Source organism: Amblyomma mixtum, chromosome 8, assembly GCF_055824585.1.
Source record: "Amblyomma mixtum isolate Tamu chromosome 8, ASM5582458v1, whole genome shotgun sequence".
NCBI lineage: Eukaryota > Metazoa > Arthropoda > Arachnida > Ixodida > Ixodidae > Amblyomma > Amblyomma mixtum.
This window is the reverse complement of record NC_143019.1, coordinates 13,805,790-13,947,735: the sequence shown is the minus strand read 5'-3', so window position 1 is coordinate 13,947,735 and position 141,946 is coordinate 13,805,790. Positions and strand designations below refer to the sequence as shown.

At 49.6% G+C, this 141,946-nt stretch overlaps 5 protein-coding genes across 7 annotated transcripts in view; all 5 read left to right on the top strand.

The window, feature by feature from the left end:
• LOC149331419 (D-beta-hydroxybutyrate dehydrogenase, mitochondrial-like) overlaps positions 1–6,973 on the top strand; it is a 7,777-nt gene extending 804 nt beyond the window's left edge. Inside the window, exons 1-3 of the mRNA XM_089556557.1 lie at positions 1–82; positions 3,292–3,650; positions 5,274–6,973. The exon at positions 1–82 is cut by the window's left edge and continues 804 nt beyond it. Of these exons, the coding sequence (XP_089412683.1) occupies positions 1–82; positions 3,292–3,650; positions 5,274–5,588 (756 nt within the window). The 3' untranslated portion in view covers positions 5,589–6,973. The remainder of the gene's footprint in view (positions 83–3,291; positions 3,651–5,273) is intronic.
• An 8,043-nt stretch (positions 6,974–15,016) lies between these two features.
• Positions 15,017–23,721, top strand: LOC149331418 (leukocyte elastase inhibitor-like). 3 transcript variants are annotated; one of them, XM_089556552.1, is made up of 6 exons: positions 15,017–15,157; positions 16,270–16,362; positions 17,422–17,591; positions 18,287–18,511; positions 19,089–19,647; positions 23,040–23,721. In XM_089556552.1, exons 2-6 carry the CDS (start codon positions 16,302–16,304, stop codon positions 23,261–23,263), a joined length of 1,239 nt encoding a protein of 412 aa, XP_089412678.1. In that variant the 5' UTR covers positions 15,017–15,157; positions 16,270–16,301; the 3' UTR covers positions 23,264–23,721. The 3 variants fall into 3 exon arrangements, with proteins under 3 accessions (XP_089412678.1, XP_089412679.1, XP_089412680.1); XM_089556553.1 differs by having other exon boundaries at positions 16,115–16,362; XM_089556554.1 differs by lacking the exon at positions 16,270–16,362.
• A 5,492-nt stretch (positions 23,722–29,213) lies between these two features.
• LOC149331417 (serpin B9-like) lies at positions 29,214–34,651 on the top strand. Its single transcript, XM_089556558.1, has 4 exons — positions 29,214–29,588; positions 31,557–31,715; positions 32,551–32,706; positions 33,729–34,651. Exons 1-4 carry the CDS (start codon positions 29,238–29,240, stop codon positions 34,266–34,268), a joined length of 1,206 nt encoding a protein of 401 aa, XP_089412684.1. The 5' UTR covers positions 29,214–29,237; the 3' UTR covers positions 34,269–34,651.
• A 2,307-nt stretch (positions 34,652–36,958) lies between these two features.
• On the top strand, positions 36,959–53,213 carry LOC149331416 (uncharacterized). Its single transcript, XM_089557343.1, has 7 exons — positions 36,959–36,983; positions 39,024–39,230; positions 40,219–40,373; positions 41,011–41,319; positions 42,730–43,627; positions 46,490–51,295; positions 53,162–53,213. The coding sequence occupies exons 1-7, from the start codon at positions 36,959–36,961 to the stop codon at positions 53,179–53,181; spliced, it is 6,420 nt and encodes a 2,139-aa protein (XP_089413469.1). The 3' UTR covers positions 53,182–53,213.
• Positions 53,214–58,781: 5,568 nt separating this feature from the next.
• Positions 58,782–123,843, top strand: Nrx-1 (Neurexin 1). The gene is made up of 24 exons (XM_089556551.1): positions 58,782–59,207; positions 86,111–86,222; positions 87,744–87,961; positions 88,490–88,615; positions 90,530–90,780; positions 91,992–92,135; positions 92,666–92,754; positions 93,526–93,765; positions 94,443–94,592; positions 96,042–96,194; positions 97,151–97,327; positions 98,470–98,584; positions 100,722–101,066; positions 105,457–105,683; positions 107,692–107,800; positions 108,306–108,487; positions 110,724–110,978; positions 112,251–112,575; positions 114,805–114,927; positions 115,003–115,178; positions 116,513–116,687; positions 117,452–117,714; positions 120,396–120,507; positions 122,301–123,843. Exons 2-24 carry the CDS (start codon positions 86,142–86,144, stop codon positions 123,047–123,049), a joined length of 4,785 nt encoding a protein of 1,594 aa, XP_089412677.1. The 5' UTR covers positions 58,782–59,207; positions 86,111–86,141; the 3' UTR covers positions 123,050–123,843.
• The last annotated feature ends 18,103 nt before the right edge of the window (positions 123,844–141,946 follow it).

Below are 141,946 nucleotides of genomic sequence, written 5' to 3'. Positions count from 1 at the left end.
GGAGTCCAGGTGCTGCCCCTGGACATAACCAGTGACGAGAGTGTGAAAAAGGCGCTCGACTTGGGACAGGTGCACGAGAAAGGTAGGTCCTTGCTATCGCTGGGTGCTCGGCGGTTCAGTTTTGGACTACAGTACTAATTCATCCCTAAAAGTAGACAAACTGGCAGCTATAGCTTTCTCACTATTCTATGCGGCGTGGAGTCTGCCCCTAGCTGATTGGGAGAGCCATCTTGCTTGCACGCCGTATCCCAACGCAATGTCCGGCTACTGAATGTTTCCTGGTATGCTTGTGCTGTTTGCCTTTTTTTTTGTGTCGTGAATAATAATAATAATTAGTTCTTGAGGAAAGGAAATGGCGCAGTATCTGTCTCACATATCTCGGTGGGCACCCGAACCGCGCCGTAAGGGAAGGGTGAAGGTGGGAGTGAAAGAAGAAAGAAGAGGTGCCGTAGTGGAGGTCTCCGGAATAATTTCGACCACCGACACAGGGATCTGTAACGTGTGCTGATATCATACAGCACACGGGCGCCTTTTTCGTTCCGCCTCCAACGAAACGTGGTCGCCGCGGTCGGGTTCGAACCCGGATACTCTGGCTCGGTAGACGAGCGCCTTAACCACTGAGCCACCGCGGCAGGTAGTTTTTTGCATCATGTATTTTTGTTTTGGGCAGGGGCCAGCTTGTCAAGCTAGAATCGTGTTTTCCCCCTCTGCCTCCCACATACTTTTGATGGAAAATAAAGGTATTATTATTATAATTATAATAATAATTATTATTATTATACCGTACCCTTCTGAGGCAATGACTCATCAAGCCTAAAAAATTGGACATTAGCTAAAATGAGACAGTATGCATGGTGCTAAGTAGAAGAAAATTCTTACTTTTTTGGGAAACTTTTCTGTGCGTAAGACGTTCAGATATTTATAATGTGACATCTCAATAGCATATGTTTATATGGAACTGTTTTTTTTAAAGTATCTAAGTTCAGCAGGAGGTTAAGAACGACTTCGGCGCTTATATAAATATCTTCAACAGAACACTGCGTATTAATGGCAAAATTGTGATCTTCAATGTTATTACCTGAAAGCACTTATTGGAAATGTATATTAAAAGCAATGGCTATATAATTAACGAGTCACAGACAGGCTCATCATCAACGAAGTTATTGTAGCCGCCTACCTTGGTATTATAGGCACGCAAGATTCTTTATTTAATTAATTTATCTAATATATTTTTGCACAAAAAATATCATGCAGCAATTAGGCTTTTTGAGCAATAATCAAAGGGCCGCAATTTAGTTCAGAAAATCAGTCTGGCAACACTGCAGAAGAGATACATTGCTTGCTATCCACGGAACATTGAAATTTTGCTGTTCCGTTTCTAGTGGAAGAAAGCGCTGGATGCAGGCTTTCTCAACTATAGCGTACCGGGGCCGCCGCCGCGGCCCCGGTACGCTATAGTTATGCGCCGCTACTGCGCATGCGCAAATGGCGAGCGCGGCGGCGGCACCTCTGAGTCACCCGCGCAGCGACGGCGGCGGCGCGCCAGCTGTGCGCCGTGTTACGTCACTGGTCCTCGGGCATGCGCAGTATGGCCTTGCCTCAGCTCCGCGAAATGGATCGGCGACTCAAGTAGTGTTGCTTTCGGTTTGGTTTATTCAGGTTTAACGTCCCAAAGCAACTCAGGCTATGAGGGACCCCGTAGAGAAGGCCTCCGGAATTTTCGACCACCTGGGGTTCTTTAACGTGCACTGAACCCCAGGTGGTCTTTCGCAACAAAAATATATAAAAGGGAGAAAAAAAAATTACCTCATCGCCTGCTGTGACTTATGTTTGGCCGTGTGGATGAAAGAACCGTACTTTTTCTCCCTTTGATATATTTTTATTACTTTTCCTCTCTTGTTTCGTGCTTCATTGGATCCTTGACTGTGACGTGGTTCATTATGGCTTTATAATGTGCGGGGTGGCTTCTCAATAAACACTTGGTAGTCAACGCCCGTCCTGTGTTTCTACTGTGTTCCGTGCCTTGTTTTTGCGTTGCCCTCTAATGTTTCACTTAATTACAGCCATTTCTCGCGCCATTCGGGAACCGCCCGCCCGCGTGTAGCGCAAAGTGACGTCAATCAAATGACGTCACTCCGTGACGTCACTACCCCGCGGCAATATCTGCCGCGCCCATTCTGGGGTGCTCCCGGCTACTCCTTGCTCCATTGTGGGCGGGGCTGAGATTGTCGAGTCGTATGTGCAAGGAGTGACGTCATTTGATTGACGTCGCTTTGCGCTCTCCGCAGGGGCGCGGCTTTCGAATAGCCTTGGCAACGGCCCAAATTAGTTGAGCTACACCGGCGAAGGTAGCCGTGTTTTCGACATTCTAACAAGTGATATGGCTATTGCTAGTGGCTGGCTTACAAACCTCTAACGCAATCGGGCGTGCATCGGTAATAGTTAGAAAGTAAACTATTATAATTAGTTAATCGTTTCACTGAAGAGGAATCAACTCGTCTTTTTACCGTGGAAACTCGATCTACACGTTCCGAGCATTCTTAGAAATTCCGAATTATTGTCCTGTCCAGCCGATTTTCCTAATTTAAATCGGATTAAACGTCCCGGCTCCCGCCTTTTCTCGAAATCGCCGCAGACGGTAGGAGGAGTCAACCAACCTTTCAGCCAGTCCCGTGGCGGCTTCGCTTTAGCTTTTTTTTTGTTTTTTTTAGGTTTCCGTGAACAAACAGGTCTAGTCAGAGACTACATAGCTGCAAATTAGGCCCACGGAAATGAAAATACGCGCGGACTCTTTGCATTCGCTGATCGCGACGTATCGCTCCGCAGCATATGTCTTTCGGTCGCAAAAGCAGGGCACGCATACAGGAAATGTACGTTTGCTTTTCAAAACGCAGATGACACTTCTGATGAAGGCTTTTTTAGAACTTTTGTAGGCCCACCTGAAATCTACCCAGAGGGAGGAAGTTTCTGCGCATTTCGTAGCGAAAGCTACATTGGCCACGAACTAGCGATTTCGCTCTGGCGGTGCCCCAAGGAGGCACAGACGCCGACCTTGAGCCGTTGCCTAGCAACCGCCGCAGCTGGCGGACGCCGCGCGCTCGCCGCGCCATCTGGTATGACGTCACACCGCTTGCCTCGTCGTTGCGCTCGCCTCCGCTCGCTTCGCCAGTCGAAATGCGACGTCGCTACTGAAATGTCATTAGACGAAACTGCTTTCGCTAAGTATATCATGGCCTAGCTGAGCTAAGCCACTGCCATTTTTCTTTTCCTGATGACCTGCTCTTCGTCCAGGGCTATGGGGCCTGGTGAACAACGCGGGTGTGTGCGTGCTGGGTGAGTTCGAGTGGCTGACCCAGGAGCAGGTGGAGCGCACCGTGGGGGTCAATCTGCTGGGCACCCTGCGTCTGACCAAGGCCTGCCTTCCTTTCGTCCGCCGCGCCAAGGGTCGCGTGGTGGTGGTGAGCACGGTGGTGGCCGTCTCGGGATTCCCCTGCATGGCCGTCTACTGCGCCAGCAAGGTGGCGCTCGAGTCGTTCTGTGACTGCCTGCGCGTCGAGCTGGCTCGCCATGGGGCGCACGTGAGCGTCATCCGGCCGGGAGACTTGGTCAAGCACACCTCGCTCATGAACCGACAGGCCAGCGACGCCAAGGTATTTCGACGCTACAGCAGGGACCTTGGATCAGTAGAGTCGCCTGACGTAATAGTCGAATGTAGTTTGGTCGGAAAAACTGTACGCTTTTCAGTAATTTTGATTTATTTTTTTCGGAGGCAAGTAACTTTTGTACGCAGTATTCTGTCCACATCTATTTTCCATCAACGAAATTTTGGTGTGAAAGCACTACATAACGGGGTCAAACCCAACCAAGAATCTAGTGTGCAGCCTAGGAGTAACTCGGGTAAGCTCGGGTTAGTTCGGACGAGTGTCGTGTAAGCTGCAGCCAATGGGAGGAAGGTCGGATAAGTTCGGAGGAACTTCGTGCCAGCTGTAGCCAATGGGAGGAGGACGTCGCGCCAGCTGCCGCCGAGTGGAGAGAGAGTATGAAGATGCAGACGCCAGAAAGAAGAGGCGAAGAATAAACACATGCTTTCGCACGTCTACTCGGTTTAACTACGTTAAAGCCCTACCACTTTTTTTTAAAACTATATTCCTACGTATTGATGCAGTCTGTACAATTTCTTACGGGTTTGATTGGTATGCACGTTTATATTTGTGGTATATGACTAATGTCTCGCAGCTGTGTCTGCAGACCTCCAGCATCATTTAATAATTAGCAGGATGCAAATACCGTTTAATACTATTACAGAAGGATCTAGATAACTAGAACTCAAAACGGTCAGAAATCTTGTACGAATTCGAGTTCCGAAAGGGCTTCTCTTAATACGCTTTATGCCGATGGGACGAGAGCGTGTATTCGAATAAACCAGAAGTTCGAGTTAACGAGAAAACACCGCCTTATTATTCTTATCCTTGAAATTCTAGAAGCCCGTGTACTGTGCGATGACAGTGCACGTTCAAGATCCCCGGGCGGTCGAAATTTCCGCAGCCCTTCACTACCGCGTCCCTCATAACCTGAGTCGCTTTGGGGTGTCCAAACTCCCATAAACCATAAACCAGACCTTTTTCTTGCGCTGTTAACACTTTATGCTCTTTCATCCATGGAACTATAGGGCCTGTCGCAGTAGCCTTTAACAGCTTTGACGCGCTTGACTGATAAGTTTCGAATGTCTTAGTCGCTTTGGGATTTTAAACACTCATAAACCACAAACCAAACATTTTTCTTGCACTGTTAACAATGTATGATCTTTCATCCATGGAACTATAGGGCCTTGCAGTAGCGTTTCACAGCTTTGACACGCTTGACTGATAAGTTTCGAATGTCTTAGTCGCTTTGGGACTTTAAACCCCCACAAACCATAAGCCAAACCTTTTTCTTGCATTGTTAACAATGTATGCTCTTTCATCCATGGTACTATAGGGCCTGTCGCAGTAGCCTTCAATCTCTTCAACACGCTTGACTGATAAGTTTCTACTGTCCTAGTCGCTTTGGGACGTTAAATCCCTGTAAACCAGAAACCAAACCTTCTTCTTGCATTGTTCACACTTTAGGCTCTTTTATTCATTGCCCTATAAGGCCTGTTGCGGTAGCCTTTAGCAGGTTTGACACGCTTGCCTGATAAGTTTCTAATGTCTTGAGTAACAAAGTATTATAATCACCATGATCATCATTATCAAATGCCTTGAAATGAACAGTCGGTGCCATTGCAACCGCAGGAAATGTGGGAGTGCATGGACGATGAGCAGCGCGCCGCGCACCGGCTGCACATGGCTGGCTTCATGAGCGGCTGGGTGTCCCGGGGCGGCATGTTGTCGCCGCCGCAGTTGGACGACAGCCCCGTGTTCGGCCACGTGGAACACGCGCTGGGCGCGCCGCGGCCTCGTGCCCGCTACCTTAGCGACAAGACGCTGTGGGCCCTGTTCCTGCACACGCTGGCCCTACTGCCCACGACGCTGTCGGACTCGATCATGGCGCTCTTCTACGCCATCGTCAAGCGTCTCGGAGTCCAGCACGCCAAGAAGACCTCCTAGTCCATCTCCGAACCCGTGTTGTGAGCGAGTGTTGTGGTGCCCCAGCACCAACTGACTCTTCGCTGGGTAGACACTTCCTGCTCTGCCTCAGGACAGACTAGAACTGACAGAGTACTTTCTGCGGTGATTGTGCGCCTGGGGAAACGGATCACAGAGGCTACGGGTGCCAGAACGTTGCTCAATTAGTTAGGGTTGCTTCGTCAACGGACCTTCCATCTGGAACACAAGGAAAAAGGACACGCTGAGACACTATAGCGTTAAGGCAGTGCGGATCATGTGGCCAGCTTGTTATTGTTATAATGTTGTATTGCTCTCTTGCCGTTTCTTTGTGGTCGAACTGAAGAGTGACTTCTTACACTAAGAAGAAGAGACTCCTTCGCATCGACATTCCGTTTATGGCGGCTGGGGCGATGTAAATGTTCATGTCCCCAGATATATGGCGAATCGTATGGCTGGGCCAGATATGCCTCAGCCTTTGTGCATATACAGAAGTCTGCGCGAAGCCATGTGATCAAGTGTTGTGCTTTTGACCTTTTGTGTGGTGTTGTCGCTGAACATCACTTCTGGCCTCACGATGACAATGCCTCAAACGACCTGCTAGACCAGGAAATGACAACGTTTAGTACTCGAACTAATGACAAGGCTGTGGTCGATTATACAGTCTATTTTGCCGTCAAGACGACAAACGAAGTTGCGCGAAGTCTCGGCAGCTCTCTTCATTTTATATGATACGCGACCTGCTTTACGCCAGCATAACAGTTTTTAGTTTAGCCCGTGATGTTATATCTGTTTCCGAACCTCTCGCGCTAGCAGTGAGCGCCTATACTCGTAGCTTTCTGCTTCTGAGCCCAGTATAAACGGTAACGGGTTCTTTGTTTCGGGACAAAACATCCGCGTGTTGATGAGGTTGAAATGCAAATGTTTTTATGCACAAATATTTCGGTTGAACGCCACCACCAAATGGTGGAAATCATATTGCGGACGTCTACTCATATGGAAGTGATACTCCAGTATTTAATTATTTAATCGCATGGTCACCGCTAGTTGCCTATAGTCTGCCTGATTGAGTCGGCTGTGTAAATTTGGTTTGTGATGGTGATGATATATGGTGCACATTTTTCAACACAAATCACCAGTGATAACCACGGACTCTTCAATCTACAGCCGCGTCAACTGTCGTCCCCATAAAAGCCGCCTGAAATAAGGACCGCCTCTTCCCTGAGACATCTGAAATTGCCCACTTCAAGAAGACCACCATCTTGGCGACCGAGCTGATTTCGACGAGTGGAGGAACGCATGTATCCATGCTCATGTCTGCACCCGCGTTTCATGTGCACTGTCCAGCATGAGGAACACGATAATAAACATGTCTCCATAGTGCGTAATGAATGTACCTGTTCATTCGCCACATACAGCCTACTTCGACTGTCGGTCGCGGAGGGGCGCAGTGGAATCGCATGTTGAACACTTTCGGGACAAGTGAACAGAGGACATCTCCATGGAATCCTTTCTGCAAGCAAGGTATATGGGTCTGCGGTAAGGATGGCTTTGCATCTCCAGTCGCTCAACTAATCTGCACATGCGAAGGGACGTTGGAAGCTAAAAGGAAGAGAGGTTAACACTTCTAACAAAAGTGTCTTCGCATCTTCCAAGTGCAGTTAACCCTTATACAAATGGTCTATAGATAGCCTATAGACTTCTTATAGACTCTATTGACTTCCTATAGATAATTTATTTTGTCTATTCATAGTGTATAGACTGCATATAACAAAAGTCTACTGAAAGTGTATGGCCATAAATCTATGGATTGTATATAGACTGTCTACAGCATTTGTATTGCCTATAGACTGTTCTCTAGGATTTGTCTACAGAGTCTCTACATACTTTATAGACAACTCTATGGAAAGTCTATAGACTATGTAAAAAATTTTTGCGAGGGAACATTTTCTAATAGTGAGCGTCCACTCTTAAATGAATGAGAGATCAACACCTCTAATAAAAGTGTCTTCGCATCTTCAAAGTGCAGTTTACTCTTACAAAAATGGTCTATAGACAGTCTATAGACTTCTTATAGACTCTATTGCCTTTCTATAGATGGTTCTTTTTGTCTATTCATACTCTATAGACTGTCTCTAGACAAAAGCCTACTGAAAGTGTATGGCCATAAATCTATAGATTGTCTATAGACATTCTATAGCATTTGTGTAGCCTAGAGACTGTTCTCTAGGGTTTTTGTATAGAGAATCTATAGATTTTATAGACAGAAGTCTATAGAGAGTCTATAGACTGTCTAAAAATTTTGTATGGGAACCTTAGCTAATAGTGAGCTTACAGTCTTACGGGTGGTTGAGTGAGTGTTGAGAGAGGACTCTGGCTCCTTCAACAGCAGCACACGTAATCGGCCTATTATTGGAAATGTATTGGCAGAAGCCGCCGCTACAAAGGACCAGAGTGAAGCCATCAATCATTCCAATACTGGGTCGATTACCTGCGCTGCTTGGGTTCTGGATATGTTGGCGTCTGAGCGGCAGCAAAATACGCATTCATGGCTGAGAAAATTGGATTTGAAATTATTTCTGCCAATTGATTCAAATTCGTGATGTGCTACCGAAAAGGGCGGGTTGCCGCCGTTTTAAAGTGAATGACGATCTAGCGTACGATCCGCGCTAAAAATTCGTGTCGACGCTCGATTTTTATTGCTCCAAGAAAGTTGGCCTCGCACTGCAACCGCTGCGATAAATGCATGACATTGTTCGACAGAACCACGATCCTATCCCATCCAAACAGAACAGCAGGACGGGATATTGTAGAAGCCTTTGAAATCAAATGTACAGGGGCTGCGAAGTGCATCGGCAACGTGTTGTTGTCGCTGTCAGAGAAAGAAGATTGAGATGGCCTTAAAGGGCCTGTGCCCACCCCAGCGCAGCAGACACTCTCTACCTCTCTTTGAGCGAGCCTCCTCTCCTTCCATTCCCTCCTCGAAATTCTTCTCTCCCGCTCCTCGTCGAGTAGGCTCGGCAAGGCAAAATCACCCCTTCCTTCTCCGGTGTAAGCCGGAGGCGTGGTGTCTGTGGAGTGCGTCACAGGGCGACGTCATGGCCCCGCCTTCAATAGAATTCTTTTCTAGGTTTTTGCATTTTCTCCGCACACTGAACGATCGAGAGGCGCGATCGGCTCGACCACCTAGACTTGTTAGCGAGCGCATCCTTTCATACATCTGTTTGTCATTCCCAGTTAACGAGCCACCTTTTCATTTTCTTTTAGGCCTCCCCACCGTTTCACGAGCGGAGGGGCGGAAGTCGGTTGTGTTCGAAACACACGGCGAAGCGCGGACCCGGCAACCGCCCGTTTGCTTTTCTCCATGCGTGTTTGTGTTCTGTGTGTTTGTGTCTTTTCTCCGCTCCAAAGCATATGTCATTCATTGGAGTCAAGGCGTACGCAAGATGCACGAAAGATAAGCGGTGTGTGTGCGGAGCGGTGAAGTGGGCGAGCGAGGGAAAGGCTCTGCTGCACTACTAATTAAAACCTTGTTTTGGGGGGCTCACATAGAAGAAAAGAAACTGAGAAGGGAGCGCGCACGCAGAGCGTCTCGTGACGTGATCACGGCGGGGGCGGAGGGGGGGGGGCGAACCAACTCCCTCAGTTTTACTATTTTTTTACTTTTTATGGCTAGGGTTCAAGGCTGTCGCCGCACGCTCCCTCCGCAGTTTTTTTTTTTTCCTTCATGCGGGTTTGTAGGCATGAGCCAGAACAGAAGGCGCTGCGGAAAGCCTTGTGCAGACGACGCGACGCCAAGGCTACGCCCAACCTTCTCCCGTCAGTCAGAACGATGCACCAATGGAGCGCCTTTAGCGAAAGTAGCCCCCCTTGACGTCAGCGGGGTGCAGAGTAGTGGGCCGGGCCCGTTTTTGAAGGAAGGAAAGAACGAACGGGCTTTGATTTGAATTTTCGCAGCTTTTCGGGGCGCGCATGGCTCTAGTATTTTGCAGAGGTTATCTTCGATGCCTCATCTATGCAGTGGGCTTGTTTTTCAAAAATGTCCGGACCCTGGGCAGTGGCCCTTTAAAGGGAAACTGCATAGGTTTTAGAAATCAACGAGCTTAAGAGTGTCGATGTGTGAAACGTGCAGATAAAGCATGCGAAGTCTTTTTGGGCTAGCACTTGAAACAGTGAAGTAATCGCCAATTAAAATCCGGACGCCCTTCAAGCTTCTCCGCAGCGCACAACGCCAAGTGGGGGGCGCATGATGACGTCATCGAAGGTAACGGTACATTTCCAACGCAGAACGCCTGCTTTGAAAGAAAAAAAACAACGCCACCGAAGGCAAACCCTGCCGAGAGTTGTTTGGCAGCGTCTAAGGAGTCAGGGCAGGGTGTGGCTGACGACAGCGGTAATTTGAAATGATATTTTCCGTGACGTCACGCTGAATTCCCCTACACTCCTCCGGTGCATTGAGGAGAAGCGCAAAATTCAATTGTCGATTACGTCACTATTTTAAATGCTAGTGCAAAAACACTTGGCATGCTTTACCCACAGCCTATATAGATTTGAATTCTTGGATATTGCGAAATTCTCAGCAAAGTGCTGCAGTTGCCCTTTTATGACAATTCTCAGCAGTATCTCGCAGGTTATTATACTTTCAGACAGCCTCCTTTCCGTCTTGACAGCGCTCGAAAAATCGAGGGATGCTCCTATGAGCCCTACCCTTCAATTTTTTTTTTCCTCCATCTATTACAGCCGCCGCGGTGGCTCAGTGGCTATGGTGCTCGGCTGCTGACCCAAAAGACGCGGGTTCGATCCCGGCCGTGGCGGCTAGAATTTCTTTGGAGGAGAAATTCTAGAGGCCCGTGTACTGTGCTATGTCAGTGCACGTTAAAGAACCCCAGGTGGTCGAAATTTCCGGAGCCCTTCACTACGGCGTCTCTCATAGCCTTAGTCGCTTTGGGACGTTAAACCCCACAAAACCAAAACCAACCACCTATTACAGAAGTAGACTTTCAATCGGTCCCTGGGCACTGTGGCATTGGTTCTAATGAGAGGGCTGATTTTTTAGCAAAGTCCACCCTTGGTGGACCTATTGTCGTGTTCGTCCCAGATACTGTCTACTTGACTATAGCACGCTTTCAGCGATACCAGCGTCTCCACTCCTTGAGCCACGAGCCTCTCCTTGCTGCAGCGGATTTTCAACACCTGACATTTCCTTGGTTCACTATTGGATATTATTTAACTTTTTAACTATTACGGCTAGGCTCTTTAAATACAGAAAGGCGTGTAGCCAAACGTAAGTAATATACATACCAGTTTTTAGAATTTCAAGAACGGGTTACCGTCGGCGCTTGGGACCAACAAACTTTGGCTATTTCGATCGAACAATTACGTCCACTGGACAGGTTGCTTTCTCTGCAAGCTTCTCGAAAGCGCACGTATTTGGGCACGATGCAGCCAAAATTAGTTGGACTACAGCACTGAGGGTAACAACCTTTTCGAAATTATAGAAACTCATATGGATATTACTTACGTTAGGCTATACACATTAAGGACCCCAACGGTAATAGTTAAAAATTTCTAATCAATTAGCTTTAAGCGATAACATATTCAGTAATATTCTAAATTGAACAACAGCACAAAATAAATAAACATATTAAAAAATTCCCTGCGCCCCCTGGTTTCTGTGGCTGTTGGCTTCTCTCATATTTACTATTCAGTATTAGTTAGCCTGCCTGCTAGTTAGAACCTCTTAGCTGTATTTTGATGTACTACACCGCTGAATGTGTTATGCCTAAGTAAGCGCTCTTCTATGTTGAAAAGTCGTTTTTAAAAATTGTGTAAAATCTTAGGTGAAACACCCTATATATTCAAGTATGTAGGTTCCCAGTGCTGTGGCAACGGCAGATGGGTAATGCGCATGGAAACCGAGAGTAACGCTTGCGGCAGCCCTCCAAAGACACTCTGTTGCTATGTGAAATGACCGGAGCAGGTTCAAGTGCAAAAGGCAACAGCAAAAAAAAATAAGAAAAAAATAAGAGGGCCCCGGGAAAGCTCGTGTAACCGGAGCTGAGATTGCGAGGTCTCGGCGACGTGACGCGGCGATAGTCGGTGCCGATGCCCGCGTCTTAGAACTCCAGGCGTTGCGCAAGGGTTCTGATAAGACTCTCTTCTTAGCGACCACCCCTTATCCAGGGCCGTGTGACGCACCCTTGGGTGCCTCCCAGGGCGACATTGGCGCTGCTTTCTGCAGCTGTGGGCGTGGTGAGGGATGTATGAGGGGCAAGCTAGCAGGCTTGTAATCTCGTGGCCAGCCTGGTTAAACGTCAAGCTGAGCATGCAATTAGGTCGCCGTTTTTTAGAGAAAAGAAATCGCCGTACTAGAAAGCTGATTTGCATTCTTAGGTAAACTGAGGCTGAAAAAAATTACCCACCGTTCGCACTCTGCAGCGTAACCGGTAAACTAGGCGAAAGTTGCGCTGCGCTGATGGTGACGGTGGTGGTGAAAAACATTTCATCATCATCAGCCGGGTTTTTTTTTTTTAGAAAGAGGACACTCCATGTGTCGATGCAACTGTGCGAACAAGCCTGGGGTACGGCCTGATCTCGGTGAATAGAACCGACAACGCACTTTCTCACCAGAGCAGGATTTGGCCACCCTGGTGTAGTACTTGGCCGCAACCCTCGGCCATCAGTCCCCAGTGGCTGCGGAGCAGCTGACCGGGGCGGCGGTCAGACCGGTGACGCAGCGGAGGGTGCTAAAAACATTCATCGTCTATTAAATTTTTACAGAGAGGCGATTGCGGTAGGGCCCTATTGACCCTTTACCCTAACAATACTAGGTGGAGCCCCTATTCCGGGGCCCCATTGGCAAGCAACGCCGCCCGCGTCCGGTGAACCAATGCCTTTTGGGTCTTTAGGTCCTGACAGCCGAGCAGGGCCGCCTCCCAGTCCTCTCCGGTGTGGTTGGGGGGGGGGGGGGGGGGGATAGATGGTTTTGATTATTCTTAATGCCTAGAGCATTAGGCATGATTAGGCATTAGACTTTGCGGCAACCCGAGCTACACCCGCTATCGCAACGGGTCCGCGGTCATGTGATGACACTTGACTCGATGTGAACGGTCTACAATGAATCAACCGCGGGGTGGGCTCGATATGGAAGCTTTAGATGTAAAAACTGGCGTCACTGGTGAACCATTGGGTATTTTGGAGTTGTCCTGCAGTCGACCCTTGCCAAAATTTCTTTACAAAGCCTACAGACTGTTCATAGACTTTGGTCTTAAGTTCATAGACTCTATATTGACAGATCTCATAGTCTAGTCTGCAGGCAATACAAACTCTATAGACAGTCGGTAGACAAAATTTCTTTACACAGCCTATACACTGTCCATAGACTTTTGACTATGAAGTCTATAGACTTTCTTTTGACAAATCCTATAGTCGTCTATAGGCAATACAAACTCTATAGACAGTCTACAGATAACCTATAGAATTATGGCCATACACTTTCAGTAGACTTTTGCCTATAGACATTCTTTAACTATGAATGGACAAAAGGAAATATCTATAGAAATGCAACGGAGCCCACAAGAATTTTATAGACAGTCTATAGACCTATAGACCACCTTTATAAGGGGAGGCTTAAAAACTGCTTTGCAGCCTGATGTGCACCTTTGACCAGGAGTCATCAGGTTACGTTTTGCTTTTAAGCCGCGCTGTGGCGGACTTATGACACCTCGGAGCTATAAATCTTTGTAAGGTGAAAATAATTTTCGACCTTACGTTTCAACACCTGTCGGCGTTTTTAGGTGCCGTAAGGGCTCAACTATAGGAATACAATCAAACCATATGGTCTCAAGACTTCTGAGCAAGTCTATGCTCGTGCAATGTCGACTATCAGCATACAGCATAGCAGGTGGGCATGCCGCATACCCGAAGGAAATAGTGGCAAGTCTCTGCAAATCAAAGCCCCAGAAAACGAGGTCGATACGACACGTCAATCCCTAAATGGATACTGAGGAGAGCTGCATCCAATTATTGTTCTCAGTAAAAAGTGATTCTCGAGATCATTGGGGATTTGTCCGCATTTGTTCGGCAGCAATGTCGTCGTGCAATGTCGACCATCAGCATACAGCATAGCAGGTGGGCATGCCGCATACCCGAAGGAAATAGTGGCAAGTCTCTGCAAATCAAAGCCACAGAAAACGAGGTCGATACGACACGTCAATCCCTAAATGGATACTGAGGAGAGCTGCATCCAATTATTGTTCTCAGTAAAAAGTGATTCTCGAGATCATTGGGGATTTGTCCGCATTTGTTCGGCAGCAAAAATATAAAAAACATTTATGTCTCAGAAAATTGAATTTAAAAATTTTCCCGCCACTTGGTTCAAACTCGTGACGTCACACCGAGAGTTACAGGTTGCCGCCGTTTCGAAGTGAATGGAGGTGTAGGATGGCCTCCGAGATTCGTGCGAAAAAGAATCGAGTGTCGACGCACAGTTTACTTGCAAAATTGGTCGCGGTTGGCGATCATGTCCTCGGGCAAAAATTGTGCAAAATTAAAAAATTGTAAGACACTGTTATGGAAATATTGATGGTAATGGTCCATTATTCTGGTTTGTACCAAATCTCTCTTTTGAGGTGCTTCCATCGATCGCATCGAACAGTTAAGACTGCCATAGAAAACCAACGGAGATTGACGATAGCAAAAACGTGAATAGAACAAAAAATTCAAGACTCCCGTCGGTTGATCTGAGGATATATTGATTAATAATAAGGGAGTAATTACTCATTGACATCCACCCGAGCGCAGCCATACGGATAAAAAGGAAATCTATACAGCTTTCTTAGAAACTTCGTAGTTAAAGAAAAATTCGTCCTGCTCCGGTGTTCGAACCCGGGACCACCTCTTCACCGGAGCAGTCGCTCTACCAATTGAGCTAACCTGGACGGCAGGTTACCTCAATTGGTAGAACGAAATCAATTGTTATAGTGAAATCTTACATTGTGTGAAAAAAATTACGTTCATAAACGGTTTCGCGCTCCGAAAGTGCTTTTGTCCAGAATAGCTGGGTATGTGTATTTCGTTTTTCGGTCTTTCCTATGGGTTACTAAGCCTGCGTTTTCGGTGAGAGTGGTCTCTTTGTCGTTAGAATTCCGTCGTCTATCGGTGTACAGGCCAACTTTATTTGTCTTCAGTGCTCATTTATAATGAGCTGGAAACTGCCTTTCTTGTGACTGATGTCGTGGGACTTACTAGACGACCGTCTCCTGGAATTCAATTTCCCCACACGTTCCTCCCGCAGCAGCCTCCGTCGTTCCTCGCCTAGCTACACCAGCTTACAATGGATGGCGCCTGAGCCGGCGTAGCGAGCGCCAAACACGGTGCAGACACCACACCAGCGCCGGGAAAGGTAAACTTTGGTCTTTGTCTCGGGTAACTCGAAGCGCTCGGCCGACCGCGTGCGGCTCCACTCTTCGCTAGCGCAATGTATCGTCTCGGGAACGGATGTCACGAGCTCGGTCTGCCCGGCGTCGGAGGATCGGCGTCGCAGAGCAAAGATTCGCTCGAAACTTAAGCTGGTGAGTGGGACGTCCTATAGACTCTATAGAGTAGCCCTTCCAAGGAATTTCTCCTGGGTTGCCGCTAGCTGGCGTTATTGTTTCAGCAGGAACAAATGCCGCGTGGTTCAGCTAAGTAGTCGTATTATTTTGTTACCCAAGGCACGGCCCGCCGAGGCTGGCTTGCGCGCTGCCGCGCTCGCGATTACGAAGTGTAGGTGTAGGTGTAGTTAACGGTTTTATACTGTTAGCCGCAGACCGAAAATATACATACTATAATCGTCCCTCATTTAAGACACCCACAATGTTTGCCTCAAGTCGTAGTTGTGTAATATCTCAATTATCCCAAATTGGCCCGAAAAGTTGCTGTCCTGGTCTCAAAAGACATGTGCTAACGGCGTGTAATGGGGGAGGGTTTGATTCAAATTTTCATATAAATAGTAATGAGACTGAGAATTTACATACACAGTTACAGCCAAATATGATTTCCGTTATCTGGACTATGTTGCTGGCCTGTATACATATGGATACTAAGTCACAAGACTAAAGATTCAAGCACGAAATCCGGCACCGCATGATCGTTATCGACACAGAACTACTCGGCAAGTATCTTGTTCAAAGAGACTATTTTCTTGCACTAGGGATCGATTTTTTTTCCCTGTCCCTAAACATGCTGCTGCGAACTTTGCGACTTCTTCGCGGCCAGTTTTCTACTATGAACTCTCGAAGCACTGTAGATAGAAGAAGAAGAAAGGGTAGACGCAAGCCACCTTTTCAATTCACTTCTTCGTCTTTCTGCTGCATTTTGAGCGTTCGCCGCGGTTCTTTACCGCCCTTTTTATTGTACCCGAAATTAATCCATTATGGTGTAATTTTTCTTTGCTCGACGTTACATGAGGCGCGTTCAGTTGTTCTCTTGTGACGCAGTACTGTTGTGGGTGTGGATAGCGCTGTTGTGGGTGTCTGGACATATACTAGAGGGCACAGCACCTGAGGCCAACAACAACAGCCCAGCCTCCGAAGAACAACGAGTGAGACGCGGGGACTGGCGGCGAAGGGCCCAGCGGGGCGCAGCGGTCAACGGCCGCCGCTGCCTGCGTAACTGCGCCCCCAGCGCGAATTCCCGTGTGCAGGTCGGTGAGGGAAGCGTGTGACCACTGGCTGCATGGTCCCGACCAAGCGTCGCCCCCGGTGCTCGCGTTGCCATTGCTTCGAGTCCAGAAAAGGTAGCCCACTATTCGATACTTTCGCTGCTCAATGTAGCTTTTATATTCCTGCGTTAGTGACAGTACCGCCAAAGGCTGCTGTTAAGACCTGTCAAGACTTCTCGTTAAGCTGTAGAGAAGGATTGCTGGCCTGCCGATTATGTAGTGCGCCGCATTTAGATGCAGACGTCCTTCTATTTGTTTCGAGGCTTGCTGAGAACATCGCTTTGCATAAACTAACTAAGCCCGGGGAAGCTTTCCACAAGAGTGCTATCGTGTCCCGTAATTTTGCTTTGGAACGCGCAAAAACATTATTTGTTACCCACATGTGTGTCATGACCATCACAGCCGTTCGACCAATGGACTCGTATTGGGTTTCGAGTGCTCAGAAGATCATCAACTTGACCGCCGTCAGAATGAAAATCACTTGGAAATGGGCACTCTATAACCAATTGAGAGAAGCTCACTTGCAGTAACACCTGTTGGTAGTCGCGGTCAGCAGTTATCAAGAAAACAATATCAATATACTAACGCCGTTGTGGTCCAGCCTTTCACAACCTGCAACCGAATTTTTCCCCCATGGCAGCCTCAGAACTTTAATGCAAAAAACAGTTCAAAGATCAGCCGGAGGAACCGGACACTCTTCCATGCATCTGTAACTCGTATGTCGTATATGGATGACGCCATTCATTACAGCTACACATATGTAGGAGACGTGTACACACCCCGTCAAAAATCTTCAGGCCACGGCTTTCACTTGTAGTTCAATGAATGTCCTTTGAATGCTCCGTGTAACGGAGCATTCAAAGTACTCGTCAAACAGCAAGCTTCCCTATCGCGAGAAGAAGCCCTTTATCATCATTTCAAGGCCATTTGGTCTTTAGTGCTGCCGTGATGGCTCAGTTATGCGGCGCAAGCGAAAAGCTTGAAGAAAGCGAAGGCTTCAAGACTTTTGATCGAGACTGTACATCAGTGGCGCGGTTTTGTTCACTTACTCGCATAACGCTCCTTCGAATGTGCCTTAGCTAGCCATCGGGTGTGAGAAATTCGCTGAAAAGAATGTCGGCCAATGCATCGCAGCGTGCAAATCACAGCGCCTCGGGAGAATGGCCACCAGGGCGCAGCGCCGTCGAGCCCGCCGGGCCGGCAAGTCGCCCGTACTGCAGCACTTCTCCTTGCAACTGTACCGGGCGCTGTCCCGCGATCGCGTCAACGTCTTCTTCTCACCCTTCGGCACCGCCGTGGCACTGGTAAGCCCGGCAGCGCTGTAAGCTCCTTCATACGTTAATTCTGTGTACCATCTCGATGCTCCTTCTGACAGTGCGATGGAACTATCACTAGGAAACCCAGAAGGGCATAACTTGTGAAGGCTATCTGTCTATCGTTTTAATATGCCGGCAGGCACATGCAAACTGATCCCTAAGCTTTATCCCCATGTAATTTACATTTCGTGGCGGTGTGGCTGACTAGCCTTCTTCTCTCATAGTGCTAAAACCTTTGTTTTTCCGTACAAGGCAAATCTTGTCATCCACCATGGACACTACAGTGTGAAGGTCCAAACTACGCCAGATGAGAAGCTGCATCAAGATGAGGCCACGAGCCTCATCCAGTGCGGCCGCTACAGTTACGCAGTTGCATAGCATTTGCGCTTCATAAGAAAAGTGACGGGTATAGTGTAAAGTAGCACCGATCAGCGAAGAAAGTTGTACGAGTCGGTATAGACTCATGGTAGACAACAGCGCGGTGGACCACGGCCTGACTCAGTGTCTGCACCATCGCACTGTTATCTACCATCAATAAAATGACACTGCCTTTAAAAAGTACGATTTATTCACTCCTCATCAATGAGACAGGGGCTTGACTATAGTGCCTGGAGTATTGACTCAAGTGCCTAGAGTATTCTAGGCACTATAGCTTGACGATGAGGACCGCGGCGAGTGCGCAGGTGAGTGCGCTGGCCGGCTCTCGGGGCGACACGGCTGACCAGATCCTGACCGCGCTGGGCGTGTCCGACGAGGAGGAGATACTGCGCGAGTTCGCCACCGTGGGGCGCACCCTGGAGCCGCTGTCGGCGCAGCACGTGGGCCTGGCCAACAAGATGTACCTGTCCACATCCTTGGAGCTGGCCGACTCCTTCAAGGAGGCCATCCACCGGGAGTTCGGAGGGCAGGTCTTGACTCTTACTGAATCATTCGGCCTGCCGCCACTCCACATTCTATCGTCGCCTCTCTGGTTATTGTTGTCCATGCCATCTTTTACATAGGATGGCTGAGTCTGGTTCGGTTAGCTCTAACCGCGACATGCTTATCACTCACGAGTTGCTGCTGTGCTGCTCACAGAACTATGTGATGGGATACACCCTGAGGAAGAAGCCGGAGGTCGCTCGCACAGCACTCTGGTTTGTTATGTCCTGCTGCATTTGCTTTACCGGTATCTGTGCACTTCGTGGACGGTAGGGAACACACCAAACGACGAAGAAATACGTAGATGTCGACAAGAGGTCTCGAAAGGTAGAACTATGCGTCTGTCACGAAAAACGCGGAAGGCGCAATAGTCGGTAGCGTGTCGACAGGCTTCGCCGTTTCCATAGACGTATATCGTCGCGCACAGTGTATGTCGTCATGCCGACAGCACCAAGAGGGGTGCTGTCTTTAAAGGTGACTATAAGAATGTGTGACATGAGTAGCGGAAAGCGTTAGGCCGATGGCAGAGCGAACTGAACACCACGTGATAACTTCGCCGCGCAGGTGGGCATCGTCAACTTCCAGGGGGACCCTGCACTGGCCGTGAAGGAGATCAACGCCTGGCTGCACCGGGTCACGGGCCACAAGATGGGAGCCGTGGCCACCGTGGCCGACGTGAGCCTGGCCACACGGGTGCTCATGGTGAGCACGTCCTTCCTGCGCTGCCTCTGGCTGGACAAGTTTTCGGAGTTGTACACGGCGCCCATGCCCTTCTTCGTGGACAACGACAAGGTCAGCGTGCCCACCATGTGCTCGCGGCGCGTCTGCAACCACTGCCACGTGGAGCGGCTGGCGTGTCGCGTGCTCGAGCTGCCCTGCATGATGGACCAGCTGCAGCTGCTCGTGCTGCTGCCGGACCGCCAGTCGGACCTGGCCTACGTCGAGGCGAACATCACGCCGCAGGACGTGCTAGAGTTCGAGAGGCGCTACGCCCGTAGCCCGCTCGACATAACGCTGCCCAAGTTCATGCTCGACGAACACGTTAACATGGCGCGCTACCTGGCCGACGTTGGCATCCGGGACCTCTTCAACAAGGAGGAGGCCGACCTGACCGGAATATCGGGTGCGTCGCTTTACCATTCCGCTGGGCGGCAGATATGCATTTATTCATATTGTATACACTGTGGCGTTGAATAAGGGGATAAATACGTTTTCTCCGCTTATCCAGCCGCGACTGACAGTTCAAACGGCCGGCACCACACCATGATCACACGCCATAGCAAGCGCACGCAGACCACGGCGGGGCCTCCTCTGTAAGAACAAAGGAACACGGGCTGACACAGAAAGGCATTTATATCTACAACAACAAAAACACCAGCCAGCGGCAAAATACGCCAAGATATTGAGGTATTTGGACTCATCAGCAAGGTTACTAGCGAATGTTCGCCCACTCTAGGGCAGGGGAGATACTCCGAGGCTGGCCGGGACGAGCTCGCGAGATTCGTTGCAGCGAGTCCTCGCCCCATGGCGGAGAACAGAGCGCCGAAACGTCTAAGCGCGTCTAGTTCCCAGAGCTGAAGAGCGCAAGTATAGTGCCTAGAATATACTGGCTAGTGTGCGCAGCGCGCGCGTTTCGTACGGGAGGGCGAGGCCCCCGCCGCGATGCCTGCGCGGAGAGGCCGCAAGGGGCGCTGCCGGTCGGGAGGGTGCGCGAAAGCCGCCGAACTCCTGTCGTCTGCTGTCGCGCCGATACCGCAGCCTCGCGCGATTGTTCCTGTGAAATCAATGTTTGACAGGCATCATCTCTTGGATTGTGATGCTAGAAGACGCTAAACGCGAGCAAAAACATCCTGAAATGTTAAAGGCTAAGCGGCAATGCAAAGAGAGGACGGCGTTTCGTTCCATTGTGTCGAAGCGGTTATCGGCCTAACGAAGAAAAGGTGTCTTTGTTCACTGCATCGGGGGACCCAGCACGGCTTGCTGAATGGAAAAATAAGGTCAAGAGGGCCGACAGAAGGCTGACACCGAAGGCTGTCGTATGCGAAAAACATTTCGAGAACGAATGCATCGAAAGATCTTTTAAGATTACGGTGAACGGCGTCGTGAACGAACTCGCCCGACCGAGTGAAGCCACGCCTGAAGCCCGATGCTGTCCCTAAAGTATTCGAAAATTATCCACCTCATCTTGTGCCTAAAAAGACGGTGAAAAGGAAGGTGCGAAACATTTGCGACCAAGGACGGGCACCTAAACAACGGAAGCGAAATGTCGAGCTGGTGGGTCCCGAGTTTTGCTCTGCAGTCGACAGTGATGATACGCGGGTTGACTCTCATTGCGTCGCTCGTGGAGGCGCATCAGAGGAACTCCAGAAGCGTTCCGATTCCGAGCAGACAGACAATGATACAGGACCGGTGTGTGGAAGCGAAGCGATACTGCAGTGTCCGTGCCCAAGTCATGTTAATTCGGCACCCGTTCCCGTCACCTGAATTCTGATTCAGGTGACATGGATGAAGTTGCCTGCTGCGTCAAATGGAGCTTTAACTTATGCTTGTTGCGAGACCGAAGCTGGTGACTTCTCGAAACTATTCATCGAAAGAATGGTGACTTTTGGAAAACTTTTGCGTGAGCACGGTTCTATAATTGCCACAATTTACTTCCGAGGAAGAGAAAAGGAAAAGCGCGTGCTTACAGCCCGCCATGAGGCAGAGCCAATCCCCCGCCGTGGGTATGTGCTATTCAGCCCGAGGACATCATCATCATCATATTTAATCAAGAAATGGCTCTGCGGCCTCTGTAATGGGTGTGGCATGATTCCTGTTGCAGGCAAGCACACTTCATACAGAAGTATGTACTTTGCAGAGAAATGCTTGCTGACCACCGATGGAAAAGGAGAGTCATGCTTGCACTGCAAATATTTACGGACGCTCTCGCAGAACAACATGTACAGAAGGAAAAAGACGAAAGATCCTAGTGACAAAAAAAAAATCAAGAATTTTTCTCGTGCTTTGAGAAAGACAAAGAAAAGCCGGGTCAATGCTCAGCAGCATGTTACCCCAACGAAGGAGCAAAACAATGCAATGAGCGAAGAAGCACTCGAGGCAAAAATACAGTCACTCCCGAAGAAGCAGCAGTTAGCTGTGAGAGCTTGTTTCCTGGCCGCAAGACGAAAGTCTCTGAGAGGCATGCCTTATGATGGTGCCTGGATTGTGGAGTGTTTGCTATAATGAGGATGCGGAGCCCAAAGCTCTACGAGCACTCGAGAGCAGAGCATTATGATTTTTCCTGGGCGAAAATGCTTACAAAAATATCTGCAACGATTTAAGGGTGGCTTTGGTCTGAACACGAAGGTTTTTGAGGCCTTAAGCGAAAAGACCAAGAGCATGGACACGTTCAGCCGTAATCGTAACAAGTTCTCTTTACTTGGAACTTTTAAAATTTATATAAACTATAGGCTGCAATAGATTCATAATAGGGTAGTGGTTTATCTGTTTCCGTAATATAGTCAAAAGCTGTAAGTTTGATATCGTGCCGCTGTGGCAAATATAAAAGTGCTACTCTGTCACACTCAAAGTTAATTTGTGTAGGTGAAGCCTACACAGTGTCTATCTGTTGGCACTGCAATTGAATACGCGCTTTTTCGTACTTTCTGTTGGCCAAAAAGCATTACCCCCACTCGCACTTCCCCTTTGATTAAACATATGCTGCATTCATTCTATTAAACCGAATTGTGTGTTTTGTGAAACGTGTTTTTTTTTTAGTTTTAATTCCATCAACCGCTTACGCTCGCGTGTGCTTACATTTGGTTAGCGTTTGGTTTGGTTAGACCTTTGCAACCCTCAACGGCGCGACGCGTGCGAGAAACCGGCTCGCCCCGACGCGCACGCTCACCCGACACCCTCTCGCACCACAGCGCCGCTATGCGGCCGCCGCGGCAGGCATCACCTCGGGTGCCACCGCGCCGCCCGCGCTCAGCACACTAGCCAGTATATTCTAGGCACTATAGCGCAAGAGCTGTCTCACTAGTGCCCGCGACAATCACGTCGTCGCTGGCGCTAGTGTAGCTGCAACACAGGCGCCCTCCCTTTTTAGTTGCGGTAAATAGGGAAGACGACATCGCGGAGAAGCAAATGCAAGGGGACGGAGCGGGGCGATCGAGTTCCCACGACACTCGGCATCACTCAAAGAGCTTTATATTAAAAAAATAAAAATAAACTGCTTACACGCGTAGCAGAAAATTAATGAAACGCAAGCACTGTGAGGGCTCATGGTTGGGCCTAGCCCTATATGAAGACATAAGATATACAGCCGTAGTCGTTCATGACGCCTTTTCTGAGCCCTAGGACGTCATCGGTGTTGCACCCGCTGTCCATTAAGAAAGGAGCCCAGGTTGACTGGGACCAAAGAGCCACGAAGGACTGAAAGAGAAGGACGCACTGAAGAATAGTATCGTCTATGGTCACGTGATTAATTTGGGTTCGAGCGTAGCGGTCTCAAAGTGGTCCTTGCCTCTTGTGCAGACGAGAAGGAACTGTGCGTACACGAGTTCCTGTGCCGTTCGCGGCTGGAGGTGACGGACGAGGAGCCCGTACGGCTGGACTTGCACGTCTCCACGCTGCGGCTCGCCGAACGTACCGACCTGCCCAGCTTCGAGGTGAACCGGCCCTTCATGTTCCTCGTGGTCGAGAGGCAGCGTAAGGCCATCCTCTACGTGGGCTGCCTGCGAAACCCCAGCATGACCTGATCCATCCGCTGGGGTTGGAAGCGGACTTTGCCGCCAGGAGGCGCACACTGCAGTCTCGCTGTAGTCCTCGAGGTCCTGTCCATTGGCCGTACACGTCATCGTGCCCAGCCTTCTATGCGGCGGTACCATTCGGTTTACTTGACGCCATAGTATATGCGCTGCTTACGCGAAGAACGCACGGGCGTCTTCGGTGAAATGCAGGCGGAGTGCCATCTAATGCTGCTGCTTGGCATTCCTCACCTGGCCAAGCTGCAGGCACGCGTGTATTTATAGATATACAGCTGTTCCACTTAACGGTTGGCAAGAATGTATTCGTAGTCGATTTCCATTCGTTCCTGATGTAATAACGATTTAAAGAGCAACGCAATATTGATTTCGCTAATCTGGCTAAGCCTGTCTTCAAATCTGCTGCGAATAAAGAACACTTTTCTGGCCGCCTGTTAACGTTACCAACTGCATATGGGCATGGCTTGGAAATTCTTCGGTGAAGGAAGGTGACACTATGTTCACAGAGAGGCTCTGTGCCACCAACTGCGTGCACCATGGAAACACGCTTTTTGCGAGTACATACAGTCGAACCTCGTTATAATGAAGCGGTTTGTAACGAAATAATGGCTATAACGTAGATCATGTGGTGTGGGGCACCGAGTTTCGAAAATTTTACCTCAGTTAAGCTTTTCACGCATGCTAGCGCTGTATGGCGACGTGCGGCAGCAAGTTTCGACAATTTTACTTCAATTAAGGCTTTGACGCATGGTACTAGCACTGTATGGCGACTTGTACCAAATAGCTAAAGATGCTGCCTACCGCACAACATCGCGGCTACGCGAAACGTCGATTTCCATTGGAATGGCTACAGGTGCCCCACACCTGACTGGCGAATACTTAACTAGAAGTTCGAGTTCTGTGGCTTTTGCAGGAAGGAATCGCACCACGAACTATTGGTGACGCATCCCCATTCGCATCTTCCTATACAGGCAGCGTTTAAGGCAGGCCTCGCTGTAGAATGCAAACCAAAAGCTGTTTATATATAGATGTCGGGACGCTAGCCTTTGGGCAGAGCGCCGGAATTTACAGCACAACCCGAGTACACTTTCCTGCCTTTCAAGCCACTAGTGGCCATTTTGTCCAGGCGTGGCGAAAGGGCCAGAGCGTAATGGTGTTATTCTCCGAAAGGCTCATGCCCGGACTGGCTAAGAATTCTGGATGGCATATCCAAAAAGTGCGCGAGCGAGGGGCGTTATGGTTTCGGTTCAACAAATAAAATCCGAGTTGGGAAGTACGTAGCTGGGATGAATATCTGGCAGGCGTAGCGGTTCGGTTGGACTTTTTCTTTGTTGTTTTGTAGAAAAGAAAGGAGCATTAACTGTTTCCCTTCTTTGCGGACACCTCAACAGCGCTGTGAGGGAAGGAATGGAGGAAGCAGTGAAAGAAGGAAGAGAGAAGTGCCGTAGTGAAGGGCTCTGGATTCATTTTTAACAGCTGCGCTGGCCACCTTCTAGAAGCGGCCATAGCGTGGGAGAAGGTGGCGCAGGGAGAGGCCGAACGCATCCAGTAGTAAAAAAAAGGGGGTGGGAGATAGAGCACAGGATAAGGTTGAAGGGTTGGTGGAGCTTGTCGTTAAAAACGCTTAACAGAAAAATAGACAAACAAGCGGAAAACAAGGGCAGGATGTTTGGACCTTACGGATGAGAAAGTTACGGGAACATTCGTTAAGGTTGTTATGGCCCCGGATGCGTGCAACGGTGTGCAATCAGTAACGAGGCGGCCGGAGGCGGGATTACCGAGAGCCAGACCAGATGATGCTCAGGACTGTACAGTTTATTTTACATATTTAAGGCAGTTCAAAAAGCGTACGACCACACACCGTACGGCTGGTTTTTCTAGGGTCTGTTGTAAAAGGCGTAACCGGCACCCTAGCTCACTGTTCCGATGACAATGCCAGCTCTTCCAACAGCGATGACGATGATGCCACAGTTACGCAGCGCTTCTGGCAGCGACCGAGATTTTACTGCGGAAGCACTCATACGCTCACCAACCTCGGCCATGAATCTTTTCAACCGATCTTGTGGTCTTGAGCCCTTGCCTAGCAACTGCGACGCCACGTTAAGTTTCTTGTGTCTGAAATAATAAAAACTAAATAAAATAAACATTGCCGCGACTGGGATTCAAACCTGCGGCAGCGGGAACAGATCACCTTCACTGGCCAGAGCACCAGAGCACCATGTTATCGTCGTTTTTTTTTTTCTTTGTTGCCTGTCGCAGCAAGTACAGAAACACCCTAACAGTGTCGGTTGGTATGACGTCAAAATTTATGTACTTTCATTTTAACGAGAACATGCATCACTCCAACGACTTCATCGCAGAAACCTTGGTTCCTGAGGTTGTTCCACGGCTTACATACATCCTCAACAAAATAACTGCACGCAGGGCGGACACCAGGATCACAATTTTTGACGGCCAATCGAGACCGCCAGATCGTATGCATGCAAAGGAGAAACAGCACATCATATACAGGGTGTTTCACCTAGGACTTTCTGCAATTTTTAAAAATAAGCTATTTGAATGAGATGCGCGCTTTTTCTGGCATAGCATTGTCAGTGGTGTAGTACAGCCATGAAATTTATGAGCGTGAACACGAGAGCGCGTGGCAGATAGCCTCGAGCCCTACTCGTGGCGATACGCAGCGGTCGCTTTCGTAAACAAAGTGGAAAGGGAGGCAACGCGGCATAACCCTTTCCACCACGTTGCGGAAAGCAGCCGCCACGTATCGGCACAAGTAGGGCTGGAGGCTATTTGCCACGCGCTGCCGTATTCACGTTCATAAATTTCATGACTGTACATCATAATTCAACTAAGATGTGCTAACTAGCAGGCTTGTTAACCAATATTTAATAGTTAACTTTTAAACTATTACCGTTGGGCTCCTTAATTATTGAGAGGCATGCAGCCCACCGTAAGTAATGTCCATATCCGTTTTTAGAATTTCGAGAACGCGATTATCCTCGGCGCTGTGGCCCAACAAATTTCGCCTACATCGCGCCAAAATACATGCGGTTTGAGAAGCTTGCAGGCAAAGCAACCTCTCCAGTGAACCTAACTCGTCGAAATAGCCAAAATTTGTTGGGCCACAGTGCCGAGGATAATCGCGTTCTCGAAATTATAAAAACGGATATGGACATTACTTACGGTGGGCTACATGCCTCTTAATAATTAATGAGCCCAACGGTAATAGTTTAAAAGTTAACTATTAAATATTGGTTAACAAGCCTGCTAGTTAGCACGTCTTAGCTGCATTATGATGTACTACACCACTGACAATGCTATGCCAGAAAAAGCGCGCATTTAATTCAAATAGCTTATTTTTAAAAATTGCAGAAAGTCTTAGGTGAAACACCCTGTAGAATCAGCTACTTGTTAACAGCGAGAAACCGAGTACTTCTGGGTGTGATTGGGAGGTCTTTCTTAAGGGTGCGTTGCAGGACGTCCCAAAAGAAGGCAGCGTCCCAGAAACCGAGAAATAATGTTCGGCACTCTGCGGTTTTCTACACAGGAGGCAATTAGTCCCCCATGGCAGAAACACGTCTCTCTCTTGTAGCTAGGTTTTGCAGACAACGTATTGGTATGCAGTTTGAAGGAAAGGGTTTCAACTCCCGCTGGGACCACCATTTTCTTAACCCGTTTTAGAACCCCTTTATATATACCTTGGCCTCCGCTGTAGAATGCCCTATACACTTCTTCTGCAAACATGATGTCTACGATATCTGAATTCAACCGTCTGCGTTTCACATTGGTGAGGCACTCCATTGAAAATCACGCTGTCAGAAACACCATGCTATCGCCGCAGCCGATCACGCCCCTTATTAAACTGCAATACACACTAGCGCTGTGCACGGCACATCATCGTCGTCATCAACTTCCATCTGCGACGCGAACAGATCAGATCAGCTTAACCTCGATCAGAGCTTAACCTGAGTCTAATACCGTCGCCAGAGATGCCGACGACCCAGCAAAGCAAAACCACATGAGCCAATCAGGCTAAACACATGCTTTCGCATGTCTACTCGGTTTAGGTGCGTTAAAACCCCACCATTTCCCACCCGGTAAGTTGGCCCCGCTGGAAACTGGCGGTCACCTGACCAGGGTCAGCTTGAAGCATCATTCCTAGCAAGGTCGTCGACTTCGAAGACGTTGTCATCTTCTGTCCTCATCAACAAGTGAATAAAGGCTGCTTCCTTCCCCGACCGCCGCCGTTCCCAGTACAGGGAAGACGGAGGCTGGATGGATGGATGAATGGATAGGAGCGCCCCCTTTGAAACGGGGTGGTGGCAATTGCCACCATGCTCAGTTTTTCTTTCTTTATTTTTTCAACTGTGTTGTCAATTCTCATTAAGATTCGCCATCATCTTTACCTACGGTTTCCTACACTTCTAACCTTATGCCACATCTCTGCTTTTCAGCCACCAATCCTCCAATCGCTTTTTGCTAACTTCCACTGCAGATTTATTTACGGGACCATTGTTATGTTTAAACACTAGGCCTTTGTTCTCCCCAGCGCCGTCTGGCTGACGAGGAGGAAGAGGAGGAGGAGGAAAGACAGGGACATTAGCCTGAGGACATCATCATAATCATCATCATCAACCGGAAGAATACCCTTCCCGGGGGGTACGGGGGCACACAAACTCTCGCTCTATTGTGGGCAACCCGTCGCAGTGACCTGCAGGGGAGGTGGAGATGGACCCCTTTCTTCCAGAAACAAAAGGGACATACGCCATTACTGCCTCCGTCTCTGCCTGGAGTCGGCGCCGTACCTTCACTAAGAGGGTGGCCCATATCTAACAGCCTTCTGTTATCGCAGCAGTGCAGGCTCGTTTCTTCCTCCTCAAGGGTTATCTTCCGGCAAGCGGGTAGAGCTGCTTAAAGACGTGTCCCGGGCGAAGACATGCTTCGAGGTTCAGAAGCGAAGAGTGTCAGAAATGGAAGTACTTTATTGAGGTTATTAGGTTTAGAAAGGATTGGGAAGCAAAGGAAGATGTATGATTAGTTGGAGATATTTGTTATTGAAGGAAGATAAGAAAAGAGTGCATCTCTAGCAACGTAGCCACCTGGATTCAACACCAGATTCAACATGCAGAAAACCAAAGTAATGTCCAACGGTCTCGCAAGGAAACAACAATTCACAATTGGTAGCGAGTGGCTGGAAGTAGTAAGGGAAAACGCCTACTTAGGGTAGGTAGTGACCTCTGGTCCAGATCACGAGAGGGAAATAAATAGAAGAACAAGAACGAGGTGGCGCGCATATGGCAGGTTCTCTCAGATCATAAATGGCAGTTTACCAATATCCCTCAAGAGAAAAGTATACAGCAGCTGTATCTTACCGGTACTCACCTATGTGGCAGAAACGAGGAGGCTAACGAAAAGGGTTCGGCTTAAGTTAAGGACAACGGAGCGAGCTATGGAAAGAAAAATGATAGGTATAACGTTAAAAGACCGGAAGCAGGCAGAGTGGGTGAGGGAACAAACACGGGTTAATGACAGCGTAGTCGAAATCTAAGGGAAGAAATAGGCTTGGGCAGGGCATGCAATGCGAAGGTAAGATAACTGCTGGTCCTTATGGGTAACGGAGTGGATTCCAAGAGAAGGAAAGTGTAGCAGGGGGCGGCAGAAAGTTAGGTGGGCGTATGAGATTAACAAGCTTTCAAGGATACGGGGGCCGCAGCTCGCAAAGGACAGGGTTAATTGGAGAGACGTAGAAAAGGCGTTTGCTCTGCAGTGGGCTTAATCAGGCTGATGGTGATCATCTTTAGCTGCCTTCCTTGTGTTCTGCAGTGGGCGTAGATCGGCTAATGATGATGATGATGACCAAAATGGAGGTGCTCCAGGAGGTAAAGACAGGCCGCCAGACGGCACAGCGCACGGGCCACCGGGAACGAAGAGGAGGACGAGGCGCGGAGAAGAGGGGCCGGTGGCGGCGATGGCCTCTTCCAGCAGTACCAGCGCGATGACCAGCCATCACCAGCTGGGCACCGCGTCGCCGCCGTCTCCGGGGTCCGGTCTCGGGACGCCCACTTCGTCGCGGCCCTTCTGCACGCTCACCGACTTCGGGCTGCGTCTGGTGGGGCACGCGCTGAAGGAGTCCCAGGATGCCAACGTGTGCCTGTCCCCGTTCGGCGTCGCCGTCGCCCTGGGCATGGCCCTCGCGGGCACCGGCGAAGCCACCACGGCGCAGGTGGTGCAGGCCTGCGGCGCCGTCGACCCCAACAACCTGTTCCGCACCTGCGAGAAGATACTGTCCATGCTCAACAGCGCCATGCCCAACACCAAGGTGCGGCCGCGGCCTCTATAGACCCAAGGCATGGCGCGATGATTCAGAAACGCCCGGCTAACTTTAACGCAGCCGGACAAGAAGGCGTCCGCGCGCGACTGCAGCTGAGCTCTGTTTGCAAGTGTGCTTACATCTTGAGTGCATCATTGAGGGACGCGTGAAGGCCGCAACGTGGATTTTCTGGCGGTTAGTGCGGAGGCGAACGAAGTTTCCAGTTTCATGATCTCCGTTTCACAATACTCGAGGAGTTCGCCGCGGTCTTCCTTCCGAAGCACTTCGTCAACCATTCCTAACCACATGTGCAGTGTGTAGTAAATCTGCAGAAAAACTGAACAGCTTGCACTCGAATGTGATGGCATCCATCCGGATGTCGATGCAGGCACTCTCCCTGATACCCTAGGGTTTAGAAATAACATTGGTCATGTGAATAAGTGTGGTGGAAATTAGCAAGAGAGAGAACGTAGTTCAAGGAACGGAAGTTAGCAAAAACCGATTGGAAGATTGGTGGCTCAAAAGCAGAGAGGTGACATAAGGTTAGAAGTGTAGGTTTAAGAAGGCATATAAAGCAAATGACGACTTTATAGACCGATTTATGAGATCTTTCAGAGATAATAAATAATAAAAAAGCCGAGCATGATGAAAGGTGACACCACCACTTTTCAAAGGGGGTGCTTCTATCTTCCATCCATCCATTCCATTCATCCATTCCATCAATCTAACTCCGACCTCGCTCATGTTAAGACCTTCAAGGAAGGCGATAGTTGCAGCAGCATCTGCAGGAGGGCGGTAGTGTTGCCGGGCTAGTGTCCGTGCATTGCAGTCTCGAAGCGTAGCCCTTGCTCTATATCATAGCACAAAACCAATGCTTTGGAATAATTTCAAAACCGCTATGGAATAAGTATATGTGATCGCTGTTGTGAGTACATTCAGAACAAAATGAAATTTATTTCGTGCGGCATATTACAAGATACTCCTTGCAGTTTTATATCTAAGGATGTCATTGTGTTGTATGCGTTGACGTTACCCTATTTTCGTTCCTGGATGAGAAAAGCTGTTCTCTTAAAGCATTTTGGACCAACTCTTAAAGAGACCTCTGCGTTCCTACCAGCCGTCTCACACGAATGAACGCAGAGGGGGCAAACTCTTCCCCCCACCCCTAACGTGGCACGAGGCAACTTTTAGGGGGCTGCCCTTAAAGGGCAAATGACAGTCCTTGGAGGATTATCCGCTTCAAGGCGTCGGTAATTATCCGGCGCTGGTCAGCAGCAGCGGAGCTGGCCAGGAGAGTCTCCCAGTATGACTACGCCGTGGTTGGGGATGGAGGGTACGGGAAGGATGCGCTCGGGCTACTGTGCCGGCAGACCCGGGTTCAATCCCTGCTGCAGCGGCCGCGTTTCGATGGATGCCAAACACAAAAGGCGCCCGTGTGCTGCGCGATGTCAACGCACGTTATAGAACCCCGGGCAGTCTAGATTAGTCCGGAGCCCTCTACTACGGCGTTCCTCGTAGCCCGTGATTCGGTTCGGGATGTTGAACCCCACAATTTATTACAACTAACAACAAGAAAGATATCCCACTGCAAAAGAATGTGAAACTTTTCTTTTCGATTGTCCGAAACACTTTCGCGATTTTAAAACTGAACGAAGCTCAGGAATGCTATTACGCATTCGGACACTCAACCAAGCGAAATGTAGAACTATGAGGATTTTCTGTGCAGTTTATGGACTTGTAAATGCAGCCGGTGTTTCTATTTCACTATTTTGTATTTCCCTTTCATGAATTCGCCGTCCTTACTACTGGTTGCCGGGCGCTGCCGGTCAAACACAAAGCGTCTTTGGGAGGCTTGACTCTTTCATTGCCTTGTTTTGTGTCGTTAATGCGGGTAATTTTACTGTTGCTGTTGCCGCTGCGTTGTTCAAGTTGTTGCAGCAAGAGCAATGGCGCAAGGTAGAGTCTCCACTGGCGCAGGTGTCGCTCGGCAGCAAGATATTCGTGTCCCTGGAGGTTCCTCTGCTGCCAGAGTTCAAGGAGACGTTGCAGGAGACCTTCTCTGACGACGTGGGCCGCCTGAACTTCAAGGATAACCCGAAGGCGGCTGCCGAGGAGATAAACAAGTGGGCGGCCAAGGTCAGTGCCCGACGGAAAGCTCCGTGAACAGACGTACGGAGTGCGCGGGTCACTCTTCTAGCTGCTGCTGCAACGCAGGTTTGCGGCTGGAAGTCATTCAACTACCGTTTATTGTACAAATGGGACTTCATTCATTCATTCATTCATTCATTCATTCATTCATTCATTCATTCAATGAATCAGTTAATCAAAAAATCAGTCAATCAACAGTCATTCAGTTATCCAATCAGGCAGTCAATAAACTGAGCCGCGAGGTTTGATCATGTGGTCTCGTTTGTGAAGCGTGTGGTCCAAGAAGAATTGATGGTTCGGTCTTTAAGGAAGCCGTGCACATCGTAGTACATACGAGATGCGCAGCCGATAGCTGTTATAGCTTTGTCTGAATTCCGTCGCACTAGATGTTGTTAAAGATACGATAACCTTGCTTTGAGCAGATCAGAGCTCATAGTTCGCCTTAGCGCCGCAGGCAGCTTGACAGTCAGTTAACCTCCGACTTTTTCTAGATTTTCATAGTGGGCACCATGGAGTGACCCGTAACAGGTTTGATCACGAACACTGGTAAAAAGCAGTGTAAGGCAAGAGAACCTGAAAAAGTCGATATAGAAAAAAATCAACTCGTCAGTTGCCTTCATCCAGAATTACTCCTACATGTCCATGTAACATGCTTCTATCTATCTCTGGGTCAATTTAATACACGATCACATTCGAGCGTTCTGGGGACCGGAGACTCTCAGTTGCGCGGTCCTGCAGTCGCGCAACCCTTCGGCTTGTATACTACATTGGTCCCCCGGTGCTTGTTGTGCAGCTGCAGGGAGCGCTTGTGTGTACCACGCAGGCGACCGACGGCAACCTGACGCAAATGCTCAGAGATGGCGACGTGACGAACAAGACACGCCTACTGCTCGTCAGCGCCATCTACTTCCGGGGCATCTGGAGCGAGCCCTTCTATGGGCCCGTCAAGGCACCCTTCTACGTCAACGCCAGGGAGACGGTGCGCGGAACAGCCTAGCCTCGCTTACAGGCGACAGCCTGGCCATGCCTCACATTGCGTGTCTCGCTTGCAGGCACTAGCCTGTGTGTGCCACAGGGTTGTAAGAGTAGTCAGGAGCGTAACGTGACGAACGCAGAGATCCGTCGAAATTGCACACAGCTGGCGGCGTCTATTTCGCTGCATCCATATGTCGCCGCAGATTTCGTTTTAAGGCGAAAGCCTTCAATGTCTCATACTGTCGTTAGCAGACGCGTCGGCAGCCGTGTCGGCAGATTTGTCCGCCTTTCGGCGTCACTGCTTAAAAAGAAACTGCGCCGAGGGTGGGAATTTGAAGCGGAGACGCTACCACTCCGCCACAAAGGCTCAAGGTTCGACATGGGTTTCATAAATAAAATAAAAGGAATAAAGTCAGGAAAAAGAAAAATAAAAAATAAAAAGAAAATAAACAAAATAACAACAGAATAAAAATAAGATGTGAAAATAAAAAATAAAAACAAAAAAAGAAAAGGAGCAAAAATAAAAAATATGAAAAATAAAAAAGTAAATAAAGACAAACAGTGCGCCAGGAAACGCTTTCGCCTTGCAGCACTTTAGAGAGCCAAAGTGCCCCCTGAATTTTTTTGTACTTGTTTATTGCGATAGCATCAGAAGTCTCATAGGGTCAAATTCATCAGAAGTGGCGTCACCAGACCGGAGCATCCCCATTGGCTGGAGGGAAGAGACGTCACCAGACGGAAGCATTCCCATTGGCAGAATATAAATGACGTCACCATACCGGAAGCGACGCCACTCCTGATAAAGGTGTCAAGAGCTGCTAATGCTACCGCGCTGCCAACACGTAATGGAGATAGGTATCAAAGTGAATTTTTTGCTTTCAGTGATGATACGCTATTTCATAAGGGCAGCGTAGGCGTCGTTTACTAGAACTTGCTTCAATAAAGCAAACCTAATCATTTCAAAGAGTGTACATTGCCATGACGGCCCACTTAGCGACTTGCTCCTGAAGACAGTGCGATGTGCAGGCTCAGGTGGACATGCTGGAGTCGTGCCGTGGGGCCATGTACTGCCGCAGCACACGCATCCCGTGCGAGGCGATCGAGCTGTCCTACGTGAGCCGCTGTCTGAGCCTGCTCGTCATCCTACCCGACCGTGACGTGAGCCTAAGCAAGCTGGTGGCCGTACTCACGTACGACGTGTTGCGGCGTCTGCTCAAGGACCTCAAGCCGGTGCACTCGATGGCCGTGTGGCTTCCCCGCTTCCGGCTGCAGAAGTCGTACGAGATGGTGCCCGCCCTCAAGGCGGTCGGCATCACCAACCTGTTCGACGACCGCGTGGTCGACATGACCCGCATGACGGGCGCCGGGGCGAAGCTCTGCGTGGACAACTTCATCCACGAGGCGCTCTTCGACACCACCGAGGAAGGGCTGGGCGAAGCTTGCCGGCCGCCCAACCCGCTGGATGCCACCATGATTGCGTTCCGCGCCAACCGCCCCTTCCTGTACGTGCTGTTGCACCACTATAACCACGCCGTCGTCTTCATAGGCGCCGTCTGCAGGCCCTGAACCGCAGGGCCCGAACCACATCTACAGGCACCGGGCAGCAGAAATACGCTGAAGACATGTCAGGTGTCCCCTGGACTGCAAAGGGAATTGAAATGGACGACCGCGGCAAGACCTGCGATCCCTTGACCGCAGTTAAAAGCTTCGGTGGCTTTGGAGTCGTGCTGAACCTTACTAGAAGACTTGTTGGTCCTCACCGCGTGACGATCTGGGAGGCTTTCCTACATGGCTGGGCACGCGACGATAAGCTGCCTTACGGATGCTTTGCGATTAAACTAATGAGGGACGGGGTAGGCACTCAATTATGCTTATTGACTGCAGTTTTTGTATTGCGGAACAATGTTCACGTCGGCGAAGGGTATTTGGCGCGCGTTCCAGGATAGCCACAACATGAGGTTTGCAAAATTTTAAGGAAATTGCTGAATAAATTTTCCTTCGTTGACGCTTGAAAAACTCTTCATTGTCCCTGTTCTAACAACTGCTGGCCGGTGAGCCTGCTGGAAGGTCGCAGGAGTGTAGAGTGGAACGAGACTCACAAACTGTTGTCCAGGAGATTAAATGTTTTCATGCGTGAAATGCTTGGATAGTCAAGTTTCTTCTAAAGGATTGCCTCGCGGCTGGTATCCAGCAGTTCGGACATTAACCGCCAGTCAAATCATGGGTCGGTTAACGGACCAGCGCACTGCCGCATGAGTAACCAGTCTTAAAAAAAAATCCCACATTTAATTCCATTATGTGTTGTCAGTTTGGTAGCATAAGCAGCCGTTGTTTTTACCGGAAGTGACGTCACTTCCCCATAGCCATTCAGAATGATACAGTCTGGTGACGTCACTTCCCCCTAGCCATTCGGAATGATCCGGTCTGGTGACGTCACTTTCCCCCCACCCATTCGGAATGACCCGCTTTGGTGACGTCTTTCCTCGAGCCATTCGAAACGATCCGGTCTGATGACGTCATTTCCCTGTAGCCAATCGGCTAATTTAGCTACTGACGACATATTTTCTTCCCGATGAGGCTTTTAATACTGCCGCATTAATAGAATTTACAGCAGGGAAAGGGGTGTGCATAAGAACCATTTACAAAGGAAGAAAAAATGCCCAGGCTTAGCTTGGTTATAGTGTACTAGAATACTATAGCTTGGTTAAGCCAAGAATGCGTTGCATATTGCGCGGTCTTTTTGCGCGAGTATTGCTTGGCGGCACTCGATTTTCTCAGCAGCTTTTCCTCCGTGACGTATGGATGGATGGATGGATAGGAGCGCCCCCTTTGAAACGGGGCGGTGGCAACCGCCACCATGCTCAACCGTCCTTTTCTTTTTTTTTTCTTTTTTTTCTTCCTTTTTTCTTTTTTCCTTCTTTTTTTCCTTTTTTACGTGGTTTGCTGACGTAACGTCAACACGTGACATGCCGTCACCAAACCACGTGACGTCACGTCACGTCACGTGGTTCAGCACCAAGGGCTGAACTGAGTGATTGCAATATGCTACGCATAAAAAGGCAACCGGTCGATAGTAAACATCAAGGAGCCACCGTGTGCTTTCAGAAGTGCTGCTTCGACGACGTGCTTGTGCAGAAACGGCCGTTGCGCCGAACTAGTTTGGTGGGCTCGCAGTTTCGTTACCCTAGAAAGCCTTGGGTTTCTTGCGCAAACAGCAGCGAAATGTTTTATTCGTTAATCGATGATTGATGTGTCACGATGGCTTTTAGTGTTGCCAGGCGCTCTTGGTTGTTAATCAGCAGCAGCAGCTCCGCTCCCCGCGGTCAACCTGAGCTCTGTCAAATTGGCCAGTCTGTCTGGTACTGATTATCGTCTCTATGCCTGTCAACTCAGCACCGGACACATTGCTATATCTGAGGTCCTCTTTTTAAAGAAAAGTGCGGAGAGCAACGCTTATATACAATCTGCATGAAAACTGTATCCTCATGCGCACAGCAATAAGGAGGTAGATATAGAGAATAACTGAATGACGGTAAAATAAAGACCCTAGAGATGCTTCATTGATGACCGACGCCTGTGCGCTCAGTTTAAGCTAAGGACAACGCAGCGAGCTATGGAAAGAAAAATGATAGGTGTAACGTTAAGCGACCGGAAGTGGGCAGAGTGGGTGAGGGAGCAAACGCGGGTTAATGACATCCTATAGTCGAAATCAAGAGGAAGAATGGGCTTGGGGCATGGCATGTAATGCGAAGGCAAGATAACCGCTGGCCCTCAATGGTAACGGAGTGGATTCCAAGAGAAGGCAAGCGTATAGCAGGGGGCGGCAGAAAGTTAGGTGGGAGGAGGGGATTTAGAAGTTTTCGGGGATACGGTAGCCGCAACTGCCAAAGGACAGAGTTAATTGGAGAGACACGGGCCTTTGCCCTGCAATGTGCGTAGTCAGGCTGATGATGATGATGCTTGTGTGCTCGCGCGGCCGAGGCTGGGTGCCCAGCGCCGACGATGGTTGACAAAGACGAAGTTAGGCGCACCGCTGCGATGACGTGGGTATGTGCCATTCAGCCTGAGGACATCATCATCATCATCATGACGCTACCAAAACTCTGCACCACGTGTTCCTGCAATCATTTCGTCCCTGGCCAGAAGACGACGAAGCTGGGCGCGCCGGCGTCGTTGCCCGATGTAGCAACAGCACCGACGCCGCCGGCCGGCACCCCTGGCTGTGGTGCGCGCTGTGCGTAGCCCGACGAAGCACCATGGCCGAGGGCGCCGAGGATCCGCGTGAGTGGACACGGAAGGCGAGCAGAGGCCACCGGCATGTTCTCTTGTTGCAGTGAGGGTTGGCGTAACGAGATGCAGACGCTATTTCCCCTGTCCTCACTGTACGTGCGAGAGTGGCGTTGAGATGACCTTCATGAACCCGCCGTCAGTGTTTTCGCGTGGCATCTCTCGTTCTCGGTTTCCTGCCGTGAGAACACTTCAGGGTGTCTCTGCAAAACAACCAGAAAGGCATTTTTGCGGCCAGTCTGTGCTCCTTTTATCACATTAAAGGTTCCTCTCACTTCTGCCACCTGCGCTATAAACAAGAATACGCCTATATGGGAGTAAAGCTGTCCTCTAGCGCCCTCTGTTTATAGAAGGGTGTGCGCTAGAAGACAGCTTACTCCCTTATTCCTCCATTCTGTTTAGATTGTGACGCTCTTAGTCACTCGCATCACTTGGTTTTGAATAGTGCAAAAGTTTTACAAAAGTTGTGTCTTGGCACCCAGCGTTACTCACACGACAAGTATGATGGCAGCAAAACGAAGTGTGGGCAATTGTAATCGTCCTTCTCGTTTGTGTTGTGTTGTGTGCCAGATGCAGACTCTTCAACGCGCTCAGTTAAGTTTTGTCAATTACTTGAACGACTGGCTTTGTGTGACAGCGTGCTATTGAGCTCGTAAACGTGGTATCGGTGCGTATCCTTGTTAACCTGTCAGCCATCTTTCTTATTTATACTCTCGTCTTCTTTATGTACAAACGTGGTATTGTGTATCCTCCTTTTAAACTTCCGCTTCCTCCATTGCCAGTATAGCAGCTTTGTATGCGCCTGGGGGACGGATTATTTAGGGCCTTTCCTTAATTGCCTAATTTTATGCAGATTTTTTTTTTGCATTGCACTCACTTCCGTTGTATTTTTCTGCTTCCCACTTGTTACAGTTTGCTACCTTCAGGCTGTATTAAAACGCTCGCTAGAAAGTCTGCACGCTTTGATATCTTTAGTCTCATCTGTATAATTGTGCATGGTTCGTAGTCATAGCCCACAACCTGTTTTCTGCTTTCATGCATTTATGGCGCTTCAAGATGATTACGCGTCAGTCCTGGCCGCACAGAACGAGAGTTGCGGTCATTGTACAGCAGACTGTTGGCACTATTGTTATTTTTACTCTCAAAGGAGCGCGTTAATGTCTCGGCTGAGTATACGCTCAGGGATAGCTTCGCCCTCAGCTAGAACTCGCGGATTAACCCTCAACAATGTACCATTCAAAGGTTTACCTGGTCGCGTTAGAATGTGAGATTGCGTCAAAGTGTTACCACCGCAAGGTGGCGCCACTTTCCGCCGGTGGCCGCTGACGGCGAGAAATTGTGGGGGGAAAAATCCTAGGCGAAGTATTCTTGAGGTGCATAGAAGTAGCGAAGCCCCGTAACGAGTAGCATAAGGTGAAAAAAGAAAAAAGGTCCTTCCTTTTTACTGGTTACCCGTAGACCTAGCTCACACCAAGAAACAGGTGTGCGAGTGAGTTGGCAGGCCTCCGAGTTCGCCTTGACACCTCTTGAGCCAGTGATTCACTCTGTATGTCAACGCGCCGCTAGCTACACTTCAAATAACGCGTTATCAGTGTCATCTGAAGCATGGCTCACGTGCTACACAAAGATATTGTAGCGAAAGCTATATATATTGGCCACGAAATTTCGCTGTGGCGGTGCTCCGAGGAGGCACAAACACCGACCATGTATCGTTGCCTAGCAACCGCCGCAGCTGGCGGACGCCGCGCGCTCGCCGCGCCATCTGGCATGACGTCACACCGCGCGCCTCGCCGCGGAGCCGCCGCCGTTTGGTATGACGTCACACCGCGCGCCTCGTCGTTGCGCTCGCCAGCTGTGTCGCATGCTTTCGCTACGTATATCCTGGCATAGCCAAGCTAAGCCGCTGCCAATTTTTCTCATTGTTGGAGGAGGATTAGGCTAACTACGGAAAGGTCGCGACAAAAGTGTGTATATTTGTCATGGAGAGCACAGACCGTTGCGCGTTGTGCAAAGCTCGATGATACACTGCTGCAGGCGGCGAGGTCGACGGGGATGGCAGCAGTGAGCTGAGCGTATTCAGACGGGTGTCACTCAGCGTTGGACCTGTGAACAACTCGCGGAGCTTGCTTGCGGCGCGGCTGGACGAGGAGCTGGCGCTGATGGCGGACGCGCAGAACCCTGTCCAGCCCAGCTACGCTGCGGTTGACGACGCTGCTCTGCTGGGAGCCCAGTCGAATGCGAGTTCCTTCACTCTATTCACCTGCACTCACAGAACTGATGGCCTCTTGCCACACACACACGCACACACCTTCCGGCACATTCGAGGGATCAATCCGTAACACGCCTCCGCTTCTGTGTGAAGCCGTAGAGCGTTGGTCCGTGGAAATATCTTGATAACGGAGGAGGAAGCTAAGGGATGGCAACGGGTTCCATTTGCGGCATACATGCAGCACACGCCAGGTGTTCGATAAGAAAAGACGTGACTCGCGTTGCGTCTTTTCGCGCTACACACACCTGATTATCATAGTTGTCGATCCCGGTGTCACAGGGCGGGAATAAGTATATCCTTTAGCATCCATCGAAACGCAGCGATAATGAATATGAAGGAAAGATATACGGCTTTGATAGAAACTGCCGTTCAAGCATCGGTCTAACACCGTTCCCACTTCGACTTGCTGATCAACTGGATCTTGCCTTGAAATCTGCTAGTCCTCTTGATTAGCTTAGTTGATAGAGCGACGTCCGCAGACGGGCGGCCGCCCCAGGTTTGATTCCCGGACCAGGACGAATGTTTATTCAACTGCGCCTTTTCTGCGCTCTTCTATGCAGCACTATGTTTTTGCTCGGGTTGATGCCAAGAGTATTTACTATCTACTCCACGGTGGAGGGTTCCCATGAGCCCATCAGACTAAGGCTCTAATCTGTTCAACTCGGTAGCGATTGGCAAGTTGTCAGGCAAACGAAGCCGCAGCCGCCCATAAAGCTGTACACGTTGTCCCAGAGGAAGGTCTGCTGCTGAGGCGTTTCCGCGCAGTCTTGCCAAGAACGCGGGCGTACGGTGGCGCCATCAGATAAGAGCGGGAGGAACAGGCGTCACACAGTTGATAGAGACGCTCTAAAAGGTGAGCGTATGGCAGACGTTGCCTCGTCTCCTGGAGGCAGCGAGAGGAGCGTACGCTTCAGCGACGGCTGCCGTGAACCGCGGACGTGTCTGCGTGCCCCTTTGCAGTGCCGGGCGGCAGGAACAGCCAGCCACGGTTCTCAGCGGCGTCGCAGCAGCGTTCGCTGAGCCTCGAGGGTGTGAGCGGGGCAGGAAGAACGGGCCTTGTGGCTACCCACAGAACCGTGCCATCGGCAGCTGACCCATCGCGAGTCCCGGACAGGGTGAGAGCGCTGCCGTTATCGGGAACCGTAACGTAGGGCTGGCGGTGTCCGGGGACCGTCCGAGACCCTTACTAAGTGTTGACAAGCTGGCTGGCTTGTGCTTGGAAAAGACCAGTGCTTCACGCACACCGGGCTGATTAGGACGCGGGCATCATGGGGGAAAGAAAAATAGCTCCTCGTCAAAGCTGGATACAATTAGAGGACTAAGAGGAAAATTGCCCTCAAGGGAAGGGAGGCCCTCTCACCATTGGCGCCCACATTCTGTCGCGAGGTCGCGGTCATCCACTTTGCATCTTCTTCGATGCCACTTGATGCCGCGTTAGCAGTGGGCGAGGCAATCGATTAAACGTTACCCAAGACAGTATATAGGAGGACACCACTGGTTGCGGGGACTTCTTTGAGGGGCCTCCACAACTTTGTAGTGAATCAATCCACTCCCTTGCCCTGTTTTCTCAGGAATCTGTGAGTCAAGGAAAGTGCACTCCGAGCTTGGAAATCACAAAAAGAAGTTGACCGAGTGCCAAAAAAAAAAAATTCTCGCTCTATATCACATTGCACTGCCACAGACGTAACTTGTCAAGCTACCATGCGTTCTAATATATCTTTCTTTGTTGCGCGCTACTTGCTTTCCGTGTAGGCGTGGCAGCTGGACCAGATGGCGCTCATGAGGGAAGCGCCTTCGAACGCGTGCCTGTCCATGGGCCAGCAGATGGTTTGCGACGACGTCGGAGGCCAGCACATCGTGGCGACGCAGGTCATCGAGGTTTCCGACGAGCAGCCAAGGCCCGCTGCAGCAACAGAACACCGAGAAAGGAAGGTCACCCTCGCACTTTCCTCGGAATGGAGGGAAGAGATGCGGCAGCGTCAGGTCGGAGCTGGCGCATGGCAACAGACTCAGCATGCACGGAACCTGGGTCCCGTTGTAGCGCGCTTCTCCAGGGAGAACGTACGTACCAAGTAGGGAACCTGAAGGCGCGCATTGAGAAGAGTACTGGAGAAATACTGTGCTGACGTACTCCCTATAGTTAACATCCTCGTTTCATGCCACAGGGCAGTAGAGCTGTCCCGGTGGCTCAGTGGTTATGGTGGTCGGCTGCTGACCCGAAAGACGCGGGTTCGATCCCGGCTGTGGTGGTCGGATATCAATGGAGGCGAAATGCTAGAGGCCCGTGAACTGCGCGATTTCAGAGCATGTTAAAGATTCCCAGTGGTCGAAATTTCCGGAGCCTTTCACTACGGCGTCGCTCATAGCCTGAGTCGCTTTGGAGCGTTAAACCACATAAACCAAATCAAACCAAACCAAAGAGGACAGTACGCAAAATTAGAGGATATATCAGCGACATTTATGCAGAAACAATACCTTCTCGTTCTGCTTATTTCAAACTGAAAAGTGACCAGTAAATCACGATTCCGTTTTATTATAAGTGAACAATGTACCTAAGCGAAGTTTAGTCGTCTTGCCCTGAACACCTCAGCGAAGACCATAGCACACCAAATCTTTTTGACCAGGACAAGAAAAGACTGACATGCTGTTCGTTCCTGAAATAAAGTACCAGTTGACGTCAGCGCTGTGGTGTCGGTCTTTCCTTGTTCTTGTCATAAAGTTGCGGTGTGTTGTGTTCTTCTGTGCCAATTACTAACTATAGTGCCATCAGCCACGCTGGCCTGAACAGCATGATAATTTACAGGATTGCGTTAGCAGCCTTTGTGCTATCAGGGACAAAACACACAAAAAGCTGTATATTGGAGACGCCTTTTTTTAATCTCTTTGGAGACCGCACTCTGCATCATGCTAAGGCACTGCGCGCACACTGCCCTGCTCGCAGTTACGTGCATTGATCTAACATAAAGTCTGAGTTTCTGTCGTTTTTCTGAAAGCCTTCTTGGAGAATTTCGATTTGCTGACGCGGTGGACTAGCAGCCGCTGTCATTGCCTGCAGCCGCCAGATGGCGCTTGCTCACGTGACTGATCTCCTTTCTTTCCTTTTATGTCACCAATTCAGCGTTTATTACTAACTGGCGAACTTAAAGCGTTCACTATGGATCGTGGTTTGGGACATATGGAACTCAATGCACAAAGCTGAAGGGGGAAGTAACGGCAGTGCGGCGCAGATACGAGTAAAGAAAACGCTAAGATTGCTAAGCCTAAACAGCGGGCCTATAATGAGACTTGCCGATATACCCGGGTGAAAATTACCAAAGGGTATTTAAGCAAATCATTAGTGGCTTTTGTGCCACTTCTATTTCGACACGAAGGTGTTAATCTCTATCGACCAACCAAATTTTGTACACCTACGATTTTTACAGACCCTGCTCACCGCCTCCGCAATTCCGCTCTTTTTCTGCATCAACACAGGCTGACCGAGACAGACCAGTCGCCAAGCAGGTCTTCGTCCACGGTGCTAGCTCGACCACGATCCAAGTGGAAGTTGCCAGAGACATTGAGCGTAAGCTGGTTCACAAGTACGAGTCCGTCCGTCCGGGAGTGTCTGGCCAGTGGTCGTTTGAGATGCGCCAGGTTGTGGAAGAAGGTTCTGCCGGAGGCGTCCGTGTTCAGTGGGAGTCGAGTAAACCGAAGGAAGACGAAGCGAGACAACAGACCAAACAAGCAGGAAGGCCCGGCGCAGACGAGCTGGACCACGGCGCAGTGAATCGTGCCGAAGGTGAAGCTGTGCAAGGACGAGAAGCGAACGATGCCCCAGAAGCAAGGACTGCCAAGAGCGAAGAAGACATAGTGAAGGAGGCTGTGCCGCTCAAGGCGGCGCGCGCCAGGATCAACATGCTCGCTCCTTCTACTCCGGCACCTACTGCCAACCCTGACCCGTCAAGCACGAAAACACTGGCAGAAGAGTCGGGCGCTTCCTTCGTCGTGTTACGGCCAAAAGAGTCGGCCGGTGACTTGCCTATTCGGGTGTCGGCGTCGGCCAACAAGTCATCGGAGGGTCAAGAACAATTCGCCATTGGCGTCACTCAGGCCAAGACCCGCGGCAGCATACACCTGGAAGGGCAGATCATTACCCCCAAGACGAGCAAGGCGGACCTGGTTCACGGCTTCCAGATGGCCGCCGTCGGCAACGTGCACCACGTTCACGTCATGCCGCAACCTCCGGACTGGGACGCCAACTATCCTCCGCACAAGCCGACATCCTCTCAGTCGGTTGTCATGACACAAGCTGCGACGGATCCAAACAATGGAGCGGCTGCGCCCTCTGCGACATCTGTGGAAGCCGACACAAAGCTTGCAAACACGGAAGGTGAGAAAGTTACCGCGAATCCAGCGGATAGTAAACAACAGCCTTTACAGACCGAAGTCAAACAAAAATTAGACACTGGACACACTCCTGGCCGGGAGACATTCCGAGCCGCTGCAGTTCCATTAGCGAGCGCGCCTAGCTTAGGAACCATCACCAAGGTCGCAGCGACCTTGCGCAACGAAGAAGGGAAGTCTATTGCCAGCCGTCCTGAAGATCTCAATCCATCTGGCTTTATTGACAGCCAGGTCGGCGGGCCGTTCTTGCCTCTCCAAGAATACGAAGATTCGGAAACTATACTGCGTACATTGTCGGTTCATAGCATCGCCAGAGGTTATGAAGCCCAGTATGTACACCCGGCTACGTCGTACACATCTGCAGCGGCTGAAGTGGCTCCGTACGTGACGTCATCGGAGAGACTGGGCAGGATATCAAGGACTAGCGCCCGGTCGGGCCTCAGGGAGGAGTTTGTCTTTTCTGCGACCACTTTCGGTCTCACCGAGAAAGAGTGTGAAACCCTGCCGCCTGTACGCGGGCCCGGAATGTCCGGTTCACGCGTTCACCTACCCCACACAAACCATATCTCCGAGTTCGGGTTTTCTGCGACGACCGTTGGTCTCACAGACAAAGGTCGCATCGCTGTCGCCTCGAATCAGTCCCTGAACAAGCGACCAAAAGATATGAGCCGTTCCAAAAGTAACAAATCAGAGTTGGGTTTGTCCTCTAAGAAAAGTCTCCGTGCAATTGGTGCCAAGGAATCACATGGGAACGCGAGAACAGAGTTTGGTTTCTCAGCGACGACCATAGGCCTCACGGACAAGGATCGCCTGGCTATTGCCTCTAGCCAGTCCCTCAACAAGCGCCCAGAAGATATATACCGTTCTAAAAGCAACAAATCCGAGTTCAGCCTGTCTTCTGGAAAGAGCGCGCGCGCTATTGGTGCCCGAAAATCGCGTCGGAACGAGATAACAGAGTTTGGTTTCTCAGCGACAACCATTGGGCTTACTGATAAGGACGTGCAAAACTTACCTGAATCCAGAGAAAGCGTTCAAGAACGCGGTATGCCAATGTACCGGGAATGGTCAAACAGAGACACCCAGCGTGGGTTTTCCGCGACGGCGATAGCCCTGGCCGAAAGAGAGCGCGATGAGTTTCTTCCGCTTAAGGATGTCAGTCGCGCTTCATCTGGCGCTGGAAGAGCTACAGGAGTGTTTTCTCATCATTCCCTCAGAGGTCGCATGTTGACAGCTAATGGAGAGGAGGAAAGCAGCTTGGAGATTTCCGCGGAAAGCGGTGACCTAGAGAGAAGCTGGCCCGAGAAGTTTAAGGCCAGTGTTTCTAGAGAAAGGCTTCAAAGCTCGCACGGTTACGGCGGCTACGCGGAATCTGAAGCTTGCCGACCGCCTTCTGGAAGTTCGACGCCGTTAACTGCGGTGCGGCCGGTACTTTCCGTTATTCGCGAAGAGAGCGCCCCTGACATGATCGCGGAAAACTTCTTGGCGAGAGCAGGTTCCTCACAGACTTTTAAGGTCACTTCTGCGAGAGAGCTGTTCGGCCCAGCCGTTCCGTTTGAAGACGTCAGCTTATTAAACTCATTCCACAACTCCAATCCTGCTACGTACAATAGTTCGAACCCTGGACAGCAGATAGAAGACTTGTGCGTAGAAAGGCTTTCAGATGAACAGCGCTCAACTGAAGCCTCATTCGGGCCACCAAATCGGGCATGCGCAGTCCGCTTTGCAGAGGAAACAGCGCAGCAGTGGGGATCAGGCCCTGCCTTGGATGTTCAAAGTCATCGGGCGAACAGTACCACTACATTTCCTTCTGCCCGGTCCATGATGGATTTCGAAACGGCCTACGAGACTCCGTACAATTCCATAGAGGCACAATCGCAATTGCCCACATTTCCAGAGGGAAGGTTGGTAACTGTTAGCACGTCATCCAGTATTACCTCCGAGCCGGACGGCCTTCAGATCAACCAAGAGCTACAGTATTGTGAGGAGCCGGCGACAGCAACCGATCTTACAAGTCCCGACAGCTTGAGTAATCAGGAAGCCAGCGCAATGCCCGGAAACACCGCCCATCCTTTCGAATCGGTGCATGACCCTCTAACACCAGAGTGGGGTGCTACGGCTCTTTTCGGTGGGCAAGACAATTCGCCGCTTAAGAGCACCCAAGTGGTTATGGACAACGAGAACCATTTGCTTTTCCAAAATCAGGAACCAGCGTTAATACCACCTGCTTCTGTCACAGCACTTCGCAATGAAAGCGCAAGCAAACTCGTGAAGCCACCCTACAGTGATAAATTTGACTACCAGATACAGGGCGATGCTCAAGACTGGCTTCCTTATAGCAGCTATCGGGAGCCTCCAGTATACCAACAAGAAACATACGGTATAAGAGGTCTTGGAGGTTTTGCGGCTCCTTTCAGACTCCCTGCGCCAAGAGCCCGCGTTCGTGACGTCAGGATGCGGAATGTCGAGGCCTTCGTTGCGACCGGTGGACCCATGGCTCCTAGAAAGATGGTAGTGCGCCGCAATTCCCCCGAGTTCATGCGTGTACGGTCGCAGTATGGCCGACTTAGGCCTTCCACAGCCGGCATAACGAGAAAGGGCCGCCGTTTGAGAAGTGGACCCTGGCAGCAGGGTGAATTCCCTACGGAACCGAGAGGCACGATATCAGCGCAACAGGATATAAGGTTTACTCAAGCCTACGGTCCTCGAAGAATGCTACGTCTCAGGCGAAGCCTGTCACCCCCAAGGACAACGACTCAAGCGCTACGGCAGACTCAATTTCCGATGACTGCGACGGGCCAATACTGGAACAACACGTGCCCTCCTAACATGACCAACTCTTGGCACGCAGGCTGCTACGAAAATCCCGCGTTCGAGCCGCTCCCACCCGCCTTCGTGGGCACCATGCCAATGTACCCTTCTCTAGCGAGCGAGGCTAGAGGTCCCTGGACACCAGAGAACGGGTACCGGCAGCAGAGGAGGAAGAGGCTCATTCGAGTTGAGAGCTTGAGCACCTTCGAGAGTCACGAGAACGCCGACGAAGAACCGAGCCCGGTCATCGTGCGCTCTTCGGCCACTACCAGGAAGCAGCCGTCGCTGGCAGAGAGAAAGAGGATGACGTCGGCTAAGACAGTGCAGACAGAAGAACGCGGCGAATGCGTGCGGTGCTCCTCGCCTTCGACGACGCAGTCACAGTTCCCCAAGATCATAATACCGAGAGTAAAAACGCACGTGGACATAGATGACAGCAATAGTGAACGGAGACACGTTAACATCACGCGCGCGGCAACCCAGACTGAACAACCGTGCACGTCTGAAAGACTGCCACGCCAGCCAAGCTTCGAAGAACAGTCGCCCTTGTTACCGCATTCAGGAAGCCAGCCATTCTCGGGATACGTTAATCAAAACTTTGTGTGTCCTCCGTACATGGCTAACCTAAACAACGGACTGCCCACTCCTATGGCAGGAGGACCGGTACAGATGCAAGGTCCAATGGCTCAGATGCAAGCTCCCATGGCTCAGATAGGTTACTATGGGCAGACACAGATGCAGAGCCCCGCTCCAGCCCCACCAGCGCCAAAGACAGCAAAGAGCTCTTCTTCAGAGCGTGCCGCTGCATGTCCGCTGTCATCCTGCTTCAAGGGCATCTTCAACCAGGAAGAGGAGACTTCAGAAGAGCGGCACAAGAAGCGAAGTCCCCACTGTTGTCACCACGAGAAGGCTCACAGACGCGCTCGTTCTCCGCTGCCACCGCCAGCCATAGGGAATACCTTCACGGTGGGGTACATGATGAACTCGGAAAACGAACTCAACCCTGTTCTCATGCCCATAAATGCCACGACCACGTCACCACCTGAAACCAGAGGGGTCCAAACTGTTGCACCCTGGAGCGCACAGGGTCGTGGTGCGCCCACGTCAGACACCGAGGAGGATCCTGTGGCGAAGCTGGAAAAACGGGTCCAGGAGCAAATGGTGGAAATTGAGAAGACCATTAAAGAGCAAGACGCGCGATGGAAAGAGAATCAGAAGAAGGAGGAAAAGAAGCGTAAGGGAAAAAAGAGTACCGAGGACAACTCGCGTGGCAGTCCTAAACGCCAAGACAAGTCCAAAAAGGATAAGAAGCAGCTCGAGATGGACGGTGTAAGTGTAGAGGAAAGCTTTAGCCTTAGTGTTTCTGATACCGGCTCACCGAGTTGGTTCTCATGGTCACGAACGAGCAAGAGCAGGAAAGGCGTACAGCTCAAGGTGCCGCGGCCGCAGAGGAAACCGTCTTTTCGCTCTATGGACTCACAGACAGAAGAATATGCCAGCTGCAGCACGTCGAGAGAAAGGTTATCCGAGAAAAGCGAGAAGATTGCCATTCCGGGAGTGTCCAGCAGTGAGACTGCTGCGTCCGGTCTCGGCTTCACGTGGGCAACTCGTAAAATAAAGAGGTCCAATAGATCGAGCGCCCAGTCCAGTCCGCGAGGAAGTCCAGACCGGAAAAAGGGGAACAACAACAGTAAAAAGAAGCACAGCCGCGACGATCACTCGCCTCGAACAGCTCAGGCAGTGTCCAGCAACGAGTCCGCTACGTCCGGTGCCGGCTTCACATGGGCGACACGCAGAAAAAAAGAGAATGCCCGGTCTAGTCCGCGCGGAAGTCCGGATAGGAAGGACGCCAACAACAGCAAGCCTAAACAGAGTCGGGACGAACCTTCACCTCGACCAGCTACGAAGAGTCGTGATTCGAGTCAGCATGGATCGCCTAAGCACCGACCACCACCTAACCCTAAGGGTAGTCCCACCCGTAGTGGGAAGTCGACTCCTGCCCGAGACGAGCGAAGGTGCCGAGAACAGTCGACGGCGAACAGTGCGCCTTCGCCGGACATTGCTTACAGCTCAGAGTCAGTCGCAGGCTCAGACAACGATCTCGTGGCGAAGATAAGGGTCGTCGGCTTTCCAGGAGCCAAGAGAACGCAGAGGCGTTGGTCCCGCACAGAGATGCACCGCTCAACTTCCTACGACACTGCGACATCGTCTGTGGCTGCTTCATCGGCCGCGGACAGGCGAGCTCGATCTGCCCAGGATTTTTCTGGTGGCGAATCGCCCAGGCCCACCAAGAAGAAATCTCTCGAGAGCGCGAGCGATGCGCCACCGTCTTCGTGCTGGCAGTCTGTGTGCAATCTTTTCGGGGGGTCGCCGCAGCCATCGCCTCCCCCCAAAACGGAAGGCAAAAAACAAAAGAGGCGCAAGAGCTGCTGCGATTCGGTATGCGATGTCTGCAGGTTCGAGACAGAAGGGAGGTCAGCATCTCCAAAGTCATCGCCTAAGAGGAGACTATCACGCGCTTCACCGCCGGTGATGCCTCCGCCATCGGTGTTTCCCCCGCCACCAATGGAACCATCGTTGCCAATGTACTATCCACCACAACCGGCCCCGCCACCTATGATGCCCCTACCGCCACCCATGATGCCCCCACCGCCAATGATGCCTCCGCCACCCATGTTTACCCCGTCACCAGAGGCACCTTCGTCGCCAATGTACAGTCCACCACCACCGCCGCCGCCGAAGTTCAAACGGCGCGAGCGCAGCTCCGAGGATGTCACCGAACGAAGCGAAGTCAAGGAGACAACTGCAAAGCCTGCTGCTGGGGGCAGCATCCTCTCGAATATCCTCAACTGGTTTTCCTCTCGAAGCGGAGACAAGCAGGACGAAGAGCGCAGAGGTTCTGGAGGCCGCAGAAGCAGCAGCGCACGGCGTGGCAGCAGCTTCGAGCGCTGGATGGCCGAAAAGGAGCGTGCGCTCAAACGCAACCAAAGCAGCCTTTCTGAGAAGGGTCAGAAAAGGCAGCGATCGCAAGAGAAGCTTGCTTCGTCTGGACCTCAATACATGGCTGGTCGATCACAGGAGCAAGTTTCTTTTCCCGGGCCGCAATACGCAGCTGGAAAACCGCCCATTCCCCAGGAGCTGTACTTTGAAGAGGAAGGCGGCCCGCGGTGGGTCATTCGATACTCGCACTCGCCGTCTCACTCCGACTCCATCTCACGCTCGCCACCGAAGCTACCACAGCCACCTATGGAAGCTGTTAGAGCACCAATGCAGTTCCCTCAGCCCTACGGACCTCCAGGTGCTCCCTACTCGCCTGATTGGGTCCTCCGCCACTCGTCTGGAGGCCGCGGGTCGCGGGAGAGAACACCTCCAGTCATGACTCCCTCCCTGCCGCCTTTACAACCAGCTTTCCAACCGCCTTTGTCACCGCTTTCCCAGCAGCCGCCCTCGTTACAATCAGTAAGAGTCTCTGAAGGAGAGAAGGACTGGTCCGTTCAGTACTTGTACGGCCCTAAAAGTTCCAGGCAAGGGTCACCCGCACACATGGGCTCGCAGTCGCCGGCGAAAAAACCCACGCCACCCGTTCCACCCGCAGGCGTTCAGCAATTTTACGGACAGCAAGGGATGGCCATGGGATCGACACAAGCAGTGATCCCGGGCGCCGGTGGTCCACCCACGTCTGGATTTCACGAGAATCCTGACTGGTCCATACGCATCACGCAAGGCCGCGAACACTCTTCGTCTTCACGAGCTTCAGTTCACTCCAAGAAAGGACAGCTGGAGAAACACAGTCCATCTACGAGGTCGAAGGAAGTCGCTGAGCAGCAACCTTCGTTCACCATGAGGCTGGTGGAGCAACCCCGACGGAGAAGTCGAAGAAGTTCATCACTGTCGCTCGAGCGCTCCGTCACCCCGGAGAAAAAGAAGAGCGAAGTAACATTTGAAGGAAACAAAGAAAAGATTGACAAGGTAGCTCCCCCTCCACTAGCAAAACCACCGTCGGATACACTGAAGGCACCCGCCCCACCACCACCACCTCCTCCACCTCCAGCGCCTCCACCAGCGCCCCCTATCGCGCCACGCGCGTTCAGGACCGAAGAGTCCCTCAGACATGACTTCTACGAAGAGATGGACGAACGCGGCAGGGCAGCGACTACGTTTCCAGGAGGAGCGCCAAGAGGCGGTGACTCGGAGGGCCCAGAGTCCACCGCCCTCAAAATGGCGGAAATCTTCTTTCGCAACGACGAACTTCGCAATATACCCGCACTCAACCAAAGCGGAGGCCCAAGCGGGGCTCCGGTCGCTCCAAGCTCGCCCCAGGGAGGAAAGAAGGGTTCCCTACCGGGAACTCCAACGTTGAAGCCAGCGCTGAAGACGTCGGAGGTGAAACTACCGGAAGCACTGGCGGGGCCGTCTAAGCCGCAGGACAAAGCGAGCGCGTCTGGCGCCGGGACCCCGTTCGACATCATGTCGCCACCAAGCGTGGACAAAGGCAAGGCCGAGAAGGAAAGCAAGAAAGGCTCCATTGACAAAGGTGGCAAGTCCTCTGATGCTAAGGGCGGCAAGAAGGAAGACGCCGGGAAGGAGAAGAAGTCGAAAAAGGGTGCGAGTGACAAGCACGACAAGGCACCCTCCAAGCCCAAGGGAGGCCCGATGTCGCCCGGCGAGCCGGCGCACACGAATTACGTACTGGAGCAGCGCAGGCAGGAACGCAAGCTGCAGTGGAGCGACCCCCTCTCGTACAAGTGTCCCACCGTGCAGGAGGTGGTCGGGTACGCCATCATCACTGCCGTGCTACTCCTCGGACTGGTGCTGCTCGTGTCCGTGCCGAAAATGCGTTCTCATGGTACGTACAATTCTATGTTTTGGGTAATGAGACGATTCTATTGCTTTTCTTTCCCTTTTCGTCATTGGCTCTAGACGCCACCATGTTCGTGTTCTCTTTGTGATCACTTAGTGAATTCCGCTTTAGATAAAAATGAAACAGAATGAAGGGAATAATTGTTACGCCGTACACTCGACTAAAGGCCGCGCTCGTGTGTGGGCCGCTCTCCACAACTTGGGAGTGAATAACAGGGAAAAAAAATTTAGGGAAGACCAGACCTCTTATGTGACAATTTTTCCAAAGCAGTCAGAATCACCCTCGATGATTTCTTTGATGCTTCTACTTTAAGCCGAGGCTTCACACGTGCGACAGAATTTTTCTGGGGGGTGGAGTGGGTGGGCAGCTTCCTAGCTATGGGATGGGGAGGCGGCTGGTGTGTGATGTTTCTGGAGGGCAGCTGGCTTTGTTTTGCGTCTTTGAATTTGATTTCGCCTTTGCTTTAATTGCGTTATCGTTACTACTGTCACTTTCTCAAAATCTGTCTGTTTGATCTTGAGTGATGCCGCCACCCTGTAACCTCTAGTAAGCCTGCATCTACTACCCACCAACCTTTGTCCTCCACCCATCTCCACCTTCCAGAATCGCCCACCCACCACCAAATAAACCACGACACTCGCCAGTTGCTGCACCCCCCCCCCCCCCCCCCCGAAACACCCGCTTCCGCCCTCAAGAAGGCCTCCATCCAAGACCCGTCTACCTTTGCTCTCTACCCACATTCAATGTCTAGAAGCCACCCCCCAGCCAGCCCATCCCACGCACGCACATTTGTCGCACCACCTCGCCTGATTTCCTGGGGTGGAGGCTTGTGGAGACTAGAGTGGAGGTGAAAGGTGATTGATTGGTGAAGGCTGGCGCACCTGGAAGCTGAAGGTGGACGGGGTTGAGGTGGGGAGGTAGATCGAGAATGGCGTTGTGTTGGTGGCAGCCCGCTAGCTAGGGGTGCACTGTGGAGAGGTGGCTGGTGGGTACAGGCTTCATCACTCTCTGAGGCACAGAGGGGCAGACGCAGGCATCTTCTCGATTGTGAACTAGTACTGCTTAGACAGTAACGAAAAAGATCCGTAAACAGCAACTGCTTTCACGCGTGTAGAAATTTCCTTGTGCGGCAAGCTCCCACCCGAGCTGCCACTTACCGGAGCTGCCTGCTGGCATCATTATTATCGCCTTCCAGAATGCACCGCCGTGCAGCTGTGTGTCATTCAAAGCAAATTCAGACGCCTGTATTCGGAGTGGATGGCAGCAGCCGACCAATGTAATGGCGCCGCCTGGACGGCTAAGAAAGGCATAACTGCAGCTCGGGAATTTTATATTGCCACTTGGTAGCGTTGCGGTCTTCCAGTTAGTCGTCGAGAGTTTTAACGTGACAGGAATTTCAGATGAATGAATATAGCTGAAGATGGCTTGACTTTACAGTCACCCCTCAATGAAGGTAGAAAACTGCACTGAAAAACACCGCTTTCTTGTTAGGAACGCACGCCGAGTGTATACTGCAGTATACCAGCCTAGAACGGGCTTCTCGTAAACAGTGCGTGATGTCCATATGCGTTCTTCTATGCCGTGCCATGCCTTATGGGCCATGCTACAACCTTTCATCTGCACGGTCCTGTAGATATTGATTCTTCATCGCATGCGTTATACAGCTTGCCTCATACCATGTAATAATAGCGTTTATTGTGCACACTTCAGGGCAAACGACCCTCGTAGTTTCCATAGTACTGAATTGGCTTTCTATTACCGGTATTACGCTCACTTCATAATGATCTCGCCGAATGTCAGGGAAATGTTCTTACTCCTCTACTTACGACAATTTTGGTCTTTGTATTCCAGCCGTGAATACGCAAGAATAAGAAGCGGATGCCCCGACAACTGCACAGTGCCTCAGTCATCTCCATCTCTAATGTACATAATTCTTCATTTTTAACAATAAAGTGTATTCACTGGTGAGGTTACTTTTCAAAAGCACAAGTGTGCTAGCCGAGTCGCTCAAGGTTACATATAGATATATATTTGGTGTTCGTTGCGAATGCGAATTTCCAATAGGTTGAAACACGAAGTGAAGCAGCGAGATCCAACCCTTCCGTAATCGGTATCGCCTACATGCATCTAAACGGAGGCTCCTAAACGATTTCGGCCTTACTACCAGGCTGAACGCTAGTGGTGTTGGCCTACGATTGGTATTGGCCCCCTTGAAGACTGATCTCCCATGAATCCTCCCCTGTTCCACGCCTCAAGCCGCCGCGCTCTGCCAGTCGTCGAACGTCTCGTGATAGTTTTTACCGATGTCGCCAGAGGGCAGCACGCAACTGGAAAATGCTCGAACGATCGCCGGACCTACAATCGCGTTCTTTGCCTTCGGAAGAGGAAAGGAAGCGGGCAGTTGATCTCAACAAGCTCGACACGTGCTTTCGTGCCGGTAATCGGAGTGCTAACAGTGCAAGAGTGGCTCTTTACACGGAGCTCAACACTTAGGGCTCCGCTGGCCCTGTAGTGGGCGGCTGCAGTCCACGAGTGCTGGGTATCTTGCGACACTACGTGGGTTGCAGTCACCCACGCGCGTAGCCTACGTTGTGCGCACTAGCTTAACTATTTCATAACTTGCCAGCGGCGGAGTGGCAGATTTGGACCTAAGTGGCTGGTCGACAGTGCGTGGGAATAGAGCACTCACTTCTGAAAGCTGCGTCGCGGCGCGCTCCAACGCGAGAAAGTTGCACTAACAACGGGGGAAAGCGGCCATAGTACACCCTATCGACTCCCTACATATTTGCCTCCCTCTTTCCGCCCCCCCCCCCCCCCCCCTTCTCACACTCGCATACACGCACACGCGTGCAAGGAGAAGACAATGTTGTAACTCCGATTAGAGTTCAGACACGAGGGAAATTTTGTTAAACTGATGCAATATGCCCGCAGTAGCGTGTATAAGAGAGGTGTAACGCTTAACTGAGTCAGCATTATACACCGAAATGCGTACATATGTTCGACGCCAATCCACCCGGCGCGATTTTTTGCCACTTTCGACAAATGGTGAAACGTGACCCATTCGCCGCCACATTATGGTTATCATTTTCCTCGCTGCCACTCATGGCGGAAAAATTAAGTTGAAACGCTCCAATCCTGCAACAAATATTCCACGAGAGCCCCGTAACTCCTTATCTCACGGGCTCATCTCCCTCGCTCTACCCTTCTCTTGCTCCTTACTCGCTCTCTGCTCATTTTGATCCTTCCGGGCCCTCTCCGGCCGATATGTTCAACCTCCACCCGCTGATGAGTTGCTACTGCCCAAGGAAACCAACAAAACAAACTGCAAACCAATTCCTTCATTTCTCTTGGGCCGATTATTAATGCAATAGCAGTGGAAGACCCACGGATCCAAACTGCGTCGTCGGTCATAAAGTTCACCCATTAGCTTGAGGGAAGTGAAGCCACATGACCGGAAGGGAAATCTCATTCCAATGCAATGATTTTATATGTCCATGTGAATTTTTTGCCTTGAGTAATTTTGCGAGGATGTGAGAACCCGACACCTTTTCAATTCACGCCTTTCCTAATGAAATCATCACGAATATCTGTTGAACAGAATATGATCGTCATCCTCAGCCTGATTGCGCCCACTGCAGGGCAAAAGCTTGTCTCATGTCTTCAATTGACCCTGTCCTTCGCCAGCTGCGGCCACCGTATCCCCGCAAACTTCTTAATTTCGTTCACCCACCTAACTTTCTGCCGCCCCCTGACACGTTTGCTTTCCCTTGGAATCCACTCCGTTACCCTTAAGGACCAGCGGCTATCTTGCCTTACATGCCCTGCCCAAGCCCATTTCTTCCTCTTGATTTCGACTAGGATGTCATTAAACCGCTTTTTCTCCCTCACCCACAATGGCCGCTTCCGGTCTCTTAACGTTACAACCATCATTGTTCTTTCCATAGCTCACTGCGTTGTCCTTAAATTAAACTCGACCCTTTTCATTAGCCTCAACGTTTCTGCCCCGTAGGTGAGTACTGGTAAGATATAGCTGCTGTATACTTTTCGCTTGGGGGATATTGGTAAACTGCCATTCATGATCTGAGATAACCTGCCATATGCGCTTTATCCCTTTCTTACTTTTCTAGTTATTTCCTTCTCATGATCCAGATCAGCGACCACTACCTGCCCTAAGTAGACTTATTCCGTTACTACTTCCAGCACCTTGCTACCAATCGTGAACTTCTTTTCGCTTGTGGAACGGTTGAACTGAATATAGTGGGGCGCAGAAACTTATCTTATTAAACTGCTCTGAAGAAAGAAAGCGAGAACGTTGATGGTTTATGGAGGATGTTATGGCCAACGTTTTGAAGCGCTTCACAACGGAGGTGTGTCTGCAGTGTTGCCCTCAGAGTGCATCAAGCACATATGTAATACAGGGACACGGCGGGGTTGAGAACGAATGACATTGTATTCGCATTTGACTTTTTTCTATCTAATGGGTGAACCATAATTACTTTGGCTTCCGTTGGATTGTGGATTGTCCTTGTATAACTGCTCGCACGCAGAGTGCCTAGTGAGGACGCCACGGTTCTCTCTGTAGCTTGGAGGGCGGGTTGCATATCTGACGATCGTTTCTGTTTAAAAGTAGAGGCGCACTTCATTTCACTCCACGGGATACACAGTTTTAGCCGTCAGCAAACAATTTGTCTTCAAATTTCAGTATTACAAGGTGCACTTGAAACCAAGCACGGCTATAAAATCAGAAAGAAAGAAACGGTATAACGAAGTAATAATGAGATGAAATGCCGACACGCTGTCGTGCAGGCAGTGCTATCCTTTGTGCAGCACATTGTGAACGAAAATCATCTACTGCCGTTTGCCGTCACGCAACCAGCTACTCCCCACCCCCCTCAAAACAGCGTGGCATGACTGGTTCGTCGCGGCTAAAATTAGGAGTCCCAGCGCGCGCCCGCGGCCAAACACACAAAACAACACTGACGTGATCTCGCGCAGGGCACCAGTATACGCCTTCTCAATTACGCCGGGAGTCCCCGCGTCAAGACACTCCGTAGATATCTCAAAGCCGTGTTCTAGTCGTAATGCACTTTCTGGTCACGAGCACGAGTCTCCACCTCCTCTCCAACGCCCAGCTGAGGGAAATCTGCCCGCCCCCAGTGGGGGTAGGTATACGTATGTGTTTGTGCGGAGGGAAAAGAGAACGGGGGGGGGGGGGGGGGTGCCCTTGGCGCCCCAGCTCCGATTGTTTCGTGAGCGCGCGATCGGCAGGTGTGCGTCGGGGAGGCAGATGTGGTCCGGCACGACGCCGTTCACGACCCCCCCCCCCCCCCCCCCCCCCCTTGAAGCGACGGGACCACACACGCGCCCCCGCTGAGGGTATTGCGGCCCTCAAAGCGATGCCTGCCGAACCAGAAATTCCTCCATGCACACGTTCCATCATATACGCAGCATTTCCATTCAAGACTCGCCGCTGTGATTCAATGGCTACGGTGTTCGGCTGCCGAGTCGAAGATCGGAGGATAAAAATGAAAATTGGCTTTGAGGAAACGAAGAGCGCCGTAACTTTCTCATTTCTCGGTGGACACATCAACCACGCCAGGTCGCAGGATAAAATTTCAGCAGCGGCGTCTGCGTTTCGTTGGAGGCGAAATTCAAAACTTCCAGCGTGCGCTGCGATGTTAGTGCACGCTAAAGAACCACAGTGGTGAAAATTGATCGGCATCCTTGCACGTTGTCTTCTATAGCCCATGTATGGCTCCAGCACTTTAAATGCAGCATACCAAACGTCTTCTAACGTTATTATCTTCCACAGCAAAAGTATAGCGTCAGGGCTTTAAATCCAGCATAACACCCGTTAACGTTATAATCTTCCATAGCCAAAGTACGGCATCAGGACTTTAAATTCAGCATACCAAAAGAAAAGATGCCCTGCATCGAACAGTGAAGTCCTCGTGGCACCAGCATCACTCATTTCAAGGTTCTGCCGCCGCGGTGGCTCAGTGGCTATGGTGCTCGGCTGCTGTGCCAGAAGACGCGGGTTCGATCCCGGCCGGCTGGAATTTCTTTGGAGGAGAAATTCTAGAGGCCCGTGTACTGTGCGATGTCAGTGCACCTTAAAGAACCCCAGGTGGTCGAAATTTCCGGAGCCCTTCACTACGGCGTCTCTCATAGCCTCAGTGGCTTTGGGACGTTAAACCCCATAAACCAAACCTAAACCATCATTTCAAGGTTCTCTCTCTGCCTGCCTTCTACTTTCATGTGTCGTGCATGGTTAATGAGAGCTGGGGCTCAGTGCATACCGCAGCAATTCGACGAGAAGTTCCCGGTATTTTCAAAACTCCAACGGATACACGGACATGAAGATTACCTCTGAAAGTCCTAATGAGATGACAGCTGGACTAATTATGTGATAAAGCACTTTACAGGCGCGCTTTGAAATGTCATAACTGTGTGCCACGCGCAAGGGGAAAGACGGTGTCATTAAAAAGGACGCACACCCCGGCTAGACGGATGCCAGACACGTCGATGAAGACAGTGGCATGCTGCATGAGAAGTTCTTGTGTAGTTAGACATTGGCTTGTGCGTTAGGAACGCACCTTCAAGATTAACTTTCCTGCCCACGGTCCGCAAAATTTTCTGTTGAAGACTTGCCGGAGTCAGCTGTGCTGGCCATGCAGCTGACACCAGCGCCGGCACATCAGAACAAACTTAGGCATCAAGCTTCACTGAGGCGAGGCGATAAAGACGAGCAGTTCCTTCGGCATCTTGCTCACTTGACATTCCACTGATAGGACGTGGTGCTTCTCCAGTGCTGCTGGATCAGTTCTGGCTACCAAACCAGAGCCTCAACATGCATTTCCTCAAAACCCTCTGGATGCTACGTGTATATCCGTTTGTTGCACATGTCGACCTGTCGGTATACTTGCAATATTCGAATACTTTCTTTATTCTATATCTGTTGAAGCTGCTGTTTACGTCTGTCCGTCGATGTTTAGACTGTCCGTCGACTTCCGTCCATAAAGTCGATAGACTCTCTATAGAAAAATCCTAGAGAACACTCTGAAGGCAATGCAAATGCTGTGACAGTGTATAGGCAATAGACAATCTAGATTTATGTCCATATACGTTTAGTAGACTTCTGTCTATAGACAGCCTGTAGACTATGAATAGACAAAAAGAAATATCTATAGGAAGGCAATAGAGTCCATAAGAAGTCTCTAGACTTTCTATAGACCATTTTTATAAGGGGGAAACATGCACATCCGCTGCCCAACGTCGAATACACGCAACACCCGTATTCCAGAGAACAAGAGCCACCACACGAACTGAGACCCCCTGCTCCACCACCGGCGTCGGCCGCACGAAACCGGAAGACGACGCTCGGCGCGCCAAGCCAAGCGTCGCTGGCCCGGGCTCGAAGAAGCAAAGAGATGCAGAGGAGGAGAGTCGACTTCGTGGTGGTGGTGGCGGGCAGCTGCGCGCGCGTTCCTTTCTCCGCAGGTGGCTCCGGCTGACGGCGGAGCGGCGCTCATCGATCGCGGGCCCCGCGCGGACCACACTACTGAGCGTTACCCCGGAAACCGGGACGGCGGCACGGGTCCGGGAAGGCGGCGTGCGTATACTGAGCCAGGACTTCTTGTGCCCGTCAAGTGCCGTGAGCGGTCTTCTTCGGCCGCGTGGCTCAAGATCCGGCTGCCCTGCGGCCGCCGGAAGCCGTCCCGTCGCGGCGGCAAGACCTGCGGTGTGTGCGTGTGGCCCGGGACGGGTGCCGTCGACCAGCGGAGCCGGCGGAGTAGGGGGGGCCGGCGCGCCATGCTCCGTCGCCTACGTTGCTGCTCGCCTCATCGACCGGGGCTCCTCGCTTCGAGACGGTGACCTGCCATCGTCGGCGCCCCGTGTGAGTACGCGCGGACCCTGTTTTCTCCGCGGCGGTTTCGGAACCCTGCAGGGCGCCCTCCGCGCACTCGGTCACTGGAGCGCTTGCTGGGGGTGTACGCCCCCGCTGCTTGCACTGTCGCGTCGAGCTGGCTCGGACGGGACTGTACACTGCATGCTCTGTTTTGCAAGCGGCCCCCGAAACAGTCCTGCACTGTCCTTTCCCTGTGGTCCTGCAGCCTCCAGTGCGCATGCAGTGGTCAGTCCGGCCGGCTAGTTAGGCCCAGTTCGAGATAGTGCTAGGAGACAGTTGCAAAAAAAGAAAAAAAAACAGTGCAACTATATCAAGTGCACTATGGTGCACTTACACAAGAGGCTCAGATCGAACCTGAATTGCTTTGTTCGTGCAACGCGCCACACCGTGTGCACTGCGTAGTCATTTTTTGTTCACGCAGTGAAGCCTTGTCTTGATCTCTGCTCCTTGAGAGGGCGGTGTGGAGCCCCGCACTGACCCCATTAGAGCGGTCTGCGCAATTCCCCACTTGCTCCCGGAACGCCTCTAAAAGGACTATGGTCCACTGCAGCACGATGCGGATGCAAGCCGAATGGAGACCAGGAAGGTAGGTGTGTGGTCCAGGGTATGAAGGTTACCAAAAAACAGCGCATCCTCGAAGATGTAGCCGTAACGCAAAGCAAGTTCTTTAGAAACCAGACTCATGAAGGCATACATCATGCTATGAAAGCTTCAGAGGATCGTTCACTGTCCAGGCCGTACATACGTCCTGTTTCAGTAGTTCACTTCAATCACGCCGAAGCAAGACGAAGCAGTAGTTCAATTCGCCGTTTCTCTGTCAAAGGCCTATGCCTTGTTTTTTTTCCCCACTATAGAACATTCAATCTCGTGACATCAGCGCCGAGCTAAAGGGAAAACGCCGGACCTGCGACGTGCCTGAACGAAATAAAACAGAGGTTGCACACTGTATAATCGCAAAGTGTCGGAACGAGCCTGCTGTAGGCTCAGACGCGAAAGTCAATCACCGAGAAAACTGCTACAAGAGAGAAAGAGAGCTTCAATAACTCAGCTAATATTACCATTTCCTAGGCAAGCCCTATCGGCGTTGGTAATGCGTTGACTTCAGAGAGATTAAACTTCTCACAACTGAAGACAGCATCTTTCAGCAGTCGGCATACTGTCTAAGAACCTTGCTCCCCCCTGTTCCCTTGCACAAAAGCGCGACGCAGCTGGCCGTCACGGGAACAATGGTCGATTATGACAGCCAGCGAAAAACCCTCTGGCCGGTTGTGCAAACGAAGCTTACGTAAAAGAAGTCTGAAGTCTTCTAGGCCCCGCCCCTGAAAGTCCACAGGACGGCGCAGTCAAGCTGAGTAAAATTTCTGTAAAAAGAAGGGTGCGCACAGGAGCTAGTGAAGCTAAAACTCTGCCTTGTCTTTTCTCATTCGGCTCAAGTGCCTTTTTTGTACTAAGCAAGAAAGCGGACGGTTTAGGGGAGGATATATGTATGCGTTCTCCTGCTGCCCATTTAGCAGTTGGCGTTTAAACGGCCCCACTCTCCCCTGTGGCATCCTACTTGTATGCGGGAGGTGGGGGTCATGCGGCGGGGTCATGCGGTCACCATCAAAAGAAAATCACCGTAATGAATTATATAGCATCGGTTTGCCCTTATAAAAATGGTCTATAGTCAGTCTATAGACTCTATTGCCTTCCTGTAGATATTTATTTTTGTCTATTCATGGTCGATAGACTGTCTATAGACAAAAGTCTGCTAAAAGTGTATGGCTATAAATCTACAAATTATCTATAGACTGTCTATAGCAATTGTATTGCGCCCCGCCGCGGTGGCTCAGTGATTACGGCGCTCGGCTGCTGACCCGGAAGACGCGGGTTCGAACCCGGCCGCGGCGGCTGAATTTTGATGAAGGCGAAATTCTAGAGGCCCGTGTACTGTGCGATGTCATTGCACGTTAAAGAACCTAAGGTGGTCGAAATTTTCGGAGCCCTTCACTACGGCGTCCCTCATAGCCTGAGTTGCTTAGGGATGTTAAACCCGAATAAATCAAACCATTTGTATTGCCTATGGACTGTTCTCTAGGATTTGTCTATAGAGAGTCTGTGGACATTATAGACAGAAGCTTATAGACAGTCTATAGATTGTCTAAAAAAATTTTTGTAAGGGTACATGGTAAGAACTGATCTGCTGGTCTGCTTTGATGAGACGCGCAATGTTGGAGTACATCTTTTTTTGGTGTCTCCATCAATATACGCGAATGAAGAAAAAAAAGTGCCTTGGGGATGTGGGAAGCAGTAAAAGGCTCTTTTTGATCCGTGGGCAAAGGAGGTCAGGCAAAAAAAAAATAATAGGTAGTTAAGGCGTCATGAGAGATACTACTTCCGGGATCTTTTCGGCGGTTAAACGTACGGGGGGTCGCTGAAACTGTCACCCGGTGTTATGCCGTCTTTGTACTTTCATTTTCGATGAAAAAGCGGCAGGAAAAGGCAGCTACCGTCGAGGGAGTTAATTTTGCTAGTTTTTTTCCTCCTCTTACCTCTCGCGAAACAACAAAAGATAAGAAAAGAAAAGCATACAGGAAGAAAAAAGAACGGCACTAGTGCGCTGTGATTGTCGCTCTTTATCCCGTTTACTCAAAAAATACAGTCAGGTTTCGATCCAGTGGGCGAGGATCGCACTGGTTCATCACATGTCCAACATTTTCGGGCAAAAATTTTGAAAATTGGAAAATTGCAACACACTGGTATGGAAATATGGAAGTTAATGATCCATTCTTGTGACATGTAGTAAAATCTTCCTTTTAAAGTGTTTTCCGTCGATCACATCGGACAGTTGAGACTGCCATAAAAAAATCAATGGGGAACGCTTTGAACGCTAGCAAAAACGTTAATAGAAAAAAAATGCAAGACCGCCATCGGGAGATCTGCGGATATATTGATTGTTGTAGTGAAATATTACATTATATGAAAAAAACTGCGTTCGTGAATGGTCTCCTGCTCAAAAATGCTTTTGTCCAGAATTGTTGGGTATGAAGGGAACAGGGAAATGTACTCAAAAGTAGAATGAGGGCAGAATTTTTGTTACACTAAGAATGAGCGAAAGAATATGTTATGTAATCAGCGGTGTCTAGGCTCGACATGGTCGAATACTTATTATTTCTCATTGAGTTGTTCCGAGTTATTGGGTGAATATTTATCGACTGAATCATCCCTTACAAAAAAAAAGTTTCAGACGGTCTATAGACTGTCTATAGACAAATCCTAGAAAACAGTCTATAGGCAATACAAATGCTATAGACAGTATATAGAAAAATCTATAGATTTATGGCCATACACTTTAAGTAGACTTTTTCCTATAGGCAGTCTAGGCAGTCTATAGACCATTGCTGGACAAAAATGAATATCTATACGAAGGCAATAGAGACTGGAATAATCTACCATCACACATCGCTACAAAAAGGAACCTTAACAAGTTTCAGGACCTTCTAACCCAAATGTCTGTTTAGCCTTACTCACTGATTGTACCACACTCTGCATTCAGCTGTTTTGTTATTTTGTTTTGTTCCAGCGGTTATGTTAAGCCTCTAATGCACTATCTGTTCTCTTTTCGTGTAAATTTTAATGTATATTACAGGTTTTTGTTTTGTTTTGTTTTCTACTTGTGCTTTGTTCTGTATTTACGTATTGCACCTTGGTGCTTGCACATTCTTGTTTTGCGTTCTTGTGTGTGTTAATACTCCCCCCTATGTAATACCCTCGACTGAGGGCCTTTAGGGGTTTATTGAATAAATAAAAAATAAATAAGAAGTCTATAGACTGTCTATAGACCACTTTTATAAGGGATTAGATTATTTGATGAGGGCTTCGAATGACTGTGTCAGTGAACATTTCTTTGAGACGATCAAAGTAAGCCGATGGTTTGCGGTAGCGGAGGACCTCAACAGGGCCCAACGTTAGGGCACTGCTTGCGATCTTAAGGACTCATAGCAGGGCCAAGATAAAGGCTCTGTCCGCCGCAGACAGGACAAGTCAGCCGTGAAATGAGGCTCGCGAGTTAAGAGCGCCTCCGAGAGCCTTTTTACTTTCCAGGAGGCGGGGTTCAATTAGTGACAGCCTGTTAGGCTTGCAAGTTTGGGGCTTTTGTTCCGTGCTTTCTTTTTCGTTGTACCGCTCAGGATTTTACTGGAGCGTGCACGGTCTTTTTCAAAGCAAGCTGTATTAATTAATTACACGTTACTCGCATTTTCGCTGCTTCATCTCGCATTACTATAAACCTTGCGCGGGTATCTATAATTAATTAACTTAAGATGGCATAGCCATAGGACAGTTGTTGAGAGATAATTAAAAACAATAAACCGAAACAAGAACAGAGAGGAGACGACAATGGGTAACTAGCAACTGAAACATTTGTAGCTAGTACCGTAGTAAATGCTAGTACCGCATTCAGTTCCCATTACTGCAACTGCAACCGAACTCTATTGGAACATTTACCCGTTCTAGTTGATGTTACTAGTTCTAACAATATAAAGGAAGCCAGCAGTCGCCGAAGCCGAGGAAAGCATAGAGAGATGCTCCCCTAATTTGCGATGTTAATCATTAAGTAATAAATAGTGTAATTAGTTCTAGCAATGACACCTGTTCCGTTACTAGGCGCTATTCAATTTCATTTGCTAGTATGTCATTGCTGTGTCCCATCTCTGCTGTCACATATCTCTTGGATGCTTCATTTCTTTTCTAAAAATTCTATGCTACGGAAGGCAGCGCACCAAGGTTGTAAAATTAAATACAATGTAACGACGAAGTTCCTATTCTGGCGAAGACGACGACGAACTTCTGACCGTTGTATTGAGCGGCATTGCCATCGCTTTGTGTGTGTGCTCTCGGTGCTCGACCTCTGTGTCTACGGACCACCGGCGCCCAGTACCTCTAACCATCCCAGTACCCATCTTACAACAAGAAAATCAATGTTAAAGACCTCCTCAGCTGAGTTTCCAACAAGCAACAATATTTTTTTTTATTTACGTCAGTTGCCACGACTCGCCGAAATGAAACCCGCCTGGAATGCAGGATTCGAACCCGAATCCTAAAACTCACCACTGCGAAGCAATGAAGCAGTTGAGGTTGGGGTTGGAAAAGTGAACGCATAAACATAAGGATACTCGCAGCTCTGAGGAATCATGTGACGTTACTGATGCCGTCATTATAAAGAACAACCAAGTCGTTGTTTTCCGCAACCGTCAACTTAGTGGCTAGTTAAAAAACGATTCGAAAGGTATTTTGATACTTTCTGAACGCAGGCGTTCTAGAAATATTCACCTGTAATCGGTGGTATTTGAAGGCTAACTTAGCCACAGTACTTGCCTTCTCTGCGGAAAAGTACAGCCAATCTATCAGTGAAAGCAAGCAGGATGACAAAAGAGGCTATTTGGTATTGCATTGCTGTGCAACTTGAATGCATTGAGTGGTTGCAAGGACGAAACGAGACAACTATTAAAGAATGCGCACAAGCGAACAGTGTATCACTAAAACGTTTGATCTGATAGGTAATGACATTTGCCAAGTTGGCAGTTACTGCCTATTGATCCATCTCCTTGTTTACTTAAAGTTTTCTATTCCCTTGTTTACTTAAAGTTTAAATACCAGTAAATTAACCCAAGTAACCTCCTTACAATAAGTAACCTGAAACAACCTCCCGCCGTTGCATATTTTCAAAAATAGCGCATGACCTTTGAGAGAAACTGTTGCGTGACAAGGCGTGTGAACACGGAGGTCATTGGTTGAGGTCTCTTCCAGACCTGAAACGCGGCACTGACGCCTGTGCGAAACGCCATCTGTCGACGGCACACTTCGCCACGCGAAGGTCACGACGTGTTTTCACTTCGAGAAACTTCCGCGGCGAAAATCCTCACATCTGGGTGACCTTTGTAAAACCGGGTGACCTTTGTAAAACCGGCTCCAGGAATGAAAACATGTGGCTGAACGAGTAAATAAACGTTCTGCCCCGAGGTAGCTATGGCAGTCGCTCGCGTGATTCTTGGAACCTCGCTACAGCGCGGAAAACCAACCGTGGGCGCTACAGCGGGTGGCGAGTGCCGTGGGCGCTATAGCGAGTGGGCGAGTTGCTCTTTCGTCGAAGTCAACTCATGTTCTTTCGTCAACTTTGAGTTTTCAGCCGACTGTCGTACTAAACAGTTCTCGCGTGCATTTTGTTCGCAGCCTGTCGTTCAATATACCATACCCAACAATTCTCGACAAAACCAATTTTGAACGGGCAACTGTTTACGAACGCATTTTTTTTTTCATATATTGTAGGGTTTCACTATAACAATCTAAATATCCGCAGATCTTTCGTCGACGGGCTTGCATTGTTTTGCTATTAAAGTTTTGCTATCGTCAAAAGCGTTCCCCACTGGTATTCTATGGCAGCCCTAACTGTTCGATGCGAGGGATGGAAAAAGTTTAAACGAAACCTTTTGCTACTCATCGGAAGAATGGACCATTATCTTCAATATTTCCATGTCACTACCTTACAGTTTTCTAATATTCAAAATTTTTTCTCAAGAATATTTGACATGAGGACAGTATAACCAGCCAGTCTGTGGCCTGTAGCCTCTCTGTTTACAGGCGATAGGATGTGCATAGCCTATCAATGCACAGGCCATATCACGTCGCTGTGTACCCTACAGTCTGTCTTTGTGGAGGCTGTGGGTTGTCAGTAGCCTACCTATATGCACGATATCATAAACTGCCAGTCTGCAGAGTATACAGCGTGTCCGTGTATAGAGGTTAAAGCCTGTCTTTATAGACTTTACCCAGGCTGGCAATAGTCTATTACTAGTCTGTCAATAGTCTATCAATAGTCTACCAATAACCTGTCAATAGCCTGTCAACATTCTGTCTATATGCAGGATATATTCAGTTCGCAGCGTATACATCGCGGCTGTGTTCACAAGTTAAAGCCTGTCCATAGACTCTACCCAACAGGCTGCTTTGAGCCTACTCAGAGTTTTCATGGATTATTTAAACACCTTTCTCTTAGTACGTAATTTACCGTTGCGTCAAGTATAGACCTTTTTCAGTTTTAGCCTCGCTCCCAGCGCGCCGAACACCGCCATGTTGCTTTCCTCCTCTCTGGCTGGTTCGGAAAGGCGGTGTCCGTGCGTTCTCTGCGGTTCTCCGTGTTTACTGTATGCGGTTGCTTAGCAATAGGAGCCTCGATTTGGGTGTATGTGCGATTAAAGCTGCAACGAGGTCTTCGGAAAACCACTGCGCAGTCGTCTACTGTTCAAACAACTACAGGAAGCGAAGGCGGCTTGAAGCGGAGCAGTGTGAAAAAGACTGAGAGCCACGTCGGCAGTGCGGTTGCGGGCTGTTTCAGCTACACATACCTTACACGCGAGCACCTACTGCTGATGTCGCTAAGATATGTGTCTTCTGTGACCCTTGCAAAATCAAAACATAAGTAATAATTCGGGGAAATGATGCAGCAGCACTGCGGGTTACGTGAAACATTTGTTATAACTGCCGACACTGGCGACTGATTATTAACGACAACAGCACTGTAAACATAGCTATTTGATAGTACTTGAAAGCCATGATGGATTCCGCAAAATGCCACAGCTGTTTGCTTGAAGTAAGTATCCGATAAACGAGCAGGACTTAAAAAACTGAAGGCCGCAGCTTTGACGTGTCCACCTTGCATCGTGACACCTCATGCTTCAACTAAATACTATTTTCAACTGGCGCCATAATGCAAAGTACCGATTGTTTAAAAAAAAAATGTGCTATTAGGGACGTGCAATCAGCAGGCACGCAGTGCCCACCCGACCACACGCACGCGCTTTCTCGCTCTTTCGGCCTTAATCAGCGGCCGCACCCGAGACGGACCAAGCAGATACGCCCCTGAGGAACTGTCACAGCAGGTGCACCAGTTTCGAGTGTGTAATTACATCGCGCCCGAAGGCCAGATGCCTCTCTACTACATCTTTTTTCGAGTTTAGTGAAATGTGCGACGACGCGAAGCTCCAAATCCAGTTTCCTCGGTTCCTGCGACACTTTGCTTCGACGCGCGACGCCGACGGATGCACTAGCGCTCTGAAGAGCGCTGCCACACACTCGCATGTTCACGCTAAGAGTGGACCACCCTTCATTTGCACGCTTCACGAGTTATTTTACCGTTAGTACGAAGTAATCAAAAATTTATGCAAAGCCAAAAGGCGCAACAGAATTTTGTGCGCTTATGCGCTCCAGCCGTGCCTTCTCCATGTAGCACTACAGAAAGTACTGTTTTTTAGGACAGTGCAGATGGAAAATGTAGTGAAAGACGCGGTCGAACGCAGTTTCGAAGTAAGACATGATGTTGGGCTAGTCGGTTCATGGTTAGAGAGAAACAAAACTGCGCGAAGAAGACGGGACAAAAGAAAGGCACGAATACACACACACAAAGCGCAGACTCTTGACTGGCACGTTGACAGTGCGATGAGGTTAACATAGGTAGTTGCCGCTTGTCCCTTGTTCATAGGAAGAGTGGTAGAGCCCAGAGTAGAAGAAATGTATCGAAGTAAGACATGATGTTGGGCTAGTCGGTTCATGGTTAGAGCGAAACAAAACTGCGCGAAGAAGACGGGACAAAAGACGGGACTCTTCCTATGAACAAGGGACAAGCGGCAACTACCTATGTTAACCTCATCGCACTGTCAACGTGCCAGTCAAGAGTCTGCGCTTTGTGTGTGTGTATTCGTGCCTTTCTTTTGTCCCGTCTTCTTCACGCAGTTTTGTTTCGCTCTAACCATGAACCGACTAGCCCAACATCATGTCTTACTTCGGTACATTTCTTCTACTCTGGGCTCTACCACTCTTCCTATGAACAAGGGACAAGCGGCAACTACCTATGTTAACCTCATCGCACTGTCAACGTGCCAGTCAAGAGTCTGCGCTTTGTGTGTGTGTATTCGTGCCTTTCTTTTGTCCCGTCTTCTTCACGCAGTTTTGTTTCGCTCTAACCATGAACCGACTAGCCCAACATCATGTCTTACTTCGGTACATTTCTTCTACTCTGGGCTCTACCACTCTTCCTATGAACAAGGGACAAGCGGCAACTACCTATGTTAACCTCATCGCACTGTCAACGTGCCAGTCAAGAGTCTGCGCTTTGTGTGTGTGTATTCGTGCCTTTCTTTTGTCCCGTCTTCTTCGCGCAGTTTTGTTTCGCTCTAACCATGAACCGACTAGCCCAACATCATGTCTTACTTCGATACATTTCTTCTACTCTGGGCTCTACCACTCTTCCTATGAACAAGGGACAAGCGGCAACTACCTATGTTAACCTCATTGCACTGTCAACGTGCCAGTCAAGAGTCTGCGCTTTGTGTGTGTGTATTCGTGCCTTTCTTTTGTCCCGTCTTCTTCAAGCAGTTTTGTTTCGCTCTAACCATGAACCGACTAGCCCAACATCATGTCTTACTTCGGTACATTTCTTCTACTCTGGGCTCTACCACTCTTCCTATGAACAAGGGACAAGCGGCAACTACCTATGTTAACCTCATCGCACTGTCAACGTGCCAGTCAAGAGTCTGCGCTTTGTGTGTGTGTATTCGTGCCTTTCTTTTGTCCCGTCTTCTTCGCGCAGTTTTGTTTCGCTCTAACCATGAACCGACTAGCCCAACATCATGTCTTACTTCGATACATTTCTTCTACTCTGGGCTCTACCACTCTTCCTATGAACAAGGGACAAGCGGCAACTACCTATGTTAACCTCATCGCACTGTCAACGTGCCAGTCAAGAGTCTGCGCTTTGTGTGTGTGTATTCGTGCCTTTCTTTTGTCCCGTCTTCTTCGCGCAGTTTTGTTTCGCTCGAACGCAGTTTCAATCTGTTCGTGTCACCGGCGCAACGCAGAGCAGACCGCTTGAGCGCTTGACAGCAACACTGCTGTTAGCTCGGAACGGAGTGGTTTTTCTTTTATAATTATAACTACTACATAGAAGCGCTCAGCAAGTTTCGTGCTCGCATGAATAAATGTCTCCATTATAAATATCAGAAAGCCGTTAAATGAATTGCGCACACTTGCGTAGAAGCGCACCTCCAATGTCGATTTTCGGCACAACTTGCAGGGAGACATCCGCGTCGCCGCTCGCCGAAGCACGGGCCATTTTGTTCACAGTTGCTCAGTGCATACACTGCAACACTTTACAGGTCAAAATCATGCAAAAATCAACACTCGGATGAGGCTGAACAGCGCGGCGAGTACTCGCTTCCTGTATCGCAGCGGCGTCCACCCAAGCCAACATGGCGGAGAAATCGGCCAGACGCAAGACGGCGCTGCTGTCGAAAGATGGCCGCGCGCACCTGAAAAAGGTCTATAGACGAGCCTGTTTAGGTCCACTAGAAGTATATTTTATTTTATTTATTATTTAAACATACTGCAGGCCGTTTTCGGGCCCATGCAGTAGTGTTTACAATACATAAAGTGATCAAAGTGAAAACAAAAAATTCAAAAATGCAGAAATGTTCTGTGATCCAAACACAAAAAGAATAGGAGAGAATTAAACAGAAAAGTCAATTTTTTCGATATAATTAACGAATAATTTCATGGACGTACACTTCCCCGCATCTTCAGGCAATTTATTTCAATAGGATATAGCATCTGGATATAGCATATATACGAACTATAGGCGGCGGGTGAAAAGCATGTCGCGTTAGCTGGCCGCGGTTCAAGATGGCGGCGACCGGGCAGACCCTGAAGCAAATCTTCCTTGTAACGCTTAACGAGCGCACACCCGGATACGAGCGAGAGTGCCCTGCTGCTCTTCGTTACAGGGCTTGGCGGGCCACGCCTAATCACCGAGTCACGCATATTTCGCTAAATTGCTGCTCCGTAGGGAAACTTGCGCCTGACTTTCATACGCGACCATCGCTTCCCGGTCCGCGGAGCGCTCGACTCAACGGAAGTCGACGTTGATCGTCTTCGCCGTTCAGCCGAGAGAAATTAAACGCCGCCGACGCATAAAGCGTGATCATCCAACCGTGGGAGAGGACGCGTATGATGACGTCCCTCTTTCGGGAAGGAAGACGCTCTGCATAATTTCGCTGCGACGGTCAAGAGTAGCATAGGCGCGCGCCTCACTGGGTCTCTGGTGTCCGTCGCTATATAAAACTTTCCAGCGCACCTTCTTAACGCTGCCGCAATTTTTTGCAACGTTCACTTATTCAGTCGGTCTTCTACCTTCATCGCCGTTCATTGTTTTCAGCTTCACTTCACAGTCAAACTCGCCGCGACGCAACTAGTTTGTTCGTGAACGATGTTCTCGATAGTGTTGGCGATGATGCATGCCAGTTATCTAGAAAGTCCTACGGCATTTAATAGAACGAGTTCGGAAGCGGCCTGCATACTACATGGTCCCAGACTGTCAAAGGACCCTTCTCGTGATTCGTTAAACTGGCTTCCCCACTTTGCCCTATAAAGGCGCCGAATAAAGCGCCGAACACGGGTGATACTTCATGATAGGGGCTCTCGGCGCTGTCATGGGAAACACGATAAGAAATTCCGCTCATAAAGCACACGAACCGTCGACATACATTCCGTTTTAATATCCACTGCCGCGTCGTTAGCCTGGCGCATAAAAGTGAGCTGAAGCCGTCTTAGCGATTGCCGAAGTTCGCCCAGTGGGCACAGCTCACCACCTGCCTGTTCCCACCCCCAGCACAACCAACCACATAGCCCGAAAATTTCCGCAGACGGCAGGCTTCCAACGACAAAAGAGGGCGGCTTCACCATGGTTGTTAACAGCATCAATACATGTGCTGCTAGAGGATCTACAGGTATGATAAATATGAAAGGGAATAATTTGGTCACCCTCAGGGACGAAATTTAGTCATACTTTGGCGTCTAGCTCCAAAACGCATTAAGTGGACCTTGCGTCTAGAGGAACGTTACACTTAAAAAAAAAATCGCCGTGGCTTAGCTTGGTTAAGCCCGGTAATTGCGAAAGCAATATCCGTACCTACGCCATGGTTCAGCTGGTAGTGTAGCTGGTGGTGGTGCTTGTAGTTAGACTTGTGGTGATGCATCGGTTATACATTCTAATCCATTCCAATCCAATGTAATCCAATCCAATCCAATCCAATCAAATCCAATACAATCTAATCCAATGTAATGTAATCTAATCCAATCTAATCTAAGGCCGCCGGTGGTGGCACCGCCACTACTCGCAGACGGTGCGAGATGGTCGCCCAGCTCTTCGGCGTGACGTCACACAGAGGTCATGCGAAATATCATTTCATATGCACCGCCGTCGCACGGCAAAGGCTTCAAAGTGCAAGTAGTAAAGCTTTCGCTTTAAAAAGACCGGTGCGCTAATTGACGGTGGACAAAGTGCTGACTGCAGACTTACAAAGTTTTGCCTTCTATATTCCTTCTGCCTGTACAACAGCGATCTTTGCATACGCTATATTCCTCAAGGACAAAACTCAATAGCTGGTCCTACCGCGCTTTTTGGAAGACGTCCGAGTCTGCGCCAACGTGATACAATGCTGTGCTGAGTTTAGCTGTTCGACTTCGGCACGGCATTTCACTCCAGTATAAAGTTGATAAGCTCACCTTAATGTCGTGTGCGATGCGTACAAGCGTCACGAAAACGTCGTCAAATTTCGCAGCCGCATTCAATGTATTTTACTGGGAAGGCTTCCATCACAGCAGAAGTTTGATTGGCGAAAAAGTAAGTCATTTTGGGCTTCTGATTTGCATCAAAGATGTCCTGATATGCAACAGCATTGAAATTTCCCTGTCATCCACAGCAGGGGAGCAAAGCTCACAGTCAGCGCACATCGTTAATGCCATGTGTGCGCTACCCTCCCGCTAGACAAGCCACAACGCCCGCACTGGCGTAAGCGGGCTTCTGAGAGAGAGAGAGAGAACAACTTTTATTTAGAAAGCCTGCAGAGTCGGTTCTAATGCACAAGATTATTGCGTACACAGTTGACCCTATGCAACTGCATTCCATTTGCATTTCGCTAAGTTGCAATCTCCGTGCGACTTCGAATGAGTTAACCGCATTTCCCAATCTATTCGACCTCAGTTAAGCCGCACATTTCGTGCATTTTACTGCGGATGAAAGAAATCAAAGGTTGGTCAGTAACTACGCTCAAAGCACAAGACGAGGAAACCTAAGCTATAGCTACAGCAGTTTCCATGACGAAAGATCGGTCCTTAGGGAGAAGGCTAATGACCCATTTGCAGTTAGTCTCCATGGGAGTAATCTTCTCTCTTCTATGGTGTCTCCTCCCTGGCTTTCCTCTTTTTCCTCCTCCTCCTTCTATGGTGTCTAATGGTTGTGGCTGCTCAATTAGACCTCGAAAAACTAACCCCTACACCCTTTCCAGTCATTTCTGGCTTGTAGTGTACAAACCACAATTTCTCTCCCTGCATCGTTCGCATCTAATACTGAGCCACGTAGCGAGGCTGACTTGCATAGTACAGCACTTTTCAAATGTTGGTGAGTAACTACACTCAAAGCATAAGATAAGTAACACGGGACTATACATGCAGTAGTTTCCATGACGAAAGATTGGTCCTTAGGGAGATGGCTAATGACCCATTTGCAGTTAGACTCCATGGGAGTAATCTTCTCGCTTCTGTGGTGTCTAACAGTTATGACTGCTCAATTATTTCCCGAAGGACTAACCCCTACGCCCTTTCTAGTCATTTCTGGCTTGTAGTGCACAAATCATCAATTCTTTACCTGCACCGTCCGCACCAAATACTTGGCCACGTAGCGAGGCCGATGTGCATAGTACAGAACTTTGAATTCAAAGGTTGGTCAGTAACCACACTCAAACCACAAAACGAGTAAAACGAGACTGTAAATGCAGCAGTTTCCATGATGAAAGATGGTCCTTAGGGGGACGGCTAATGACCCATTTGCAGTTAGTCTCCATGGGAGTAATCCTCGCACTTCGACAGTATCTAATAATTGTGGCTGCACAGTTAGTCCCCAAGGGACAAACCCCCTATACCTTTTCTAGGCGCTACTGGTTAGGAGTACCACCAATTGTCTACCTGCACCGTTCGCACCAAATACTGAGCCACGTAGCGAGGTTGACGTGCATAGTGCAGCACTTTCCCAGACCGGCGTATACAAAGGCTCTCGCGGCAAATTGAGGGGGCCGCCAGGTAATTGCGGGCTAGCGCGAGCGGATGGCGGCGAACGTGCGTGTGCGTGTGCGTGCGTGCGTACGTGTACGTCTTTCGAAAGAGCCCGTTGCGTCACGCACCTGAAGCCGCGCGAGGCGACAACAGGGGGCCGTCGGCGGCGCGCGAACCATTTCTCCGGGCGCCCCCAGCGGCGGCGCGTTGTCCCCCGGCCGTTTGCAAAGCCGTGCGAAGCCAAGCCAGGCCATCCCGTCTGAGCCCAGATAAAAGCCCGCGGCGATCAGGCGGTTGCGTCACGCACGCCGGGCCCGGATCCAGGGCCAGCGCGGCGGTGGGCGTTGCTTGGAGCGAAAATCGCTCGTCAATAAAAAATGGGCCTCCGCCGACGCTGTGTTGCGGTGAAAGCAGCGAAAGATGCGAGCCGAGAAGAGCTCTGGCACCGCGCTGACACTTTCACTTGCAGGGCTAGACTGAGACTACTGACGTAACAGGCCTAGCTATTCAATTCGGATATGATTACTATAATTGTTTTTTTTTTCCTTCTGCGAAGTGCGTCTGCGTTCCTCGATTCGCTTGCTGACTAAAGAAACAGATTAGCTGTGCTGCTAACCTAAGCCTATTTCTTGTCCTCCGTCGGTTCTTTCGTATTTATTGCGGCAACGCATCGAAGTCGGCAAATTGCTAGTCAGCGCTCGCGTTGTTTCTTCTTTCTTTAGAGTCCCATTCTCGCGTTCTTTTGCTCAAGGTGACAGATTAGACGCGCCATATCGTATTTCGGTGCAGTAAAATGCTTATTTTGAAACGAATTCAAGCGCACAACAACACGCACACAAGAGAGGAAAGACACAGGACAGGCGCTAACTTCATCTGATTTGGCTAGATGGTGCATAGCTTATTTTGAAACGAATTCAAGCGCACAACAACACGCACACAAGAGAGGAAAGACACAGGACAGGCGCTAACTTCATCTGATTTGGCTAGATGGTGCATAGCTTATTTTGAAACGAATTCAAGCGCACAACAACACGCACACAAGAGAGGAAAGACACAGGACAGGCGCTAACTTCATCTGATTTGGCTAGATGGTGCATAGCTTATTTTGAAACGAATTCAAGCGCACAACAACACGCACACAAGAGAGGAAAGACACAGGACAGGCGCTAACTTCATCTGATTTGGCTAGATGGTGCATAGCTTATTTTGAAACGAATTCAAGCGCACAACAACACGCACACAAGAGAGGAAAGACACAGGACAGGCGCTAACTTCATCTGATTTGGCTAGATGGTGCATAGCTTATTTTGAAACGAATTCAAGCGCACAACAACACGCACACAAGAGAGGAAAGACACAGGACAGGCGCTAACTTCATCTGATTTATTTGCAGGTAAGAGAGCAGATTATATACATAAATGGAGACATGCGCAGTAAAGAAACACATCGTCGGGTTCACAATGCGTGCTCAAGATACCTGTACTCTGCGTGCAAAAGATTAACAGACGTGTCACTCACAAGCTATGCACCATCTAGCCCAATCAGAAGTTTTGTTAAAGTAAAATGCTTATAACAGTGCCGCAGGGAGGTGGCGACAATTTCCGAGTTTTGTACCGTAAGCGTCAGTTTTCTGAGTATCACGCTGAGTGTATATGTCTACTTAGGGCAGGTAGTGACCGCAGATCCGGATCATGAGAAGGAAATAACTAGAAGAATAAGAGTGGGGTGGAGCGCATATGGCAGGTTCTCTCATATCATGAATGGTATAGTTTACCAACATCCGTGAAGAGAAAAGTATACAACAGTTGTATCCTACCGGTACTCACCTATGGGGCAGAAACGTGGAGGCTAACAAAGAGGGTTCAGCTTAAGTTAAGAACAACGCAGCGAGCTATGGAAAGGAAAATGATAGGCGTAACGTTAGGAGATCGGAAGAGGGCGGAGTGGGTGAGGGAACAAACGCGGGTTAATGACATCTTAGTTGAAATCAAGAGGAAGAAATGGGCTTGGACAGGGCATGTAATGCGAAGGCAAGACAACCGCTGGTCCTTAAGGGTAACGAAGTGGATTCCAAGAGAAAGCAAACGTAGCAGGGGGCGGCAGAAAGTTAGGTGGGCGGATGAGATTAAGAAGTTTGCGGGGATACAGTGGCGGCAACTGACAAAGGACAGGGTTAATTAGAGAGACATGGGAGAGGCCTTTGCCCTGCAGTTGGTGTAGTCAGGCTGATGATGATGATGATATGCCGACATTTCGTCGCTGCATCTGTAAGCAATTTCGGAACTTGATTGGTTGACCTTCAGATTTTTTAGTGCGAATTAGTGTTACTGAAAAATATGGTGGGGTGTAAAGAAAGGATTGGTATGTATTAACGACACCCGCCAAAACGCCACCCGCGTCACGTGCAGCCAGTTAGCATTTTCGCACCGTGAAACTTTCCGCATCCTGAGAGGCTTTACAATAGCGAGTATTCGTAGTGAGGCGTGCCTACTTGACAGCAATAATGTGCCGCGACCGCACGCCATTTTGTTTTCTCTTGTTAAGCATCTGGAATTTCAATTATTGCAATTACGATTGCTCAGAGGCTAGTTGTGCGTTTCCTTAATTTGGGATATCAGCTTCTCATGCCTCCTTAATGAAATACTTATTTCAGACTCTCAAAAACTGCAACAAAGTCGCACGAATAATCGCATCTGCGGCACGCTTCTTTCTTCATATTCTCATGTCCAACATTATCGGACAAAAATTTTGAAAATCGAAAAATTGTAAGATACTGTTGTGGAAATATTGAAGGTAATGGTCTACTCTTCTGATACGTAGCAAAATATGTTTTTTAAAGTGCTTCAATCCATCGCATCGTAAAGTTATTCATATCATAGAAAACCAATAGGGAGGATTTTGACGATAGCAAAACGTTGAGAGAAAAATAATTCAAGACTGCCGTCGGATGACCTGCGGATATATTGATTGTTATAGTGAAATCTTACATTATACGAAAAAAATTGCGTACATCAAAGGTTTCCCGCTCAAAAATGCTTTTGTCCAGAATTGTTGGGTAAGAAACGGCCGTTTGTCCCCTTGTCCACATAGGGGTTGTCTCATATGCTCTCATTGTCTTAGTTAAGCTCACACCTCAACCTGATGCCGCCCATTCATATTTCTGCAGAAGGAATCGAGAAACTTATTGACAGCCTTAAGTTCTCTACCAGCCCCGGCCCTGACAACCTCCCCGCGAAGATTCTGAAGTCCACTAAAATAATTTCTAGCCTGATCTTGCAAATCATATTCACCCAGTCATTAACCGACAGCTCGCTTCCGGAAGACTGGAAACTAAGCAAGGTAGTGCCAGTATTCAAATCAGGAAACCGCTCAAATCCGTCCAACTATCGCCCAATTTCATTAACGTGCATTGCATGTAAGCTCATGGAACACATTATATACTCTCAAGTCGCCAGCCACCTTCACAATAACTCATTTTTCTTTTCTAAGCAGCATGGCTTCCGCCCCGGTCTTTCATGCGAGACACAACTTTTTGAATTCACTACTGACCTTCATTTGCATTTGGAATCATTATTTCAAACCGATGTCATATTTTTAGACTTTTCAAAAGCGTTCGATCGCGTCCCGCACCGACGTCTTATGTCAAAACTTTCTTGCCTCAATATTGATCCCCTCACACTATCATGGATTAACTGTTTCCTCACTAACCGGTTTCAATATACCGTCATCGGCGGTTATCATTCAGCAACTCATGAAGTGATTTCAGGCGTGCCGCAGGGTTCTGTGCTTGGGCCCCTGCTCTTTCTCATATTTATCAATGATCTCCCATCCGGCATATCTTCGTCCATTCGTCTTTTCGCTGACGACTGTGTGTTATATCGTCGCATTTCCTCTCACGACGACCAGGTTATCCTACAAAATGACCTACAAAAAATAGATAATTGGTGTTCCGAATGGTTGATGGAGCTGAACATCACTAAATGCAAATTTATGCAAATTTCACGCAAGCATTCCAATATTACGTATCCTTATTCTCTTCAATCAACTATCCTTTCGCAGGTTGAATCATATAAGTACTTAGGTGTCACAATCAGCAGCAAACTGACGTGGGAAAAACACTTCACTCAACTCGTTGCTGATACATCAAAAACACTGGGTTTTTTTAGAAGGTCACTTTCACTGTCTCCGCAATCAATCCGTAAACTAGCATACGAGACTTTCATTCGCACTAAACTTGAGTACGCATCAGCAATTTGGTCTCCTCACCAGGCTTACTTAATTAACACCATTGAATCCATTCAGAATCGTGCGGCACGCTTCATTACTTCAGATTACGATTTTCACCACAGCATTACCGCTATCAAGTCATCCATCGCTATCAGCCCCCTAGCCCTTAGACGCAAAGTTTCTCGCTTATGTTTATTGCACAAATTATATCACAATTTTCCTAACCTACGCGAGTCCGTTCTAGTCCCTCCTGTGCGCACGTCATCCCGTTTATTCAACTCCATGAGCATCCAACGTTTACACGGATCAACTAATGCCTTTAACAAATCTTTTTTGCCAGCCGCTATTCAAGACTGGAATCGGCTTCCAGAATCGGTTGTCATTGAAAGCGATCCAGAAAGGTTTAAAGAACGTCTGATGTGTTATCTTGCTGTATAAATGGTTTCATTTCCCTTTCGTGACTTTATTTCTCTTTATGCTTTTGTTGTGTGTGTGTTTTCTTGTTTGTTCTTTTTTTAATTATTTTTTTCCCCACCAATGTGAGTCATGATGAATGTACTACTCCCCCCCCTTATGTAATACCCCCTCCCAGGGGCCTTTAAGGGTCTAATAAATGATGATGATGATGATGAAGCTCTGGAGCTTTCGAGGTGGGCGTCTCCGAAACGTCGGAGTTGATATCCTGACTTTTCTTTTCCTTATGAGACGACGCCTGTAGGGCTGACAAGAAAGGCACAACCATCCACAGCCGGCACTAGGTGGAGACCTCCTCTTCGAAACTGAGAGTCGCGTAGTAGGGAGCTTGCTTGCGAATATTTTTATACGACTCATGCCTTATGGAGCGGTGGTAGGAGGTTACTTTCTATGCAAACTATTAGGCACATTAGAGATATAAAAAAAAAGGGCCTGCACCTAATCCGTCCTGCATCTTAGCGCTATCGTGACCTCTCTGTCTACTCGCGCCCGTTTATAGTGCCCCAGCTGCGGTAGCCTCGAATTCCATACAAAGCAGCAAAGGCGTCGCTTCTGCTGTGTGTCCTCTGCCCGAGTTCATCCTTTGGAGAACGAGCTGAGCTCGTTAGCGCCATCCTCCGCGCTTCGTCATCGCGAGTGCAGTTCGCCCACTAGGACGCAGGTGGCGGTCTTGTTACACACCGCTGTTTCTCTGCTCGCGTTATCTTCAAATCAATACCAAGAAGGTTGCCACTTTCTTTCTTTCTTTCTTTCTTTCTTTCTTTCTTCCTTTCTTTCTTTTTCTTTCTTTCTTTCTTTCTTTTCCTTTCTTTCTTTCTTTCTTTCTTTCCTTCTTTCTTTCTTTCTTTCTTTCCTGCTTTCTTTCTTTCCTTCTTTCTTTCTCTTCCTTCCTTTCTTTCTTTCTTTCTTCTGTCTTCCTTTCTTTCTTTGTTCCTTTCTTTCTCTCTTTATTTGTTTCCTCCTTTCTTTCTTTCCTTCTTTCTCTCTATCTTCCTTTCTTTCCTTCTTTCTCTCTTTCTTTCTTTCTTCCTTCCTTTTCTCTTCATATCTCGCTTGCACTCTTTCTTCGTCGCTTTCTCTCTTTCTAGCTTGCTTGCGTACTTGCTTTCGCTATCACTTTCTTTATTTCATCTTTCTTTTGCTTCTCTTCTTAATTCTCGCTTTCTCAAATCACTGTCTTCGTGCTTTCGTTCTTTCCATCCTTCCTTCTTTCCCTAATTATTTCTTCCTTTCCGTGTTCCTTATAGTTTTTTTGTTTCCTCCGCACGAGTTGGTAAGGAGTAGTCACTCATCACTTTCAAGTTCGCCTCGTTGGCTGCGGGCCCAGTTTCGAATGGTGCCTCACCGACATTCGCGAACGGATTTTCCGCCTATTACCGTCAGCGCCAACGGAAGCTGAACCGAATGGAGCGAGATGCCTTTCTTCCGAGAGTACTTTCAAGCTCGCGAGCAGAACGTTGGAAAGCAGTGCTTTCGGGAGTTGGCGCCTGGCGCTGGGACTTCACGGCAAGTGCGTGTCAGCGCCATGGACGCTATCACGAGTACGTCAACGAATGTGTGGCGTTAGAGAATGCAAAGCCAGTTGAGGGCGTATACCAGGAGTGCATAGATTCACGACGGGTCCCTTAGTGCACGATGCTTGACATGTGCGCCTTCATGACGGTGGAGTGACGTCGTAGTCAGGACACTTCCACTATCTTCTGGGATCCGCCGGACATCGAGGGGAGTCCCACATTGGGGAAGCCCTCAGAAGGAGTCAGGAGGAAGTGGAAGTTGTCAACAACAACAAAGGCAACACGCGACTACGCAGGCAATCGATATGCTCAGAACTGGCCGGCTTTCTTTCTTTCTTTCCTTCTTTCTTTGTTTCTTTCTTTCTTTCTTCCTTCCTTTCTTTCTTTCTTCCTTTCTTTCTTTCTTTCTTTTCCTTCTTTCTTTGTTTCTTTCTTTCTTTCTTCTGTCCGGCCTTTCTTTCCCGCTTTCGTTTTTTCCTTCTTTCTCTGTTTTCGTTCCTTTCTTTCCCTCTTTCTTTCTTTCTTTCCTTCTATCTTTCTTGCTTTTCTTTTTCTTTCCTTCTTTCTTTTCCTCTTCCTTTCTTTCATTTGCTGCAGGGAAAGGCCCAGTTTCTTCTGGGCCTTTCTGGAAATTAAGGTACGCTTTAGTAACAGTCCTAATACTGTAGGGGAATGTATTTATTAAGAATTTAATGACGTCGCCATTTCTTGGTCGCTTTTTGCATCTAGTAAGAATTTAATGACGTCATAATATTTTGGTCACTTTTTGACCGTTCCACCCACGAATGTTACGCACATCTTTGCTCTGCTAGGTTGGGAGTGGGCGCTGCCCAAGAGGTCAAGGGGAAGGGGCGGGGAGAAGGTGTACAACCATTGCTGCCCCTTTGTCATGCCTAAGGGAAACAAAAAACTATGGAAACCTTTTGTGTTTTCTCTTTCTTCTTTCTAGGGAAAGCTGGCGGCTCGCATATCAAGTACTTGCTGCCATATATACCCATTGAGAGGATAGCACAAGCAATAATGCCTATTGGAGAGTGAACACTACTAAGAAAGAGCTCAGACATTACTGTTCTAAGCCCGCCGCCCTGTCTGTATCTTCCCTCACTCATGAATACCCATACAGGTGTTGTACGATAACGACGTTGTTCTAGGCCTGTTGTTGGATCTCCGTACTCAGCATTCAGGCCGTCGAGCGGTTATCGCTTGGTTCTCGCGAAGTGCCGGGCTTGGCGCACCGCGACCACTGGAAAGGTCTATCCGTGACGTGCTCGTTAATAAACTCGCCGCTGCAATTTCGTCACCACTGCCTTCCTTTCATTAGCGCTCTGAAAAGAAGAAAAGACTAACGGCTCTTTTCTCCAGTCCCTCCCTGCTTTCATCAGCTGATATCCCCATGGCCAGAGCAGACCTTTTCTCGGGAATGAACCCCTGCCTATAGCCTCACTCCCATTCGTGAACTTGGCCAGTTCTTGATCATTTTTCCCCCCGTTCCGCAATGTACGCAGCGACGGCAGTGCGCGACCGAAAAACGAGGCCGGCCGTGTGGAACGTGCTTTTCGTGACGGACACTCCCCCCATACACACCGCTCCCGATAAAAATGAAGCAGAAAAAAAAAATGATTCGGTGGTCGCTAGATGGCGCACTCGTTCGTTTCGCCCCTTCTCCTCTCCCACCCACTGAGCTTCGAGCGGGCGAGACAGGGAGAGGGAGAGAGAGACGGCAGATTACGATCGAAGCTCACGACCCGCTACGCGGACCGTTGCAAAATGAAGCCCGCAAGCTGGGTGAACGCGGAGGAAGAAAGCGAGACACAGGACGGACTGCGACTCCCTGGCAAACACGGCTGGCTCGCACACGGGGAGGGGGGGGGGGGGGTGTTCTTTCTTTTCTTTATTTGCGCCTCGGGCATGGAAACGCCCACAGGCCGGACCGCGACGCCGCCTGCAGTGCACGTGGGCGACGCGACGCTTATTGGATCAGGCCAAACTTGAAGGGCAAGCCGCAAAGACATGGGGGAGGGCGGAAGGAGACGGCGCGTTGCGCAACATGGATAGTGAGGGAGAGGTGGTTGTCGAGAAGCTGCAGCGTATACGCAGGCGGCCCCACGAGCGTCGTGTACATATACTACGAGACAGGGCGAAAAATCGATTCGTCTATAGAGAGGCCAATCAATCATTCAACTCTCAGAGTGCGGATAAGGAGGAGCGCGGTGCGCCCCCCCCCCCCCCACACTCCCTTTCCCCAACCTCCTTCCGAACGCCTCCGTATCTCGGCGACACGACGGCGCGGGTTCGCGAGCCGACAGAAGAGCGCCGGGCAGAAAGAAGAGCTCAATCTCTCTAATTGGGCGCGCCAGACGATGGCTCAGGGAAGCGAGGATCAGCGGAGGGGAGCTGGGTATCAGCGGCTCCTCTTCCTCGGTCTCCCCTCCCTCACCCCCCCCCCCCCCCCCCCCCCCCCCGCCCGTTTTTTTATCTGTTCCTCTCGGAGGAGGATTCCATCCAGGCATTGCTCCCAAAACCTTGCCTCTGATCGTGCGTAGCGTTGCCGACGTCTTACAAAAAAAAAAAAAAAACTCAGACCCGTTCCTTCTTCCCAGACAGAAGAGATTACGTAGCTGCATTGCCTCCCCTCATTTCCGAAAGGGCACATTCCCGAGACTACATTCAATGACCATAGACGACATTCTCATTGACTGAAACGAGCGCACGGCAACGCTCCAGCCTCAAGGTGTAGTAGCGTAAGGGCTGACAAAGACAACATAGTTGAATGCTAACATAAAGAAGAGGAAACGGTGAGGGGAGATCAGAATAAATAGATGGCGTCGAAACATACGTACTGTGCTGCTTCACTGACAGGAACTTTACATTTGGCGCAGTCGACAGGATCGGGGGTAAGTGATCATGTGATCCGAGACTGGTGACGTCACTGAGTTTTGGGTGCTACTTTTCCGCCTGCTGTTATAGACCTTTTCAAAAAAAGTTCGAGGGGCGAAAGAGCTGCGGAGCGCAAGAAAGAGTTAGGACTAAGCTTTTTCACGTTGTCCCTACGGCCCAGAAAGCCGATGTTCCCGAGAGTCGTGAAAAGGTCTACAATACTACTACTAATGCCACTATACTACGACGCTGCAGTATCTATGCATGCAGACATCTCTGTAAAAAAGAAAGTAAAGATGTCCTGCTTTTGGTTTACAGTGCATGTATCTGTGTCCTGGACTGTTTGGTTGTCGTCACATCCCCCTTAGCGCGTAGCTTGCGGACAGAAGGCTAGTAGCGCTCCTTGGCGGATACTACGCGAAGAGAATTCCTTCCTCTCTTACTTCCTTTCGCCGTTTCCTTGTGCCTACGGCTTCCTGGATCGGTTCAGTTTGCACTACACGAAGCAAGAACAACAACCTAAGGTCTTTATTTCACCACGTCCCAAAGGACTGTGGGCTCACACTGGTTCAAGGTTTCTTTTCGCTGGTGCGCGGCTATGAACAGAAACCTTCCACACGACCAGGTGCATTCTTTTTACCCTGTTTGGTTGGTTTCTCCGTCGACGTCAGCAAGTTTAACTACTCAGAATGCCTGTTCCATTGTACATTCACGCAGTCTAAGAGAACTTCTTGCTGGGCTAGTTGGTAATTCATTGTAAAAGTAAAGGCGCCAAAAACCACACACACACACACAAGACAAGAGAACGGGACAGAGCGCCAACGGGACAGAGGCGCTCTGTCCCGTTCTCTTGTCGTGTGTGTGTGTATGGTTTTTGGCGCCTTTACTTTTACAATTTACATTCACGCAGATTCTCGATTCTTACAACAAAGATCCTTTACACTGGAGTGAATAATTTTGTTTGCCTCCTCAATAGAGTTGGTGAAATCAAGCTATGACAAAGGCAAGCCGCACAAGTTTCAGAAAGTTATTTTCTATGGGCATGATGTTCTCTACGAGGCTAAAATTTTTCTTGTTACTAAAGGGCAGAAAGGAAGATGTCTGTGCATCCAATTTTCGTCGTGAAGAAACAATTGTTCCTGCAGTCTTCATTCCTCTCCTCGCTGTGAGAGAGCTACTTACTAATGTCAGTGCTACGAGATATCTCACTATAATAATGCGTGAAAACAGAAACTTTGTTCGTCTCCTTTCCTTGCCTCTTTTGCCCCTCCCACGGTCGCCTGTTTCAGAGGACTTTCGATATTAACTGCCTATCGGACTGCAACAACACCCAGAGCATAGAGGAGAGCCTCTCTTGCTCAACGGGTCTCGCCGCAGGGCCCGCGCAACTCCCAAGAGCTAGTGCTCCAGCACGCCTGCCTAAGTGTCGTAAGTGCGACCACAGAGCCGGGAAATTCGTGACACCGAGCGGGAAAAACGTGATCACTGCGCTTCGTTCCTCGCATCTTTGAACCAACTTCGCCCGCGAGAAAAAAATGTTTTTACTCCATCTTCCCTCAGGCGCTTTTCATTTAAACTTTCCCCTTTTCCTTTTCATTCTTCTTTCACGAAGTTACAAGCAGCAAATTGGGTTGGATCGGAGTCAGATCGTGTGTGACTTCGGTGAAGAAACGACGAGAAAAGGGTCGAGGACTTTCATTCGAAGAGTGGTGCTCACGTCTGAAGAAGCTGCCTCAGACGAGAGTAAATAGAAGAAAGGAAGACTTGCCGCGATGGAATTTTCTTCTCATTTTTTCCCCCCGGCAGACAGAGCCAAATAATGTCCTCGCGTGCATGAGAATTGCTCAATGCTGAAACAGGGCAATTTCTGGCGACTTCCTCGCACCCAAGAGAAATCAGCGCGACGTCACCGACATAAGATGGTGCCGGCACTCGACGGTGCGCCCTTTTATTTTTTTCAGCCAAGACCGAGGCCGAGACGGAGAAATACTCATGTTCCCTCTCCCTCTCCCCTTCACTACCCTTTCCGGCTCGCCTTTATCTGCTGCCGCTGAGCAACCTTCGAGAGTTCTACTATGTCACGTCCCGAACGGTATTTAGATACTAGAGAAGCCGCTAAAAGAGCGCCAAGATGAGGAGAAAAGAAAAGTTATAACGTTTCTCCGTGGCCAAGCATTTCGCAGATGCATTCCTCGGAGGATTGGCCAGGAGCCCACGAAGCCGTCAATGTGTCGCCTGTGGCATTTGTGGTTCGGCTCTGCCGCATACACACTATGCTTGCAAAAAAGCGCGCTTTACGAAAGAGCGCCTGCTACAGCAATTGCGTTCTTGGTACGCTGTGAGAAATAGCACACCGTAGAAAAAAAAAATTATTCTCTTCTTTTTTTTTATAGGGAGGTCCGCAGAGACTAGTACCTTGCCTTTCAGAATGAGTCGCCCTAAATAAGAGCGCAGTCGGCCTAAGACTCCAAGAAAGAGAGAAAGGAAAAGCAAGAGAGACTGAAGAGTATTTTTCACGTCGCGGCGACAAAGAAAGAAAACAAATAACGAAAACTTCACACCTATGAGATAGGCCAGTGAATACACATGTACATGTATTTGCTACGAAGCTAAAAATAAGGAGAAGCAGCGAAGCCACAGACAATGCTATATTTTGTGGACAAAGAAACAAGAAACTAAATGTGTGCCACCGATCTTATAATGGCACCCCTCGAATGCACCGCTCCACTTTATCCTTTTTTTTTTTTTGCGCGCTGTGTGCGGATGACCGCGTGTACTGAGCGTACGAGTTTTATGTAAGAATACCGTCTCGCTGACCTTTCCTGTCACACTCCTCTGAATAGATTACTTAGAGCAGTAAGCACATACGTACGCAGAAAGAAAGGGGTGCCTCAAAAAAGCGTGTTTCCAGCAATCTTTTTTTCCTGCCACTGCGACTGAAAATACGCTATCCTGAGACAGGTCTCACGTGAGTCAGACTGAAGCTATAGAATCAGCGTGATTAACAAAATGTAGCCCTTCGCGAAAGGCTATCAAGCGATTATTCGCTGGACATGCATGCTTAATATTAGTTCTCGGGATCACATTGCTTGTCAGAGCAATGTATGGTAGAGTTCTAGGAGTAGAAAGAAAAGAATAACGACATAAATGGCACTCGATAGTTGATAATTCTGTTGTTTTGACATTTACTAGTAAAAAAAAAAGTGTACTTTGTGCACGAATGAATAACTTCATGATAACCCGCCGATTATCGTGACTATTTGCCCACGTGTCTGTATGACATAGAGAAGTTTATTTTGCGCTTCTTTATTCCTAGCATGAAACGCGGATCAGTCAGAATGGCATTCTTCGATTTAATTGGCTTTTTCTCATTCCCTGCATCTGCTCCCAGAGGCTATATGTTACCGAATATTCCAAATTGTTCAGTACTTGTTGAAATTGTTTGAATGGTTCAGTAATTGTTCCGAACGTGAACAGCAGGACTTATATTATTCGAGCTTAACAGGGTACCTGCCTCATTTATAGGCACTTAGACCTCTTTGTGAACTAAAAGGCACAGGCCTAGCAGCTCACTGACTCAGCACCTACAGAATCTTTATTTCGCTGTGACGGTGCCTTGAAAGTTTGACATTTGCTTCACGCGCTTTTACTCTTGCCTCGCAGCCAGCGCGGTCTGGTGGCCGTAGCGACGACGATGGCTGCCCAGTTCCGCGCCCTGGGTCCTCTACCCCTGCTGCTAATAGCTGCTGCGACGATACCCCTCCTTGATGCCCAGGTGGGTCAGCTGTCTCTCCTTTCTCGTAGCTCTACTGTACTGTTCTGTTACTGTACTACACTGTAGTGTACTGTAATGTAGTGTACTGTACTGTTCTGTTCTGTTAGAGTGCTGTACTGTACTGTACTGTGCTGTGTTGTACTGTACTGTGCTGTACTGTACTGCACTGTACTGTACTGTACTGTACTGTACTGTACTGTACTGTGCTGTGCTGTGCTGTGCTGTGCTGTACTGTACTGTACTGTACTGTACTGTACTGTGCTGTGCTGTGCTGTACTGTACTGTACTGTACTGTACTGTGCTGTGCTGTGCTGTGCTGTACTGTACTGTACTGTACTGTACTTTACTGTACTGTGCTATGCTGTGCTGTGCTGTGCTGTACTAAGTAACAGGTTTAAGTAACATGCTTCCAGCTTCTCTTTAAAGGCAAACTGCAACACGTTTTGAGAATTCCACGATATTCAAGGCTTCAAATGTATATAAGCTGTAGGTAAGGCACGCCGTGTTTTTTTTCCCCGCTAGCATTCAAAATGACGTCATCTACAAATAAAATGTAGGCTTCTCCTCATAGCACAAGAGGAGTTCGGCGAAGCTCAGTGCGACGTCAGGGACGATAAGATTTCAAATTTCTGCTGCCGTCAACCACACCCTGTCATGCGTCGTTGGATGCTGTCAAACAACGCTCGGTGGTCTTTGCCTTCGGTGGCGTTGGCTTTCTTCCTTCAAAGCAAGAGCTTATGCGTCAGAAATCTACTGGTACCGTATATGACGTCATCATGCGCCCCCCAACTTGGCACTGTGCGCTGCGGAGAAGATAGAGGGCCCTCGCGATTTCAATCGGCGATTACGCCACCATTTCGAACGCTAGCCCAAGAGGACTTGGCATGCTTTACCTCCAAGCTTCACACTGTCTGCCTCTTGAAGCTCGTCGAATTCCAAACCTCATCAGTTGCCCTTTAACGTACTCGGTGAGATAATGAAAAAAAAACAACTAAAAGTTATCTGTAAGTGAACCAACAAGCAAGTGAATCAGCTAACGCCTCAGTGAGCGAGAGATAGAGAGATAGAGAGGGAAGGCAGGAATGTTAACCAGGAGGGTGCTCTGGCTGGCTACCCTCTACTGAAGAAGAGGAATCATGAGAGTGAGTGAGTGAGTGAGTGAGTGAGTGAGTGAGTGAGTGAGTGAGTGAGTGAGTGAGTGAGTGAGTGAGTGAGTGAGTGAGTGGGTAGGTGGGTGGGTGGGTGGGTGGGTGAGTGAGTGAGTGAGTGAGTGAGTGAGTGAGTGAGTGAGTGAGTGAGTGAGTGAGTGAGTGAGTGGGTGTGTGGGTGGGTGGGTGGGTGAGTGAGATAGGGAGTGAACGTGTGAGTGATGGAGAATGAATTAATTAGTGAGTGCCGGACAGTATATTATCAGTGAGTGCTCAAGAGTGAAGTAGTGAGTAGGAGCGAATGAGTGAGTCAGCGAATAAATGCGTGAGCGAACGAGATAGCCGAAACCAACAGCAGCGTCACCCTCCACAGGGCTCCCCGTCGCTGCCCGAGGGACCCCTGGGCCCTTCGGCCGTGGTGCTGGAGGGCTCGAGCAGCTCGTACGCGCAGCTGCGGCGCTGGCAGGCGGGACCCCAGGCGACGCTCAGCCTGGACTTCCAGACGCAGGAGCCCAGCGGGCTGCTGCTGTACGCCGACGACGGAGGCCACGGGGACTTCGTAGAACTCAAGCTCGTGGAAGGAACGCTCAGGTGGGGCCACAACACCGCGCCTGTGCGCGCGCGGTAGCTAGCTGGTAGTCAGCCGCGACTAAATACACGCAGAGCAAAGGAAGAAAGAGAATAAATGAGGAGAGAATGATGTCGTTGTGGCGCATTCATGATCATCCCCATGCTCTTGAATGCAGGTAGAGCTGCTGAGTACAGCCTCGTCGCTTGATGTTTGTGCAAACGGAAGTCAAAGAGTGTATTTGGACAGGTCGCTGGTGGTTTGCGTTGGTTGAGAAAGTGGATTCCATCGGAAATTATGTGTAGCCGGAGTAGGCACAGTCAGCCAAGGGGACGAGGTTAGGAAATTTGGTTACGCCCTGGATTTCGCTGATCAGAGATCAGTTACAGAAGCCCCTATATTTACGGGATAGTGATGATGGCCGATTCCAATTTATTTCATAAGGCAACCCGCACACACTGGATTCATGCTGTGCACATAGTATACCGCGAACTAACGGTCCAGAGAGGAGCCCGGAACGAAGCCTGAAAGCGTGCGTGTGGGCCATGCAGGCTTCGGCTGAGCCTGGGCCACGGCGGCAGCAGGCCACCGCCTGAGGATGAGGCGCCCTTCCTGCTGAGTGCCGGCCGAAACCTGCACGACGGCGCCTGGCACCGCGCCGAGCTACTGAGAAATGGGTACGTGCATCAAGGACGCTAGCGCCCCAAGCAGCGCAGGTAATGGGCCCAGAACTGGAAATGTATTGGCGAAGGCCGGTTCTACAAAGGACCACAGTGAAAGCATCCATTTGCAATATTGGGCCAATTACTTGCACTACTTGGGGCGCCATCACTCTCCTGAACCGGTCAACACCAGTTGCGTCAGTAAAGAGAATTTCAAGACGCTTCGCGCGCTGTTACTGCTCCAACAGATGACCGGTATTATTCAGTGCAGGGATGCGATTATCGGGTTCATGTCAAAAAAAAATTACAGGATATTTCACTTAAGTCTGCTTAAGAGCAGAAATACGAAAGCCTTTCCTTGTCCTCCCTTTCTCCCTCCATTTTTTCTTTGTGGTCGTTATTTTTGTCCTATTTTTTTGTTCTTGCTGTGTGTTAGTTTCGTTTTTATACATTGTGATATCGTTTACTTTCTTTTGTTCTTTTCAGTTTTTATTTGTATTATTTATATACATGTTTTATTTTTTGTTTCTCTTTTTATTTGAGTTTTCATTTTTCACTTAAGACTCATTAGTGAAACGACTGTAACCAGTTCAGCCAATGCATGGATTGCTATGTGGCTAGTGTTGGATTGGCTATGGACCTGTCTTGTCGGAGGAACGCCACTGATGCTCCAAGAAACGCTTTCGCATTAAAATCGTTGATTTGCCTAACCTTCAGCACACTCCCATTCAGCTCATGCAGAAGCACGGCGCTGAAACTTGAGAGTATGCTTTGTTTTATACTGCATTACTTGACAATGTATAAAGAGGGGAAAAGAGTTAATTACCAAACAAGCAACCTCAGCTAAGGACGTCCTTAGGAAAGTTCGTTAAGGTCGCTTCCGCGGGTGCCAGACCGTTTCGAGCTTTTCATCCGTAGCGAACATAACTTCAAGCTCTCAGAGTACAACGCGCGCTTGAGTTCTGCGCGTAAATGGAGGCGCGCACAACTCTTAATATACAACTCTCCGTAAACTTCGGGCTGCCTGGCAAGGACTGTCCTTCTCGAATCGTCCTACCGCACAAATCACACCGCCAAACTTGGTAATCTTTATGGCACGATTCGGCGTGCCATAAACCATGGTTTCGGTCGACAGGGTCATTGGCAGAACTCTCTAGTGGCGGCATGTTGTGCCTTTCTAGCTGAGAATCACTACCCTCGGTCTCCTTCTTCGTGGAACGTAAAAAAAGCCCATACTACTACCAATAATGGTTGGCTTACCATAAACATCCCGTGAGCCCAACATGCCGTGACCAACCACGTGTGATGCGTACCTAACAAAGTACACATTGCGTAGTACGATTGCTGTCAGCAGTATTTTCTCTTCTTTAAGTGCCTCTGACGACGCTCACGTCTTGTGTATACAAGAACACCCGTTTCGTTCATTAAAACCAGTCGCAAGTTCGCGCTCTGTGTTGTGCCTTCATCTCGTTCTGTGCACCCCCCCCCCCCCCCTTTCTCTTCGTCGAACATAAAAAAGCCCATGCTACTACCAATAATAGTTGGCTTACCATAAACGTCTAGTGAGCCCAACATGCCTTGACCAACCACGTGTATACAGTCTTTGCCAAAAGTAACCAGGCTGAGGGTTCTCTTCTCATTCGCAGAGTAGAGCCCTCACGGCTTCCCTAAAGATCAAAAAGTTCTTTGAAGGTGAGAACAGGGGTTTTTCTTACCATACAGAGATTTAGAGCTTGAGGGCTGGTATAATAACTTTAATATACAACTGCGAAGCAAATCGTACAGCCTGGTTACTTTTGGCAAATACTGTACCCATCAAGTGGCGTTTAGAGGGTGGTCCTTCGAATGGAGTCGTTCTCTTTCTGTGCACTCAGAGAAGGGCCAATGGCTCTGACACAACATGGAAGGGTCTCGTGTGTGTTGGCGCAGGGCCGAGACGCGGCTGCGCGTCGACGACCAGGCGGACAGCGGCAGCGTCGACCCCGGCGGCGACCTGCACATGGGCAACGAGTCGAGCAACAGCTTCGTCTACCTGGGCGGCGTGCCCTCGTGGTACGGCGCCAAGCTGGCCGCCCTGTCCCTGCCCACCGTGTTCTTCGAGCCGAGGCTGCGCGGAGCCGTGCGCAACGTGGTCTACGCCTCCGAGCAGGGACGGCCGCCCAAGAGGCAGGAGCCCATCGGTGAGCAGAGCGGAGGAGCGTTGGGGCCGCTGCTGCTGCACTGCCCCAGCCAGGTTCCTATAAGTTGCCTGCAAGGGACAATGAGCGATGGTGTGGTCGGCTCATTAAGAAATTTAGTGATCACTAAGGAATGGTCTGCACGCATCACTTCCATTTGGAATGACAGAGCAGGGAAAGGGTATTGAGATTTTGACCTGGAGCGAATTCCGATTTGGCTAATCCGGAGTGGAGACAGGAAGAAAAGGATAAGAACTAGCTACTGGACACTTCTAACCGCCATTCGCGGTAAACACAATGCCAGAAAATTACGGTACATACGCGATATATATATAAACACGCATGGCCCCACAGGCTAATAGGCAGGCTTTGTGGCAAAGTAGTCCAAACAAACAAGAGTCTAAACGTGAGGAATGGCCGCTATAAAAACATCCAAACTCATCAGACTCCACATGGGTTAGCCCTGATTGAAATAAACGACCGCAAAGATGAGTTCTTAAAAGCGCCTTCCCCTCATCTCAGCTGGACAGCATTCACATGCGGTCAAACGGTGAATAAGCTTTCATTTATGATATATTACAATGCCGAAGCACTTTATTGCGGAAAAGGTCCCCCATATGCAGATGCCGCTGTATGTTCCGCATGCAGCGCAGCACTGTCACAGCCTGTCGACCAAACGCGGCGCCCGCGGGATATGAAGCACTGCGTAGGAACCTTGCGAGCCTGACGTAGAACAACTTTAAACAAAGACGGCGCATGCGTTACGCTGCGAATAATCCGGGCCGAGTATTTGTAGCCTTGTGGGGCTTATCGAAACCCGCGGAAGCAGTGGGATGAAAACGAAAAGGTGCAGAACTTTCTAGCACAGCGCGCAACTGTAACGCTGCGAGAGTGCCGCGAGTCCACAAAGGAGCTCTTCCCTGCCAGAATTTTTTAGACAGTCTATAGACTGTCCGTCGACTTCTGTCTATAAAGTCGATAGACTCTCTATAGACAAATCCTAGAGAACAGTCTATAGGTAATACAAATGCCATAGACAGTCTATGAAAAATCTATAGATTTATGGCCATACACTTTTACTAGACTTTTGACTATAGACAATCTATAGACTACAAATAGAGAAAAAGAAATATTTATAGGAAGGTAATGGAGTCTATAAGAAGTCTATAGACTGTCTAAAGACCATTTTTATAAGGGTTAAACCCACTGCGCAGGCTTCAAGGGCGTCCGGCTGCGGAGCGACGAGGCGTGCGAGCAGCGCGACCCCTGCCAACACGGTGGCAGCTGTATCAGCACAGACACGGGTCCCGTGTGCGACTGCCGGGGCCTGGACTACGAGGGCGCCTTCTGTGACCAGGGTGAGTCCATGCCTGCCTCTTTTAGTGCGAAAACACTACTTAACACAGCCAAGAATCTTGTGTGAAGCCTCGGAGTAGCTCGGGTAAGCTCGGGTTAGTTCGGAGGAGCGTCGTGCCATCTGTAGCCAAAGGGAGGAGGGCGTCGTGCCAGCTGCCGTCGGGTGGGGAGTGGGTGTGAAGATGAAGAGCGAGAAACGCGGTCCCGTGCACATGGCAGATGTCAGAAAGAAGAGGCGAAGAATGAACACATACTGCATGTATACTGGGCTTAACTGCGTTAAAACGCTACCACTTCTTTCGTGGTCTCCTGTGCCCGAACGCCCACAGCGGTGCGGGCCACAGCGGTGCATGCGGCGAAGACAAGTCTGTCTTTTCAGACAGCCACGGGACTTCATGTGCTCCCTTTAAAAAATCTTGTGAATGTGAATGTCTTCACACCATGTTTCATGTTTACCTACCCGTGTAGCCTGCCAGATACATGACGAGGCAAATATAAACGGTCTCGATCCTCCTCCCATTTGTGCACGCAGAAAAACAACCATCGGAGGCCACTTTCCGGGGCCACGAATTCCTGTCGCTCGAGTCGAGCCGGGCGCCCGTCATCAGCGGCTCGGACCAGGTCAGTGACGAAGGCACCGGATGCATGCACATTGCAGCACGATGTGTGGCAGCAGGCCCGAACGCCCCGCTAACTATGGTCCGTGATGGTTTTGCGTTGAAACATCGATCACTCACTCGGAGAAGCGTGCACACTTCCACCCAGGAATTATCGCCGCCAGTTGACGTTTGATCGCTAACTTCGCGCTCTGCGTGGCGCTAAGACTCCTGCTGTTGGCGTTATGACACTAGCGCTAGCTGTTGGCACTATAAAGCTATACACATGTTTTGGAGGGGGGCATAGCACGAGAGGGACTAGGACATGAGAGGGACACAGCTCGAGCGCTTTGATTACTCCAGCACGTCAGCTCGCTTCCAATTCTTTGAGTTGCAAGTTAGCGCTCATCCTGTGTCGCTCTCATGTCATTGTCCCTCTCGCGCTAAGCCCACCTCCAAATCATGCCTTACAAATCTATCAAACTTGCACTTAGCTGTACACATGTGCATGTAGAAGCAATGCCTTTGTGTGAATTCTCTTTGTCCTCGGCCTCGACGGCAAATTCCTTATCGCCAGGCAATCCTCAAAAGTGCTGCTTTGTGTCAGTTGCTTGCGTTCGCAAGTGTGCATGTGCCTCATGACCTTGCTGACGCGGTCTCGTGAAGATGCTAAAGAGCATCCTGTCACTCGGCGCCAGGGGTCCCTCGCATCTCTCTAGACACGAATACAGAATGGGGACACCAACTCGGCACAGTTAGGGCGACGGACACTGCCAATCCTCTGCATTCCATGTAGGTGTCGCTGCTGTTCAAGACGCGCCAGTCGAGCGCGCTGCTGTGGCACAGCGGCCGCGGCGGGGACTACATGCAGCTGTCGCTGCGGGACGGCGGCCTGCTGCTCTCCGTCGTGCTGGGCGCCGGCGCACTGGAGAAGAGCGTGCGCCCCGCCAGGGTGCGCTTCGACGACAACCAGTGGCACCGGGTGGTGGTGCACCGCAAGGTGCGCCACATGACCAAGACCACCAGCTTCTACCACGTGAGTAGTGCCCCTTGCTGTGCTGGACACACTTCTTGGGACGCTGTGGGGCCTCTTCGGCAGCTATGTCGTATAAGAGCCTCGACAGCCGTATAGGCTCTCGGAGCTTTTTCTTTGTAGAGGTACTCAGCTCTAAGAGGAACATGCTACGGGATAAGCGGCGTCACTGTCGGTGTAGGATGCCGTCATCGAAACCCCGGAGTTCATCTGATGACTCATGAGATTGCTGTACCGATGGTCTGCACTTAAAAGACTCATGTGGACCTCGAAGCGCCACAGTGTTCCGAATGTCCCGAAAACGTCCCATATGCAGTAATGGGGCCCAGGTAACTTTGCTACCGAACCCTCCTTTGAGATGAGAGGTATACGGGCTCCACCGATATCAATCCTTCACCCCAAGCGAAAGAAAAATGTTTGCGGGGCTCCCTTTCTGTCCGCAGACTGAGTCATAAGCCACTTGTAGACGCCTAAAAACAGATGAACTCACTGCCGCGAGTGTGTAATTAAAATAAGAAAACATAAAGTGCGAGTGTAACAATTCCTAAAGTTACTGCACTGCTGACGCTTTCTTGGCAGCGTATTGTGTAGTAATTAGTCGTAAAGGTCCCACCTATAACATCGTGCGGACGTCGGCCCGAAAGCAAACCTGGGGAGCTCAGGGTGACCGACTTGCGCAGCTGTCCATCACGGCGGACGGCGTGTACACGGAGCGGGGCTCGACGGCGGGTGCCTTCTCCTTCCTGGCGAGCAGCGAGCTGTTCGTGGGCGGCGCCGACGCCCCGCTGCCGGGACCCAAGAAACCAAACTTCGTCGGCTGTCTACGCAAGGTCAGCGCCACCTCTCCCTAAAGTAAGGCGCACAAGGCCACGTCCGAGGCTACTTCTTTTAGGTGCTCAAAGTGGCGTCAAGGGAACACGCTGAGCTCAACGGAAACAGAGGGATATCTAGTCCCATTGCCATCCCGCGATGGCATGACCTGCCAAAGAGTGGAAAATTCTGTCATTATGCGAGTACAAAAATAAAGCACAGGGCTCACCGGTTATCCTCTATTCTCTTCCTTATCTAGTACTTTTGTGTTGCTTCAAGAAAACGAGACCAGGAGCCGTATTCTACACAGAGCCATTATCCATTTCATTTGGCGTCCGTTTGGTCCTCTGTCATTGGTCACTCAAATATGACCGCGGCTCTCTAGCGTCCGTGAGCTGCGACATGCAGTCAATGGTGAGGTGCATAGCAGCGCGATGTCAACAGCAGGCGATATACAGCCAATTAATTATGAGGCCCGGTCGGCAGCCACCCAATGGCTGGGTCGCTTTCCACAAACGCTATAAGCCGCGGGTATCTGAGTGACCAATAACAAAGAAGTTAATGGATGCGAAATGGGCAATGGAAAATGGGCAGCTTGCAGAAAACGGCCCCAGGAGCCGTATTCTATAAAGAGCCATTATCCATTTCATTTGGCGTGACGTCAGAGCCACGGCAGCATCAGATGAAAGCAGCAAGTGTTCAATCACGGAAATCACGAGGCAGCGGGTGCCCACAACGACGATCGCCTTCGCCGCTCATCGCATGCACCGGCTCACCATTGACTCCAATATGCAACCAATGATGAGGTGCAGCCGCCAGTGAGAACGGACGCTTGAAATCCGCGGCTATGTCACTGAACAATAGTGACCAATGCCAGAGGACAAAATGGATCTATATATCTATAGCCGCCGCGGTGGCTCAGTGGCTATGGTGCTCGGCTGCTGGCCCGAAAGACGTGGGTTCGATCCCGGCCGCGGCGGTTGAATTTCTTTGGAGGAGAAATTCGAGGCCCGTGTACTGTGCGATGTCAGTGCACGTTAAAGAACCCCAGGTGGTCGAAATTTCCGGAGCCCTCCACTACGGCGTCTCTCATAGCCTCAGTCGCTTTGGGACGTTAAACCCCATAAACCAAACCAAAATGGATCTGGAATGGAAAATGGATAAGGAATGCCTGTAGAGTACGGCCCCGGGGCTGTATTTTGTAACAATTGCATTGTGGCTCTAGTCTTTTGCCATTCTACTGTTGACAGTCGCGACCTTGTGACGTCTTGAGTGGCGACTTACAATTAACAAGCATCGTAATTTGCCGGCTTCAGTGCTGAAGTCAGAGGTTCGGAGCTAGCAGCCGGGAAGCAAAATTATGACTCATGGACTGAATCCTTACAAAATAGGCGCTAGGGTATCGTCAGTTTCGTCCAGGAGCCTAGTCCTAGTATAGGAGCCTGTTCTCAAGACCTCTCTCGTTACAGGTTGAGCTGGTGGCCGACAGTCTGCAGCTGGACCTGATCGACCTGGCTCGCTCGGGCAACCGGCTGGTGCAGGCGCGTGGCAACATCCACTTCGTGTGCCAGGAGGTCGACGCCGCAGACCCAGTCACCTTCACCACCAGGGATTCTTTCCTCGTGAGTGATAGGCTTCTCTCCTAGGGCAACCACGAAACAACGGCGACGAGTGTCAGAAAGATGCTTAACTTGGGGCTTACCACGCGGGGCCGCACAGCGAATCCTTCCTAATCTGTCCCGTAGGCGCAACGCGGCTATAGTAGGATACAACTCAAGGACGAAGCGGCTTTTCCCCGTCAGAGGACCCGCTTCCAGCCAGTGGCGTCGGCCGATTCTTATCAGCCTGATTGCTTCACAATGCAGGCATCTGCGAATGGAAGGGGATATAATCCCCTCCCTGCACTGTAGGGGATATTCCCATCCCTAAATTGTCGCAACATAATCGGATACAAGCTAAGAACGCAGCGGCTTTTCCCCCGTCAAAGGACCCGCTTCCATCCAATGGCGTCGGCAGATTCTCATGACTCTGCTAGTGCGACAAAGCAGGAAGTAGTTCATGAAAGGGGATAATCCCTTCCCTTTGTGGTCGGGGATAGACCCCTTTCTGCATTGTGGCGCCACTCCAGCATTGTCACGCTAGCAGAGTCATGGAAATCGACGGACGCCATTGGCTGGAAGGCGGTCCTTTTCCTTTCATAACTATGGGGCACGAAGGTAGTCCACACTTCATCCTGACCCCCTTCCCCTCTCCCATCTAGGCCTGACGCCAACTTTTCAATTGTATCCTATTCTGTACCAACGGTCACGCCTCAATAGTGGATCCCACTGAGAGAGAGAGCGAAAAACTTTATTTGAAGAGGAATTCAGGGCACGCCTCAGGGTCCCCGCACGACCCCACTGCACTCAAGTGTTTATGTTCCTGAGCTCCATAACACTGGCAGTCGTTTCCCATTTTCCCTGTCTCAGCTGGGCCTAGAGGCAACATCATTCATGAATTCTATGTACCCTGATTACAGTGATCTAGAAGACTGTATACCCTAGGACTAACAACGGCGATGGCCTCTCTGTGCATGCAGGCGTTACCCAGCTGGGAAGACCCGCGCAACGCGGGCGCCTTCTCCGTGCGCCTTCGCACCGTGGAGCCCGACGGGCTGGTGCTGTATGCCAGCGGAGCCCAGGGGGACCTCATCGCCCTCGAGCTGCTCGAGGGCCGCCTGCACCTGGTCGTGGACCTAGGGTCGGGACCTGTCAAGGTACGCTCACAGGGAATTATCTCCCCGTCCCGCTATGAGACTCTCTTCACAAAGTTTTGAGACGCACCTCCGAACGGAGACTTAAGCGGAGCAAATCTTGGGAAGCACGGCTGAGCCATGTTGACTCAGCATTTAAACTTCGTACGGAACAGGAATGTTCGCTGAAGAAATAACAGCAAGAGAGTGCGCATACAACCAGTCTGAACCTTATGGCTTCTCGTTTGCTGCCGATGATGTGCCAGTGATAAGGTTACGTACGTTAGGTGTCCGACTCAAACGATATGCGTGCGCGGTGTCCGATTTTTAGGATTCCTGTAGAAACTGATTTTATTACGTTTATTTTCTTGCCGCATCGGTTCCTTTTTCAAGCGTCGTCTGAGGAAGGGGTTATGGTCATCGTGGTCATAACCCCAAGAAAGCACTCTTAAAGCCCAGTAGAGATAGTCAAGTCTGCAGGAAAATCTGTATCTGTTAAATAAATTTATACCTCATGCTTATGGAGGCTGCGGTATCATTCGTAAGGTAACTTGTTCAGAGAGATGGCAGTAATGCATTAAATATTGACGTTTCCATGTCCAACATTCTTGGACTATAAACTTTGAATATTGGAAAACTTCAAAATACTGGTATAGAAATACTGAAGGTAATGATCCATTCTTCCGATATGTAGGAAAATCTTTTATAGTGCTTCCATCGCTCGCATCGAGCAGTTAGGACTGCCATAGGAAACCAATGAAGAACGGTTTCGATGATAGAAAAAACGTTAATAGCAAGAAATATCTGAGGATATATAGATTGTTATAGTGAAATCTACAATATATGAAGAAATTGCAATCATAAAATTTTTCCCGTTCAAAATTGCTTCCGTCCAGAACTGTTGGGTATATCTCCGAGAAGGGCTTGGAAATGAATTTGGACGAGTAAGAGGTTGTGTACTCTATCGTAGCCAGGCTCCGCCCAAATGTGCTTACGCACGCGCGCGCGTGTGTGTTACATTAGAGGGAACAGTAAAATCGGTGCAATGCCGTATAATAGATGTAGTTATCGCTCTGTTTAATGTGTGTGTATATATATATATATATATATATATATATATATATATATATATATATATATATATCTGCCATATACCTCGTCCTCAGGTGCGCAGCGAGCGGCGCCTGGACGACGGCCACTGGCACCAGGTGCAGGTGGCGCGCACGGGCCGCGCGGGAACGCTCACCGTCGACGAGGTCGTCACCGACTTTGTTGCGCCAGGTGAATATAATACTACCATCGGATCCTCTAAAGAAAGCGCTTTAATCGTACTGTAGTTACGAAACTCCCCTTCAGTATACGGATCTCTCCTTCAGTCAGTTTCTACAAAAGGCTGCAGCAGATAGAGGCGCCACCAGTAGGCCCTTCCGTCAACCATCGGTACCGTCTTCAGCGCTTTGTTTAACCACGAGGAATTAATTTCACGGCCATAGGTGCTCTGACAATCTCCTAACCTAGAAATTTTAAACACCGAACAACGAGCCAGACCATAGGGAAAAAAAATGTCGGAGCTGAGTGAGAGTTTGAAGTCAGTGTGATTTAAGAGGTCTGGCTACCTCTGCACCCGCCGCATTTTGTGAGGGATGCCTAGAGCAGTGCCGGGAGCCCAGGACAGCCGAAAGACGGCGCCGTGCACGCTGGACGTGACGTAAACGTCACGTGCATATTCTTCGCACGGAGATATGTCGAGAAAATCGGGCCACAACGAAGGCCGAAACATACGCAAGGCCAGGACGCGAAGAGTATAGCTCGAGAAGCCTTGTGTTTGTATTAAATCTCGGCGACCGCCAAAATAAGTGCTGGAATTACGAATTGTGAAGTGCATGACAGTGCGAATATGTAAGCGGGTCCGAGTACCATTACGACAAGGATAACAAGGACAAAGTCAGGAATCATTGCGGAAATGGTTTAGAAGAGAATTATGCAGTGACTATATGCAGAGTGAAGAGCACATGGAAACCGCGATGCGTTCAGTACTCGGTCCACTTGGACTGGCGTTTAACCAGTACACACGTGCGAGTAAGCAAGAGCGGCAGTTAAAACATGTGGTGGTTGTACAAGCTTCCAAGCTTCCACAAAGCTCAGTTGGAGGCGAACACTGCATTACTGTCCCCGTCCTCTTTTGGAATGACTAAAACAGAGGATTGTACTGGATCACCTCGTCTCATTTTAAGCCGCAACATCACTTACTACAATCGCGAAGGAGAGATTCTCGAATGATGTACAGCAACGATAGTATTCGATATGACTTAGCAGTATGCACGCAGTCGCTCGAGGGACCTCGAGTGACAGCGAGGCAAAGGGGTAGGACAAAGAACTGTCGCAAAAGCCCACACATGTTCTCCGGAGGCGGCGTAATATCCATCTTTTAGACGACACTGACAACGCCGCTCAGATTAAAGACTCTCGATTAAAGGCGTCTCCTTCTGTGCACACAATAAGAATGACTGCATAAGAGACGTATGCAGGGCTATTTGTACTCATCTAATAGGTATCGGCTCATGTATTGGCGAGGAAGACCTGCACACTTCCCTTTTTCCCCAAGCGCTGCCAACTACATCAACTTCGGAACAAAACCGCTACCGATTCGTCTCCAATTAGCCCTGTTCTCTGTCAGGAGAAGCCACTCCCACCTTAGTAAATTTGCTGCTCCTGTACCTCGACACTCCCCACCAGAGGCTCTCTGCTTCCCCCAGCGACATTTCCCTTTGCATGGTGTCCACTCTGTTGCCATAACTGATGATCGACTGTGTGTTTCCCGCACATTATGTCCCGGCCAAATTCATTACCTCCTTTTCACTTCTGCTAGGGTATTATTAATTCGTTTGTTATCCGATACACTTAACGTTTCCAGAGGCCATTTTTCTTTCCCGATATACCGTTAACAAAACAAGGCTACACTACGAACGGAAAGGAGTAAAGAGGGAGTAATCTGTTTTCTAGTGCACTCCCTTTCATAAAAGTTTGGTTTGGTTTTTAACGACCGAAAGCGACTCAGGCTGTGAGAGATGCCGTATTGGAGGGTTCCGAAAATTTCGACCACCTGGGTTTCTTTAACGTGCACTGACATCGCACAGTACACGGGCCTCTAGAATTTCTCCTCCAAAGAAATTCAGCCGCCGCGGCCGGGATCGAACCCGCGTCTTTCGGGTCAGCAGCCGAGCACCATAACCACTCAGCCAAAGGTGTGCTGAAAGCCACCTTACTCCCTTTTTACTCCCATCAGGGCGTAAAGGAGTAAAAAGGGACTAAACTGCCCTCTAGCGCACTCTTTTATAGAAGGTGTGCTAGGCGACGCCTTACTCCCTTTTTTACTCCCATATAGGCGTATCGGTGTTTAGAGCGCAAACTGTCGCAGGCAACTCCAAGCAGCTGGACGTGGAAGGTCCGCTCTTCGTGGGCGGCGTGGGCACAACGGCTCGGGACGACGCCCCGCTGCCGTCGTCGCTGTGGTCGGGCTCCCTGCGGCTGGGCTTCGTAGGCTGCCTCCGGGACCTGGTGGTCGGAGGGGGCGCCGTCGACCTCGCCTCGTACGCGCAGCGCCAGGACTCGGGCGCCGTGCGCGCCTCGTGCCACCGGTCGTCGGGACCGCCCCCGTGCGCCTCGCAGCCCTGCCTGCACGGGGGCCGCTGCGTCGAGGGATGGAACCGCTTCATCTGCGACTGCGACCACACCCCATTCACGGGGCCCGTGTGCGCCAAGGGTGAGAACAACTGCTCATCATTCTTCTTTGGCCACGAAACGACCTTTAATCGTGCGAAACCTTGGTTGACCGTGGTTTTAGTAATAAGAATTGAAAATTGGTTTTTGAGAAAGGAAATGGCGAAGTATCTGTCTCACATATCTCGGCGGACACCTGAACCGTGCCGTAAGGGAAGGGATAAAGGAGGAAGTTTGAAGGTTTGAAGATTTATTAAAACGAAATACAAATGAGTTATAAGTTTCATAAAAAAAGTTAGTACAGTAGGAGGTCCCAAAGTAAAAACTGTCTGGGGGAGTGAAAGAAGAAAGGAAGAAATAGGTGCCGTAGTGAAAGTCTCCAGAATAATTTATACTACCTGGGGTTCTTTAACGTGCACTGACATCGCACAGCACACGGGCGCCTTTTGAGTTCCGCCTCCATCGAAACGCGGCCGCCGCGGTCGGGTTCGATCCCGGGTATTCTCGGCCTAATTTGGGAGTGCCCAAATTCTCCCGGAGTAGGCAAAAATATTGATAGTAGAGAAGCCTGGGAGACCCTGCTAAGAAGTCCGGACCCTGAGCTCCAGCCCACCGCCATCCATCTGGCGGAAGAGGCCGCTACCAGTCGAGGACTGCCAGCTAACCTCTAACTGCCGACGCGCAACTCCACATCTCCCAGGCCTGCATGCCGGGGGCGGGGAGCAACGTCTTTTCTGATAGAAGAAAAGTTTTTAATTAATTAATAAATAACTTAATTTGTTCATTCATTCATTGAACCAATCAATCGATCAGTTCGGGTATGCGCTGGCGTCGGTGTGCAGGATGTGCACGTCACGGGGGATGATGGTGTTGCGAACGCGTCTTGTTCACACTGTTCGGCGACCGTCGTGATGCTTAGTTGTGAAACCTCCTCCACCAAGGTGCGACAAATGATCGGACGAATCTCTCTCTCTCATAATATTACTACTTCGTGCGCAGTTCTGACTTTAATCTCAAAAGGAGTCACATCATACCTGACCGCCGATGGAGCCGTCGGGTGTGTGACTACAGGATCAGTGCTATTCCTAGGAACGCTCGTAGCTGCACTGAAAGTCTCAGGGCAAATTGCGAATTCTTTTCCCAATTTCCCATCGTTCAGTACGTGGAGCGTGCGAAATTTGAACATTTCACATTTTGCGTTAGTCTGCAAGTCAAAGTTCGCACTCACAAAAAAAGCTCTCTCATGAAACCAGAAAAATTACATGCGTGGCATCTGTGCATAACAATCCCAGCCGATGGGTTGTCTACTTAAATCCTGGAGACATCGTCTTGTTAAAAGCTCTGTGTTGACAACTGAATAGGCAGAAGACTAGCGTAAGACCATCCAGTAACGGTAGTAGGGAACAATACTGGTTGTTGAGGAAAGGACGTGGCGCAGTAATTGTCACACGTCGGTGGACACCGGAACCGCGCCGTAAGGGAAGGGAGGAAGAGGGAGAAAAAGAGAAAGAGAGAAATAGGTGCTGTATTTGAGGGCTCCGGAATAATTTCGGCCCCCTAGGAATCTTTCACGTGCGGAACCCTCCCGCCGCGGTTGGCCGCTGCCTTGCGCAGCCCCAGCTTCGGGGACCAACTCCGGGCCGTCCAGCAGGCCCGCGAGGCGACGGCGAGGCAGCGCCTCGACGTCCCCACGTGGGAGACCTAAGGCCCCGTCGGCGAAAGCTCTGCAGGACTATGAATAAAGTTGTTACCAACCAACCAATTTGCATCGCCCAGCACACGGGCGCCTTTTGCGTTCCTCCCCCCATCGAAACGCGGCCGCCGTGGTCGGGTTCGAACCCGGGTACTCCGGCTCGGTAGCCGAGCGCTCTAACCACTGAGCCACAACGGCGGGTAATACCACTTGCAAATAAATGGGAGTCTTGTGTTCCAGGGTGCAAATGATGTGGGCCGCTATATAGAAATCAGTGAAGGTTGGAGACTGAAGAAGGAAGCAGGAAGAAGCTAGGGAAGGGCGGCTGTCCTCTTTCCATGAGGAAATCTTGAGCATTCCGTGAGGGAACTGGTGAGGAGGTTGAAAGGGATGACAGAAAGCGATTACAAAGAAAATCAAACACGGCGGACGTTACAAGAAATCCATAAATGGCCCCTTGGGGCATCCGCCTCGGTGTCTCAGTGGCTGAGGCACTCGTCCACCGAGCCGGAGTACCCGGGTTCGAACCCAATCACGGCGGCCGCGTTTCGATGGAGGCGAAACGCAAAAGGCGCCCGTGCGCTGTGCGATGTCAGTGCACGTTAAAGATCCCCAAGTGGCCGAAATTATTCCGGAGACCTCCAATACGGCACCTCTTTCTCTCTTTCTTATTTCACTCCCACCTTCCTCCCTTCCATTACTGCGCGGTTCGGATGTCCACCGAAATATGTGAGACAGATGTGAGGAGGTTATGACACCTCCTCGTGTACGGAGACTAATTACCTGAATAATCGATCACTATCAGGCTATGTGTCTTTATAAGTGCAAAATTGTAATGGGCGCGGTTCAGGTGTCCACCGAGATATGTGAGACAGATACTGTGTCATTTCCTTTCCTAAAAAAAAAAAGTCTGCCTCTCCCGTAACCGAGAGTAGAGTAAGCATGAAATGTTTACGGGCATAACACGAAGCGTACGCGGACACGACGAGACGCAGGCCTGACAAGAATGTATATGCAGCGCGTTCGAACTGTCTAAAGTGCGTAGAGGCGAAAGCGTTTTCCGCACCACTTTGCCTATGTGAAACTGGTGACGTCAGCACTGGATTACGTCACACATAATTGATGACGAAGTAATGACAAATTAATAATTAGTGATTAATTACTGATTAATGACTAAATACTAATTAACTGCTATATAATGAAGCTTAAGCTTCGCCTTTAGGAGTGGAACGCGACAGCGTGTTGTAGCGCTGCCAGACAGTGCACGGAACGCCACCACCCGTTCGGCGCGATGCCTTGCCCTTTGAACGCAACGCTTTTTGAGGAAAGGTTTGGTTTGGTTTGGTTTATGGGGTTTAACGTCCCAAAGCGACTGAGGCTATGAGAGACGCCGTAGTGAAGGGCTCCGGAAATTTCGACCACCTGGGGTTCTTTAACGTGCAATGACATCGCACAGTACACGGGCCTGGAATTTCTCCTCCAAAGAAATTCAACCGCCGCAGCCGGGATCGAACCCGCGTCTTTCGGGTCAGCAGCCGAGCACCATAGCCACTGAGCCACCACGGCGGCTTTTGAGGAAAGGGAATGGCGCAGTAATTCTCTGTCATCTCGGTGGACACCCGAACCGCACCGTACAGGAAGGGAGGAACGCCACCACCCGTTCGGGGCGATGCCTTGCCCTTTGAACGCAACGCTTTTTGAGGAAAGGGGATGGCGCAGTAATTCTCTGTCATCTCGGTGGACACCCGAACCGCACCGTACAGGAAGGGAGGAACGCCACCACCCGTTCGGGGCGATACCTTGCTCTTTGAACGCAACGCTTTTTGAGGAAAGGGGATGGCGCAGTAATTCTCTGTCATCTCGGTGGACACCCGAACCGCACCGTACAGGAAGGGAGGAACGCCACCACCCGTTCGGAGCGATGCCTTGCCCTTTGAACGCAACGCTTTTTGAGGAAAGGGAATGGCGCAGCAATTCTCTGTAATCTCGGTGGACACCCGAACCGCACCGTACAGGAAGGGAGGAACGCCACCACCCGTTCGGGGCGAAGCTACCGGCGCTTGCACGCCGGTCCTGTAGGAGTGCTTAGAGAGTCTAGTTAAATCTCGTACGGTGCCGGGATGCTCTCGTTTCAGTGCCCGGATGAGTGGAACAGATCACTTATGACAACGAAGTGTATTGTGGCATGTATGTGCTTTTTGCACGCGTTATTAGAAATCGGAAATTATAATTCCGTGCGTTATCAATGCACAGCTCGACTGATATCTTGATAAACATTGAGAAGAAACTGGCAGCAGTTATTTTTTGTGACTCGTTTGGAGAGCAACCGGCGCTTGTATGCCGGTCCCGTAGGAGGGCTTAGAGAGTCTCGTTAAATCTCGTTGTCTCGTACGGTGGCCGGATGTTCTCGTTTCAGAGCCCGGATGAGTGAAATTAAGTGGATTTCAGTGCCCGGATGAGTGCTCTCGGTCTCGGCGTGACGTCACCACACTGCCGACAACGGGAGCTAAAAGCATTTCATGCTTAAAAACAACCAACCAACCCTTGGGGCGGCTAACGGAGATGTTCCTTGCAGGCATAGGCGTACGTCAGCTATCGGCAGTACCCCACACAACTTGTGAGCCGCCCTGAGCCGTTCGTTTTGACACGAAGATATGTCGGAGGGCTCCCAATTTAGATCGATCAGTGTATCGCATTTTCAAAGAGGAGGCCTTCTGAGTCCTGTTTCCCTGTTTTCCAGAGGCGACCAGCGTTCGCTTCAACGGCGAGCAGTTCGCCCGCGTGCAGCTGTCGCGGCCGCTGCGCTCCGAGGCCGAGCGCCTGCGGCTGCGCTTCCGGTCGGCCCGGGGCCAGGGCCTGCTGCTGGCCGCCGCCTCCGACGCCCATGCCGCGCTGCACACGGCCCTGGTGCTGTCGCTGGAGAACGCTCGCCTCAAGGTCGCCTACAACCTCGGCGACGGAAACAAGGTAGCGCAGTGCATTCTGCTGAGGCACGATGTCACCTCTGTCACAGCTGCCGCATTTCGGTGGAGCAAGGGGCCCCCTGAAGAACCTCAAACGGCCGGCTAATTAGAGGACTAGAGACACCAAATTTTCGCTGACGTGTTTTCTTATTTCAAACGACGCGCTAGATCTTGGTATGCACGGACCACCCTGGGGTATTCGCCTACGACCGCTAAATAATTTATAATTGAATTTCTTCTTGACGCCGTTTCGATTTCGGTTTCATCAACCGAACGATGGCTTTGACGTATAGTTGATGTTTAGGTCACGTGAAGCACTCAAAAAAAAAAAGACGGCAACTGCTGATACCTCGGTTGTCGTAATTCTACCTATTGAAGCAGGCTTGGTTTAAGTGCTGCAGTGAGCCAGAACTGTGTGTCAGCATTTATACTGACGTTTTTGTTTTGTTTTTTTTCGAGCTTCACGGGACCTAAACATCAACGACACGTCACAGCCATCGTTCGGTTGATGAAACCGAAACAGCATGAAAGAAGAAATTGAATTACATATTATTCAGCGCTCGTAGGCGAAAACCACGCGGGGTACGTGTATTCTAATGTCTAAATCATAATTTGAAAGAAGAAAACACGCAATAAAACTAGGTGTCTACATATAGTCCTATAGGAGCCTCCCATTACACCGTCATTTATAGGCGAAGTTTAACAGGGTGCGTTGGTAACAGGAAAAGAACCTGAAGGGCAAAGGCGCCGTGCCGGCTCAGAAACGGGAAACCTTTTTGCTGTCACGCATTGAATGGAAAAGAATGTTTGCCTAAAGCCAATAGAAGTTCGCGTCTATAAGTACGCAGTCCAATTCCTCAGGTAGCCAAGGTGTACTCATCGCTCGTGAAAATAGATTATATTGATGTTAACAAGATGCGCATAGTCGGCTCTGCTCTAGAGGCTTGAGAGCTTCAGTATTGCAGAATAACGCTCAAGTGCTGACTAATAGTGACAGAGTTCGACTCTCAGTCAAGAACGAAAAAAACTTGAGTAAAGGTACTCAGCAGTACGGCTGAACGATGCATTCAATGTCTACCCGAGCCTGCGTCCAGTTCTTTTTCGTTAGGACAAGAGGCCACTCCGGTATGAATTTAAAGCTGGCATGATTGGTTCGCGCAGTTTTTCGAGACCGAAAAAGTCCTTTTCTAGGTGTTTTTTTCTTCTGATGTTTGCACAAGCTTACAACAAACGCTCGGTTAAAAACTGAAAGGAGGTTAGGAAATTATACCCCGTTAAAAGCAAAAACCCTAGATGGCTTAAGCGCAGCAAGTTCCAAGTTCCAAACAAGTTCCAAACAGCAGCGATCAGCACTGTCTCTTTGCGGCGCATGTTTGTCATCGCGCACTATTTTTTACATCTTAAAAGCAATCATCGCGTGTAGTTAGATCATTGCCGGTAGCTAGATCCTTGCCAGTAGTGCAGCCGCCGCGGTGGCTCAGTGGTCATGGCACTCGGCTGCTGACCCGAAAGACGCGGGTCCGATCCCGGCCGCGCCGGTCGAATTTCCATGGAGGCGAAATTTCTAGAGGCTCGTGTACCGTGCGATGTCAGTGCACGTTAAAGAACCCAACGTCGTCGAAATTTCCGCAGCCCTTCACTACGACGTCCTTCATAGTCTGAGCTGCCTTGGGACGTTAAACCCCATAAACCATAAACCAAACCAAACCTTGCCGGTAGTGCACCCTACGGCAAGGCGTGTTGACGCTCAAAAATCCTGCCACATTGCCACTGAGAATGTAGAACAACCGGCTCGATACTCTCACCGTGTTTCGACGAAAGCTAAGCTGGCACAAAAGGTTAGGTTCAGCGCAGCTGCTTCACACCTCCTCGGTATGTTTGCCGTTCGCGCACTGAGTGCTCTAAAATAGATGCGGTGTCTTGTCGGAAGCAAAGTATATCCCCTCAGCGTACAGAACGGTGATTAGCGAAGCTGTACGCGAAATAACGGGCACTCATACCCCCGTGCGCAGATCTTCTACGTGGGTCAGGCGCTGGACGACGACCGTTGGCACAGCGTCCAGCTGGACCGCCGGGGACACCGGGTTCAGCTCAAGCTGGACTCTGACACCACCACGGGAGGTGAGCGCCGAGCCGTACACACCCGTTCGTCGGATCTGCGCGATTATACCTTCCGAGTCCCGGAAATAACAAAAAGTGTTTGGAGGCAGGCCCTCTCACACATTGCAAAGTGTCATCTTGGTTTCCATACTCCGATCCAGAAAGCTGAGTGAGTGAAATTAAACAATATCAGTGATGATCGAAGACCACGGGTATTCAGATCGAGTGGTGAGGCTAGGAAGTTTACACTGATGGTGCGGCCGGGGATGACACAAGAGAGGGGCAACTGGAAAGATGGCTTTGTTCTGCAGTTGACTTATCCTTGTTGCTGATAATGTCACAGCAGAATGCTTCCAGCTGAAAGAGGTCCCTGCGCCCTTTCAAGGTTTTAACCCCGTCCACTTCGTTAGAGCTTCACACACGCATTACTACGTTAGACTACATCCCTCTGTGATAGCTTCTTTCTTCATCCGCCATCGTGAATGGACGGTGCATTCGTGGCGACCACTTGCCGGCATTCCCTCAGAGATCCGCGGCGAGCACGTGACCCTGGAGGTGCGCACCGTGCACGTGGGCGGCGTGACGCGTGAGGGGCCCCACTTCCCGGCGAGGGACCTGCCTGGCTTCGTGGGCCACATGCAGCAGCTGCACCTCAACGGCCAGCCCCTGTTCGAGATGGCCCGCCAGGGACACATACCAAACCTACAGGTGCGTCTCACGTCTCCAACCTTATTCAGAGGACTAAAGATGGGTTGCGGAAAAGGGACAACCACATGAAAGAAGACGGTCTTCTTTCATGTGATTGTCAGTTTTGCGCAACCCATCTTTACGCTACAATGAACAAACCTGCCCAACAACTCATCTTGATGATCAGAAGATTGAGATGTACCACGGCATTAGAGACTGTTCACAATAGGAGACTGCCGTCGTCACGCCGGACTACAGTCTGGCGTGACGGTGAACCTGCAATTCGGGCAGCTTTGGAAAAGGGCATAACCAACAATTCTGGACAAAAGTATTTTTGAGCGGGAAGCCATGTATGAACGCAATTTCTTTCATATAATGTGAGATTTGACTATAACAATCAACACATCCGCAGATCGCCCGATGGAAATTTTGAAATTGTTTTTTCTATTAACGCTTTTTTGTCATCGAAAGCTTTGCTCATTGGTTTTCTGTGGCAGCCTTAAGAAGAATGCACCATTTCCTTCAATATTTCTATAGCAGTATCTTACAATTTTCTAATTTTCAAAATTTTTGTCCGACAATGTTGGAAGTTTAACTTCTCAAACGCTAAAAGCAGCTGAGGACAATGAGAGGCGAATTAACACGGAAGAAGAAAGGGCAATAAGGAAGAATATGCTGGAGAATTCTCATGTTTTGAGTAAGTACAACGGGAAAAAAATCTTCAAAAAATTGGAACAACGCAGGAAAAAAAAAATGTCGTTTCGTAGCCAAATGAGACAGAACGTAAAACTTTCATAGCGAGTTTTTTTTTAGTAAACCCCTGGTGATTCAAATTAATTCTGAGTCTTCGACTCTCACAGACAGCGTACTGTTTCTGGACGTTTGAAACCTCCCGTGCCACCACTAACACAAACCCTTCAACATCTTCCCAGGCGCGAAACAGGGCTGACATTCATTTTCCCGCTGAACCGAAACAAAGCTTGCGTGCAAGAAGTTGTGATTCAAGTGAACCATATCAGTACCTTATGAATGCCAGGAAAGGCACTGCATATAAGGACGCAGTATGAAAGAATTGTTAGAAAGACAAGGAGACACAAAATACTGTGTCGTCCATGCCGTCCATGTCTTCCTACATTTATTCTGCGGCGTGACTTATGAACATCAGTTTTCCTAAAGGGCAACCGCAAGAGTTTTTTGAACATATTGAGTTGACGATCTCATTATATTTCTTGGACCTTCATATCTGAGTTCAAACGAACGGTTTTTCAATATAATAAGAAAAACAATTAAATAACAGAACAAACAAGGAAGCCAAACACTGGGTTTTGACGAAAGCATGCCGTCACGACTGATCGAAGTATGAGATCACGGATAGTGTCACAAAACCTCTCGTGTGCGCTTTGATTGGTTAAACTGGCGGTTGTAAGTGAGTTTCGAACATCATTTGTCTAAAATGACCAGTAACAAGCTCGAAAATTTGCCCTTCAGCATAGGCAGCGCTAGTATCGACGGGCGTACAGCTTCTGACGTCACACACGTAGGGTAGCACGTACAAATCGCCCCGATAGCGTCCGACATTATCGAAAAAAAATTTGAAAATTGAAAAATTGTATGATACAGTTATGGAAATATTTAAGGTAATGGTCCATTCTTCTTATATGTAGCAAAATCTTTCGTTTGAAGTGTTTCCATTGATCGCATCGAACAGTTAGGGCAGCCATAGAAAACCAATGATGAATGCATTTGACGACAGCAAAAAAATGAATAGAAAGAAATGCAAGACTGCCGTCTGGTGATCTGCGGATATATTCATTGGTATAGTGAAATCTTGCGTTTTATGAAAAAATTGCGTTGATAAACGGTTTTTCGCTCAACAATGCTCTCGTCCAGAATTGTTGGGTATGGGGGCCACGGTACGGGAACTTTTAAAATTCGTTTGCGCCGAAATGAAACGCTGCCCGGCTACAAAATATGACACATGTTATTGGAAAACTACAGAGAACCTACCGTGAAAGTTTCAGTAGAATGCGTGGAGGTCAAAAAAAAAAAATAAACCCGGAGTTGCCCTTTAATGTTTCAAATCCACCAGCGAGCGGGACAAGCAGTTCTAATCAAGACCCTGCCACGAGTGGCGCAGTTTGGACCCTGCCGCGAACCGCGCACACTCTCGGTGCGGGAAATGGGTAAAGCAAGCACCGCTGATGAACTAGTCCGCAACGCCTGGCGAACTTCTTCAGCTGTGGGTGGCGCGGCGCAGATGACGGCGCAGCTGGGACCCCAGGGCGAGCCGGCCCAGCTGCACCAGCCGGTGACGTTCCGGTCGCGGCTGGCCTTCGTGGGGCTGCCCCAGCTGAAGGCCTACTCCTCCATGCACCTGCACTTCCAGTTCAAGACGCTCGAGCCCTCGGGACTGCTCCTCTACAACGCCGGCAAGGGGCAGGACTTCGTGGCCGTGGAGCTCGTCGACGGGCATCTGCACTACCAGTTCAACCTCGGAGACGGACCCAGGAAGGTACGGACTCATTGAGTACTGCTCTCTGGTGACGAAGGTGTGTTACACGTCTCCTTTTGAGGACCGAACATACTGATTCTTTGTTGATGCGTTGCGCAAGAACAGACGATACTAAATTTCGAGAAAACAAAGAATGGCACAGGAGAAAGAGCGCAAATGGACGCGACGCCTGACTTTGTAAAGCCTGTTCCTGCGCGTAGTGTACCAACTAGCCCAAGTCTAAACCCTGCTGACACGCTATTCTTTACCCTGGGGGGTAGTGAACGATGAGAAGAGGTTATGAAGAAAAGAAAGTGGCGGAAACTCTCTCATTCATGACAGATACCTGAACCGCGCCGTGAGGAAAGGAACGAAGGGTGTGAAATAAATAAGATAAGAAGAGGAGTAGGGAAACACCGCGCACGGTCTAGGGCCTGCGCGGACTGTGGTATCGCAAGTTAATACACGCCTTCGGGCTGAATTTTAAGGGAAAAAATCCCCCCCCCCCCCCACCCGTTTTTTTTTATTGTAAAGTTTGCTTTACCTCAAAACATTCTGTAGTGAGGCGAAGCAGAACAACATTGCATGCTGTGTGGTGAAGACAGCTTTAGCTGACGGGACACAGCAATAAATCAGATGAATAGTTGGGAAGTTTTACCTTGGTGAGGTGCGCCTGCCAGTGCATTGCCGACATAGCGTACTCGAGAAAAGATCAACCAAATTTTAACGCCTGACGGTCTGACGGTGCTTTCAATTGATCATTTGGCTACGCGTCACGACCAGCTCGTAGCCGGTTGGTAGCGTGTTCTGTTTTTACAGTACGTTCTGTTGTGTTCCCAGATACCTACATATCTCGCATGCATGCTTTCGCATATCTTGCCAGTAATTGTTGACAAACCAGATCGCCAAGCAGCGGGTCTTACTGGTGCTGCTAAGCTGGTTACGGCAGCGCCCGCTCTCATGTGACGTTGTTGCGCAGCGTTCTCTGGACACACTTCGTGTTCCACGTTCCATATCACCCTGGAATATCTACGAACCAATTGTGTGCGACTTTATTTCGTCATACGTGTCTGAAGAAATCGACGAAGAAGGTGAACATAAGAAGACGGGCGAAGTCGCCATGCGAGATACACGACGACTGCCACTTAAGAAGCCGTTTCTACTGACCCTACATATCCAGTCAGACTATGTACACAAAGGATTGATTGATTGATTGATTGATTGATTGATTGATTGATTGATTGATTGATTGATTGATTGATTGATTGATTGATTGATTGATTGATTTTGCAGGTGCGCTCCAACACGGCGCGTCCCCTGAACGACAACCGGTGGCACGCGGTGACGCTGGGCCGCAGCTCTCTGCGCCAGCACAGCCTGGTGGTGGACGACCGCGTCGCCACCGTCACCAGCCCCGGCGCCAACGTGCACCTGGACCTGGAAGGCCTGCTCTACCTGGGCGGCGTGCGCCGCGGAGGATACTCGTCGCTGCCCAAGACCCTCGTGTCGCGCACGGGCTTCCTGGGCTGCCTCGCCTCCCTCGACCTCAACGGAGAGGCCCTGCACCCGCTCGACGACGCCCTGCTCCCCAGCCCGCTCGTCTCCAGGGGATGCCACGGTGGGACACCCTCCTCTGACAACGGACGCGTGTGCTCTTTGTATGGACTTGATCATCTTATTAAGGCGGAAGCCTTAATGCCTCATCGCTATAAGCAACAGTTGTCGACAGAAATATCACGCTTTTCAACAATTGGCCGAAATGGTCCTGACGTCACAGTGCGCGAATTTCAAACGGGGCCAATTGTACTTTGGCTAGTAACCAAGCAATCAATTAAAGGGATCGTATAGTGATGCTCCAAGATAGTGGGACTGAGCTTTACCAATTACCCTAATTAACCTTTCTAGTCAGAGCAGATAAATAAATAAAACCGAGTACGAAATTCGTCGAGTTGGGGAATCGAACCAGGGTCTCCGGAGTGCGAGACGAGCACGCTAGCCACTCCGCCATGCCAGCTCGATGGTTTGGAATGAACAAAGGCGCGTCTAGTGAATACGGTGTCTTCGTTCACTTCCATCTTCCCCCCTTCCCGTTACGGTGAGGTTCAGGTGTCCACCGAGATATGCGAAACATATACACTTCCTTTCCTCAAAAACCATTTTACCGACGAGCAAGGCGTAAAGCCGAACGGGCGATGGCGTTCTGTGGACTCCCTGGCAGCGTTGCAAGACGCTGTCGCGTTCCACTCTTAGAGGCGAGGCTTAGCATCTTAACCACACATCAGTGACACAAGCAGCAACAACGCGCGTAAGACTTTCGCCTCACCGCACTTTAGGTCGACAAAGTGCACCCCTGAATTTTTGGATTTTGCATGTAGTTCATTGCATAATGACATCATCACCTAATACCTATACTCTCTAAGTCTCTCATTTTCTCGTTTGCCCTTTCTCCCAGTGAGGAATAGCAGGTCAGAGAGAGTTCTTCTCTCGATCCCTCCACTTTTCCTGCTATTAAAAGGCAACCGCACCACTTTTCGACAATTCCGCGATATTCAGTTATTCGAATTTATATAGCAGCTAGCTAGAGCACGCCAAGTTTCTTTGCGCTAGGTGGTGGTGAAAACCTTTATTTTGTGAAAAAGAGTTTGGGAGCCACAGAGTGGCCCCGCTACATGGTCGGCGTCCCTAGTCCGGGACACCGCATGACGAGGCCCCGTCTCTCGCCCGTTTCACCAGAGCCCTTTGGGACTCAAGCGAGGAGCAGTTGAGGAGGGCAGTCTCCCATGCCTATCTGGAAGGGGTAGGGGAAGGGGGAAGGTGGGGATTTTGAGTACGTGCCCACACCATGTGGAAGCAATGAAAGCGGTGACATTATCGACGATTAAAGCTCAGGCTTCTCCCCATAGCACCAGCGAAGTGCGGAGAAACTGGGAATGTCGGCAAGAACGTCAAGATATGTAATTTCCGCTGCCTTCGACCACTCACTGACGTGCGTAGTAGGGTGCCGCCGAGCAATGCTTCGGCGGCTTAGCTTTGGGTGGCGTTGACTTCCTTCCGTCGGAGCAAGCATTTCTGCGCTGGAAATATTCCGGCACTGTAGGTGACGTCATGCGTCTCCTAGCCGGCGCTGTGCGCTGCGGAGAAGCCTGAAAGCCGCCGCTGTTTTAACCGGATATCACGCCACCATTTCAAATGCTAGTCCGTAACGACTTCGCATGCTCCGCCTACAAGTTTCACACACTAGGCCCATTTAATCTCGTCGAGTACTGAAACCCCTTCAAAAGTCCTTTAAAACCTCAGTCGTTATCTTTCTCTCCACGGCGGGCACTACTCTAAGGGCTCCTTTAGTGACAGAGCAGACGTGTGGACAAGTTGGTGTCGATTCACGATGAAAAAAACAGCTCGCACTTGGACAGAACACAAAGAACAAGAAGGGAGGCACCACCAGCGCTGATGGTGGCTCCCTTTTTGTTATTTGTGTTCTTGTTCCTTGTGTTCTGTCTAAGTTTGCGCTGTTGTTGCTTTTTTCATCGTGAATCCTCTCGTGGCACTGTAGTAGCAGCTGCGAGCGCCAGACGAATCTTCCACAAGCGCTGTCTCGCATCCGTGAAGGTCGAGAAGACGTCGCTTCGCCGTCATAGCTACTACTCAAATGCTAACATCTAAACTAAAAGGAGTGAAACGGGAGTAAGCTGTCCTCTAGCGCACACCCTTTAATAAAAGAGTGTACTCCCTTTTTACTCCCTTACAGGTATATTTGTGTTTAGAGTGTACAATCTCAGAGTGCAGTAGTAGTTTGAAGCAGAGTCGATAAGTCCTCTTTCTAAGTCAAACTCTGCGCTTGCCGCAGCCACCTGGACCCCGTGCGGTGACATGGCGTGCAGCAACGGTGGAGTCTGCACGCCAGGCTGGAACGACCAGCAGTCTTGCGACTGCGACGCCACCTCGTTCAGCGGACCGACCTGCTCGGACGGTACGCTCTGCAGCCACGCTTACCACTCCGTTGACTACTAACTCTCCCCTCTGTTTACCCGTTCCTTGTACGCAGAGAGCATAGCGTACAAGTTCGGCCCCCGGCCGGGCCTGGTCCGCTTCACGCCCAGCGGTGGTCCGCGGTCAGCGTCGCGCACCGACCTGCTGGCGGTCGCCTTCCTCAGCACGGCCGACGACGCCGTGCTAGTGCACGTCTCTGGACCGGACCAGCACTTCATGCTGCTGCACATTGTGAGTGCGACGCTCTCTTCGGGCATGTGCCACACGGAGCTCCATGTTTGTACAAGTTTCGGGCATGTTCTCGACATCTTAAAACCAGCCAAAAGACGTAACACAGGAAAGATAAGAACACGAGACAAGGCTTGATTATCAACTGAAATTTTATTGAAGGAAATAGGCTAAAGAATATTCCCACAAAGATGCGCGCGCACATGATCCAAAGCAGCGAAAGGGCACATAATAAACGGCAATCACCTTTTTGCTGGCACACGGTTGTTGCGTCTCCTGTGTCGCGTCTTTTGGCTGGTTTTAAGATGAATCAGTACCAACTCGCCCAGTCTTCAGCTTTGCTAATGTTCTGGACAACACCCTCTTAAAAGGCGACTCGTGTCCGCCCTCATGGTCATGTGGTCAGCAACGCCGGCTGAAAAGAATGCTCGAGGCGGAAACATGTGGCGTACGCCGAGTCGCCCCGCACAGTACAAAGCAGCAAGACATGGTTGGTTGGTTTATGGGGTTTAACGTCCCAAAGCGACTCAGGCTATGAGAGACGCCGTAGTGGAGGGCTCCGGAAATTTCGACCACCTGGGGTTCTTTAACGTGCACTGACATCGCACAGTACACGGGCCTCTAGAATTTCTCCCCCAAAGAAATTCAGCCGCCGCGGCCGGGATCGAACCCGCGTCTTTCGGGCCTGCAGCCGAGCGCCTTAACCACTCAGCCACCGCGGCGGATGCAGCAAGACATAAAAGAGGCAGTGTTGCACGAGGCTAGAGCGTATTTCCTCCTCAGTTGGTCCGGTTCCCGGAAAACATGAATACATGCAAACAGCAGCCAGAATCAGATTGATGCCAAGCTTGAAATGAGCGAGGACCATACTGATACGGTGCCTAACATGGCTGCTGAGTGAGAACCACTTGACCAGGCGCATATCAGCATGATGTAGCGGCTTCATTTGTTCCAGAGAGAACCGGCGTTGCATCGACCAACTGCGGCAGTTACGGAATGGCTGGAATGGTGGTGGTGACGACTTTTAGATGCAGGTGGTGGTAGCCTTACAATGGTATCATTAGTGGTGAGTCTAAGGATTGTAAGTCTTACATCTTAAGGCATATATCTGCCCCCAACACTAATGTCTTCATGTTCCCTGTAAACAGCTTCGACAAACCAAGACTGACTGCAGGGTCAAATTATTTGCTCGCTGTGTCCAAAGAAGGGCCGCACAGCTCTTAACTTAGGTCGTTTTGTTTAGCTGTGTCATCGTTGTTTCTTAGCGCGATCAAGCGCTGGCTCTGCTTTTTGTCGTCCTTTGGTCGCTAACTGGCCTCTTCCTCCCTCTGCCGCAGGAGGGCGGCAAGCTCCTGGTGACGTACAGCGCGGGCGGCGCGGGCGACCTGACGGCCAGCGACCCGGGACTGCGGGTCAACGACGGCCGCTACCACGTGGCCCGCGTGAGGCGCGACGGCGCCAACGTCACCCTCACCGTCGACGACAGAACTGCGCATGCGCGCAGCATCAAGGGTGCGTGTCCCAGATGCCGTCCAGGAGCGCGTAAATACGACGGCTCGGCAGCGTCGAAGGCGGCTGGATACCTCTCTGTCGAGCCACGCTAGCTGTGACGAAGTTATTTTTCTGGACCGTTCTACTGTATTGCTTCTAAACATTGACTCTTGCTTCTAAACATTGACTCTACTCGTCCACCAATAATGAACAGTTTTCAACTACATCATGCCTCATTGCCCCAATGTTGATTTGCCTCATAAAAATGAGTTAGTCAATAACGATGCAACAACCCTTCTATTCATACTGTCATCTAACTATGAGGCATAACGACTGATCCCAGCTGAGACGTTGAATTAGTAGGGGCGGAAGGGATAAGTACGTAACACAAACAGGAGTACAGTCCTGCCTCGTTATGATAAAACGGTTTGTAACGAAATAATGGATATAACGAAGGTGTGATGATTTCCCTTGGACGTTCGGCCAAAGCAGGCTAAAACGAAGCCACGGCTATAACGAAGTAATCGCCGGGCCCCTTAAACTCCATTTTATAACGAAGTTCGACTGTATTACATTATCCCAGATACGATGTGCCATGTCTTTTCTGCGGTCCGTTTTTTTTTTTTTTAACGGCTTACTGCAATGCATTGAACTAACTGTACTCTCGAAAGCAGTCGGGAATTTCAGCCCGCACCAAACATCTCTTCAATAACGGAATGCGGCATCCTGCCGCTCGCGGGCCATCCGCACAAACGGACGACCGAACCGGACATTCGTCGGCGCAGGTCGCGCCCCCGGGGTGCTGTCCCGCTACTGGTCCGTGGAGGCCGGCGGCTTCCGGCAGCAGCCGAGCCCCGGCGGCGGCGGCAAGTCGGACGGCGCGGTGCAGCGTCCCTTCGAGGGCGTCATGGCCGGCCTGGTGTTCGACGGCGTGCGGCTGCTGGACCTGGCGGCCGAGAACGAGCCCAGGGTGCGCATCCAGGGCGACGTCCAGCTCCTGCTCTCCATCCCGTACGAGCCGCCCAGGGGTTCGCCGCGCATGCAGCAGGTGCTGTCCGGCCCTCGCACTCTGTGACCCTCTCGTACACTCTGAACAGAAAGGAGTAAAGAGGGAGTAAGCTCCCTTAGGCAGTGTGGTAGAAGACAGCTTACACCCCTTTTTACCCCCTTTTTACTCCCATATAGGCATATTCAATTCTTAAACAGCACAAACAGGACACGGACGAAGATTGTAAACGTACACACTTCTACTTTGGTGCATTTCATGTTCAAAGTTTACGCGCGCTTTTTCTGCCTCCTTTGCCGAATCTTGTCGATATTGGAGAGAGAGAGATCAAATTAAAAAAGGTAAATCAACGTCATCATAAGCCCGACTGCATCCAGTTGAGGAAGAAAGTGGTTGAGGAAAAAGGTTTGAACGAATAAGGGCCATACGTGTATACTAGCATGGCCAGCTGGAAAACGAGGCGCTTTCGTTGCTGTTCGCTTCCATACCGCTCTCCACCGTTTATTACCTTCTTTAATCATCATCACCAGCCTGACTACGCCCACTGCAGGGCAAAGGCCTGACCCGTATCCCTCCAATTAATCCTGTCCTGTGCCAGTTGCGGCCACCGTATCCCCGCAAACTTCTTAATCTCATCCGCCCAACTAACTTTCTGCCGCCCCCTGCTGCGCTTGCGTTCTCTTGGAATCCACTCCGTTACCCTTAAGGACCAGCGATTATCTTGCCTTCGCATTACATGCCCTGCCTAAGACCGAGAATCAAAACGAAATGTTCATTATTAGAGCCCTAAGGGAGACAGTAAATTTTAAATTGAGGAAGGGTGGAAGATCGGCCGGAGCATCATGTTCCTGGTCTGTTAATTCACACTACACTTTAAACACGAAAGAAGTGAAACGGAAGTAAGCCGTCCTCTAGCACACTCCCTTTAAGGGGCAGTTTATGCTGCCCAAGCCCTGAGAGCAGACTTCCAGCACTATATATATAAGGAATACTTAGGGCTGGCAACAGAAGCAAATTCTTTCTTCAAAACATGGGAAGATTTAGCACTTACGAAGACTTTAACCGAAGTTTGAATCTCCTAAATTAGCTGACCCCAAGACCTCCGGTGCCGCGTTTAAAACCTCCCTCCCAATTGCTAACTGCATCAAATCACTACGTTTTCCAGAAGGAATACACCTCTGTCGCCAAAGAGTAAGCATTCCGTATATTTATTGATCGAAATCTACTCCGGAAAGTGGAAAGCGAGTGCTCTAGAGGACACCTTGCTTCCATTTTTACTCCCACATAGGCTTAGTCATGTTTATAATGCATATATGGAACGGCGGAGGGGAATACGACTGAAACATGGAAAGAATCGAGATAGGATATGGCAATGGCAGCTGCACACACGCGCAAAACGCACATGTCCGCGAACGCACACAGTCGACTTCTAGGACGGACATCCCATCACAGACGGAAGTCCATAGGCCAGGGTCACACAAGAACCGGATTCGTTCTCCCGGAATTAAAAACCCTGCCTAAAGTCTAGCAAGGCAGAACGGCGCAAACTACACAGGGACAAGAAAGTAGACCAGACGCACACAGAGCTGTGTGTGTCTCGTCTACTTTCTTGTCTGTGTGTAGTTTGCGCTGTTCTGCCTTGTGATCAACCAACTAGCCCGCGATGTGTTATTAAAGTCTAGCGTTAAGAATCCGTGGTGCCAGTGATGTTTTTAATCGGAGCTTCGTGGTAAGTTCAAATAGCCGAGAGGGCTGAACTAAGCTGTATCGACGGGATACAGCTTAGTTAGGTAGCCTTTAGCTTTCGCTCCGGCTTTCTGTAACGGAAAGGAACAAATAGAAAGAAAGAAAGAAAGAAAGAAAGAAAGAAAGAAGGAGAGAAAGAAAGAAAGAAAGAAAGAAAGAAAGAAAGAAAGAAAGAAAGAAAGAAAGAAAGAAGAGAAAGAAAGAAAGAAAGAAAGAAAGAAAGAAAGAAAGAAAGAAAGAAAGAAAGAAAGAAAGAAAGAAAGAAAGAAAGAAAGAAAGAAAGAAAGAAAGAAAGAAAGAAAGAAAGAAAGAAAGAAAGAAAGAAAGAAAGAAAGAAAGAAAGAAAGAAAGAAAGAAAGAAAGAAAGCGGAGATGCGGGACAAAGACAGGGTCTGGGCTGTTTGAACATGAAGGCAGTCATAGGAAAAGATGAGCGTTATCAGGGACATCCACCCAGTATTCGAGCGGGAGTGGTCGGATTGTCCTCCAAGCAATGAGCACGGTGGTCAGTGAGCAGGGAGCGGAGTACTCAAAGCAGTTGGACGCCAGCTTCCATACCCGCAGAGTGTCAAGGACATGCTGGTGACCTGGAATGATTGGTCGGAGGTCTTGAGCCAGTGACAGAGCAAGGATAGAGGCATGTTGGACCGTGATCAGCCATTTGGAATAACTCTTTCGAGGGGGACCTGCGCTACCGCTCCGAGGCTCCCTCGTTCAGATTCGGCTACGCACGGTTAACGCTCAGCCCCGTTAGGCTATTGCCAAATTAGCATGTTAACACGCGTAAAACGTGTCACGCCTCAGTTTCCCTTCTTCGTCAACCTTGCTCACACCAGTTTTACTTTCGGTACTATATATAGCCGCGGCCCAGTAACAGAGCACCACAATCAGACATGGGGCGGAACAAATCGCACGAGAGAGTGCATGAGCCACGTGTATGGCGGTGGGTGGTAATGACGGCTCTTCCTCCTTCCCAGCAACCGCGAGCCTCTCCCGGATCCTACGAAGGCGACGACCTGGTGTTCTCGGAAGGCTCCGGCTGCTTCGACAGCGACGACGACGACTGCGGCGCCGACGGCTTCGGATCGGGTGAGAGCCCTTTCCGCCGTATCCTATTCGAAATACAGAAGCCGCGCCCCGTTATGTCACGACCCCGTTACTACGGACGACTCGAATTATGGACAGTTTTAGAGCGCAGCTCTTTAGCGCCCGTTTCTGCGTTTCGCGGCGTCGACGTCGCCATTGTCCGTTGTAACCAGTAGTGGACACGTTAGTCGCGCTTTAAGCTGCGGAACCAATAGAGCGGGAGCTTGGAAAACAGAGGGAAAAATTGGTAAATTGGTTTTTGAGGAAACGAAATGGAGCACTATCTGTCTCACACAGCGAACTCTCGCGATCAACCATTAACTGCCACCTGCCAGGGTGGCAGGGTGGGTGGGGATTTTAATGTAGATATGAAGACAAACAAAAAGGAATTTCTTATCACTTATGCGGGAGAAAATCCTGTTCATCGCGCTCGTAATGGCTCAAAAAGCTGTGACAACCTCGCGAAATACTCGCATAGACCTCGTCTTTGAGAACTAGGCATTGGTGCAGCAAGTCGATCATATATCCATCTATTTCTCCGACCACAAAGCTTTCTTCATGGAATCAAGAACTGTTAGCGGAGTGTTTCTTGAAGAAGTAATATGTGTGAAAAATAACAAGTTGTCTGTAATTGTACACACCTGTCTTGCCCGAATTCTTCACCTCCATCTATCGAAAAGCTGAAACAGCTGATATGCTGCGCTCAAATTTCGCATTAGAAAGTAACGTAGCCGTTGGCAATTTTTTTCTGGGGACCAATCTTTTAAAATCTATTTACGCCTCGTCAATGTGAAAACTCGCTGTCCGGACAATGGACAGGGTGACAACGTACGAAGCCCATTGCCATCCATGTATTTTTGTCCCGTTAATATGGACAGCGATGAGAACAAAATCTCAAGTGCCTCTGCCAGAGGTTATGGTGCTTGTATTTTGAGTGCAGAACAGCGGAGAAAAACAGTGCGAAAGTGCGAGTATGGTTTCACGCTTTACAGCTGCAAGGTGGCCGGTCGACGCGCCTTGCCATTTGCTGCATTTCATGAATGACTGCGAAAAAAAAATTCTGTTTGTACGTTTAAAAACCACATTTAACAGCTGTCAGCCCAGTGAATAGAGAGTTCTTGGGATGTGAATGGTAGAAATAGAAGATACTCCATCACACCAATAGGCGGCATAACGCGTCTCATGGATCACAAGGAGCTCCAGACGAGCTAAAACCTGCATTGCATGATTTTGCCGCTAATAAACACCCGAAGAATCAACTTTAGCTTCAATTATTGCCCGATTTCCTCTTCACTACTTGAAAGTATGCTGAGAAGCAGTTCGTTATCATAAATCATTTCTTTTTAAGAAGAGTTTTTTTTTTGTTCATTGTTCGTTATTACAGACGACTCTCTTTGTGGACACTTTTGTACGGGGAACAAAGTGTCCATGCTAACGAGGCACGACTGTACTTTCGTGGCTCATCCATGCGCTCTTGGTGTTTTCGAGAAGCCATCAAATGTAATTCAGGCCTTCGGTCATGAAGGCCTTGTCCTTAGGGTGTGATTGTTTACTTCGACATTCGGCATCTAACTCGTTGCTACAGCGACCCCTTGACGCCAGAAAGAGGGCGACAAGGCATTATTCCTCTATGAGAACGCCACAGTGATTTTAGTCCAGAAATCAGTGGGCCTGTGTTGACTGTCCGCCGGTTGTCTGTCCGCCCACAATATATAGTCCACTGTCAACAACGTACAATGATTATTCTTCCGCGACTCGCTCGAGTGATGCACGCTTCTTTTCCCGCGCGACCGCAGGGGACGACCTGATCACCGCCGTGTTCGTCCAGCCGACGGCGCGGCCCGCGCCCTCCCCTCCACCGGGCGTCGTGACCCACGGCAGCCCCTCCGACTGCGACGACGAGGACTGCCTGGACGGCGGGTCGGGCTCCCGACGCGACGACGACGACGAAGACGACGACAACGAGCCGTCGACGCCTCCCAGGCGCGACGACTTCCCCACCAGCCCGTCGTCCACCAGCACAACGCCAAGCACGCCAGCGGTGGCGCCCACGGCGGCCGCGCCCCCTTCTTCCACCACGCGTCGCCGCCAACACGAGTGGAGCATCGTGCGTACCTTCACGGTGACGCGCGCGCCGTGGCAGCCACGCAGCACGCAAGGCGCGCCGCCGGCCGTCATCAGCGTGCCCATCCCCGAGCTGACGGTGCCGGATCAGGAACGCCAACGGCCCGCGCCCAAGCTCAAGAGCTCGGCCGACAGCACGGCCCTGGTGATAGGCGTCATCGCCGGCATCCTCATCAGCATCGTCATTGTGGCGCTGCTCGTGTATCAGTTCCGCAGCCGGCCCGCGGGGGCTTACAAGGTCGAGCAGGCCGTGCCCGGACCGGGCGGCAAGGGCGCGCCGCCGGCGCCGCCGCAGCAGCACGCCGAGCCCGTGGCCTACCAGCCCGTGGCTACGGCACAGCAGCTCAACGGCGCCGTGCAGCCCAAGGCCAACGGCGCCAAGAGGAAGAACGCCAAGGACCTGCGGGAGTGGTACGTCTGAGAGCGGAACCTCGCCCGCCTAAACACTTCCTCCCTGCCTGCCCGCTCAGCGGGCCCCGTTCCTCCGAGACCGGAGGATGGACTATGAGCGCCGTCCACGGCTGGACGAGCGACAAGACCGCGTCTTTCAACACTCGCCGGGGGCCCTCATCCCTGCGCTACTGTCTCTATCTCTATCTATTAGCACTACCCGTAAACGGCGACCCGCCGAAGAAGAAGGAACGGCCGCCAAAGTGCGCAGCAGCACACGGACTCAGCCCCGCGACAAGCCAGAGCCGTCGTCGGGAGAGCCGACGTTTCGTTCAGTGCGGCCACACGTCGCGGTGATATCACTTACGGCGCTCCCCGACGTCGCCCCGTTTGCAAAGTGGAGTCGCGGGAGGCTCGCATATCACGTGGAGACTGTGCCTGCCCCCCTCCCGCCCAGCCGCTCTCCCTCGAACGAAGAGGCGGTGCTCGTTGTTACTACAGTTTTCTTTCTTCTTTTTCAATTCTTCTTCTTCTCTGTCTATCTTCATCGGTGATCGTTGCTCGAGGGTGTCGAGCGCGGTGACGAACGGGCCGGGCGGGCGGTGCGGCCCGAGGGATGAGTCGCGGGTTGGGCGCCGCCCACCCATTCCCCCCCCCCCCCCCGATGCTTTGTGATGACGTCATTCCGTGGACGACGAGTGCGAATCGTGCCGTTTTCGGGCCGCGAACCAGCGGTCGGCACAGCAGCGAGCAACACCAGCAATAATTCTAGACACGCGAGACTGACAGTGCCGTTAATAAAAATCGATGGGACTTGAACCGCGACCCACCTTGCGCGCGTGTGACTTTCAATTACTGCGGCTTCGCAGCAAACCACCCTGCGACCCTGACCTCGGAGCGAAAATGATCAGGGCTCGCCGGGCTGATGAAATCACCGTTGCCCGAGGTACGGTGTGGCGTCATCCGCCGCAAACGGTTGATCACTCTTGGTGAAACATATACGCATACTTAGAGCGTTTCGACGGCTCTGATGAACCGAGCTGTGGACGTAAGCTCCGATTCCCAGGCATCGACTAGCACATCCATTATTGAAATCGACAGTGGCGATGTTGTGGTTAGAACCGCCTATGGATTGAAGGACAAAGAGCAGAGGAGTACAGTTGAAATTCGATTTAACGAAGCGAAGAGAAGCAACGAATTATTTCGTTAAATCAAGAAGTTTGTAATATCGAGGAAGGCAATTTTTCGCCCTTCGAAATCGGAAACTGCAACGTAGCGCAACCAAAAGCTATCGCGGCATCGCATCTGCCGACAACCCGCGCCTGGTTTCTGGAAGAAGTTCTTTCAGCACTACAGAAACGAGGACACAGAAGTACACAGGACGGGTGCTCTCCTGCGGTGTACTTCTTTGTTTCTTTGTGTTCTCGTTTTTGTAGTGCTGAAAAAACTTCTTCAAGAAACCATGCTTCACCAACTAACCCCTCAACGTGTTTTGTTAAGTGAACCCGCGCCCGCGCATCTTTATTTTCAAGTCCGTGAGAGCGCCATCTTGTAAAACGGACTCGAAGCCAAGACGGGAAGCGTCGGCGACTAGCGAGTCATTTGTTCCGTGCAGTGGCGCAGTTCAGAGGTACGTCAAAACGAAACCAGGGCCGACTTGGGCGCCTGGATGTTGCAGCTGGCACGCTGACAATAAGCTGCAAGACATCGTGAGCAAAATAAGGGAGAAATCACCTTTTTTCTACTCATTCATTCCGGGGAAAACTTCGTTAAATCAGGCTTAATGGTCGTTTGTTTCGTTACTTCGGGTTATTGAAAACATTGAACCCCGTGAACGCCGTGGAATCAAATCTTGTTCGTTAGACCGGGAACTTCGTAAAATCGAGTTTTGTTAGATCGCGTTTTAACTTTTAACAGCCTCTATCCGCCCAGCTCTTCGTTTCTATGATTGTTTCTTCAACCGAGAGCTCTATTACTATTTTTTCTCTCTTTAGTACTTACTTAGTTGACATAGCGACAGTATGTCCATCGTAAGAGACAACCTAAATGACGTCATCTATCCAGGATGACGTGACCACCTTCTGACCGATAAGAACTCAGCACTGCCCTGTTCAACAGTTAGTGAGAATGCGTCATCCGTAGTCGGGGGATCCACGTCTGCGGTCTCGAGAGAAAGAGAGGAAAAGTACACTATCATTATAATCTCTTTTCCCGTCCTCCTTCCGCCGCAGGGAGAGGGAAAAATTATGAAAGCTTCTAATCCCCCCCCCCCCCCCCCCTTTCAGTCTGTGGAAAGGAAATTCGCGCTCTACGCGTGCGGAGGGATTCTCCGATGAATACGCCGCTACGGAAAGACCAGTAAGGCTGACGGACGGAGAAGCGGCCGAATTACAGGCGGACGCTGCAACGCCATAAGTTCGCGGCACGCTCTCAGACAGAGAAACGTCGGTGCTTGTTCAGAAGTTGCTTCCCGACTCTCAGAAAACACACACTCTATTGCTCTGTTTCCGTTATAGCTCGGTGTGTACACGACTGTCTGCCAGCACGTTGCATACGCTTTCCGACAGGTCAGCACTGCATGCGGTACGGATTGACGCACGGCGACTGCGAAAGCGTTTTTCCGGTCGCTCATCATCTCCACAGTTTATACATGGTCGGTTTTCTTTCTTTCTCTTTGCCTTCGTGAGGTATGCGTCATTCCGACAAAGGTGCGTATCTCAGAAGTCACGGTGAATTCCTCAGCCCAGAACAACACGTTCGGGTCAGATCTCACGAATCTGCGTCGGAGTTCGATTGAATGCAAAAAGAAGAAAAAATGTCATTAAGTGACGCAAATTTTTACCCTCAACTGTCAAGGAGGTTTCCAGTAGAAAAAAAAACGAAAGAATTGTGGTAAAAATGCGACAAAACATTTTATCGTTTTGTCGTAACGACGGCTTTTTTCCGTAGATTTTTTGTTGCGTAGTTCTGCCCCAACGACAAGAGAAAACACAATACGACAGAAAATTTTATTGTTACTGGGAAGAGAGGGAACTGAGAGGCCCAAGCTGGCCTCTTCTGAATGCTCATGAAGGAGCAAGCTTTGCAGAGAATGGCTGCCACTGGGTCGATAGCTCTGTACATATGTAAATAGTTTGTTTGTGCAGTTAACGCGTTCATTCACTGGGAACATTTCCTTTGTTACTACAACTTCATGGCCAAAAACATTACTAAAAATTTATTACTACAGCAGAGAATTTTCTGTTGTGTTTTGCGAAAGGGTAATTGTCATTTAAAGACTTAATGAATCATATGACCCAATAATGACTCACGTGACCCAGTGACTCAATAACTCAATGACAATGAATCATATGACCTGGCTCTGCGATAACGTCATGCGCACTATGAGTCTATCACCACGAGATCTCGAGAGCGGCGGGGCATCCGGAATTACCAGCTAACGCTCTAAAAGCAATACTAAACGTCGCTAACTGGTTTGTGCATAAGACCAAACAAAATGTACAAAGCGTGTACGACAGAAAGCTGCGGGATCAACGCAAAAGAATCGATATGTCCCCGTGAAATTGATTGCCTGCGAGTGTCTCGGTGGTAGACAATCCGTCTTTCCTTCTTCCTTTATGCTGTTCCTCCGGACGTTGCAATAAGTTAAATGAACCCTATCCCGGTTCCATTACCGGAAGTTAGCTGCAGTGAACAAGAACGACAAAAGCTCGACAGCTTTATGAAACACTGAAGCAAGCATGCAGTTACGAAGCGAATTGGAGGCGCCACATTCATGATTCAGAGCGCTTTGTTCGACACGCCTCCGTGACTCGTAGCTACGCACCCGCGACCTTGACCAGGATGAAAAACAAGAAGACAATCTGAAGCGTGCTGCCGTTAATGAACGCTTGGTTAGACACGACTCTCTGGGGAGTGCAGGGGCCCCGTGTTGAGACACGTGGCCGACTCATGAGCATCCGGTGTACGAGTCGCGGCGCGAACCTTCCTCGGCGTGAGGTCATAGCCCACCTGTTGCAGCACATTCGTGTCGACATGCCACGTCATCTCGGGCTGAGTCGCCCCCGCGGTTCCTTTTTAGAGTTGCACACCGAATGCAGTTTCCCTCACGGCCTCGCCACCTTTCCTTACCAGCGGCCGTCGAAACCTTCGAAATGACAGACGGAAAAGAAACGGATGGTCGTTTAGCATTGCTAAGGACGAAATACAGTACGAAAGCACAGTTGTATGGTGGTGGTTCAACGTACTTAACTTTTCACAAAACGAGATGACACAACAGCACAGAGCGTGACGTGTTATGTCCTCATCTCGTTCTGCGAAAAGTTAAGCGCGTTGAACCACCATGAACAACCGACTATCCCCAATTATTGCTATTTTAGCAGTATTTTCACAGTTTTTTTGCACGTGGGCACCACAACCATGTCCCTGAAAGCGCGATTGAGGTGTCCACTGACCGAGGGAGCCCGTTATGCTCGTGTTCAACTTTTTTATCGTCAATGCCAATTTACCGAGTGTACTCCGACGGCCTAGGCTGTGCCGCGTTTCTGCAGCAATGTTGACACCAACAACGCGTATTGCTCCAGTGCCGTGTTTCTGCCACAATGTTGCCCACGCCAACACATGCAGCGCACATCCCTTTGTCACTACCGCCGCATAGCTTACAACGCAAATATTAGTTTGATAGTAATACTAGTTGACGAAGACGACCATGTGCAATGCAAAGCGCGAGAGCGTGTTGCAGTTTAACACGAGGCGTGTTCGACTGCGGCGATAACTCTCTTCGGTCTATCATTCTCCGAAGCTCATTCCTGTCGTTAGGGCCGAACAGATTGGCCGCTTAGTTAGATCTCCAATAAAAGTAAATGCGAAGAATAGAGGAACCAAGCGGCCAGCCAAGTTCACGTACTTAAATCAGCCTTGCAAAAATAAACAGCCTTAGAGCACTTTAAAGGGAAACTGCATATGTTATAGAAATCAACGAGCTTAAGAGGGTCGAATTTGTGAAACTTTGAGGTAAAGCATGCGAAGTCTTTTTTGGCTAGCACTTGAAATAGTGAAGTAATCGCCGATTAAAATCCGGACGTCCTTCAAGCTTCTCCGCAGCGCACAACACCAAGTGGGGGGCGCATGATGACGTCATCGAAGGTATCGGTACATTTCCAACGCATAAACGTCTGCTTTGAAGGAAAAAAATCAACGCCACTGCACGTGAACCCTGCCGAGAGTTGTTTGGCAGCGTCTAACGAGTCAGGGCAGGGTGTGGCTGACGACAGCGGTAATTTGAAGTCATACCTTCCGTGACGTCACACTGAGTTTCCCTGCACTCCTCCGGCGCATTGAGGAGAAGCATGAAATTCAATCGTCGATTGCGTAATTATTTTAAATAATAGTGCAAAAACACTTGGTATGCTTTATCTACAGCCTATATAGATTTGAATCCTTGACTATCGCGAAATTCTCAGTAAAGTGCTGCAGTTGCCCTTTAAGCCGAGTGCGTTAAGCCTGATATGATCAGCTTCAAACCGCTTCCGACTATGCGAAAGCACTATTCCTATGGATAAACCCCGAGCAAAATATTGCAATGTTTGCGGGTTTATGCCAAGTGAAATAGATAATATCTGCGACTGGGATTCGAACCCGCGGCGGCGAGAACAGATCCACTTCGCTGGATGTCGCTTTAAAGATATCTGCAGGAGTAGCTACGAATAAATTTGGCGCAATTTGATTCCTCTTTTAAGTAAATTCCTCCTTTTTTTTCTCATGAAAAGTAATGGATTACCGCGCCTGTGCATATGCCTGCGTGAAGTTTTTTTTGCTTTAACGTTTAACACAATCAGAGGCGTCCGGTAAACCGGTATATATCTCAGCCAATACATCTTCGGTACGCTAAAGACATCTAATTAAAGTTAAAAAAATTAAGGCTTTACATTAATTAGCAAAGCTGCGAACATTTTCTGATGAGAAATTATTGCGCCCCTTCTTCAGCACTGCTAAAAGAAAAAAAATTATAGGGGGCACTAAAACTCCAACTTCAGGTATTAAGGCGGAACTAATTAACTCGACAGCGTAAATGCGTTAAAGGCCATATATGCGGAATTGGTCACTCTCGTCTTAACATTCATGAATCGCTGGGACTCCTCCTACCACTCGTGACGCAGTGGTGCATCGGTTAAGCGACGCGCCACTGGCCTACGTACGATGGCAGGTGCTACCGCGCGGCTTGTGAGACCCAGGTTGCTCTTCCCAAGCCGCCGCGGTGGCTCAGTGGCTATGGTGCTCGGCTGCTGTCCCGAAAGACGCGGGTTCGATCCCGGCCGCGGCGGTTGAATTTCTTTGGAGGAGAAATTCGAGGCCCGTGTACTGAGCGATGTCAGTGCACGTTAAAGAACCCCAGGTGGTCGAAATTTCCGGAGCCCTCCACTACGGCGTCTCTCATAGCCTTAGTCGCTTTGGGACGTTAAACCCCATAGACCTAAACCTAACCTGCTCTTCCCAAGAAATATCTCGCGACCTGTCATTAATTTAACAGCCACCTGCCACGGTGGGCAGCTAACTGACAATCCGGTGCACAGGCTTTGATAACGCCACAAGGTTTGGTTTGGTTTATTGGGGTTTAACGTCCCAAAGCAACTCAGGCTATGAGGGACGCCGCAGTGGAGGGCTCCGGATAATATCGACCACCTGGGGTACTTTCACGTGCACTGACATCGCACAGTATACGCGGGCCTCCAGAATTTCGCCTTCATCGAAATGCGACCGCCGCGGCCGGGATCGAACCCGCGTCTTTCGGGTCAGCAGCCGAGCGCCGTAACCAGTGAGCCACCGCGGCGGGCACAAGGTCACGTGACCTAGGTGGCCCTCCTATAGGTTGTCGGAGCGCCCATTTGTTAAGGCCGCTCCAGCTGCGAGGCATGCAACGGTCGCCGGACAATTTTAACGCGATAAAAATATGGCGCCGTCGTCGTCGTCTGCGTCGTTGAACATGGGCAAAAAATCCACGAAAAATCACCAGAGAAGAGCAACCTAGGAGGTAGGTGGGCCACCTAGGTCACGTGACCTTGCTACGTTATCACAACCTGCCCACCATGGCAGGTGCAGCTAAATTAATGATTGGTCGTGAGAGAAAACTGGGCCCCACAAGGCTCACAGGTGGCAGCACCAGTCATCGCAGGGTAATGGCGCATCGATTAACCATTGCACCACTGCGCCAGTAGTGGTACGAGGACTCCCAGGGATCTGTGAATGCAGACGATGTCTAATTTCGCATATATGGGCATTTAACCCAGTAAAGCTATCGCGTCATACCCTTGTTTCCTCGAATTCCTTTTTCGACACGGGGGCACTAAAGCTCTCTCAGGCACAACATTTTACTGAGGTAAATTTTATTACATCCCTCGTGTGTTAGTGGTGGTGGTGGGGGGGGGGGGGGGGGGGGGGGGGATTACATCCGTCATGGGAGGAGAGAGGGGGGGGATTGTTAAAGTAGTTTACAGCCTCTAACTAATCCCTCCGTAAGCTTACGAGCGCTGTGAAATAGCTGCATGTCCACAAAAATCAGACACCGCTGTCTTCCTATTAGTTAACAATTCGACAACTGGGGCTAGTTGCTACTCCATTTTTTTAACTGTAGTAGAAATGCGGTGTGTACAAAAAGAACCACACGACCTATTAGTGCCGACCGTGCAGTCTATCGTGTACGCTGTTCCTATACTTGTCGAATCAAAGCTCGCTGAGTCAAGCATGCAAATGCGGTCGCCCATTGCCATTCTGTTTTACTGCCGTCCATCGCAGCTCGCTGACAAGCCCGCAGCACTCGGCGGACAGTTGTTCCGCGAGTGCAATGTGACCAACACAGCGGCGAGGGCACTGCGGTTAAGCGTGAGTCATCCCGCGGGCGAACTAGTCCAGCTGTTACACACACTGCGCGCCTTTTGACTCATCAGTGTAAAGCGCAGCGCTGTCCTCGTATACGTGTCTAGCACACTTGTTGTACGCTGCTTTGAATTACCAATGGAGGCGTCTAATATTTCATTCGCGGGGACGCCTTTCTTTTTTTTTCATTTTTTTTTTTTTGCAGCTTCGGAAAGAACTCTTGTCCACTGACTGCAATCAGTTTTCTTTCTTTAACTACAGAAACCTGTCTGTGGCTTATTTCTATTTATATGCTCCCTTCCGCCCCGAATTGTTATCCAGAGGAAAAAATGACCAACCCAGCAGATTTTTTTTTTTTTTTTAGAGGGTATAAAGCCAAGATTGTGCACAAAGAGTTCTCGCACCCAGACGATCACATTTTGTTGCCTCCTCATATGTTTTCGTCGTGACTCATCGCTGCTTTCAAGGTCTCATTTATACTTCCTCTGACTCATCCCTGTCATAGGAAGTCGTTTTGCAAACGAATCGGAACATGTCAGTCATTTTAAAGCGCTCATGGTTGCAGCACCCGCAGACGGAAGCACACAGCCGTAACAGTGACATACCAGAGTTATTGCGGAATGCGGAGGCGTCCATCACTAAAACGATTTTCCTCGTTTGCTTCGCATGCCTTGCTTGAGATGGTTGTGTATTGCTTTTCGCAAAGGTTTGGTTTATGGGGTTTAACGTCCCAAAGCAGCTAAAGCTATGAGAGACGCCGTAGTGGAGGGCTCCGGAAATTTCGACCACCTGGGGTTCTTTAACGTGCACTGACATCGCACAGTACACGGGCCTCTGGAATTTCTCCTCCAAAGAAATTCAACCGCCGCGGCCGGGATCGAAAACGCGTCTTTCGGGTCAGCAGCCAAGCACCATAACCACTGAGCCACCACGGCGGTTTTTCGCAAAGGGTTTCAAGCATACGCTCCATCCCATCGCTGCAAATTAGCAGTGGTGTAAACAGAAAATTTTTTTGTGGGGGAGGCAATATACCCCCCACTTCTCCCAGAAAAAAAAATATCAAACTGTTTAACGTGGCTGAGTGCGGAATATCGTCCAGTAAGTAGCACTAGTTACGGTGGATATTTAAGGTCCTACGTGCTAAAGGCGTTTGACCTAAGGCATTTACCATAAAAGTCTTTACCCGGAAGGTATTTACGATGAAGGCTTTCACTTATAAAGGCTTTTACTATAAGGCCCATTTACCTAACGGTATTTGACCCAACGGCCTTTACCACAAAGGCCTTAGCTCTAAAGGCCTTCGCTGAGGTGAAGGACAGGTGTACGCAAGGTGTACAACCCGGTGGGCAGGTGGGCTGCCTGCCAGAAAGCAGGCTTCTGTTTGCTCCAAATCGAAAAATACACCTAGTAGTGCAGTACCGCACTGAAAAATTATGAGGTGTACTTAGGTCTCCTTACGTGCGAAAATGCGAAAGCTGTGCGAGGTCCGCCACCTGCGCCATCTGCTGGGCCAGTGACGTACAGCCCCCTTCAAAAGTATACGACCCAAGGGGTTTGCTTGCGAGGCCTGCAGCAAGCCTCATAATGCATCCTCAGCGACCGTAATCTATCGAATGAGGAATGGCTTCGCGCCCTCAATCCTCCCAAGCTTCGGACAGCTAGATGTGCTAGGCACCTCCGATAAACAGCTTAGAAGCAGACACCTTGGGCTGTATACTTCTGACGGGGGCTGTACATTGCGAGGGGGTTTTTCAGTGGGTGTCGCATGATGGCGCTACGACTGCACGCCAAGCACGGAGGAAATTTACCGGAAACGGAGGAAGTATGGTACTCGCATGATTGCGACATCCGTAATTAACATGCTCATTATTACTCGTGTAGGCCTTAGTATATATCTACATTTTTAAGAACTGTGCATTCATTAGACGTGCATTTATTCAGCTTCAAACGTCGAAGTGTCATGGCGGAGTCGCATGACAGATCGCCACACAGCCGCCACGTTCATCGAAGTCTCTCTTCAGAGATCAGTGTGCCTTGGTGCGGGGCGCATATGCTGCGCAAGATAGACCTCCTGCATGGCTGCCTTTCCTCGATGTATGCGTGTGTCTCCCGGAACTTTGATGTGCAGGTAAAGCGAGAGCAGGATGCTGGTGTGATTGTGTATGACGGATTGCGTGATGCGACCTGCTTAAGTGGGACTTGAAGCCTGTCAGGTTGGGTGTACTTCCATGCAATAAACAAAAATAAGTAGTGTCGTCTCGGAGTGGCAGCGTCCCCTTCTCGCATGCCGGCGGCCAGGGTTTTGGTTCCCACCGAGATCCCAATTTACTTTTCTTATGATTGACAGTTCGAGCGGACACGTTTGCAGACAACCTCTGTATACAGATACCGTCCACCCCCCATAGATGCACCCGGTATCTGCAGGGGACAGGTGCAAAACCAGAGTGTAAAAAATTGGAGAGGATCCGTACAAAATTATTTTACTGCTGTAATTTCCTCAGCGAGCTAGAGATAAACGTACAGCAATTGGCGCCGTGTGGAGGTAAATGACTTTGGCATGGCTAATTTTTTGTTGATTACGTTTAGGGTGTGCACTTTTTTATGGCATCAAAAATTACTCAGCGTCATACCTTTTCCTATCATTTGCAATGTACCTCTCAAATAGATTTGACTGTCACCCCAATTATTCTATGTGGGCAAGAACTAGTTTTTATGTAGTGGCTTCTTTTTATTTCAGATTTTCCATCTCCTGCTAGATTGCCATGCTCCGGTTTAAAAAACCTCTCCATTTTTCCAATTACGTTTTCTCTAATAGAATTTGTGTGATTTTGGGCGTCGCTCGAAGTTTACCACAGGCAAACTGTCGTCAAGCTCTTGTATTCATTAGAACACTTCCACTGATTTGTCTAATTTCAGAGCGGACTACGTTTGCGATGCCTGATGTTACGATTTATCAACTGTCAAAAGCTACCCCAATATACTGAAGCGCAAATATTGATCCTCTACCCCACATCTGCTACACTGTGCCCTAAATGCCAAAGTGATAGCTCATATGTATCCTCTTTACTTGAATACACCGAAAATTAAGAAAAATGTTCTCTCAGTGCAGTTTTGCGCTGGGCACGAATAACTGTCCACAAGACCTTTTCCGTGCAGCCCATTTATTTCCTCAGAATGAGAGGACCGGTAATTGCGATAAAATACTCTCCAGATGAGGGTAGCAAGACGATCGAGGCCGTGTACATCATGTAACTGTCCACCTACAATATATTGATTCCATTTAAATTTTTTTACCTTTATCTTAACAAATGTGAGACAAAAATTCACCGACATGTTCAATATCGCACATTAAATATCGGACCATACGCACCAAATCGACCTGCCATCCGAACTTTTTCAATCGGGGTAAAATGTGACCATAAAGAGCCGCACTTATATGCGAGGAGGTCTTGTTGAATCATTGCGAGAAAGGCCTCTTCTAAAACGAGGTGCGTCGTCGGTGACCGTGTAGTGGGCGAATAACCTTTATTGCCATAATTTTAAATAATGAGGCATAGTCGGGCGACGCGGTCTCCACATATCTCGGCGAATGCTTGGGTCCAAGACGTGAGAGCCACTTATTGCGATTAGTTTGTGGTTGTCAGCAGTCCATTTCATCCCTCTTCAGTCCGAGCTGGCAGCAGAGTGTGTGGGTGCGGTTGATTCGCGCATTCCCATGTCAGCATGTGTTCAAGCTCCGCCTGAGAATGACGCGATAGCGTTCGTCGGCACATCGTTCTCGACAAACCCGGTGCCACGAACGCCAGCACAGCTTCCGTGCCGAACGAACGGGCAGCAAGCCGCAAGCTTCGTGGTGAACGCGGCTTGGGTGTGCGCTGCGTTGTTCACCGCTCACCGCGTGATTCCTACGTCCCCGCACGACCCCACTGCGCCCGAACGAGACGAGCAGGAGGCGCTGCCGTCGCGCGCTATCTGTTGGGGCGCAGTGGCGTACATTGCGAGGAAGAGAGGGAGGAGGAGGAGGAGGGAGTGGTTTTAGTTGGCGCCGCCTGATGGCGCTACGTGCGCGCCAAGCAAAGAGGAAAAGTAGCGGAAACGTACTTTGTTACTCGTTTAACTGCGACTTCTGTAATTTCTAAGCTCCTAATTACTAATATACGCCGCAGTACATGTCTCTAAAGCACCCTTCTAAGACACCACCGTATTCACGAGACGCACCTTTGTTCGTTCCAAACCATCCAGCTGGCGTGGCGGAGTCGTAGCGGGCTCGACACCCACTCCGGAGGCCGTGATTCGACTCCCCAACTCGAGCAATTTCCTGCTAGGTTTTATTATTAATGCTTCTGGGATTTTTCCCTCACGGCCAACGCCGCTGGCGCGGACGACGAGACTGGCTTTTCTGCGACACAGGGCTCTTAACGCTATCGCTTTAAAAAAATATGTGCACCCGCAAAAAATAAGTGCACAGTCCACTTGCGCACTTCTGTGTACGACGATTTACTTCGAAATCAAAGTGCTAAAGTAAGCACGCCTGCAACGAATCAGTCATACAACATCGAAAGAAGCAGCATATAGTTTATAGTTCATACTGTCGAGTTTTACAAAATCGAGTGGGGTATTTCATCCGCTACATTGGGCGATATCGAAAGAAAAAGAAATATTGTAAAATTTCAACTTTTAAGCACGTATAGCCCGCGGACTCTACGCCGGAAATAACGGTAAACGACGACGGCTACTCGTTTGTAAACAGCGTGACGTCAAGGGTTGCGAACCTATGCAGTGGTCATGATTTTCGAAGCTATCCGCTTCGCATTCTCAGACATCGCTTTTTGTTTGCGAAGTCTTTCCGAGAAGCTTATCGTCTCGCCGCGATATAAGGGCAGTCGACACGTGGCCTTTGATAAACCAATCCATTGGCATCTTTTGTTGCGAAAGCAACACTACGCGAGTCGCCGAGCCGTTTCGCGGAGCTGAGGAAAGGCCATACCGCGCATGCGCGAGGAGCAGTGACGTCAAACGGCGCACAGCTGGCGCGCCGCCGCCGCGCTCGCCAGTTGCGCATGCGCAGTAGCGGCGCATAGCTAGTGTGCCGGGGCCGCCACCGCTGTTGCCGCGAGCTCTCCATAGCCTCTCTCTCCCTCCTCGATGCTTTCGCAATCCTACAGGTTTAACCAGAGCTAAACCACTCTCAATTTTTTTCTCTCGAGAGACGATTTGATGGCTGGACGCTGAAACAAGCCACGTGTATCTAACAGAAAATAATGGGGCGCTCACGCAACGTGATACGAGTTCCAGCGTATACACTGTGTGTTTATAGTGGAATGTAGTGAACCCCTTTGCCTCTGCATGTGAACACAGACAGGCCTTTGCCAATGCATTTCCAATATTGGGCTAGTGGCTTAGTTATGGTAGAACAGCTAGTGGGCCACCACCACCCTAGCTGTTGCCGAAGGGGTTGTCTTGGCAGTGTTTTCATCACGCCTACGTGGCCCCTTCTGCCTTGGCTTGCCTTATTCTGGTCCTATTGGCGGGGCAATGTGTCACGTGACCATGTTATGATGTTGTCATTTCATGCAGAGACGGCGACCACCAGATCTCGAAAAAGGAGGTAAGAGAAAAAAAGAAACACTGCATGGACAGCAGATTACAACACTTAATACGTGGGTTCCCTAGGATACTAAACAGTTTTGAGCCCTCTTTGTCAAGCGAAAAGCAATGCCATCTAAAGCGAAACAAAAAAAGAAAGCTTTGAAGAGTGACCACACGGTGCCCCATGGCAGCCTAGATATGACCTGTTTGCCTGGATGCAGCAGAATGCGTACAAAAAAAAATGTGTACAGTGTTTTCTAGTTCTTGAAGTTTATTATATTGCACTTAAGCCCAACCTCTCATACCCCAATGCAATGCCCTCCAAAGAAAGCCTGTATGGGTATCTTGAATAAATAAATAAACAGAAAACTGGTTTCACTTTATATCACAGTTAATTCACAACAAAACTAAAAACCAACTTTAAAATTGCGTGCATAGCAAACTACACTTCGAGACGTCTGAAGCCGAGCCTCCATTTACAAAAATTTTTCTAGACAGCCTATAGACTTTCCATAGACTTCTATCTATAAAGTTTATAGCCTCCCATAGACAAATCCTAGAGAACAATCTATAGGCAATACAAATGCTATAGTCCGTCTATAGACAATCTATCGATTTATGGCATACACTCTTAGTAGACTTTTGTCTATAGACAGTCTATAGACTATGAATCGACAAAAAGAAATATATATAGGAAGGCAATAGCCTCTATAAAAAGTCCATAGACTGTCTATAGACCATCGTTATAAGGGTCAGGGCGTCGACTCCATTTTATCCATTAGTAGCTTTATAAGCGATTGAACACGGGATGTGTAGACACAGACAAATGGGGCATAAAATAGATTGTCATAAAAGAATACGGAGTAAAAGAAGGACCAGTTGGAAACAAAGTTTTACCTGTACGCGAAACTTTACGCTAACAAACGCGTAACATGAACAACGAAAAAGAAAAGCAGAACAAGGACGAATACAGCGGGATGAGGTCACGCACAAAGTAACGTCTCTTCATGTAATTACCATAAGGCAAGCTGAACATGCTTTGACGAGAGACAACAGAGAAGAAAAGGAAACGCAGGTCTAATATGTCATCACCGATAATCTAAAGCAGACGCCTTCAAGAAAAGCCGAAAGGTCGGGAAAAATGTATCGCATGCACCTCATATACAGGGTGTTTTTTTTTTTTTTTACCGTTTAGATTTTTTTTTTTAAAAAGGCGCCAACGTGAATGCCGCCTTCACGGAATGTATATTCGGCTCGGCGGACACAAGATATGGACATAGCGGTGAAATTTATTTAATTTATTAGCCAAATTTCTTTAATTATCTTTTTAACTCTCAATTTACGCTGCATATTGCGATCTCAGTATTGAAGGCTAAAGATTCAAAGCTAACACAATTTGCAGCATGTCCCTAAGTGCAACAGATATTCAGATGTTCGCGATTGAATCTTGAGCCTTTTCGGATCCAATTCGGGAACTGACCGCTCAGAGTACGCTGGAAATCCCGCCTATAATACCACGTAAGAGATTGACGAAATGATGACGACAACCGATGGCACTAAGGATAGTTCCGACTTTAGTTCCGACTTCGGCAGGCCGGCGCTTGAGAAGGGCGCATAGTCACTGCCTCCGTGAGCAGCACGCGCTCTTTTTTCGTCATTGGCACTGAACTTATAGACATTTTTCCTGCCGTCAACAGCTTCGAAAAAGCATCACGGTGATAACGCGCAAGATTTCCCTTTCCGCTCTGGCTCGGACAAGAAAGGAACGGTGTGCAAGTTGTTTGCTTGTGCTTTATTATTTTTCATCCAGAGTAACTTCGAAAGACGTTAACTGATGAATGTTGCCCTGTCGTATCTCGGTGGCTAGGTTTTATGCATCAATAATGCTCAATGCTTCAACCGCCACGTATGCCATGAACCTCTCCTTCATGGACTGCAGCACTCGTTTCACAACCTGCGGGGGTGTATTCGCACATGCCTGGCTGATTATTTCTTTGAGGTCTGCCACGTCTCCGGGTTCAGTTGCGTAGACTTCGTACTTGACGTAAGCCCGAAAGAAAGAAGCCTATAGTGGAGTCAGGTCGGGTGGCCTAGGTGGCCAGAACATGATTCCACCGCGCCCTATCCACTGACCGGGGAAGTTGCTGTCGAGCCAGTCCCTTGCACGCGACGAGAAGTGCGCAAGCGCCCCGTCGTGCTGAAACCACGAGCCGTGGACTTGACTTAACGGGATCTCGGACATGAAATCGCTGACAGCACCACTTAGAATGCTAGCTGTGTATGACTTTGCTGTTAGATTTGCTTCGAGAAATTACGGCCCCACTCACTGCTCGATTTGGGTAAACGCCACACCAGACATTCACTGACCACCGGACTTGGTGGTGGTGTTCTCGGAGCCAGTGCGGGTTCTGATCAGACAAGTAGTTGGCGTTGTTTACACTGACTTCCCCCCATTACGGCAAAAGTGGGCCGCATCCGTCCATAGAACTTTCCTAAATATAGTCTGAGTCTTCACATTTGATCAACGCCCAGTTGCTGAATTCATACCGCTTTTTATAATCGTCTTCACTGAGATCCTGATGCAGCGATATGTGGTAACGATAAAAACTATGCTTCTTGAGCACTCTCCGGACTGGACAGCGGGAGGATTCAATGGCCTCGACGATTTCACGGATTCTGGCTTCCGGGTATGCACGAACGTAGGCGAGAACATTTATCTCGAATTCTTCACTCAGGATAACTCCCTGCTGCGTGCTGCTTTATCGAAGCCTCTGACGGCAGGAAACGTGCAATGCCAATGAAGGAAAAAGGGCGTGTGCTGCTCACGGAGGCAGTGACTATGCGCCCTTCTCGAGGGCCTGCCTGCCGCAGTCGGAACTAAAGTCGGAACTAGCCTTGGTGCCGTCGGTTGTCGTCATGATTTCGTCAATCTCTTGTATTATGGACGGGATTTCCAGCGCACTCTGAGCGTTCAGTTCCCGAATCAGATCCGAAAAGCTGAAAAATCAGTCGCGAATATCTCAATATCTGTTGCACTTAGGGACATGCTGCAAATTCGAATCTTTACAGTCTTCAATACTGAGATTGCAGTGTGCGGTAAAGGGAAGAGTTAAAAAGTTAATTAACAATATTTGGCTAATTAATTAACTAAATTTGACCGCTATGTCCTTATCTTGTGTCCGCCGAGCCGAATATACGAGGTCTGTTAGAAAAGTATCCGACCTTTTGCCGAAGAAAAAAAAACTGGCATAACTGGAGCGTTGGAAACCTAATCACCTTCAAAGTAGTCTTCTTGGGACTCCACATACTTCTCCCAGCGGTGCTGCCATTGTTGGAAGTATTCCGAAAAGGCCCCTTTCGGAATGGAGTTTAGCTCAGCTGTCGTTGCAGCCATAATGTCCTCTCTTGTCTGAAATCGCGCTCCTTACAATGACCTCTTGATTTTGGGAAACAGCCAGAAGTCACAGGAGGCCATATCAGGAGAGTAAGGAGTCTGTTGAACTACAGCAGTCTGGTTTTTCGCGAAAAAAGTGTGAATTTAGTGCGAGGAATGTGCAGGAGCATTGTCATGATGGATGCGCCAATTTCCTGTTGACCTCAACTTCGGCCTCTTGCGCCGCACAGCACCACACAGGCGACGGAGGACATCCCTGTAGTATTCTTTTGGTCAATGTTTACTTTGTGGGGTGCGTACGCGTGCACGGTGTGCCACACAGAGGGAGTCAAAGAAAGCAGTCAGCATCACTCTGACATTGCTGCGCACTTGGCGGGCCTTCTTGGTCTTGGTGACGTGGAATGCTGCCATTGTGACGACTGGGATTTGGTTTCCGTGTCGTAGCTGTACACCCAAGACTCGTCACCAGCGATTATGGTGTTGATGAAGTCGGGGTCACTGTTCCAGCATATCCTGTGAGACTTCAACACGAAGCTGCTTTTGCTCCACCGTGAGCAGCTTCGGCGCGAATTTCGCCGCATCTTTCTCCATGGCCAAATTTCCGGTGATAATGGAATGTGCAGAAAAATTGGTGATGTCCACCTCTTCCACAATTTCTCGGATGGTCACACGATGGTCCCGCGTCACCACAGCGTTCACTTCGGCAATGACCTGGTCATTTCGGCATGTTGATGGCCGACCGGAGCGTGGCTCTCTCTGCACCGATGTGCGGCCGTCTTTAAACCAATTGTACCACTGCTTAATCTGTGTGCTGCTCATAGGATTGTCCCCGAAAGCCGTCTGAATATTCCGAATGGTTTCCACTTGGCTGTAGCCTAGTTTCTGGGAAAATTTGATGCAGTAGCGCTGCTCCTATAGCTCCGCCATTTTCCTTGCAATAAAAAACCGACGAGAGCACTGCGCACTGCCTCACTCAAACGCTGCGTGCCAGTGACTGGCGCTATCGGCAGGCGAGAAAAAATTTGTGCATGCGCACAAAGGTTGAAGGTAGGCTGGTGCAAGCGTGCTTGTTTCAAATCCATCAGGTGTTCGTAAAAAAAAAATAAAGTCGGATACTTTTCTAACAGACCTCGTACATTCCGTGAAGGCGGCATTCACGATATTATCAGCGCCTTTTTTGTTTCTTAATCTGTAAACGGTTAAAAAAAAAAACACCCTGTATATTTCAACACCACCTCTCCATCTTCAGTCTCTTCCGCATATTTGTCTCACACTCTTGACTCTAAGATACATATTGCGTCGGATGGTCTCCGCAACTTCAAAAGGGGTGATTCGTGACGCGATCACCTAGACAAAAAAAAAACAGAGAAATGCAATAACTCAAGACCAGCAGGGTTCGTGGAAAGCAAGATTCATTGTATTTGAGAAAATATTCGTCTACATGCTAATTTGGAACTCAAGACCATTGTCAGGGCCATTCTCTCCACAGTTGGTCGTGTACTGTCGAGATCTATGAATGTAAAGTCGAGAATGTAAAAAAGAAAACATTACCTTTTACCTTACACTTTAACCTGTAGAGACAACTGGCGCGAAAGTTTAGCGATTCGATCGGCATAGATAAAATTTCTCACAGCGAGCTTATACAGCAGCGCGTTTTCGTTTGTGCAGTCCCTGTGTATTCAATCACTGACACGCACAATAACAACTTACGGTTGTGAGTCTGAGCTTGGGTTGTACAGCCGGCCAAATCTTTAGCTGGCGTGCGTGACGGCCGCGTTTTCCGTGCTCCTGCTGCTTATGACGGAGCAAACTTGCGAAAATATCAAATCTAAGCACAGGCTCACAAAGCCCGTGCTTAATATAGAACTTTCCACAAGTTTACTTCGTCACAAAGTCGCGCACGCCAGCTAAAGATTTGGCCGGCTGTACATTCTTTTGTGGGCCTCTGCCACACTCTTAACACGAATATGGCCTATATATACGGCATGAACAGGTGAGTGACCTCTCGAAGCGATGACGCAATCCGTGAAGAGTATCATGTGACGCACCAATGCAAACATCAGGAAAAGTTTG

What these genes read in the sequence shown, in the direction of transcription:
- LOC149331418 (XM_089556552.1), top strand. Translation starts at nt 16,302, where the DNA reads ATGGTCCCGACCAAGCGTCGCCCCCGGTGCTCGCGTTGCCATTGCTTC. An exon ending in TCGGCACCGCCGTGGCACTG is followed by an intron (nt 17,592 to 18,286) that starts GTAAGCCCGGCA and finishes GCGAGTGCGCAG; the next exon opens with GTGAGTGCGCTGGCCGGCTC. An exon ending in CGACCTGACCGGAATATCGG is followed by an intron (nt 19,648 to 23,039) that starts GTGCGTCGCTTT and finishes CCTCTTGTGCAG; the next exon opens with ACGAGAAGGAACTGTGCGTA.
- LOC149331417 (XM_089556558.1), top strand. Translation starts at nt 29,238, where the DNA reads ATGGCCTCTTCCAGCAGTACCAGCGCGATGACCAGCCATCACCAGCTG. An exon ending in TAAACAAGTGGGCGGCCAAG is followed by an intron (nt 31,716 to 32,550) that starts GTCAGTGCCCGA and finishes TGTACCACGCAG; the next exon opens with GCGACCGACGGCAACCTGAC. An exon ending in ACGTCAACGCCAGGGAGACG is followed by an intron (nt 32,707 to 33,728) that starts GTGCGCGGAACA and finishes TGCGATGTGCAG; the next exon opens with GCTCAGGTGGACATGCTGGA.
- LOC149331416 (XM_089557343.1), top strand. Translation starts at nt 36,959, where the DNA reads ATGGCCGAGGGCGCCGAGGATCCGC. An exon ending in CATCGCGAGTCCCGGACAGG is followed by an intron (nt 40,374 to 41,010) that starts GTGAGAGCGCTG and finishes CTTTCCGTGTAG; the next exon opens with GCGTGGCAGCTGGACCAGAT. An exon ending in GCCGAAAATGCGTTCTCATG is followed by an intron (nt 51,296 to 53,161) that starts GTACGTACAATT and finishes TTTGTATTCCAG; the next exon opens with CCGTGAATACGCAAGAATAA.
- Nrx-1 (XM_089556551.1), top strand. Translation starts at nt 86,142, where the DNA reads ATGGCTGCCCAGTTCCGCGCCCTGGGTCCTCTACCCCTGCTGCTAATA. An exon ending in CAAGAGGCAGGAGCCCATCG is followed by an intron (nt 90,781 to 91,991) that starts GTGAGCAGAGCG and finishes CCCACTGCGCAG; the next exon opens with GCTTCAAGGGCGTCCGGCTG. An exon ending in TCGGAGACGGACCCAGGAAG is followed by an intron (nt 110,979 to 112,250) that starts GTACGGACTCAT and finishes TTGATTTTGCAG; the next exon opens with GTGCGCTCCAACACGGCGCG.